The sequence below is a fragment of the Solanum lycopersicum genome, chromosome 10 (genome assembly GCF_036512215.1).
Source record: "Solanum lycopersicum chromosome 10, SLM_r2.1".
Lineage (NCBI taxonomy): Eukaryota > Viridiplantae > Streptophyta > Magnoliopsida > Solanales > Solanaceae > Solanum > Solanum lycopersicum.
In genome coordinates, this window is record NC_090809.1 from 60209175 (window position 1) to 60330753 (window position 121579).

General features: G+C 30.6%; 15 protein-coding genes and 2 long non-coding RNA genes across 20 annotated transcripts; 9 read left to right on the top strand and 8 right to left on the bottom strand.

Annotated features, from left to right (window-relative positions):
* Positions 1-874: 874 nt before the first annotated feature.
* Positions 875-2754, top strand: LOC101255846 (UPF0481 protein At3g47200-like). The gene has a single exon (XM_004249695.5). The coding sequence runs from the start codon at positions 974-976 to the stop codon at positions 2555-2557; it is 1584 nt and encodes a 527-aa protein (XP_004249743.1). The 5' UTR covers positions 875-973; the 3' UTR covers positions 2558-2754.
* Positions 2755-4978: 2224 nt separating this feature from the next.
* On the top strand, positions 4979-7673 carry LOC101256144 (UPF0481 protein At3g47200-like). Its single transcript, XM_004249696.5, has one exon. The coding sequence runs from the start codon at positions 5721-5723 to the stop codon at positions 7305-7307; it is 1587 nt and encodes a 528-aa protein (XP_004249744.1). The 5' UTR covers positions 4979-5720; the 3' UTR covers positions 7308-7673.
* Positions 7674-8257: 584 nt separating this feature from the next.
* On the bottom strand, positions 8258-9926 carry LOC101256438 (probable O-methyltransferase 3). Its single transcript, XM_004249697.5, has 2 exons — positions 9053-9926; positions 8258-8666 (listed from the first exon to the last, which is right to left on the bottom strand). Exons 1-2 carry the CDS (start codon positions 9824-9826, stop codon positions 8373-8375), a joined length of 1068 nt encoding a protein of 355 aa, XP_004249745.3. The 5' UTR covers positions 9827-9926; the 3' UTR covers positions 8258-8372.
* Positions 9927-10516: 590 nt separating this feature from the next.
* LOC101249972 (mitochondrial fission 1 protein A-like) lies at positions 10517-13303 on the bottom strand. Its single transcript, XM_004249200.5, has 5 exons — positions 13033-13303; positions 11864-12002; positions 11196-11317; positions 10969-11032; positions 10517-10879 (listed from the first exon to the last, which is right to left on the bottom strand). The coding sequence occupies exons 1-5, from the start codon at positions 13123-13125 to the stop codon at positions 10794-10796; spliced, it is 504 nt and encodes a 167-aa protein (XP_004249248.1). The 5' UTR covers positions 13126-13303; the 3' UTR covers positions 10517-10793.
* Positions 13304-14033: 730 nt separating this feature from the next.
* LOC101245010 (uncharacterized protein At5g39865) lies at positions 14034-18510 on the bottom strand. 2 transcript variants are annotated; one of them, XM_026027686.2, is made up of 3 exons: positions 16192-18510; positions 15363-15440; positions 14034-14784 (listed from the first exon to the last, which is right to left on the bottom strand). In XM_026027686.2, exon 1 carries the CDS (start codon positions 17515-17517, stop codon positions 16213-16215), a length of 1305 nt encoding a protein of 434 aa, XP_025883471.1. In that variant the 5' UTR covers positions 17518-18510; the 3' UTR covers positions 14034-14784; positions 15363-15440; positions 16192-16212. The 2 variants fall into 2 exon arrangements, with proteins under 2 accessions (XP_025883471.1, XP_004249230.1); XM_004249182.5 differs by lacking the exon at positions 14034-14784 and adding an exon at positions 14856-15261.
* Positions 18511-24952: 6442 nt separating this feature from the next.
* Positions 24953-25761, top strand: LOC112940132 (uncharacterized). The gene is made up of 2 exons (XR_003244033.2): positions 24953-25091; positions 25354-25761. It is a non-coding gene; the product is annotated as an uncharacterized lncRNA (long non-coding RNA).
* Positions 25762-27901: 2140 nt separating this feature from the next.
* On the top strand, positions 27902-29920 carry LOC112940167 (uncharacterized). The gene is made up of 2 exons (XR_011212142.1): positions 27902-28713; positions 28918-29920. It is a non-coding gene; the product is annotated as an uncharacterized lncRNA (long non-coding RNA).
* A 1158-nt stretch (positions 29921-31078) lies between these two features.
* LOC101249221 (ASI1-immunoprecipitated protein 1) lies at positions 31079-35027 on the bottom strand. The gene is made up of 3 exons (XM_004249197.5): positions 34895-35027; positions 31787-32252; positions 31079-31460 (listed from the first exon to the last, which is right to left on the bottom strand). Exons 2-3 carry the CDS (start codon positions 32228-32230, stop codon positions 31299-31301), a joined length of 606 nt encoding a protein of 201 aa, XP_004249245.1. The 5' UTR covers positions 32231-32252; positions 34895-35027; the 3' UTR covers positions 31079-31298.
* A 2203-nt stretch (positions 35028-37230) lies between these two features.
* Positions 37231-44331, bottom strand: LOC101257030 (uncharacterized). 2 transcript variants are annotated; one of them, XM_010313800.4, is made up of 7 exons: positions 44230-44331; positions 41208-41305; positions 40523-40628; positions 38967-39140; positions 37803-38273; positions 37629-37721; positions 37231-37552 (listed from the first exon to the last, which is right to left on the bottom strand). In XM_010313800.4, the coding sequence occupies exons 2-7, from the start codon at positions 41253-41255 to the stop codon at positions 37491-37493; spliced, it is 954 nt and encodes a 317-aa protein (XP_010312102.1). In that variant the 5' UTR covers positions 41256-41305; positions 44230-44331; the 3' UTR covers positions 37231-37490. The 2 variants fall into 2 exon arrangements, with proteins under 2 accessions (XP_010312102.1, XP_010312101.1); XM_010313799.4 differs by having other exon boundaries at positions 37803-38276.
* A 3452-nt stretch (positions 44332-47783) lies between these two features.
* On the bottom strand, positions 47784-50004 carry LOC101247174 (two-component response regulator ARR9). The gene is made up of 5 exons (XM_004249190.5): positions 49467-50004; positions 49249-49343; positions 49075-49152; positions 48395-48465; positions 47784-48294 (listed from the first exon to the last, which is right to left on the bottom strand). The coding sequence occupies exons 1-5, from the start codon at positions 49570-49572 to the stop codon at positions 47961-47963; spliced, it is 684 nt and encodes a 227-aa protein (XP_004249238.1). The 5' UTR covers positions 49573-50004; the 3' UTR covers positions 47784-47960.
* A 14055-nt stretch (positions 50005-64059) lies between these two features.
* On the top strand, positions 64060-67382 carry LOC101244135 (strictosidine synthase 1). The gene is made up of 3 exons (NM_001317795.1): positions 64060-64440; positions 66017-66280; positions 66487-67382. The coding sequence occupies exons 1-3, from the start codon at positions 64157-64159 to the stop codon at positions 67055-67057; spliced, it is 1119 nt and encodes a 372-aa protein (NP_001304724.1). The 5' UTR covers positions 64060-64156; the 3' UTR covers positions 67058-67382.
* A 5815-nt stretch (positions 67383-73197) lies between these two features.
* Positions 73198-76196, top strand: LOC100316880 (haloacid dehalogenase). Its single transcript, NM_001347589.1, has 6 exons — positions 73198-73647; positions 74580-74686; positions 74889-74997; positions 75119-75280; positions 75361-75534; positions 75906-76196. Exons 1-6 carry the CDS (start codon positions 73342-73344, stop codon positions 75933-75935), a joined length of 888 nt encoding a protein of 295 aa, NP_001334518.1. The 5' UTR covers positions 73198-73341; the 3' UTR covers positions 75936-76196.
* Positions 76176-78062, bottom strand: LOC101257322 (protein HYPER-SENSITIVITY-RELATED 4-like). The gene is made up of 2 exons (XM_004249699.5): positions 76916-78062; positions 76176-76669 (listed from the first exon to the last, which is right to left on the bottom strand). Exons 1-2 carry the CDS (start codon positions 77921-77923, stop codon positions 76280-76282), a joined length of 1398 nt encoding a protein of 465 aa, XP_004249747.1. The 5' UTR covers positions 77924-78062; the 3' UTR covers positions 76176-76279.
* A 1435-nt stretch (positions 78063-79497) lies between these two features.
* On the bottom strand, positions 79498-90618 carry LOC101267174 (IAA-amino acid hydrolase ILR1-like 6). Of its 2 annotated transcripts, none has more exons than XM_004249171.5 (5): positions 89955-90618; positions 88486-88611; positions 82828-83142; positions 81948-82076; positions 79498-80176 (listed from the first exon to the last, which is right to left on the bottom strand). In XM_004249171.5, exons 1-5 carry the CDS (start codon positions 90471-90473, stop codon positions 79808-79810), a joined length of 1458 nt encoding a protein of 485 aa, XP_004249219.1. In that variant the 5' UTR covers positions 90474-90618; the 3' UTR covers positions 79498-79807. The 2 variants fall into 2 exon arrangements, with proteins under 2 accessions (XP_004249219.1, XP_019071692.1); XM_019216147.3 differs by having other exon boundaries at positions 82828-83145.
* Positions 90619-98185: 7567 nt separating this feature from the next.
* LOC104644426 (uncharacterized) lies at positions 98186-104164 on the top strand. The gene is made up of 6 exons (XM_010314103.4): positions 98186-98594; positions 98778-99143; positions 100009-100018; positions 102601-102914; positions 103283-103624; positions 103890-104164. Exons 1-6 carry the CDS (start codon positions 98289-98291, stop codon positions 103971-103973), a joined length of 1422 nt encoding a protein of 473 aa, XP_010312405.2. The 5' UTR covers positions 98186-98288; the 3' UTR covers positions 103974-104164.
* A 255-nt stretch (positions 104165-104419) lies between these two features.
* LOC101257916 (importin subunit alpha-1a-like) lies at positions 104420-110383 on the top strand. Its single transcript, XM_069290663.1, has 12 exons — positions 104420-105175; positions 105257-105383; positions 105478-105581; positions 105668-105835; positions 106313-106419; positions 106505-106586; positions 106672-106974; positions 107069-107253; positions 107347-107428; positions 107511-107645; positions 107731-107861; positions 107959-110383. Exons 1-12 carry the CDS (start codon positions 105011-105013, stop codon positions 108047-108049), a joined length of 1680 nt encoding a protein of 559 aa, XP_069146764.1. The 5' UTR covers positions 104420-105010; the 3' UTR covers positions 108050-110383.
* A 1738-nt stretch (positions 110384-112121) lies between these two features.
* LOC101265382 (tRNAse Z TRZ4, mitochondrial) lies at positions 112122-116251 on the top strand. The gene is made up of 12 exons (XM_010313803.4): positions 112122-112303; positions 112454-112543; positions 112810-112854; positions 112935-112989; positions 113158-113213; positions 113294-113656; positions 113761-114020; positions 114094-114247; positions 114335-114373; positions 114677-115077; positions 115178-115736; positions 115917-116251. Exons 1-12 carry the CDS (start codon positions 112262-112264, stop codon positions 116184-116186), a joined length of 2334 nt encoding a protein of 777 aa, XP_010312105.1. The 5' UTR covers positions 112122-112261; the 3' UTR covers positions 116187-116251.
* Positions 116252-121579: the final 5328 nt, after the last annotated feature.

The window sequence follows — 121579 nt, forward strand, 5'->3', positions numbered from 1 at the left end:
GGAGTAACTTAACTAAACTAGTGTAATTTATTATTGGGATAATGTATGAATATCCCTTCAACTATTACGCTTAACTTAATTAGAGTCATATTATCCTCCATAAACTATTTTAAAATGGAATTAACACACCATTAAAATAACGTGACATGGAGAGTTTGCACATCTCTTGAAAGGAAGTGATAGAAAGGAAGTGATGAGTGAAAAAATTGGACATGTGTCCTTTTTAATTGGTACTTTAACTAGTTAATACACAGATTATTGATATTAGTACTTATATATATTTAATTATTTTCATTTCTTCCTAAGTAAAATATTGATTTTTATTTCTTCCTTACTTTCACTTTTTATTTTTTCCTTTCATTAGTTAATACATAGAAAAATAAGTTTTTTAAAAAAAAAATATTACTGACTTATCCCTTTATTATTTTATCTCCATTTAAAAATATTTTATCTAGGAAAATAAGTTTTTTAAAAATGACTTTGCTAGTGGAAGTCGGGAATAAAAGTTTTACAAGTGACATTTCAATGAAGGCATTTTACTATCGAGGATTGTGATGAACTTTGAAATACTTTTTCATCCTTAATCAGATGTCTCACGTTCGAGTAAACTATCACATCGAAGAATAACTTTAAGCAGATAGAGATGGGGCATCTTTATTTATATATTGGTAATCCTTGTTTTTTTCCTTTTTGTCATGGATAATGTTTCTTACCAGGCTAGTAAAGAATTGAACTAAATGCTTTTTCTCTTTATCTGATCCTATTCTGTTCTATTTTTTCTTTATTATGAAAAGAAAGCTGAAAAATGTATCTGTTTAGCATAAGAAGGTGGAAAATACCTGACTTGACAATGAAGAAAAATCACCTGGTGGCCCAATATAGTAAAGTTTAGTCCAGTTTAAGTGTATATAAAAAGTTGAAGCAATATCAATTATATAGTATCAAGATTGTGGTTCATAATTTCACAAAAGAAATGGACAAACTATCTTCTAAAGGAACAATGTTTAGTAAAGAAGAAGGTAGGAGCATACGCGGCGATGAAATATTTCCTGATGAACATGTCATCACAATTCATGAAGGTTCAAACTCGAAATCTCATGAAATCAGTGGAAATGAGAGAGAATGGCTGAATTCATTGGAGAAGAGCAGAGATTACCCTGGCTCATTGCAGAATCCAAAAATGCAAAAGGTACCAAAAATGCATCGCGAGATTAAGTCAAACGTAAGGTGTTATGAGCCTCTTGTGGTTTCTATCGGTCCATTACACCATGGAAAACCAGAACTTCAACCAATGGAGAAGCACAAGAAGCTACTTGCAATTCAGTTTACTGAGGAGAAAAGATTTGAAAGGGAGGAGTTATTATGGCTTTCGACAAATTCAGTGTCTCTTGATGAGCTTTACAGAAAGGTGAAGGACATTATACCTGTTGTCAAGGAGTGTTATGATGAGGACTCGATCAAAGATTACAATGATGAGGAGTTTGCACAGATGATTTTCCTGGATGGATGCTTCATCCTTGAATACCTTCACTGCATTGTGACCGGGAGGTATAAGGAGCTGAAAATGAAGAGCCATGATATAGCTTTCATTCGTCGTGATCTTTTCTTACTTGAAAATCAGTTACCATTTGAAGTCCTGGATGTGTTAATGAGTTGTAAGCTCAAGAACAATGTAGGGATGGAGATGATAAAAAAGTTCATCTCGAGTGCACATACAAAACCTACTCAACGTCAAGGATTCATTCAAAGTATCAAGGATTTGTTTGTTGATTTCTTCAGTGATCAACATCCTGAAAACTATACATGTACTGAAAAAGCTATGAACTTTCTTAGCAAGATTTGTGGAGGAGAATGTTCTGCCCTTAGCAAAGAAAAAAGCACGAAAACTCAGCTTCCTGCTCATCTCCTTGAGCTTTTAAAAACAAATCTCATAAACCCAAAGGCTTTCTCAGAAGGTGGTTGCTATCTAAGGGGTGACTGGTGCTCGTATCGTTCAGCCATGGAACTACGTAGAGCAGGAATCCGTTTCAGGCCTGGAAAGAGTCGTCATCTTTCTGACATTAAGTTCACTTCATTTCATTGCTCAGCTCTTTTAACACTTCCACCTATAACCATAGATGATTCAACCAAGTCACAGTTTTTAAACTTAGCCGCGTATGAAGCATGTCCTGATACACCAGATGACTTTGGAATTACGTCTTATGTTAGTTTCATGGATTCACTTATCGATCATGCTGAAGACGTGAAGGAGCTTAGATCAAAAGGTATACTACTAAACTTTCTTGGAAGTGATCAAGAAGTAGCAGATCTGTTCAATGAATTAGCAAGAGATTTGGTGCCGAATCCACATGCCTTTGTTGATGTGAAAGACAAAATTGAGAAACATTACAATAACAAAGGCAAAATCTGGATTGCTGAATGGAAGAACACTCATTTTAACACTCCATGGACTGTTTTTGCATTCATTGCAGCACTTTTTGTCATTGGTTTGCAAGTCACTGATACATTTCTAGCAGGCATCCAAACCTTCTATGCAGTCCATCCAAAAAAAGACTAGTAATGATAGGATTCAAATCCAACCACTTCAAGAATCTGTCATGTTTGTTCAATTTTATCATTTATTTTTCATCCTGTTGCTCTATGGCATTGATTGATCTTTGTACACAAACTAGTACTAATTTTGTTTTGTTTGTTTTACTTGTGTAAACCTACTACCTTGAAGCACATCAATAGAATTGTTTTTGGAGGTGTTTAGATGATTATATTGTAAGCTGTAGTGTTCAACTGACAAAGTGAAGATGAGTTGAGATGTGCATACTCAGCTGTCAGTTGGAGCGTTTACTTGTTATCTTAAGCTAAGTTTGAGTGTCTGTTTATGTGTATTATGCTTATATTTTTATTCTTGGTAGATGAGCAGTATTAAAAGGATATAGTGATGACAATAAATAGAGTTTGGGAGTATTTAAAAATACTTAAAACTATGTCTTGCATTATAATAATATCCAGTAGTATTAAAAGGATATAGTGATGCAAATTTTATCACCGAACAAATGAAGTAAAATCCACTAGTGGGTATATATTTATTCTTGGTAGAGGAGCAATCTCTTGGAAATATTTCAAAAGAGACATGTATCGCTAGCTCTATAATGATCTTTGAGCTAGGTGCTCAAGATAAGGTCGGTAAATAAGTTGAAAGACTCCAGAGTTTCTTGATAGATATTCTTTTTTGGCCCAAACCATTGTCATTAGTATGCATACACTTTGATAGTCAAGATGCAAAATTGGAGCATGTTGTATAATGGAAAGTCTCGTCATATAGGACATAGACATGATACCATTAGAAAATTACTCTCTAATGGAATTATCGGAATTGACTATGTAAAGTCAAAGGATAATGTGTCAGATCCACTTACAAAAAGGTCTAACTAGAGAGAAAGTTTAAAAATCATTTAAGGAATGGATTTACGGGTTAGGACAACTCATCATGGCAGTAACTTTGTCTAGCAGACTGAAGATCCCAATAGCTCGATTCAAGGAGAAAAACAAAATTGTGAATGACGGTTCGACATTGTCAACCAACTCAATCCATTCTCATGATGAAGATAATTCTTAAGACAAGGATACAACATTAAGGCTTATTAATGAGTTAATAAAGCTTAATGGTTTTAATGATTTGCTAAGTTTGGCAGAGTTGACCAAATAGTGTATCTACGTGATAATACGATTAGAAATCACCTATATGAGTGTGAAGTGTAAGCCGTTTCAAAGAGAATTATTGTCAAAAGTCTATTCTCTATACACTCATGAAATCGGGAGGTGTTCATGGCTGAAACGAACACAACTGTAAGAACCATAAATGGTAAAGGGTTAATTGTGTGACATATGGTTGTCTAGGTATACACCAAAGCTCGATGGTTCAAAGATATCGCATCTATCGATTGACCGAGTATATCCGACATATGTTCACTATGAGAAGTCCAAGGAGAAACCTACTTATCCAAATGCAATTAGTTCTTGCTTGTAAAGTACACATACTTGTCCGTTTCTTTTTCTTGGAGTCATTCCTCATTCATGGGGGGAATTTTTGGGTTTTAAGAGGTGTGAATGAAAAATGAAGAGTTGCGACTTTTATGAAGGGTTGCGACTTTTATGGAAAGTTGCGACTTTTATGGAAAGTTGCGACTTTTATGAAAAGTTGTGACCTCTCTGAAAGATTGTAATTTTTTCAAAGGTTTGTGACCTTTCCGGTAAGGCACAATAAGAACCGTTTCGCACTACCCTTTGTTTTCTATAAATTGAGAAATTTCCTCTCATTTTAAAATAGAAATTTTTTTGGACTACTACTACTAAATCTAATATTCTAAGTGTACTTTACTGCTGTTGAGTGGCTCGCTGATACCAACGTTTTAGGTATCAATACACTGGTAATTGAGATCATTCTATCATGGGAAGACATATTCCAAATCAAAACCTCGGATAATAGAGGGGAATAATTTCCTTAAGGGGATACGGTGCATTCAATGGACTTGATCTTCTTTTTGTTTTTCCATATTCTGGTATGTGTTACAAATTTTTAATTTGTGAATCAATTACTGTTCTTCTCTACTTCACTAATTCATTGAATTTTGGTAACTTTGTGTTTCTACAAAGTTTGTTGGAATCAGTAAAATTCTTTAAACACAGATTGACAACAATTCTTCTTTAAGAAAATAATTCGTATATTTTTTCTAATCTGTTTTTGATCTTAGTTTCTCTAGTCTCTACTAGTTTTATTTCTAGTTGTGAAAATATTCTTAAACTTTGTTGTGTCTTAACAAGTTCTTCAAAGTTTTATTTTAAGTATCTTAGGAATACAAGATGAACAACATAAGTTAGTACACATAATTATTGATATTATAATAATACTTATATGTATTTAATTCTTTTTATTTATTTCTAAGTAAAATAATTATTTTGATTTCTTCCTCACTTTCACCTTTTTTTTTTCTTTCATTAGTTAATACACAGAAAAATAAGTTTTTTTAAAAAAATATTTATTTAAGCACTTGTGTATAAACACAACCAACTTACCAATTTGCATAAGTGTGTCTCGCTAGAATTTTGGTCATACTTCAAGGGTACTTATGCATTATCTGTTTATTATTTGATCTCCAGTTAAAAACATTCTATCTAGGAAAACAAGTTTGTTAAAAATGACTTTGCTAGTGGAAGTCGAGACTCGAGAATATAAGTTTTACAAGTGACATTTCAATGAAGGCATTTTACTATCAAGGATTGTGATGAACTGTGAAATACTTTTTCATCTTTAGTCAGATGTGTCACGTTCGAGTAAACTATCACATCCAACAATAACTTTAAGCAGATAGAGATGGGGATCTTTATTTATATATTGGTAATCCTTGTTGTTTTTTTCCTTTTTGTCATGGATAATGTTTCTTACCAGGCAGGTAAAGAATTGAACTAAATGCTTTTTCTCTTTATCTGATCCTATTCTGTTCTATTTTTTCTTTATAAGAAGAAAGCTGAAAAATGTATCTGTTTAGAATAAGAATGTGGAAAATACCTGACTTGACAATGAAGAAAAATCACCTGGTGGCCCAATATTGTAATGACTATATCATAAAATACTAGTCCTTTTTTCAGTTTAAGTGTGTATAAAATTAAGCTGAAGCAATATCAATTATATAAAATCAAGATTGTGGTTCATAATTTCACAAAAAATGGACAAACTATCTTCTAAAGGAACAATGTTTAGTAAAGAAGAAGGTAGGAACATCCGCGGCGATGAAACATTTCCTAATGAATATCTCATCACAATTCGTGAAGGTTCAAACTCGAAATCTCATGACATCAGTGAAGATGACAGACAATGGCTATATTCATTGGACAAGATCAGCAAAGAGTACCTTGACTCACTGCAGAGTCCAAAAATTCAAAAGGTACCAAAAATGCATCGCGAGATTGAATCAAACGTAAGGTGTTATGAGCCTCTCGTGGTTTCTATTGGTCCATTTCACCATGGAAAACCAGAACTTCAACTTATGGAGAAGCACAAGAATCTACTGGCACATCAATTTGCTGTTGATCAAGAAACACGCGAAGGGGTCTTACCATGGCTTTTGACAAATTCAGTGTCCCTTGCTGAGCTTTACAGAAAGGTCAAGGACATTATGCCTGTTGTCAAAGAGTGTTATGACGAGGACTCGATCAAAGATTACAACGACAAGGAGTTGGCACATATGATGTTCCTGGATGGATGCTTCATCCTTGAATACCTTCACTGCATTGTGACGGGGAACTATAAGGAGCTGAAAATGAAGAGCCATGATATAGCTTTCATTCGTCGTGATCTTTTCTTACTTGAAAATCAGTTACCATTTGAAGTCCTGGATGTGTTAATGAGCTGTAAGTTCAAGGACAGTGAAGGAATGGAGATGATAAAAAAGTTCATCTCGAGTGCACATACAAAACCTACTCAACGTCAAGGATTCATTCAAAGTATCAAGGATTTCTTTGTTGATTTCTTCAGTGATCAACATCCTGAAAACTATACATGTACTGAAAAAGCTATGAACTTTCTTAGCAAGATTTGTGGAGGAGAATGTTCTGCCCTTAGCAAAGAAAAAAGCACGAAAACTCAGCTTCCTGCTCATCTCCTTGAGCTTTTAAAAACAAATCTCATAAACCCAAAGGCTTTCTCAGAAGGTGGTTGCTATCTAAGGGGTGACTGGTGCTCGTATCGTTCAGCTATGGAACTACGTAGAGCAGGAATCCGTTTCAGGCCTGGAAAGAGTCGTCATCTTTCTGACATTAAGTTCACTTCATTTCATTGCTCAGCTCTTTTAACACTTCCACCTATAACCATAGATGATTCAACCAAGTCACAGTTTTTAAACTTAGCCGCGTATGAAGCATGTCCTGATACACCAGATGACTTTGGAATTACGTCTTATGTTAGTTTCATGGATTCACTTATCGATCATGCTGAAGACGTGAAGGAGCTGAGATCGAAAGGTATACTACTTAACTTTCTTGGAAGTGATCAAGAAGTAGCAGATCTGTTCAATGAGTTAGCAAGAGATTTGGTGCCTAATCCACATGCCTTTGTTGATGTGAAAGACAAAATTGAGAAACATTACAATAACAAAGGCAAAATTTGGATTGCTGAATGGAAGAACACTCATTTTAACACTCCATGGACTGTTTTTGCATTCATCGCAGCACTTTTTGTCATTTGTTTGCAAGTCACTGATACATTTCTAGCAGGCATCCAAACCTTCTATGCAGTCCATCCAAAAAAAGACTAGTAATGATAGGATTCAAAACTAACCACTTCAAGAATCTGTCACGTTTGTTCAATTTTATCATTTATTTTTCATCTTGTTGCTCTATGGCATTGATTGATCTTTGTACACAAACTAGTACTAATTTTGTTTTGTTTGTTTTACTTGTGTAAACCTACTACCTTGAAGCACATCAATAGTATTGTTTTTGGAGGTGTTTAGATGATTATAATGTAATTTGGAGTGTTCAACTGACAAAGTGAAGACGAGTTGAGATGTGCATACTCAGTTGTCAGGTGGAGTGTTTACTTGTCATCTTAGACTAAGTTTGAGTGTATGTTTATGTGTATTATGCTTTTTTAATGAAAATGTTTTACTGAGACCTTTAAATTACTATTCAGATAAATAATATACTGATCAAGACTACAATGATCATTAGACCAGTTGACAATATTCTTCTAACTAATCGAAAGATCAATCTCATTTCTCCGAGTACTAGTCTAAGCGAACTCATTTGGTATGGGGGATGGGATAAAAGAATCCCGAGACTTACTAATACCTCTACCAAACATATGATAAAATAATCCTACATTTTATCGTGAAAACTACTTCTTGATTGATACTTCTGATAAGGAAACACAAATCAATGCCAGTTCTTCAGTTCTTACACTTTAAGGCATCATGATTTTCTTCAAGTATATAACAGGACTTTTTTTTATTTTTTGCAGATAACAGAATATACAAGACTTGATATCAGAGAAAACTTTATACAAAAGTATAATATAAAAGCTATAGAATACCTACTACTATTTTCACTCTAAAGTATCCGAAAAGCCACCTAGAAAAAATTAGAACTATATACACTAATAAATGACTAGCATTTTATTGATAAAACTTCATTTTATAATATCTAATTTATCTAAACTCAGTACTTTCGATGAAGAACATAAATTTATACAAGGTCATAACCCCATAATATTAAAACTACACCGAGTTCAATGCTAAAAATCTTAAAGATTGAACACGTAGAATTTAAATCTTGAACCCGTCTTTGACATAGCCCGTTTATACAACACAAGCATGAGAGATCTAAGGGTAGAGCTCAATGACAGACCTCAAACCAAGAGTCAAAACAATTTTGTAACTAGTAAAACCTGAAATTGAGAAAAGTTTTTCCCATTCTTTCTCGTTCCTCTCTTTGCTACCCACAAAAACCATCATCAACATGTCTATAAAGAGTTGTGCTTGGACAGATTCATCATCCAATTCCGTATTTTCCATCACCATGTCTATAATTATAACTTTTCCACTTCCTCTTAATGCCTCCTTGCAGTTTTTCAATATTTTCACACATTCTTCATCATTCCAGTCATGCAAAATTGACTACAAAATTAACATGTTCAAAAGTTAAGTAGAGAAGTGTCAAGACTAGTATTCTCGTAGTTTCTTGTTCGTTGATTTTTGTTATCATCTGTGTTACCTGTAATTCGCTTATCACAACTACTACATTGTTGTTACTCTTCTTTCTCTGTATGCTATGAATTGTTTTCCATAACGCTATATGTCGTTGTTGTTACTGCTTTGTATTTTCTTCTTCAAACTGTTTTAAGATGGTTTACTTGATCTGAAGGTCTATCAGATACAACCTCTATCTTTACAAGGACACTATACCTACCTCAGACCTCACTCGTGGGATTACATTGGATATGTTGTTATAAGAGAAACTAGTAATATTAGGGAATTATAAGCGAAAAGTTTAGTTTATTTACCTTGAGTAAGACAGCATTAGCAGGAGGAATTTTCTGAAACATATCCCCTGCTACAAACTCCAAGTTTTCACTTCCCTGCAAGTTAGCCACAACAGGAGGAAGATCAAGAACAATACATTTCATGTCAGGGAAACTTTTGGCTATGGACATTGCGACCGTTCCAGTCCCTCCTCCAACATCTACTAAAGATGTTAATCCTTTGAACACATCCTTATACTCGTTGCCAATCAACACGTTCATGAATGATCGTGAATCTCTAGACATGTTTTCGTTAAACCAATTACTAGTACTTGAATCACTTGAAAGTTTACTCCAGAATAAGTCTCCATATGCTGTATAAAATGCACTTGGATCATCATTCTTGAACCAATCACCTAAACAACTCCATGCTTTAAAGAAAAAAGTATCTTGATCTTCCATCGAGTTCCAGGGCCCGTCTTTCACTACATAACAATCAGCTGGTGCAAGCGAATAACACCCTTTATCATCATCAACGTTGTTATCATCATGTTTTTGTAGAATCAAGAAGCCATAATGAACTAATATTCGTGTAAGGCGGTGAAAATAGGGATATTTTGAAGGGCTAATAGGGAGGGAAGACATGAGTTCTGATATTGTCATTGGTTTGTCATGTTTGGTGATGACATTAGGTATGTCCAATTGAAGTGCACATTTCAATGTTACATGTTCTATGAAGAAATAGAGTTGGTTCCATGACTGTGTTTCAGCTTGAAGAAGCTCACTAGGAGTGAGGTTCTCATTATGATCAGCCATGTAAAAGTTTCAACAATCTGTGGAAAAAGTTGTGAATTTTTTTTTCTCAGAGTCCGGCCTTGTGATGAAAAAGGGAGGAAAGACGATGACGGGATCAGAGAAAAACTATACCTGAAGAATGAGATACTGATTGACAAGCGCAAAGAGTGCTTGGCTAGTAATATACACTCATTGTTTGTCTAGACTTTGCAGCTATGTCACTCGGACTCTTAAAAGATGACAAGGGGTGCATGTTGGATCCTAGAAAATAGTGTGAATGTGTCGATCTGACATGGGTGCAACAACATTTTTAAAGAGTCCAAGCAACGTATTTTGCAGTGTTATTTGTATGCATGGAAAAAGAATATTTCGTGGATAAATATGCTTTAGTTTGTGGAAGAAGATGCTATTGTGCCTCCCTTTTGTTTATTTCTATTTGGAACCATTATTACCCTTATAGCTTTTGCATTTGGTTCTTCAACATTTTTATAAAATATACTAGCCGTCCCACCAGCAGAAGCAAGAATCTTATTTCGAAGCAATCTCTTGAGTTTTTCCTTGTCAGAATATGCTAAGCATGCATAGTTTGACCCCTTCATGAATTTGTTGTTAAAGTAAATATGGACTAAAAATTATTCCTAATATGAAGTGTATGCATGGCAAGTGATTTGTATTTGAAGAGTTGGTTTTACAAGTGTTATTCACACACAATTATTAACAAATACCAAAGCAAAATTTACATGACATTTCATATAACTAGTAATTCCAAAGTGAGTCTTTAACCAAACGAGCAGTAAATCACAAGAATTTCAGCCATATGGTCTGTCATTATTCTATATAACATTTACTGACTCCCTTTAAACGAGTCGAAGAGAAGGAGGCAAGGAAATGGAAAAGAAACAAACTAATATGGTTCGTTCATCTTCTTTTTGTCAATAGAAACTCGGGTTTTTGTGTCAATAACCTCAGATAGTTGTTTTACTGAAGATCATTTTCTTCGTACCAACGATGCTATAATCCCACCAGCAATGAGTCCTATAGTGGTCACAGTGATTCCTATACCAATGACACCATCTGCATTGCATAGACACAAATGAATACAATTTGGTATACTGTTATCCAAAATCGAGCAAGCAAGGGAAAAGGCCTCGGATAATCATTACCTTTAGTAATTCTATCTTCAATAGCCTTCTTAAGCGATAAAGCTTGTCTCCAATCAGGTGCAATCTAAAGGGAAGAAAAAACTTTTAGCAAAACTAAACAGGGTGGGGTCTAATTCTGATTGTCTCAAATGATCGATAAATACAAGTTGATTTCGAGAGGTAGATATTTGAGTGAGTAGAGAATTCACAGCAAACGACTAAGAACAGTAAAAGGATTAGGACCAAACCTCGAGACATTGAACTGTAAGCTCTCTGCTCCTTGAATATTCCCCACTTCTGTAATATCCAACAGCTAAAAGATAAAGCTTTTCTCGCTGCTGTAGTGGACTACTGGCGTTGGCAAGTGAAGCTGGGGAAGAAAAAGAAGCAGCAAAAGAGATGATGGTTTATATAGATCGAATCCTCAAGTACGTTATTCATTAGACACATAAACATCCAATCAAACGCAAAAATAAAAAGATTTTAAGCAACAAAAGCCCAAAGCTGGAAGTAACAGTACCAGGAACCAATGAACAAAATCAGAGTAATTTTGTGATGATTCAACAGTAACATGATTGTAGTAATCCATTACATGTTCTTGACTCTATGAACTTTACTTCCTAAGACCATTTATATGGAGCAGTATAATATAGTTTCTACTACTAACACTACAAGAGAAACAATAGAAATTGTCTCAACAATGTCCTTCAAGTACGGGAACTTCATGAATGTGTGTTGCTTTAGAATTTCAAAGACAGAAGAGCATCAAGCGTATATGTCCATGAATATGGAGTTAAATGATGAAAATAGATAGTCGGTGGTAGTATCACAATTCACAAACATTACTAGATATGTAGAAGCAAGTCAAGCAACAACGTGTAACATAAAATAGGAAATAGATCTGACTAATTTTCACCCTCAAGCATAGCTATCCCTCGTTGCACATCTTCAGGTTGTTTGGAATGAACAAGAGCCCATGACAATCTCATATTACTCTCATTCTGTCCTTCATCAGAGGCACCTTTATTAGCATCTGCAACTTCTCTCTCGCAGCCCTATCAATATGCATAGGCATATAAGACAAAGCACCAAAAGCAACATAGTACAATTATCGCTTCATTCTTTGCTTCTCAGTACAAACCAATTCATTCAACTTCTCTCTTGTGAGACAAAAACTAGACCAAATATATTTATATGTTGTTGAAAACAATGTTCAGGGCTTCGTAAAAACTACCAAGCAAGACGACCACTGCATGCTGATATAACGAAAATGACGACTTCATCTTTATAAGTAACAACATTAAAATGACCAACACATAGCGTCTCTAATGCAAAACTTTAAATTCACTAACAAGAACGATATCAACCAATAGACTCTTCCTTATTAATAGTAACACAATTTTCTACTATTAATTAGAAAAACAGATCTTTCTTCAATGTTACGACAGCCTAAAGCATCATATTTCTCATAAACTTTTTATTCTCAATAACATATTTCTTCACAGTTTCTGCAACCCAAAGCAACAGTGTTCTTATATAATGGTCAAATCATACAAAACACTAAATAAGGTATGTCCAACCACCAACTAGCATGTTAATGACAAAAAAAAGCCAAGCTACCAGTTTGATCAAAATAGTTAGCTTTTGCTCAAACAGTACATTCGGTATGAAAAAAATCATTAAATATCTACACATATTAAGAATCCAATCACTAGCCCTTGAAGTACCATAAAATTAAAATCTTAGCTCCAACCACAATTACCCACTTATCAACAAAAATCATACTCTCTGACTTTGGCTCCAACCACAATTACCCACTTATCAACAAAAATCATACTCTCTGACTTTAACTTGGCACGGAGTTCAAATTTTTTTATTTTTTTTTAATATTACCATCTTAAACTAAATATACGAGTCTTGCCTTCTTAAGAATGTCATGTAGCAACGAGAAAATGCTATTAGATATACCTGATACCTGAAATTACTGGAACCCCAAAATCCCAAATCATTAAAATCATGAAATATAAATGTAAAGATCAATGCTTTAATGAAATTTATAAGAATGGGTCATTCAAGAAAGCTTACAACAACAATGTCAGGTGAGGTCCAAGGAAGTTGGTCCCCTCCATTGATGAATGTAACAATTGGCCCGAATAATCGGTTGATTTTGGCCTCCATTTTCGATTTTAGGGTTTGTAGTCCACTAATTTCAAAGCCCTAATTAGCGTTAATGGTGAAACTCAAAATGGACAAACTGATATTTGGGGAAGAAACTGAACTTTTTTGCATAATTTTCGGGATTATAGTTCACTAAATTGGTTCTAATTTTAAGCATCATGTAGGTAAAATTGTTAATACTTGTTCAACTAATTATTTCAAATAATTAAAAAATATTTCAGTTTTATAGATTTGTTGCTTATTATTGTAACATCAATTTGATTTCTTGTGATTTCAATTAATTTTGGCATATAAACATTTTAGTTTCAACTTAAGCGCTACGATTTTGAAAAGGTATAATTAGATACTTTAACTTGTTTCAATTATATCTCGTGGATATATAATGCTTGCGTAATGATTATTTTATAAGTTGAAATGTTCAATTGACACGAAATGAATTGAGGTGTTTAATTATCAGTTAAAATTAAATTAAAATATCCTTCCGGTACTATATTTAAAAAGAAGTTCCGACTTTTGATTAACATGTATCTCACCTTGTTAAAGAATCAAACATATAGAGAGGGAATTTTAAATGTTTAAATTAAAGTAGCAAAAAACCAACCAAATGCAAAAAAAAGTTAACTTTGGGGTTTGGTAAACTTGTATGCCTTTTTATAGACAGGTTGGAATAAAAGGTTCAATTCTAATAAAGTGTTTTTTTTAAATAAAAATAATTAAATTATAAAGTGCCTTTATTTTTCTTTTATAATAAAGTGGCCTTTTGTTTTAGAGAAGTACAATTGTCTAAAACATTTCAATATATTGTCTTGGCTCATTCCATCAATGCGAAATTTCGATAAGCTTGTTTGCATATATATGTTTCTCGTTATGTTCTCTAAACATGCTCGGATTTTTCATATGTATCGAAGTTAATCAGTCAACAACCTCATGTGTAATCCATAAAGATGTTAGAGAAATACATTTATCCTTGATCGTACAAGATTTTCATAAGAGGGTTTATAATATCGCGGGCCACTTCACTCATGGCTTAAAGTTTTGGATTGATTACTCATTATTTTCTCTTTTTGACAAACCTTACCCTCAATTAGAATGGAACATTAAGTACATATTTTGGCCTACAAAGTTAGGTGTACAAATCTTGTCCAAAGTTATGCTAGCCAAACAATTAATTTCTGGTACAATAATGAGGTTTTGGCCTTGTGGACCAGACATAATAATAGATTTCCAATGTATTGCCACCATCCCTAAGATGTCTTTATGCACCTCTCATTTTCATCTTTTTCTTCCTTGTCCAGAGTGATAGCTACTGTTCAGCATCTTCTCAGTTCTCAATTCATAATTTGAGTTTTAAGACTAAACAAATACGCAAGCATCTAGACACCTCAACTCGTCTCTGTTTGGACAAATTCATGCGTCATGTCAGTATTGAGTGTACCAAGACAGTAGGGACGAGTTGGAGTGTTTAGTTGCTAGGGGAGATCAAGTTGAAGTGTCTATATATGCACTCTCAACGTTTAAGTGCTTATATACCGCTTGAGGCCATATTTGAATGTGTGTTTATCTATTCAGCTTGTTGTACTTCAATTAATTTCACGAGTACCTGCTACCTCCCACCATCACAATATATGTCGAAGTTTTTCACAGATGAAAAGAAAGCACCTAGTGTTTTTTTGCCAGGGAGAGCATAAGAAGTCAGTAAAGGATGTGAGCCTTTCAACCACAACAGTGCCTTCTACTTGAATCAGTTTTACTATTGACTTCTGACCAACTTCAAGTTTTTATATCAAAAAACACTAACTTGCTGATATATACTACCAGCTTACATACACCCCACAAAAATGTGGGAAAGCTTCAAAGCAACTCATCAAATAAGTTCATTTTTAATAAAAGAGGTGTCTGGACTGGTCTATGTGCACCTCGACTATTTGACCAGGTACGTGCTAGAACATCCCGCTAGCACATGTATCAAATAACTCATCCCCGCCAAGGCTAAGGCAAATGGAAAGGACTCACGTGTCGTTATTTTACTGAGAACTCATCAAGCAAATTAATAGAAATTCCTACATTGCAAGAGGTGTTGCACCAATGGATAAAAGCATTTACTTTCTTAATATACCAAACAAAACACAGAAACATCTGCACCATAAAAACAGAAAATAATACAAAAGCAGAACGAAGTTACAGTCATATTGTTAGAAGTATGTATCCTCAAAATCAGTCTGAGAAAGGGACATTACCTTCCGGAAAACATTATCCGTAGAATTTGTTTCTGCAAATCTTTTGGACTTCACCACCACCTGAGGTTGCTAAATGGTCTGACATGCAAGATAGAACATGTAATGAATCTACTCAAAGAGACAAATCAGTCTATCATAGAAAGAAAATCTACAGATATTATTAGTCATTCTAAACTGATGAAGTTGCACCATGTTAGTAAATGATAGACATCTACAGATAAATACTTCTCTCCGTTAAGAATAGTATATCGTGACTCAATTTCAGTTCAAATCTGTCTGAACTAACTCAAGACCTAATCGGAAATGCTGGTTATCTTCATAGCCTTAAGACTATAAATTGGCCAAGGTACTTTCACTCCAACAAGCAGCTTATCAAGTTAATATGTCGTTATGCATAGAGTATTACATCAACAATGCAAAGTTAATAGCATCTAAATAGAGGTAGTAAACCAAAGAAGGAATTTCTGAACAAGAATCCATGAGCTTATAACAGTTGATACTAACTAAATGCTGCAGAACAAACTTGTTGAAATCTTACCAAAGGTAAAGATCTCTAAGAGTCCCACAAATACTTCCACCCAAAATAGAAGAAACAATAACATTTCCATATCACATATTTGTTCAGAACTGGGCAAGCAAAGAAGAACATACTGCAGATATTTTTATTACTTTCGAGTTGTTCAAAAAGAAAATGAACACGAAATTTTCATAGGCTAGAGTATATGGACACTTGAAATCGGTCTACAAGAGGACACTGCACATTTCAATATCAGTACAAAAGTAGTAACATAAATTCATAGACCTCGAATAAAATAGTGGAAGCATGTACATGGCAAATGAGAATCAATAATCACGGGCAACAGCTAGTGCATCGAATCAGTCCATTTTCGTTGCAACTGGGGCACCTCCTCAACTTCCCTTCCTCCTCTTCAAATACTTTTCGACTTCCATTGCAATTTGGGCAGGGTACGAACCTTGCATCGCCACAGCTTCCACAAACAAAACCAGAATGCTTTACTGCAAAGCCTTCCACGAGTTCAGCCAGTTCTCCAGCCTCATGAAGTTGCTTAATCTCTTCTGCACCACCAATGTACTTTCCTCCAATAAAAACCTGAGGCAAGCTAATCACTTTTCCATCCAAAGCGCTTTGCAACTCTTTCCTATATGATGAATCCATAGATACATCTCTTTCATCCACACACACCCGAAAACCTCTAAAGATCGTTCGCACTGTGCAGCATTCTTCATAAGTCTTCCTGATTCCTCTTAAACTAGTAAAATACAGAACAATCTTATCCTCTGTACCCTTTAAATGGACATCATTATTGGGTAACAATGAGCTCAATAAACTTGCATTACTTGACTCTAACTCTATCGTATTAGCAATTTCAGGCTGTATTTTATCCTCCTTACCCTTTAAATGGAAATCATTTTCAGCCAACAAACTTGTGTTACTCGACTTTAACTCTATCGAACTAACAATTTCGGGCTTTGGACAATCTTCTGATTCTTTGTACACAAATCTTTTGGAGGACAATGCTTGTCTATAGCTTGAAGCTACATTAGGATCCATTTTAGCAAGCAATTGTTCCTCAGACAAATGCTTCCACAGCGGCTTCGAATCTGAGTGCTCAACAAACTCATAGGTTTTTTCCAACTCACTTGTGTCCAATTCACTATGGATATCAAGACTCTTAGACTTAACCTTTCTAGGGGACTCAATCTTGGACTGCACCATATGGAAATCAAACTCATCAAGTCCTTCCATGAGCTCCCAAGTGTTGATTACTGAATCAGGAGATAACGGGTCTTGTGGTTCCGTCCCATTTAGGGATTTTGTCATTTGGGTAGTAGGATTCTTGAAATTTCCACCATGGAAATTAGGGTTAGGGTTAGGGTTAGGAATTTGGGGGTCAATCAACACAAGGGAACCATAAGTAGTAGAGGTAAGAGAAACCAAATGATGTGTGTCACCTTTGCACATAGCAGGATGATGAACCAAAGGAGTTGGAAGAGACAGGGTTCTTGAAACTGGAGTTGAAGATGAATCTGAGTATGAATATGGAGATTGTGAATGTGAAGAAGATGAAGAATTCCATGGATTTTGTGGATCTGCTGTAACAAAATCATAGGAACGAGAAGCTGAACACCCCATTAATGGATTAATCAATAAAGACAGAATCTTTTGAACTAAATCCAAACAACACAAATAAAAATGAAATCTTTGAACAGATAACAAGAACCCACAGAACAAAAAAATGAATCTTTTTAGCTCAAAACAACAACTTAACAAAAGAAAAATGAAATTTATGAACCAAAAACAAGAACCCCACAGAAAGAAATGAATCTTTCTAGCTCAAAACAACAACTTAACCTAAAAAAAAATGATATTTTTAACAGAAAACGAGAACCCCACTGAAAAAAATTGAATCTTTTTAGCTCAAAAACAACACCTTAGCATAAAAAAATGAAATCTTTAGACAGAAATCGAGAACCCCACAGATCTTTTTAGCACAAAACAAGAACTCAACAGAGAAAAGAGAACTTATTGAGTAGAAAACAAGAACATAATGGATAAAAACGAGGTCGTTTAAGCATGAACAAGAAGAGAATTTTTAGCAAGAATCTAGTAACAGAAACATTTAAATCTTGTGGCAGAAAAACATTGAGGTGAAAAGACAAAAAAAATGAAAATCTTTTAGCAGAAAGCAGGAGATTTTACAATGGAAAAAAGTGACAATTTTTGACAGAAAGAAGAAATTCTTTTTGGGATAAAAGGGGCTATTGATGTCAAAGTACAGTTGGGAAGATGATGAATTGAATAACAGAAAAGATTGAAAATAAATGCAACTTATGGTAGCTTTGGGAAGTTAACATACTAACAGCTTATTTTCAAGCTATAGTTAATTGAATGAGAATAATTATATAGTGAAATTTTTCTATAATACCCTCTTCCTAATAACATTTCATACAAATTATGATCAATAACAATATTTCGTTATAACAATAATAAAATATACTATATCAAGATATAGTTATAAAAAGTTTGATGGTATTTTAGAAATGCCAATAATAGTTATGATAGAAAGATAATATTAATGAGCATTTCTTCGTTCTTAATCAGAAGATTGATATTCTAAGAGAAATTATCGAGAAAAAAGATTATTATTATTATAAGTATTAGAAGAATATTTTCTTGTTTCAACTGCTTAAGCAATCTATTTATGACTAATTCAAATGCACTTATTTAGGAAAACTCTTAGGAAATACTATTATAATATATGGATAAAGTCAATTGTTTTATGTTGAGAATATTATTGTTTTCTTGAATCATTATTTTGATAATTTTAAGTAAACGTCACCCTGCAAATTAAGTTAATTTAATGCATAAAAACAAAAAACAAAAACATGTCAGATTTATAATATATAAGGGTTAATGACATTTATTATTAGTCAATCAAAACAATTAATTTTGATATCTTACTTAAGTTAATTGAGTTCGTGCACTTTTGATCTCTCTGACAGTTCATATGTGTTGTGATGATAATTTTGATTTGTCACTTTATATTAACTATAATAATATATTATAGAATATACAAATAGTCAAACATAACATATTTTATTTTCTACATAAAAGGCCCAAAAATCATACTTTAATGAGAAAATTTGATCACCAAACATAATAAGGGTTTATAGCTATAGATTTAATTATTGCATTTCATAATTATAATTATATTCATTAAGAGGTTATAGTTGTAAATTTTTTTTCCGAATTTTATATTTCAGTTGCGAATATACAATTAAGGCAAGTATGTGAATTTCATATAATTAATAATTTTTCAAAATTTTATTTGTATATTTTGTTTGCCAATATACAAACAACGTAGTTTATTATGAATTTTTCATAAACCTCCTACGGAAAGTCAAGATAAATATATATAAAATTCTGAATTTATAAATCAGAAACAAAATTATACAAATATCGAATGTATATCAAATCAGACGAATAGCAAAATAGGCGAAACTATAGCAGCAAATTAGAATTTCCTAAACAGTACTATAACATTTAATATAATTTAAAATTTTAAGTATTTGCTATTCTGCCAAAATTTCTCCGTTTTGAATTGATTAAAAATAGGATTGAATCATATATCACAATAATAAAATACAAAATTAATCAATAAACTAAAAGTTTATTATTCATAAATTATATTTTAGTAATAATGTCTGTGGGGTTGTTTCATTTAATGTTAATTATTACTAAATCCTTAATAATTAATATAGGATAAGTATTGAGCAACTGTCAGAAAAAAAGAAGAAGTTAACATTGATTAATGATTAAGCAAACACCATGTGAACTCAATTGTCTACCAATTACAAGTATTAAAAAATTAACAAGAAGATTATTTTTGTAATTAACCCCTTAAAAAATTGAAAATTTTAAAATAAATGTAGATACTTTTAAAAAAGAAATAAATTGCAAGGACAATATAGAAAAATTGTAATTAATTTTTTTGATATAGTAAAACGATCAACTAACGTGAGATAACTATTTTTAGTAAGATAATCAACTAATATAAAATAGAGGAAATATAACCCGACAATTTCATTAATTATCTTAACTTATCAATTAATAAAAGACTATTTCTCCACTCTTTTCTTGTTATAAATATCATTAATTTCTAATCTAATCTACTATTTTATTGGATTAGATATCAACCTAATAAATAGGACGGTTAATAATTCGCTCAAAGTTCAAATTTACATGAATTAGATGAACTATGATTTTATAGGCTAATTTTGTCCATCTCTAACTATGCCTATCAAATCACACAACTTGAAATATATATATATATATAAGCGTGAAGCTTTTAACTTAAAAGTTGAATTACTATTTTGTTTTTAAACTAAATAAATATATTAATATATAATTAATTTAATATTAGATAATATTTTTTTATTTAAATTCATGCCTCTAGACACAATGGTTCAAATTCTTTTGGGAAATAGTTACAAGAAGAGGAAAGACCAAAAGTTGAATTTTTCTTAATAAATGTGTATATCAATTTTTCTTTATCAAAATCAATTTAATTTTGGCTTGGGACTGTGTCGGTGATTATTTCTTTATCACCTTTTGTTGTTAATAGAGAAAAGATATATAAGAAGTAGTATAGACACTAAAGGTAATTTCATTCATATTGAATCTTTATGTTTTTTCTTTTTTATTATTTTATTTATTTAATCTTGATTTTGTTTATTGTATTTTAATATGTTTTCTTTAAGTTTTTGATCTTGTTTTCATCAAATTGTGCTAAGAATCTGTGATACAATTTGTTAATTTTATGTGATCTTTTTAGTGTTATTTGCTTTTGATTCTTCTTTCTTAATATTAGATTTTGATGTATTCTTTGAATATAAACTTTTTTATTGGTTTTATGGTATTTGATATGCTTAGCCTCATTATGGTTTCAATCTAGACTAGAAGAGGTTTATACAGTTATTATTTTATTTTTGTGTGATCTTGTTAATATGTTGTATCATTGAATGTTTCTTTATATTTATTTTTTGACTATTTTTAGTAATTTTGAAATGTATTCTCGAGGTATTGATCAATTTTATACGTTATGTGATAGTTTTCTATTTTTTATCTTGGGATTTCAACTTTTGTTGGTTTTTTGACGAACTTTTTCATCCTTTAAGAAATGTAGTTATTACTGTCAACACATAGTATAGGATCATAGAGACATTAACTTTCAGAAAGTCATCGTAGTAATGCCACTTTTATGGTAACAATTAAAATAATATGGTTGAACCTCACTTTTATGGTACCAATTAAATTGAAAAGTCATGCATATATATAATACAAGTGTATGTAATACAAATGACCAGTGAATAAATATATGGTTCTCATATCTATATTTGATAATAGGGTAATATTACTTGACGTTTCAATTAATTCACAAAATTTGGAGTATACATGTCACCCTTCATCGTTTCAAGTTTATGATTATTTTTCTAAAAAATCTACTTTATGCCTCATTTATATATTTTATACTTGTGTCATTTAAAAAAAATGAAATATTAATTAATAAGGTACACGTGCGTTGCACGTGAGCAAAGACCAGTATATATATATATATAACAAAAGACAAAAATTACTTGATTGACGTAAACCTATAAATTGACGAACAGAAAAAAAAGAGATTAATTTGGTCTTGAAAAACATACATAAAATAAAATTTACAAAATAATACAAGATTAAATACCACATAATTTATAATTATAGATTTGTAATTGGACTATCAAACTTCAGAAGCTCTGGAGCTCTTACAAATATAGCCATATCTAGTTCATCCCAATAAGACTATAACTTCAACTCCACCTCCACTTAGGTTATCCAGTAAATAGAACTACTTGTTGAGAGGCCCATTTTCCATGCTCACCCTAATGGGCCTTCCCAACCAAAGTCCCAAGTCATTACATAATTTTTTAAAAAGTTTCCTATTGGGTGTTCGGTATCCATATTGAAGCTTGATTATTCTTGATTCGCATTGCTAGGGCTCCATTATGGGGGAAAATGCTCCGTACCAAGGACTTTTTCATATGAAAAGCTCGAACCCAAGATGTTGATGAAAGAAGGAACAACCTCACTACACCTTCATTTTTTGAGATTCGTTATTACTTTACATTTTTTAGGAGAATAGAAAAGAATATTATTGGGAGTGGGGTTCATGGTCAGGGTTGGGTTCTTTGGTTGAGGTTGAAAATCAGGTGTCTTCAGTTGGGATCAAGACCTGACTCCATACCTCGATACGGGACCACACTTCCAACCTCGGCCTAGAACCAACTCCCAACCTTTACCAAAGTCCTAACCTCGACTTGGGACCTGATTTGACCCTGATCTCGACTTGTACCAACTCTCATTTTTGACATCAATCCAGGAGTTGAATTCAGTTTCAAACCCTAGATCCAAGACCGAAGTTTTCATTCCTGACCCTTGACCTGGCCTTAGACTCAACAATATAACTTCTGATTGGAGACTCAATTTTGACCTTGACCCATGATCCGACTCCAACCCTGAATTGGGGTTCGTGTGTGTGTTATTAAAGGGTGGAAATTCAAATTTAGTGTCATACTATTTGTCTAGATTATATCTAAATGTTTTGAAGTAAATCTTTTTTGACTAATGGAACACGAAAAAATAAGCAAGAAAATCAGACATTTTCCTTCCTGCTAAACACACCCTTGATAAATCTCGAAAGACTACTATAAATTTAAAAGCGACAACACTATTATTTCACATATCTCATTATAATACTATTCATACTTTCTATTTTTTTCACGAACTATTTCCTTTGGTTATTTAAGAATTACTCTTTCTACATCAACATCAGTATTGCTTTTTTACTATCTCTTACAACAAAACCTCCAAATTTATATATATGAAAAAACGCTAGAAAATAAAATAAAATAAAATTTGTTCGTTACAAATTAAATTTTTTTGAAGCCAAAGAATTTTCACATGTCTATTACCAAAATTATCACATAGAGCATAATCAATACTCATAATGGTTTCTTTAATTGAGTAATTTCTTTTTTTGTCTTAATTTATTTATATATATGTTGAGTTTTTGTACCAGGAAACCGTAAATGCTCTCAACAGTTAACTACCCAAATTTCTAATGATGTGATAAATCACATGCGACTAAACCCCATACCAAAGCGTTTTCAACTAGGATTTGCTTTTAAAAAACTAGACCTTCAGTGGCTCCAAACACTAAGTCACCAAAAAATTTCTAAATATTTTCACTAAAGGTTTTGAGTGATTTTTTAGCGGCGTCTAAGGTTTCAATAGACATTCACTAGTAAAACCTATTATTTCAACAAACAAAAAAATATGATAATTAATTTTCGGTTGTAACTTAATTTTTTAAAATAAATAATATGTACTATCAATATTAAAAACATCCAATATTATTACAAAATCATCAAAATTACTTCTCGACTCAGATCTCCTACTACATGCATCATTGTACCTTTTATGCATGCATATACATATGACATAAATATAAAACACCTTCAAACTCCTCCTTGATCAATATCATTTGTGATGAAGAAAAAAAACACAATATCATAATTCAATGCTAAAAATCAATGAAATCTTCTGTGGCGATATCTGGGCTTTTGTCGCAGCTTTTATCACCGCTAAAGGTCTAATTTTTTTCTAAATGAATCCTAATTTGCAACTCTTAGGTGGAGGGATTACCGGATTAGTCCCACGTGATTTGTCACGTCACTAAAATTTTGGATTGTTAACTGTTGAAGGTATTTGTAGTCTTTTAGGATAACAGAGGAGGTATTTTTTATCCCATATATTAAAAAAAATGGTATAAGTAATCTGTTTCGCACAGTTTAGAGGCAATTTTGACTGTTTTTCGAAAAAATAATTATATTTCAGTCTCTTGATTCTATAAATGGTAGCTCTAGTAAATATTTTTACTTAAACAAATATAGAAAGCATAATGGTGTCATCACTTGTTTCATTGATTTCCAAGAAAATAATCAAACCTTCCATCCTCACTCCTCCTACTAAAATATCTCACCAACTTTCATTTGTTGATCAAGTTATGCATATGTCTATTCATATGGCATTTTTCTATAAAAAATTTTGCAATTATGAACCTACACATGTATTATCCTTATGCTGGAAGATTGAATAAAGATAATGGTAATTATGTTGATTGTAATGATATGGGAGTTGTGTTATCACATATTCATGTACATTGTCCTATGTCTCAAATTTTTAGACAACCATAAACCAATGATGAACATATTGTTTTTCCTTTGAGCAACCTTATGCCCACATGAATAAAGGAAATTTAGCTACAAATCAAGTAAGGATAGTTAATTTGATTTTTTTTGGTTTAACCATTTATATTTAATTTCGGAATCATCATTCAAATAGCTAAGTCTATCCACTTCAGAATAATTTTAGATATGTCGTATGTAAAGTTTTATATCAATTGAAGTTCGGGCACATATGAATGAAGTTCAAACTATTTTAGTCTGAACTTCATTCACATATATGGCCTATTGAGCTCTCTTCTTTACAAATGCGCTATAGATGCTAGAAAAGCGAATAATTCAGGTTCATTTAAGCCATCCTCCTTGTTTCAAGTTGCAAATATGCGCCAAAGGCACAATCCACCTTTGTCACACGATGCATGTGGAAATATATTATCTGGTTATATTTCATCGAAATAAATAACAAAAAAGACATAAATTATCCGAAATTGATACGTGAAATGAGGAAGGGGAAATTGAATCTTTATGCTAAGGAAAATTTGATTATCTCAGAAGTAATTGAATCAATTGAAAAACGAAACACACTATTTCATAACAATGAATTTGATGATTTTTTTTGGGAAAATTATATGGAATGACAAACATTCATAAGTAATTATATAATAGGGGTATAGTTTAATTTATTTACTTTATATAATTATAGTTTTTTTTTTGCTATAATTAATGGGGTCCACCACTATTATATAACCAATAGTATAAAAACCTTATTTTTTAATTTTGTATATAATTATACACAAAACAATTTTCTCTCTCCTTTTCACATTCCAACCTTTTCTCCTACATTTAATACTTCCAGCTATTCATTTGAATTTCAAATTGTTCTCCAAAATTAAATTACTCCCTCCCGAAGTTGAATTCAATTTCGTAAGTACTCTTTAATTTTAGTTGTTTACCTCTTTTTTTTTTCCTTATTCAAAATTTGTATATGTATTCTGTTTATTATTTTTTTTCATATTTTTTGATGAAATAATCGATTTTGTTCTTGATAGATCTAAAATTGGTCACACAATGAATGAATCATCTTCATCTATGAGGATTACCAGAGATATTCCTTTGCATGTCAATTTTGTTGACATTTTACCATCATTTTCAATGGGGTTAACTCAAGATTTTGGGGTTGATGTAGGGTCTTTGGGAAAATCAAAACAAGTTCTACAAGAACAAACAATGGAAGAGTTGAGATCAAAGAAAAAAAATGACCCTATGTCAGTTCAAGAAGTTATTAACAATGCCAAAGCTAGAGGCATTAAAATTGTACATGGAGGAAGAAAGAATTGTACATGGAAGAAGAAAGAGGAAAGCTGTAAACATTGAATCAGAGGAAAATGCATCTGAAGTTGTCGGATCTGAAGAACATCATAATCATGAGGTAGTGTCTTAAAACACAAAGTTAGATACAATTTTTTTGTTACTTAGATGTCAATATACAAAAAATTATTATTTAAATATTGTATATAGTATATTGCATGTTTAGTACATACATGTTTAGTTATATATTTGTATATTTATTTAATTATTATATGTGTTTGTCGATTTGATTACTTTATACATACTTTAAGTTATGTATAATGAATAAAAATTTGATCCTGACTCAGGGTTCAAATGTGTTGAAGGATGGGGATTCGAGTATGATGTCATACTATTTGCTCAAATTATACTTAATCATCATAAATTACTAAAAGCATGAACAAAAAAAGTTGAAAGTTGAATTATAGTTTTACCCCTTCTATAAATTAAATTTATATAAAATATTTAAATATTTGATTGTATAAATTTAATTAAAAAGTTAATTACTTTTAGACTTCTAAAGATTAATTTCTAATTAAATATCCAATTAATTAATATTTATCATCTATAATCTATATGTATATAATAATTATATATATATATTTTTTTAAAAGTCTTTACCCAAATTGCATTTTTTTTCCTTCTCATAACTTTTTCCTTAACGCCTCTCATGATTAATATAATTTATGTGGATAAAGTATTATCCTTTATGATAAATAACGAAATTTAATAATATAAAGGGTGCAAATCTGCAAAATGGAGACACACGTTGATAATGTCCTCTCGATTATTATTAAAGAATGACTCTTTCTTCACAAATTTAAATTCATTAACGATTAATTACGTGATAAGAACTTTAGTTGTTCTTTCTACATGGTTTGCTAATTTTAATTTCTTTTTTCATATTCTTCATTTATTTATTGTTATTTGTTAATTACTTATTTAACTTTATACTCTTAATATTCATAACTCTTATCTTTTCATATTCATAACCTCCAAATATTTAAACTAAAACTTTAAGATATCTTTTGATATTCCTTCTATTTTATCTATATAAATTCAACTTTTTTAATCTCATGAAACCCCTACCAAGATTTTTAGGCTATCATTTTCATTCTATAGTAAAGTAGATGAAGAAACCTCTTGAATTTTGATAGGATATGAAAGGAGTCGATAAGAACTCAGAGAGTTATGTACAAATTTTATACTTATTTTTTCATCTATACATACATCAGTCTTATAAGAATAATGTCTACATTTGATCTTTCTTAAATCTGTTTCTTTTTGTCTTTTTCTTTTATCTCCATCAGACTTCTTAATTTAGTTTTTTATGAATGTTTTATTGTGTAGGTCTTTATTCTTATTTTGTAATTGTTACAGTTTATTATTCATTACAATTTACATATATAATTCCATGAAATTTTTGTCATTATAACATATCTATAAAAATTCACATAGAACACACGTGCAAAGCACGTTCTCAGAAACTAATAATCTAAAAAGACTACTATAAACTTCAAAAAAAATTACATTCTTTTATTTCATGTACCTCACCTACCCACCTTTTCTAAAAATTTTTTCCTAGACAATAACTTTTACAATATTGTCTATGAATTATTCTTTCTACTCAATATTACTCATTCTTTTTCTGGTAATTTATTTTTTCACAAATTTCACATGTCTATTATCGAAATTATCACATAGAATAGACCCACAAACCATACTTAAAATGATTAATGGCTTGCGTAACAAAACTAACCATTCTTTAAATTAAAATTTTATCTTAATTTACAAATTTCATGGAATTAATTAGCTCCAAAAAAAGATAGGAATAGACTCTATTCACCAATATATATAACAAGGGTGGAGCCACAATACAAATTACGAGTTCCACAAAATTCATCAACTTTGCTCAAATTTTGTATTTATGTTAAAAAATTTATTTAATATTTTCATTTATATTTACTTTGTCAAATATTTTCTAATTTGATCTCTACTTTTCCTTGTCATTTTTAACTAATTAAGAAAGGACAATTTCACCTCTATTATGCCTTTAATTTATTAACATTGAGTTAATGTCTATTAAAAATAAAATTAGTAAATATGTTTGGACCCTATCAATAATACGGGCGATATGGTAGACATAGTATATCAATCATACCCGAACAGAAGAAGCGTGTACATATAATCTATTCAACATTCAGTAAATTTTTAAAAAATATATATTTGACAACTTATAAATAAAAAATCCGACTCTGTCTCTCTCTCTATATATACAAATACATGAGAACTAAGAAGGGACGTATCCACGATGGGGTCAGTGAATCCATGCCCTCATCCCGAAATCATATATAGAAGTGTTATATATATATATATATATATATATATATATATATATATATATATAGTAAAAAAATATGTGTGAATCTACACTGAAAATATCATATAATGACATACGATGATGATTGTGTGCAAGTCTCTAAGTGAGATTAGAAATTTAAATATTTTATTTATCTTATTTATTTTTCTTTTTAAAATTGGGTAACACGTCTCTAAGTGGTTGGATCAATAAAAAAATAATAATTTTGAACCTATAATTTTAACATTTTAATGATTTTCAGTGATGAGAACCTAAATGTCAAATCCGATCAAATTTATATTTTAATCCACTTTTTTATAATAATACACCTATCAATCTCAAAATCTTGATTACGCCTAGTCTGATCTAAAACTAAAATGCTATAAATTATAGCTCTGAGGTTGTTCAAGACTTGAAAGCATAATGGTGTCATCACTTGTTTCATTGATTTCCAAGAAAATAATCAAACCTTCTATCCTCACTCCTCCTACTAAAAAATCTCACAAACTTTCATTTGTTGATCAAGTTATGCATATGTCTATTCCTATGGCATTTTTCTACCCAAAAATTGGTAACTATGAACCTACACATGTGCCTCAAATTCTTGAAAACTCACTCTCAAAACTTCTTTCATTTTATTATCCTTATGCTGGAAGATTGAATAAAGATGATGCTAATTATGTTGATTGTAATGATATGGGAGTTGAGTTATCACATGTTCATGTACATTGTCCCATGTCTCATATTCTTAGACAACCATACACCAATAGTGATCATGTTGTTTTTCCTGTTGAGCAACCTTATGCCCACATGAATGAAGGAAATTTAGCTACAACTCAAGTAAGGATAGTTAATTTGATTTTTGTTTCATCATTTAAGTCATGTATCCACTTTAGCACAATTTGAGACATGTAGTATATGAATTTTCATACTCAATTGAAGTTCGGGCACGTATGAATGAACTTCAACTATTTCTGTCTGAACTTTAGTATTGTTTACTAAAGTTTACGTACTTTTACTTGATGTTTACGTATGCAATCGAAGTTCAACTATTCGTGACATTTTGATTGCGGAGGAATAGCAATTGATGGATGCTTATCACACAAGGTTGGAGATGGTTGCACCACAAGCAATTTCTTCAATGATTGGGGAATTTTGACTCGTGATATTAATGCAACACTTTCTCCTCATTTTGTTGGAGAATCCATTTACCCACAATCTACTGATTCTTCTGCAGTAACAACTTTCAAGTCTAAAGAATCAACATATCTAGGGAAAAAATTTGTATTCCCCGTTGAGAAACTAAATGCACTGAAAGCTAAAATCGCGCGTGAATCAAAAGTTCAAAATCCTACTTGAAGTTGTGAGCGCACTTCTCTACAAATGTGCTTTAGTTGCGAGAGGAGTTAATGACTCGGGTTCATTTAAACCATCTTCCCTCTTTCAAGTTGCAAATATGCGCCATAGGCTCAATCCACCTTTGTCTTATGACACGTGTGGAAATATATTATCTGGTTATTTCGTGGAAACAAATAACGAAAAAGACGTAAATTGTTCGAAAATGGTAGGTGAAATGAAAAAGGGGAAATTGAATCTTCATCCTAAGGAAAGTGCCTTAGTTAAATCAATTAAAAAGGGGAAAACACCATTTTATAGCAATGATGAAGTTGATAATTATTTTTGTAGTAGTTTGATCGAGTTTCCACTTTATAAAGTGGACTTTGGTTGGGGAAGGCCCATTAGAGTGGGCATGGGAGCTGGGCCTTTTGACAAGTTCTTCATTTTATTGGATAACCAAAGTGGGGATGGAGTTGAAGTTATAGTCATGTTGGATGAACAAAATATGGCTATATTTGAAAGAGATTTAGAGCTTCTTGAGTTTGCTAGTCCAATTACAAATCTTTAATTATAAAGTACTTGATTTTTGTGTTGTTTTATGAAATCTCCAATGTGTGTTGTGTTTTTATTGTTTGCTTTATGTTGTTTATCATGTAAGATATGTATTCACGTCACTGGATTTTATAAAGAGTGTGCATAATTTTAAAAAGTACTCCTTATTTAATTATTTATCACATTTTTTTTGGAACTGATCTGATGTGAATTTTGACTAATAAAAATGTTTAAAAACACCCTCAACCTTCCGCTTCGCACTTCCAGCACTCATTTTACCAATGAGCCAGCTCCTATAATTACTCAAGTGTATACAAACCTAAATATATATTAAAATATAGTAAATTTGTCTTGTAGGTACGGTATAACTTTCCGATGAAGGGTATTCACTTGCGCATCCTTCGTTAGCTGTAGCTCCGCCCCTGATTCACGTGAATTCAAATTATATTTAAATATTTGAATAATATTTTTTTTTACTACTCCAATACAAAAAAAAATTAAGAAAATCAAACATTTCCATGTCATACCAAACACGTAATTTCAAAAGACTGATATAAAGTTAAAAAAATAACACTCTTTTATTTCACGCACCTCATCTAGTCACATTTTCTATTATTTTTTTTCATAGACAATTTTCTTACAATATTGTCTACGAATTATTCTTACTCAATATTGCTTCTTACTCTTTCTTTTTTTTGGTATTTATTTTGGAGCCAATCATTCACAAACACATGTCTACTACCAAAATTATCTCATAGAATAGACCCACACTGCATACATATAATGAATGGCTTGCGTAAATAAACTAACAATTCTTTAATTTACAATTTACATGGAATTAATTAGCTCCAAACGTATTATCAGTCAAATAAACACACTCGTACGAATAGAATTCTCTTATAATATAAAAGGGAGTTCGTGCTGAAGCAAGCACGTCTCTATCGCCTTCAACGTGTTTTCAAAAAAAAAAAATTTAAAATTATTTCTTTTATTCTATTTTAATTTAACTAGTGTATAATTTTATCAAAAAAAAGTTACTTTCATCGATGTACCTCCTTGAACATATTTTGATCTTTTTTTGAAATTATGTAATCCTTTTAATCAACGGATAGGGTGAAAATAAAGTGCATTGGAGTGAAGGAGCATACAGTTAATGTGGAATGCCACTTGTGAGACTTGTTTTACCTAATTCTTTTAGGATCTTCATTTTCGTAAATTCAAGGAACTTATTATCGGAGAGAAAATATTTCCAACCAAACATGAAAAAATTGAAAACTCCAACACACCCTTCACACAATCATTAGCTTTCACACTCTAGCTATAACATAACATGTAGTATTAAGTAATATTTTGCAGGTTTACTTGAAACATAAATTCAAGATCAACCTAACACTACACAAGCTTTTATAGAGTGAGCTCTCTCAACTGCCTGAAATATGATCTTTCACAAAAAGCAAAACATGTCAATCGATCGCAAGGAAGCAAAATCATTAGGTCTATGTTAGTTTCTTCTGCATAGCGTTGGACAGACGAGTTTAGTGCTGTTCAGCATTTGCAACGTGCACTCTGTAACGTTCAGACAGACGTTCAGCGACTCTGTTGCCAACAACACTGTCTATGAGTTCATACTTCTTATACGCTGCGTTCAAGATCTCTGTCTGTTTTTTCGCAAGATTCTCCTCCTCCTCTAGTTGATGCTACACAGAAAAAAAATGAAATTCTAACATTCATGTTTACTTTAAAAATGAGATCCTCCGCCCATTTTTACTTGTCCAGTGGCACACCGCTCCAGGAGCAATAAATAGAATGACAAATTTATGATATCACGTTTTCAAATATAATAAACTCAATGTTTTCGAAAATGACTAGTTTATAATAAGGATAAATTAGGAACCAAGTGTTAAATTAACTCTTGATTTTCTAAACTGGACAAGTGAGAGTGGACATATATTTTTAGAACAATGGACGAGTAAAAGTGTGACAGAGAGAGTGTTCTGCGCTGAAATGAATAAAGAAAGTTTACCTTGAGGCAAAACTTGGCTTCTTCTGCATGTTTGCTAACCAAATGCTTGATCTTCTCAGTGACCTCAAAATCAGGATCACTGGAGTCCAACCATCGGCATACTATCTTCCTACCAGGTTTTATAGGACGGTCATCGAACATCTCTACTTCAGCAGCACGTGCCCTGACAGGCCTTGGCATGCCACAGATCATAAATGAGGAACTGCTTATCTCGGAGATTATAGTTTTCGCCTGGTCTGCATTTTCCAGCTCAACCAATGCAGATAGTCCAACGGTCTTTGGTTCAAGGTAGTTTGGGATAAACTTGACCTGAATGACATTCCCAAATTGATCAAGTGAAGCTCTAACGACAGCTTCAGTAGCCGCAGGTGAAAGGCTGTCAATGAGGATAGTACGCTTTACTTTTTCTTCAAAAGCAGCATACTCTTTCATTAAACTTTCCATGATGAGTAATAGCAAATTTCACCTAAGCAGAAGCAATTCACCAGAATCTTTAGAAAAAGAGGTAAACCACAGTTCACATAATTTTGATAACAAATTACTGGCGACTCAAAAATATAATCTTAGTGCCAATCATGCTGCAACCAACTTAACGTAGTTGAAGGGTATTATGTGTATTGGGAAATGACACATTCGTGCTGGAACACCATGATGATGGCTGAAGTGAATCACACCAGCATTCTCAGCTGTCCTCTCCAGTGATTTCTGCTCTTTTGACCGATGGAGCAAAGTTGCAAAAATATGAGTAGCGGAAGTAATCATTACGGAGTTGGGAAATGACACAGCAGGGAGGGACTTGGCTGTAATATTAGAGAGGTTCATCGAAAATGGGAAATAGAAAATAGTGACTGCAAAATAGATTGCTGGGGATTACTCTATTTCTTATTTGATTGAATTTGGCGTTAGCAACTTCTCTTGGGGTCTTCCAAGGTCCATGGACGTAATCTAAACTACAAACGGGCGGAGTTGTTCTATGACTTAGCAACAGCAAAAGGATAATGGAACGTACTCTGATGTCTTGGAGTAACTTAATGAGACACATTTTCTGGAAGAAAGAATAATTAAGTCCTGTAACTTCTCGATACATTGGAATTTTCAGACTTAATTCTGGATATAGATCCGAGATTCCATTGACAAGAGGAAGATTCACTTGGCTGATTGGAGAAACATAGGGAAGTTTTACAAGCTCGAACAATTTCAATCTCAGTAAATTGGGAAGAAAAATATGCAAATACAAGGGAGTCTTTACTACTGAGACTTCTTTATGATCACTAACCAATAATGCTGGATTTGAATAGATAATCAAGACACCTATCAGATTTGAGAACATGCATTTTGAAAGGAAGGGTTTGAATACCAAGTAAAGAACTGGTTGGATTCAAAGTCCAAGAAGTTGACAAATAGGATTTATCATGAATCTAAAAGGAAAACTGAGTAGATTGGCATCAGTAAAGGACACAATAGGGAAACATGAAAATGTAGAACATGGTGGATCAAGAAACCAGGCAAAAACACTAGATTTGGTATAGACTGGAAAATACACATCGCTGCTACTACAGTATCTCCAAATTGTTCATTACTGACAGAATAATTGAAAACACAAATGAGAATTAGAATGAAATCTTTTACTTCCAACAGTGGAAGAAATTCATCTTGCCGGTTTAGTAAAAGAGAAAACTTAAGTAGAGAGTTAAGCAGTCATAGAAGCAGAAACTTCACCAGCAGGATATATGCTACCATGTCGAATAGATGCACAACGGGTTTATATTGAAAATGTTGGGTGATAGCCGATAGGTAAGAGAGATGTCCTGACAGCCTTCTATCTTCAGGATGGACTAGATGCATCTTCAAGAAACGAGATGAGCTTGATTGAGCTACTAATTTCCACTCGTTGTAGCTCAAATATAAGTATCTATAACTATTAGATTAATGCCAAAGTTGTTGCCTTAGAGGTTAGAAGTAGTCAAAGTATCGGATGCACAGAACATATTTTTTGAGAAAGCCAGCAGAGTCGCATACAGTTAGTAAATGAATGTCTGGAAGTGGATTGAAAGAGGAAACCTATTACTAGCGTGTAAGCTGAATAAAACATGTAGCCATGTGAGCCGGGAAAGGAGGATGAAACAATGAGTCATCTCTTATTTGCATAGTGAGGTGGTAAAACTTGTAAAGATATCTGGACTATATTTTTCTTCCTGTGACTGATACGGCAATGCCTAAAGCCGCTATAAAGTGCTTAACCACCATGAGGTGCTTTGTGGAATTTTAAAAAAAGTATTAACTTAAGAACCTAACAGCTTACAAGATTCAACATCATGTAGGCAATAAATATGAACAAAACTAGACAATTTCAGAAGAAAGATTCGTAAGCTTTTGCAGCACCAACTTGGTGCTTCTAATGTAGTTGTGACTTGTGACTGAACTGTGCAAATGTGCAATTATTAATAACATTACTAACAAAATAGTCTCTACTGTCTTTTTACAACAACAGCAACAAACTCATTGTTGTAAATAATGTTAGGGAGGCTGTTCCGATAGACCCTCAGCTGAATGAACAAAACAAACAGTGAAAAAGAAAAGCTAATAGCAACAAGCAGAAACAACAAGAAGATAATAAGATACCGAGGCTAAAAAAATAACTAGCACCTAACAACATTGTTGTACACAAGGACATGATACATAACCATTATCTTTGCTACACAGAGACATAGACTATACCTACTTGTATAAAAATCACATATTTCAAAGCTCAACCATCATCCAAAATTCCAAATTACTCAGTAACTTCAAAATTTAGTACTTATGTAACTCAATTTACCCAGCAACATTTACAAGGCGTTGAGAAATATTCAGTTAAAAAAAAAGATCCAAATTTTTTTGTTTCAACAAGATAAAGAATCCAGTATAGTACAACCCCTCCATCTCCAAAATTGAGAATCAAGTATAATAATGAATTCAAGAACACAGATTAAATTTCTTCAACCAAACCTAAATCCCAAGTTCAAGAATCAATTTTTGGCCAAACCCACCTCCTCCAACCCCACAACAACCAAAACCCACAAAGTAAAACAAAAAATTAAAAGGGAGGGGTTTTCCGATGCTAATTACCTTTGAGTTTCGCCCAGGTTGATGGAACCTAACTGGAACCTTCTTCAGACCTTGGATTGTGCTATTATGGTGATTTTATAAATTTTCCGTTAAGTCTTAGGAAAACTTCTAAGTTCCTTTTAACCCCCAAAACTATCTTGAAAATTACATATTGGGTCCATATTATCATCTTTTTATAATTATAATGCGTAAGTAAACCCAATTTATGTTCGAAATCTCAAACACACACATACTATACTAAGGTCCTAGTAACTCTTGAACTTATTTTATAAATAATTTTCTACCCCTTTCAACCTACGTGACACTATCTAGCTCAACGCGTGTTGTCACATAAGCCGAAAGGGGTAGATATATATAAAATAAGTTCAGAGGGGTATAGGATCTTAGTATAATATAAGTGTCTCTGAAATTTCGAACATAGATTGAGAAATACTTATGTATTTTCCCTAATTATTTCAAGTATAAATTAGAGATTAGCTTAGTAGTGTAAATATTGTAAAATATCCGTACAAAATATTATATGAGTTAAATGGTAAAACTATATTTCAACTATCATATTTTTGCGAAGTCCATATTTCAATTGATCTATTCAAATTATTATATTTTGGTAGTTTCATATATCTACTATAATTTTCTTTATGTTAAAATACAATTCGTTTTTCAATTGACTACACGTGTCTGTTGTCAATTGAAATAATATTTGACTAACTCATCATTGAGGTGTTCTAATAAGAAAAAAGTGATAGTTTAAATAGTTAAAGAGAACAATGGATAATCAAGATATAAAACTTGTGAAAAACAATAATTTATGTGTTTCTTTCGGCCTCTTGTTGGGCAAAATTTATTTGTATATAATGTTTATATCAAATCATACTTTATTAACCCATAAGCATATTAGTTGATCGTCTTCTTACTTTCTAGTTTATAACGTAATCATAATGAGTGTCCAAAGAAACTCGGTTTTCCACCATACTATGAAACTAGAGTTTCCAAAGAGAATAATATATGAACTAGAAAAGTAAGTTAATTTTTTTTCTTATTTTCTTGTGTTCAATATATAAGTAAAATATATTATTCTAAGAATATATGCATAAAATCTAATAAATATCATGAAAAGGGCATTGAAGTAAGGTGGTGGAGTGAAGTTGAGGTATGCCGAGAGTGAAAAGGATACAATAAATGTGTAACGTCAGAAACATTATTTTTACTAGAAGAAAAGATATAAAGTCACCATTGAAGTTATTTCGGTTTTTAAAAAGACACTTTAACTTTGCGGGTGTTCTATTACCCCACAAAAGTATTGAATATCGTTGTAGAAGGGCCATTTAAGGCCATTTCCACACCTAGTCAGACGTGCATGAGGCTCGCGCTTATATTAATTCAAACCGATTCGTTTAAAAAAATGATAGTCACGTGTGATACACACAAGCTATATCTATATTTCCATTAAAACTAAAAAATGTTCCTAAATTAATTTTTTGCATTTTCACAAACATTTTATTTATTTATTAATATACAATCTCTGTTTATCTCTATTCTTACCGCTAATCAGATCTTCTTCTCGCTTCAGTATATAATTATCTTTTTATGTGATTATTTTTCTCTTTTTTTGTTTCTCTTTCTTGGTGTTGTAATTAGGTTTTGCTTTGATAATTGTCTTTCTAAGTTTTTGGGTTGAATTTGATTTTAGTATTTTCTCACTTGGGTGTGAACAATTTTTGCTATGTTTTAGTTTTTCAGTCAAAATTATAATTTCGAAATAGAGGAAATTTGAGATTTGATTACTGAATTGGGACTTTAAGAAAGTTCTTAATGTAGATGATCACAAAGAATAGCTTGAGAATGGTAATGTTTTGAGGAAGAAAACAAGTGTAATATGACAGTTTTTAATTGATTTTTGTCAGCAAAAACAGACTTTCACGCGCCTGTTATGCGTGTTCACAAACCTGGTGAGAAAATGAGTCAAAATGACTCTTTTACAATGATATTTAATACTTTTATGGGATAATAGACACCGATATAACTAAAGTGTCTTTTTAAAAATTCGAGATATCTTTTCTCTTTTTCTAGAGAAAATATAATTTAAAATTTTTTATCTACGAGTTATGAGTAAACCGAACACACCAGCTAAGGCCGGTCATCATGGCACACTTGCTAGTCAATAGGAGAGTGTTCTTATCACTAACCCCGAGAGAGACTATACTCTAAGAGCCAACCGACTCATTATCCCCGAAAGCAAGGATTAAGAAATAGCAATGTATCGAGGGTTGAGCATACCTTCCACCCCTCGTCCTTGCGAGGGTGTTCTCAGTCTAATTAACCACATGAATTAATACTTCCAAAAGAAACCAAAGCACTTTTAAATTCACAATTCTATTTACAAGCAACTGGACCAGCAAACGTTGAGGTCAATACGAAAATAAAACCATGTCGATGGGTTCAGAAACCAATTTAACAGAAAGAGCAAACAGTATAAAGCACAACTTGCTTAGCTATGGACATTAAGTTAGAATACTTGGAATAAACTATACCCCTAAACCTGATAAGATTACATAGACTGGTTAACTCTGCGAGATGGAAATCCGAATATAGTCATTCAATCACTGCAAAGATCGTCAAAACTCACGTCTTCTGATATAGTGTCCGATTCGTTAATGGCTGCCAGATTGGGACGGATATTAGTATTGGTATATACTAAGCTAAAGAACTCAAAATCAGATGCCACACAACTAACCTTGATTTTCTTGGTCTCCCTCATCCTGAGGATCCAAAAAGTCGTTGGCATCTGTTGCAAGAAAGGCTGATCCAGAGTAGCCCTCTAGAATCTCTGTATAGAACAGAAAGTAAAAACATATAACCATGTGAAGTTGATCAACGATATTACAGCAGAGGAGAAGGGAACACAAACCAGAAGTGTTGGGAAAATCAGCTGTTAAGTCCGAGAAACTGAAGTTTCGAGGAATCTTTCCCAAGAAACCAAAGGAAGAAGTATCAACACCCCAGGGATCCTCATTCACTGGTTGTACACTTGGCTCAACATTGCTAAAATCTGGAAGAGATGGATTCCCGATTCCAGGGGGAGCCTTCTGGAGAATGCCCCCACCACCATAGTTGCCTGAATAACCAGCTGAGTTGATCATCCCATCATTTGGTCCTTGCATCAGTCCCAGGTTTGCATGCTGAGGCAATAGCATGTTTGGTGACAAATCAATGCTTCTTGCATGAGCAGAAACATCCATAGCAGCTTGCGCATATGATTGGACTGACGAAGCACCATTTGTGTAACCTTGAAGTAAATTGCCATTAATAGTCGGGTGCATGTTGGCAAGCTTCACATTAGGCTCAGCATGCTCTGTTGCTTGAAAGGTTGAGTTCTGTGCTACTGTCAATATGTGATAGTACATAATCACTTACTTTTCCTTTATCAGTATTTAATAGGATGAAATTGTACAAAACATAAAGCAATATAACAGGTACACAAATGCATAAAATGTGTTTGTTTTCAGAGACGCAATGTACACTCCTTCACCCTTAATCTAAACGAAATAAAAAAAGGGAAACTAAATTAATAACATACACACCATGGTTATCTCACGTCTGACATGCATCTAGAAACTAAAGGAAGATTTCGAGACTATGATGTTGATGATTTGATGAAGCCAAAACTTCATTCATTTCCTCCATTTCTCTCAAACTTTTACTCAATTTTACTTATCAAAATCAAGAAACGGATTTTTATCATATTCACCAACTTCAACAAGCATCAATGATCTCAAATTGAAAACACAATCACAGTGACGAAAGACAAATCCTCTGGGACACTTTTCCTGAAAAAATCCTTCCAACAACTATCTAAGATTCACATTTTGATCTGCCACTTTAAACCCTCAAACCTTTCCTTTGACTATCCAACCTAAAATCCTATTTGATTGTATGAAAATACAAAGCAAGGAAGCTGAAAATTGGAAAAGAGTGGGAAACTATAACAAATTTTATGATTGAAAAGAAAAACACAGGCATAATAATTATTTCCAAGAAGATCAATAGGGAATCTATGATATTCATGCCTTACCTGGTTGAATCTGAGATCCATTAGACACAGGAACGGATTCAGTTGCATACACACGCATTGACTCAGCCTGTCTCTCAAGCAACTCATTGAATCTCATAATCTGATCTTTTACTATCAGCCTCGTATAATAAGCCCTGAAAAACTCATGATTTTCTTCTTCAAGCCTTTGCCACACTGGAAAAGAGATCAAGATGTCAAATTAACTCCCCGTAGACACATGAAGCACAGAGATCACAACCATCAACTACTTGAGATAAGACAGGCCAAACGCATTTTAAAACAAATACTAATAATAATTTCAACACATTTTTCAATTCAATCAGAATAAGCTTAAATATTTTATTTCTGATTGATAAGTAATACTATTCTGAAATAAGTAGGGGGAGGAATGCCTTCTTCCATGATCCCTCTTCAAATAATTCTCTTACTATTCATCCTAAAAGATTTAATTTCCTTACATGGTCATCCAAGTAATGAAACTACCCCAATAAAGTCACTTTTTTTTATCACATGCAAGTTCTTCAACTATTACTTTATCTCTAATGAATTTATCCTAGCCTTGTAAGTTTCTACTATACTCACCTATTTTGCGTAGTTGGCATCTTAAATCTCATTTCAATGACAAACCCCATCAAGTGAACCCACCGAAGACCCAAAATCTGACCCCAAAAAAATTTCTTTTGTATGGAATTCCAGTATTCCACTAACATCAGAAGATCATTAAAATACCTAGTCCATTTGATCATAAAAATCAATCTGCTACATGAGTGTGGATAATCATTGGCTACTGATTGTCTGACATACCTGAAGTACAAAATGACAGAAAGGAAGCTAGTTTTCTTTTCTCTGTGTTTATTTTTATTTGTTTGGTGCCAACATCAACTGATATCAAAGGCACAAGTCATTTGTTAGGGTGTCCATTAAATTAATCAGCATATGGTTCATATATTACTAATTGTTCTTTATTTTATAATTATAATTATTGTGATAATATTTAAGAAGGTTACAAGACGAGGTTGGATTTTTAGGGAACTTATTCTATAATTGAAAGAATAAGGAGTCAGAAATATTTGTTTTTAATACGAATAAGACATCAGAATATATAAATATACACTTGATTATTAAGTTACTGTATCTTTATGTAAACACGGTATAATTAAACTATTTATTTTCTTGTTGGGTCAATTTTGGGTCTTAGGTGGGGTCAATTAATGAGGTTTTTCATTAAAATGAAACTCATGATGCCAACAAAGCAAATTAGCTGAGTTAAGTAGTTCAAAAGGCTAGGATGATTTTAAAAGAAATAAGTGATTGTTGAAAGATTTGTCCAAAAAAAACAAACAGAAGTGATTATTTTAGGTTATTTCCATTACTTGGATAACCGACCATATTAGGAATTAACTCCATCATAATAATTCTCATACCAGGTCGTTTTTCTATTTAATTTCCTCAGATTCATTGTCTTCCAAATTAAGTAAATATTAAGAAACTTGAGAGTACAGATCTGAAAAAGTCAAAAGCATACTATTAACAAAATAGAAAGAGAGAGCACCCACCGAATTCAGTGAAACTAGGCTGAATCTTTGCCTGATGCAAGAGGGTATCAACAGTTTCCTTCTGGTTCATGTAAAGCTGTAAACATCTTTCAATGAGATTTTGCACCTGAAATCAAAGAAGCTCATGATTAGGAGAGAAAGCACCATACTCTATGATCCTATAAGATGCCCACATCCCAATGAGATACATCTTCTGAGGGTGAAATGTAGAGGTAGAGAACATGTTTCCGACATATCAACAAAAAAAGATAGAACAAACTACAAAATTCAGTTTTTTCTCTCTTTTTTCGAACATGTAACACAACAACTACTCAATCCGAATCCCAACCAAGTCGGATTCATCTATACGAATCATTAACTATGCATGTAGCTAAATTAAATTATGTGGCACTTTTCGCTTTTCTAATTTAAATAATGTTAATTTTGACCAACATTTTAAAGGGTTAGGCAACAATTCTTGCAGGAGTGAAGTATCCTTTGCATTGAAGTAACTGAAAGAGTTATAAGCAGCAAGAATTATATTTACATATTATGAAATTATCCAGGCAATTCAATCAAATACTTGCTGCATATGCTCAGAGAAAATTGTGCATGCTCTATCTCTTTCCATTTGATTCAGGGCTTATTATATGATTCAATACTGAGAACAAGAAAACAAATGTTATGATTGTAGCACAATGCTTACCAGTTGTATATCTTCACGCGCGATTTTTCTAACCTGCTCACCAGACATTTCTTCAATCTTCCAATGTTAAAAAGCTCAGCAGAAACTTGATGCAATTTCTGTTGACAAGGTCAGGAAAGAAAAAATTCAACTCTTGCTAACAAAAATAAATAACAATTGATATCACCTGATAAGTTAAAGATAATTAGGGTGTAATTAGCAAAGCACCGCAAAAAATAAATAGTAAAAATAAGCTAGAACTACACATATGAAAGACCCAGCAATATGGCATCAAGCAAAACCACAGGAAACTGCAGGTTGTAGAGTCAAGGAGAAATGTCTAAATGCAAGTAACGCTACGTATTAAGAATATTGTAAAAATACTGTAATCTCAATTAGGGAGATTAATTATCAGTTAGGATCAATTAAGAAGATTCTTTGCTTGCAATTATGTACTCTTAGAATTCCTTCTATTTAGGATGATGTACATCACTGTTTAAACTCCCATTAGCTTGACGTAACAATGAAGCTGAAATATTGCCCGAACGTCTTTTCTATCCTTTTCTGCATGGTACCAGAGATATGGTATAATGTACCATCTCTGGAACTTCAATTTCTTCTATGTTCGACGAGAGAGAGAGAGAGAGAGAGAGAGAAGCGAAACGACAGAAAAGGAGAAGTAACAGAAAAATCAACTAGTGGAAGAATACTTTTCCTCCACAATCTCCTCTCCTACAATTAGTGCTTCTATATTGCATGGTAGATGTAATCATGTATCGTCAACGTTTCTAGTACATTTGACGTTCACCATTTAAGGATATGACGACCATCTGATCAACAAATATGAGACATTACAACCTCCAATCAGAAAACATTGATCAAAACAGATGCAAAAATGTGAAACTTGTTATGACATTCTCTTGATCCCAAGCTACTTAATCTATTCCATTTCTGCAAGACCAGTTGTAGAATATAAACTACGTCTAAGGCATTGTGTACAAGTTAGTTTTCCAATGAGGAGCATAGCATATGAATTCACCATAGCAAAAAGTTATGTGGTAGCGTATGGACCTCTCTTTACTTCTTGTTGAGGAATTGTACAGAAACCCATGGGAGAACTATGTTAAATTTACAGGGTGAGAAAGATGGATATTTGGGAAAAAGATGCATGGAAAAGCACTATGTTTTGAATTGCAGAGAAAGGAATATATATATATATATGTGTGTGTGTGTGTGTGTGTGTTTGAAGGCATTGAAAAAACAATGTGGAGAGGCAAGAGCATTATGTTCTTCTGGTGAAAAGAGAAGATGCATTTGTGCATATGTAGTTAGTTAGATATACCTTTTTTAAACTGCAACCTAATCCACCAATGTCAGCTGTAAAGCTTTTAAATACCACCTTGTCGTAAACGTTAACATCCAAATGACTTTTGACTTGTTAAAGAAAGGGATAAAAACTAGGTCATAATTGACATGTAACACTTGTTTTAGAATAAATAATTGACATGTAACACTTGGTTTAGAATAAACAATTGGCATGTAAAATCACTACTGCAATGTCCAAACTTAAACCATAACTTAGTTAGGGCAAAGTTAGAATATTTTAAAATATTTTGGGAATAGGGGTCGGTGGACATGAAGAGGATCTTTGAACGTATTTTGGGATAGGCAAGGACTTTTCACACTTAAACACAGTTTATTAATTGCCAGCTTTTTTAAAAAAGAAAAAAAATCCAACTCACAAACTACTATCATGTAAAAAATTAACAAATAAATAGTAAAAGAGAGAGAGAGGACTCATATAGTCTCCAATATGAAGAAAAATGAGGAAAAAAGGTATGGGTACAAGGGCAAAATAATGCTGGGACTGAAGCATATCATTCTAAGTCTACATAGTACGTACACAAGAGGTGAAGCTTCAAGTATCTTGGGTCCATAATTGAAGGAGAGGGGGAGATTTATAATGATGTTGCACATTGTGTTGGAGCGGGGTAGGTGAAACGGAAGCTTGCATCTGGGGTATTTTTCTAGAAGAATGTGTTGCTCATTGTCGTACGAGGCAAAGTGTTGGCCAATTAAGAATGCCCACATTCAAAAAATAAATGTAATGGAGATTAGGATGCTTAGATGGAAGTCCGGGCATACACATGAGAGACATTATAAAGAACGAAGTTCTATGAGATAAGGTGGGAGTGGTCTGAGTGGCAAGTAAAATGAGGGAAGTGAGACTAAGATAGTTTCCGCATGTGGTTTACACTTCTGGTTTGTAAAATAATTTACAGCTACACAAACGGCTATCACTTATTTTAGACCACAAATTTCAAAAGTTTTTCTTTCATAAACTTTAAACTTCGTGTCAAGTCAAACTAGCTCATATAAAATGGGACGAAGGAAGTATGTGGTTTCTTCTTGTAAGTCCAAGCCTCGGTAACTTTTTACCGAGACTCTACTTGCACTAGTGAGAGGTCTCGCACGTGCTTCATGAAATTAGTGGAGATGCACAAGCTCGCCCGGACACAAACACCATGGAATACAAAAAGAAAAACACACATTTATCATAACCACCATAACTCTATGATCCTTTAAAATGACCACATCCCAATGAGATACATCATACAGAGTAGATATATACGCAGACCTTACCCCAAACTCCTACCATGTGTGAGGTAGAGAACATGTTCCCAACAAATAAACAAAAAAAAAAAACGAGAACAAACAACAAAATTCAATATTTTTTCTTCCCATTTCCAAACATGTAACACAACAACTACTCAATCCAAATCCCAACCAAGTCAAATTCATCTCTACAAAATTACTAATCATTCACTATGCATGTAGCTAAATTTAAACCTATATCACTCCAACATTACAAAAAAAATCAATTTTTCAACCGATTACAACTTCTCTACGTTTACAAATAAGTTCAGTTCAGTCTATCAAGGGCAACCATTTTACAAAATTGAGTCTCAACGAAACTTTACCTCTGCTACAAATCATCAACACTTACAATCTATCGCCGGAAAAATCCTAATCGGAAACTCACCTATCGTTGCCGGTGCCGTCTGATTTCTGTTCACCGCTTCCTCGTTTTTCTCCTTTTTTTCGCAAAGTTCTTCGAATAGATCACCGAAGGACAAACTCATATATGTACACTTTTTCAGTTTACATATATATATTTCATATTATTATCTATGAAGTCCCTCTACTTTGCTTAAATTATGAATTAACCCCTTATCCAAAATAAAAACAGTTACGACAGTTACCTATCTTTTTCAATAGTGATTTTTATAATTTTAAAATTTTTTCCTTATCAACTCCTTCAACTTTCAAAGATTTTTTATATTTGGTACTTTGGATTTTTCATATTTATGGTAAAAAAAAAAAAAAGTTTAGTTTATAACTTCATAAAAATGTTAACTTTTTCAAAAGTGATTTTATAATTTTAAGATTTTTTTTCTTATCAACACACCAACTTTCCAAGTTTTTGATTTTTTTATGTTTATGGTAATAGATACATAAAATGTAATAGCTACCTTACTTATTTATATATGATAATAATATAAATTAAATTTGGATAATAAGATTAGTTTGTAACTTAATAAAAAACATTTTTTTTCAATAGTGATTTTATATTTTAAGATTGTTTACTATCAATTTTCATGACTTTTTCAAGTTTTTTTAGGTTTGATATTTAAGTTCAGTCACATAAAAATATTTACATAATCAGACTATTGATATATGATAACATAACAATAGTAATAAATTTCTATAATGAGTTTAGTTTAAAAGTTAATTAATTTAATAAATATATCAAAGTTCAAACTAATAGATAACTACCATAGCATGTATTTTTATCAAGCTATCAATTATAATACTTATCATTTAATACTTCATATATATCATTTGCTTCAATTAATATGAGGATATTAACAATCATACACTTACTTTATTTTTGTTTATCACTAAACTCCTCGTTGATTCATTATTCATGGAATATTAAATTTTATCAAATATTTAATTATTATATCGTGAATTAATTTTAATACCAAAAAAAAATCTTTCACTCGATATAATGTTTTCATAATTATTTAAACTAAAATTTACACTCGACATCTATATCAAGCAATAAATATTGGAGTAGCAACCCTATTATATGATGACTTAATTGAATATAATATAATGGAACATTTTCTCAATAGTTTTTCTTATTATTTTTATAATTAAAAAAATAGAATAGTATAACAATCTATAGACTTAATTGGCAATAAATAGCCTATTTAAAAAAATTAATAATTTTTTTTCTTTTTAGAAATACTAAAGAATTGAAAAGGTGATTGTTTTGAATAATCTTTTGCTAATCTTAAGGATAACTGGTTGAAAGTTACAAGAGAGATGATATTAGATATTTTTTATTATTTTTAAATATAATAATTTAAAAATGTCGATATACTAATTTTAGGCTAACACGTGCCAATTTTTTTACGAAAAAATTTGTGCATTAGAGCGAACTATTGAGTCAAAGTAAATGATATAGCTATAGTTTCATTTAATTCTAATTCGTAACAAACACATTGTCATTTGTCTCTCACCACTTTGGAATCTTGCTCACCACTTTGTGGCTCACCTGTCTCACTTTATACAAACACAAATATATAAATTGTGGTTGTTGTTTTTATAAAGCGAGAGAAAATTGTATATATAAATACAAATATAAATCTCTTCGTCCTATACACTTAGAATTATACAAATATAAATCCTCCCCCCCCCCCCCCTCTCCCATGGGTTCAGTTCTCCTTTGTCTTTCTCTCTTTCTCGCTTTATTCAAACACAAATTATACACAATACGAACACAATATATACAATTATATAATCATATAAATATATAGTTGTTGCGATTTTATACAAATAAAATGCCTGCAAATCATATGCTCCATAACAAATATAGCTTGTTGGAGCGTAAATAACAAAAATATAGTTATAGATCGCTAATATGATTTATATGTTTCTATTCTTATAATTTGCTCATTTTTTTTTGATTTATTAATTGCTAATTAATATTGAAATATATGTTGCCAATTGTATGAAACAATTGTCTATCTGTTCCAATTCCTCGAATTTTTAAAAAAATTCTAAATTTTGTAGCTCAAGATGCAAATAATGGACTTATCTGAGCCCATAGTGACATGAAAAGTGTAAAGCCCAAAAGATTATGACATAGCCAGAGTCATTTAGGGCCCATAACAAACAATAAGGCCCACTAAACAAAAGATTGTTTGATCAATTCTTTTAAATTTGTTTTTTTTTTTTATCATAAATACAAAAAGATTACCACTTAGACGCATGGGCGGAACTATAGGTGTTCAAGTGGACATTTTTCATCGGAAAATTAGATTGTATAAATATTTCAAATTTTATATTTATAGAATATACGTTTTAAAGCTGGACACTTTTAACAAAAAAATTGACTTTGATCCATTTGAATGAAGAAGTTTCAAATTCAAATGCTGAATTACACAATTTTGTTTTGTAATTTTTAACTTCGCTACTACTCATAAGATTATCCTATCATCTTCTTAATCGATAAACAACTCATTTTATGATCTAACCACAATTTCAAAATGTCACCTCATTTATATAAATAAAAAAGATTATAAAAACATCAATTCTATTTGACTCTAGCATCAAATCATCTTTACGAAAAAAAGAAAAGGAAAAAGAGGCCATTATTTTCAACCATCCAAAGCAAAACTTATCCAAAATCATTCTTCTTTAAAGAAATGGGGATTTTGATATAGCTAAAACACTTTCTTAGACAAAATAAACAAGATATATGAATTTTTATTTATTTTTTTAATATTGTTCAATATCCAAATGCTTTAAGGTTAAACATTCAGCAATTACGTGTAAAAAAGTTTTATTCATCAGTAATAAAAGAGTTATTATCTTTTATGACAAGTGTCTTTCAATTTCGATGAGTAGTCAATTTTATAATTAAGGCGATATGACTTATAAGCATTTTTAAGACATCACTTTTTTCTTAATTAAGAAAGAAAAGTATTTTCAATTTCATTTGACTATAATATGTGATAATCCATTAGAAGAAAAAGGCAAAAAAAAAAAAAAAAAAGAGGTATTATTTCAACCATACAAAGAAAAGCAAACAACTGTTTCAACAAATCAATAGCTATCTTGAAAAGTTAACCCAAAATCTTTCTTATATAAAAAAGAAGATTTTGAGGAAGCTAATCACTTTAGAGAACTTTAATAGTCAAAGTTAGTACTAATTCTTGTAAGAAATTAATATCTCAAAGTTCTTTTTCACATTCCTCTTGTAAACAAATGACCCTACTCCACCATGAAACTAGTCAAAGGGGAACATAATTTCACTACTTCTAACACGTTAAGGAGGTATTAGAACTCTGGTTAAAAATTGTAAGGCGCAAAAAGAAAAAAAAAATCTTTAAATTGAGGTGAAAGAAGTCATATACCATTTGTCTATATACAAAAACAAAAAAGACAATTGATGTAATTCCTCCTTAGATTAGCCTAAACAAAACTAGCAGAATTTTTTTTCATGTGAAATGTGTATAATAGACCTTTTACATGTCAACATTAATATTTGTATTATCCAAGCTATGTAAGTAACAAGAAAACATTATATAACAAAAACCCAAGAAAAAAATAAAAAAAGAATTAACCTAAAAAATGTTACTTTAGCAACTTTGTGAAGGAAAAAAAAAGTGAAAAACTATAGTATATGCATCATTCATTAGATTAGATAGCAGTAAGGCTACTCAATCTTTGTCTTGTTCTGTCTGATGATAGATTTTCTTCTATGGCCTTTCTCTTGTTGTTGTTACTATTGTCTTGTGATTTCTGTTGTTGTTGTTGTACTATGTTGTCTGATTCTTGATTTTGTTGTGATGGAACAACATATGTTGTGTCTATTGATTCTTGATTGTCTTGTGTCACAATTATCTCAGCTTCTTGTTTTTGTTGTTGTTGGGGGCTTTTACATTTGGTTTTCATCATATGAGGTTTAAGTTTATTAACATCTGATAATCTTACTGGCTTCAAGAAAAATTCCTCTGCCCCTTCTTCTAAGCATCTGTAAATCAATCAATCCAATCAGTCTTGAAACAAGAGTAAAGTTATCGACCTATAGGTCACATGTTCGAGTCGGATGAATTTGATTGTTCTCTTCTTACCTACTGATTCTTGAAGGAACATTTTCAGATGACATAATCACTACTGGTATGTTCCTCAGAGATGCAGATTCCTGTTCCAAAAGAAACTGTAAATTAACCAAAATTGGTCCAATAATTAGACACTAGATCTAGATACAAAGAGCAACATAGAAGGGCTAGGGCGTAAGACATTTCTGCATTTTCATCTCCTCGATAAGCTCAAATTGGTTGTCGAAATCCGCAACTCTTTGGCCATCCCCAAGAGATTGTTTTCACATCTCGAAACTTGTGTGACTTCTTAGTCACGTGGAGGCAACTTTCCTAGTTACGCTAAGACTCACCTTCTCTAAATACAAAGAGAAACATAAAAGGGCAAGAACATAGGATCTATTGTACACCTCATCGAAGTTGTTTCCACAGCACGAACCCTTGACTTCCTAGAGGCAACTTTCCTAGTTACGATAAGGATCACCTTATAAATACAAACTCAAAAATAGGATCCCAAACAGTATATAACTAAGAGAAGCCCCTTACACACAAAAAGATCAAATTTTTACAATGCCAAAACTTATGTTTGTTGGGTAAAATTGAATAAACCACACTTGGGTTTAAAAAAAGATTAGATTTTTATAATACCCCAATCAACATAAATGAGTAAAATTATGTTCTAAATAAACTAATTTACAAGAACAAAAAGATACCTTAATTTTCTTAAGCAAATCATAGCCAGTCATCCCAGGCATACAGTAATCAGTTATAATAAGATTAATTTCAGCTTCCTGCAAATTCAACAAACAGAAGAAAAAAAACTTAATTTTTTCAGCTAAAAATTCATAAAAAATAGTTCCATCAAATGAAATTAATTAAAATATTACCTGATGATTATCAAGAGAAACACAAGTTTGATTCTTGTCATTTTCTTGTAAACCAAGAAATTCTAAAGCTTTACTTCCAGAATCTACTGTTGTAACTGCATCAACAATCGAGTTAATATCTCATATGCTCACTCAACTAATTAACGAGTACAAAATTGCAAAAAGCAAAATTCCAAATTCATAAACTCAAAATCCTAATATCAAAATCAAGAAAGTACCTTGACAAGCAGAGGTTTTTAACAACATCTCAATGAGTTTTCTGTCAATAACACTGTCATCAACAGCTAAAACATGAAACTGAGACTCAACAGCAGCCATTCCCATTGTTACAATTTTTTCACCAAAAAGAAAAAAAAAACAGATCTTTAAAAGAAGAAAAAAAAAAGAAAAAGTTAGGTTTTTTTTTCTTTGATGGGATTCTTTGAAAAAGAAAAGAAGATGAGTTTGTTGGAGAAAAAAAGAGGAAAAGTTTTTGCCTTTGTATAGAAGTAAAATAGCAAACAAAATCTCCACAACTCACAAAGCAAGATCTGACCAAATCTCCCCAAATTTCCAAGATTTTTTTTTTTTTTGAATTACAAGGCAAGCAATGGGAAAATCTGATTTTTTTAAAAAAAGGGTGATTTTTTTTTAATTTTTTAAAAATTTGGAAATATGGGTTTTGATACTTATAATGTATTGGGTGATGGGAAAAATGATTCTTGAAGATTTGAGTTATTGTTTGTATAAATATTGTAATGGAAAAAAGTATGGTATAAATATTGAAAGGAAAATAAGTTTTTAGAGGAAAAAGGGAAAGTGGGGGTCAGGGTATTTTGGAAGGTGGAGGGGTAGGGGGGTGGAGTGGGGGGGAAGTGGGACCCACCAAATCCACCCAAAAGATACAGGTGATGTCAGCAGTGATACCTTTTTCCTGGTGTGAAAATCTTGTGTGATTACCATATCTTGAGCAGGTGCAAGGTGGTACAAAAGTGTAATATTTTTTTTTAAAAAAATATTTTTATTGAAACAATTTTATCAAATGTTAAAAAATAATAAAAAGTATAAACTTTAATTTATGTGCAATGATAATATATTTGATAAGATGGAATGAAAGTCATATATTGAAATACAAGATTAGTAGATAATGAAGTGTTGTTTTATTTTTCGATGTATTTAGGTTTGGTTGTAGTTATCGGTTATAGCGTTAGCTTTATTTTTTTCTTATGATCTCTTGTTTTTGCTTTCTATTGTCATTTGTTTTTTATAATTACATTAATTTATTGTATTTGAGTGATCAAGAGTCCTTCGGAATTCTCTATGACGTAATGATAAACTCTGCATATATTCTATATCTCTTCCTAATATCTCATTCATAAATTACACTAAATATATCGTTATTATTATTATTACAATAATAATAATAATATAATATACAACATAATAAATCTGTAATTTTAAATAAAAACAATGTATCATGTAAGAATGGATCTATACTCCTCACCATTCGACCAAATTACTATCCAACCTTTTCGCCTATGAACGCTAAGTAGATAATATTATATCAATTTTAAAAAGTATGCAAGTACAATGGTTAATTTTGCAAAAAAACTTTAAAATTTATGCAAATTATGATATACCCTATGAATCCATCCTTTGACAATATATCTACTATTAGAGGTTACACCGAATACTAGAATAACAATGTAAAATTTCTTTATGTTTATCGATGATAAATACAAATTGAAGAGCCAGCCTATAAGTTAACAATTAAATATTTATAGATATTTGATTTTAAAAACTAATTTATGTACAACGTCTCGATAGAAATAAATGAATTTGTGTAAATTTATAGAGCGCTAATTTCTAAGCTAAGTCCGCCCCTAATTAGTGTTTTTATTTAGCATTAAAATTATTGTTTTTTCTGTTATTTTTTATACGACACTTTTTTATTTTGTACTCGCATTAAGAAATGATATAACTTTACCTTTCTAAATTTATTTTTGGGAAAATACCCAAGTACCCCCTCAACCTATGCCTGAAATCTCAGAGACACACTTATACTATACTAAGGTCCTATTACCCCCTGAACTTATTTTAAATGTAATTTTCTACCCCTTTTTAGCCTACGTGGCACTAGTTCGAAAGAAAAAGTCAACTATGGTTGGGCCCACAAGATAGTGCCACGTAAGCTAAAAAGGGGTAAAAAATTATTAATAAAATAAGTTCAGGGGTAATAGGACCTTAGTATAGTATAAGTGTGTCTCTGAGATTTCGGGCATAGGTTGAGGGGGTACTTGGGCATTATCCCTTTATTTTTAAAAAAATTTAAATTTTCAATCAATGAATATGAATTAATTTATTTTTAATTAATTTAACTAATGAATATGAATCATTTACTTAACTTTTCAAAGTTGATCAAATGTATATTTTCAAGACTAATAATTCACAAGATAAATAAAAAAGAACAATATTTTGATTTATACATTAATTTTATAAAATAACTAATATTATAAATTAACTATTTATAAAAAGAAACGAACAGACTATTTAGTAATCTCATAAAGGTGAATCCCACTTGATTTGATCCACTTACATTATGTTGTTCACTATTTAAAGCATCATAGGTTAGTTGATATAGTACCACTAATAATGCAATTTAATTAAGGGGAGATTAAATAACATGTGCAAGCACACAAATTTGTTGGTTTAATTAAAGATATTTGGTGACTTACATTAATTCTTATTTATTGGCCTATAAATTTGGGAGATTCATTAGTTGAGAATTGAGATAATATAGGCTAGGCGACCTACTCTGGTGGATACGCAAAAATAATTGTTACAAATTTAGATGATTTTATGATTACCTTCAAATTAATTAGAGAGATTTTGAAAGATTTGTAAAATTTTAGAATGACTAATTTGTCTGGCCTATCTTCTCATTTGTCGATGATTTTTCATGTTCGATTTAATAATTAATCTTAAATTCATTATCTTGTTGAGAAAAATTTAATTTCGCTCGTCTAATAGCTTAAAAGAAATTCATAAATTTCTTTAAACTTCAAAGCTTATTGAAATCCTTTTTTCTCAGTGCATATACAAAAATATAAATATCAAATAATGATTGCAGAATAATCTTAAACTCAAAATCTTAGTTTAATGAATTTGACTAACATAAAACCTTAATAAACTAGTTCAATTTTTTTTTTGCTATATGATGTATGATATTATGACTCGATATGAAACTCAAATAACACAAAAAATTACTATTTACAAAATTTAAATTGCAAACTCCTATCAATATTTGGATATGAAAATCAAAGATTCTCACCACATGTTTTGCCTAAAATTATTCCACAATCCGTACAAAATAAGTGGTATTGATACAGAATACTTACTAAATTATTAAAATGGATTTCAAAATTATTACCTAGATATTATCAATTTTGTATTTGAAAAGTAATAAATTAAATAGTCATAATGAAATTGCAACGAAAGTGGAAGATAAATGATGTATTTTTATTGTTATGAGATGTATCCCATGGATATCATAGAACTTTACAACAATTTGATAGATGATAAATAAATATGAAATATAAATAATTTTTTATTGATATATAAAAACTAAACTAGTTAGGAACTTGTACATATAGTTGGCATTAAATTTTAATTTCATTATTTTAAATTTTTTTAATAAAAATTCTGACTCTATGTTTGATAGATGATAAATAAATATTAATTATAAATATTTTTTATTGATATATAAAGCCAAACTAGTTAGGAACTTGTACATATAGTTGGCATCAACTTTAATTTCATTATTTTAAATTTGTTTAATAAAAATTTTGACTCAATTATGTTTGATAGATGATAAATAAATATCAAATATAAATACTTTTTATTGATATATAGAGACTAAACTAGTTAGGAACTTGTACATATAGTTGGCATTAATTTTTAATTTTATTATTTTAAACTTTTTTAATAAAAATTTTTTACTCGATTATGTTATCATTTGTTCAAACTGGTATTAATTGGATAGAGAATAAAAGAGACAAGACTTTTTGACCATAGAAAAGGAAAAAAAAAGGATTTGGTCATGCAAGAAGATTTAAAATAGAAAAAAGAAAATATAACATCATATAGGGACCTACATAAGATTCTTCAAAATATGAAGGCCCATAACTGTCAATTTTTACTTTTATAAGTATAAAAATTTAACATGCTATAGCTTATTTATCTTAACTTAATTGCTAAGTTTTTTATTTCATTTATTATGAGTATTTACTTCTAATTACTAATGTTGAAAATGATTTAATATTATTAAAAAGAATTACACTAATTGAAGCACACTCTTAATACCTTCTGATTTATTGAGTAGTTATTAGTATTCTATCCGATTTAATTCGTTTTAATTTTTTTTATTTACAAATATTTTAACTTACTTTTCATTTTATATTTAATGAGTGGGTTTATAGTTATACAAATATTATAATACGTTTAAAATTACAAGTTTTGAAAGTTTTACTTGACTGCATAAATAACATAAGAGATTATTTGATTTAAAGATTATTTATGTTGAATTAATTGTGTTATTTCTTATTGATTGTTTTTATTTATGTTATTATTAATTGTATTATTTCTTATTTTTATTTATGTTAAAGTAACATGTATTACATAATTTCAAAATTAAAATTAAAATATTTATTTATAAAAAGCCTCTTATTAATTAGTTTTTTTTAAAAAAAAGATTAAGGACCTCAAGAGCATTTTTGTCGTTTTAGTTATTTTATTGAGAAAAAATTAATTCTGATCCTATTATTTAACTACGTGAGGAATGAGTTATCTTATTAGTAGGGATAAAGCAACACTAAATTTAATCAAATTACTATTTGTATTTATTCAATATTACCAAAATATTACCAAAAAAATTATGTTTCTTAGTCAAATAAGTTATACTTAAATTGAAATCACTAGCAAATTCAGTATATTTTTTATCTTTTCACTAAAATTCGATATTCACGTCGAGATTTAACTAACTAATTTAAATTTACATTAAAAATTTTAACATAAAAAGTCATTAACCGTTTCTTATCAAAGCAACTCCATAAATGATAACTTGATAAACTCTTTGATTCAATTTATTTGTCTTTTTTTCTTTTTAATCTATACAAAACAAACATCTTTCCCATTTTTTAACAACTTTTTCATTCTCAACTTTCTTCATAAAATGTTTAAGACTATAAAATTAAAGAACATCTCGATACATTCCATATATCTTCATTTTAAATTCACGTGATTCAAAAATCTTAACACTATTTAAATTTCGTATCAAAACTAAAATCAATCTAATAAATTAATAAATTAAAACGAAACGAAATAATTAAAAATTACGAACACGATATTCTAGAAAACTCACATGATTCATGTACAACATGTACCAAAGATCGTAAATAGTATATGTGTCTATGAATAAAGATTCCCAAACGCATCATATATTGTCTGGTACAACCTGTCTCACTTAATCCACACTCCTAAAATCATAAATTGAATATCCTGTCTTGCTTAAATCCAAAAATATTTATTATATAGTTTTTCTTGAATAAAAAAAATAAAGTATATAGCTCCTCCATTCATATCATATCACAAAACAAAGGGTATGATAATATTTCTACTTCTTTTTTTCAAGAGTCATGTGATTTAATGATATAGTATATTGTCCATTTGGTCATGTATATTTTTTTTAAAGAAAAATTGAAATATAGTTTCGAATTTTTTTGAAATTTGAAAAACTTTTACAGGTTATTTTTGTAATTTTTAATTTAAATTGCGATTATAATTAGAAAAAAAAAAAAAAAATTCAATTTTGTATTCCTATCCAAGTTGTTATATATCCAAATAATCAATTGAGTTACACATATATAATTGTATATATCATCAGAAATATACTCTATATATGCTTTGAAGATAAATTATTGACTCAAATCCCTCAAAAAAATATGAATAATTATATTATCATTAGACAAAAGCCAAACAACTAGGGTAATGTGAAGATTACAAACTTAAATATAAAGTGGATATGTACAAAATATTTAAATTTTTTTTTAGCATTTTTCTCTACATGGAGTGGGGTTGTAACTTGTAAGGTTGGGAAGTGGGGTTATATACAAAGAGAGAAAAAGAAATTTTTAATTAGCATATAATATTCTTTCATTCCGCTTTAAAAAGTTAGAAATCTCAAAGTTACAGTAAAATTATTTTCTTGTAAATTATAACTTATAAATTTGAGTCATAAAATCATCTATTGATATTTGTATCATATATGATATCTACTTATGCTCTTTTTAGATTGTCGCCCTAACTTGGATATGGTATGAATACGAAATGCTTCATACAACACTAAAAGAAAATTGTAAATTACATGCAGATTTTTTTAGAAATTAGTATGAAAATTTGTAGAAAAGTAAGTTTTCTGTGAATTTTCATATTAATCCATGAAAATCCTCATGTATCTCATATTTTTCTTGTAGTGCAACCTATTATCTTTTTTTCTTTTCCCCTTTTAATCTGTTTATTGAAAATTTCAACTCGTGCGTGAAATCAACTACTAATATTTATATCATAATGTAATATATACACACACTTCATCTAACTAATAATCTTCTATTTTCTATTCTTTGAATCCCCTAATTAAAAATTATGACTGGTATGTAAAATCAATTATTGATACTTATATCATGATATAGTATCTACGTTATGCCTCTTAGAGTATAGCCCTACCTAGAATATTGCATGAACGTGGAATATTTTATATAATCAATTATCTTTTTTTTCTGCTTATTCTTTGAGTTCACTTACTAAAAATTCTGAATTGCGTGTATGGAGTGTTGGGGCGGGGGTGGAACTTTGTAGGTTACTCATGTTTATATCATGAACGCGAAATACTTCATGTATCTTATTTTTTTTCTTAATTTTTAATTCACTTATTAAAAATTCTGAGTCGCGTGTGTGGCATGTTGGTGTAGAGGGGTGTGGATGGATGGACCTTTCTAGGCTACTACCCCTCCATGTTTAGGACAAGGAGAGTATATATTATGAATAATGCAAACAGATAGATTCCAGCAGATTGTGTCTACCCCTTGAGGAACCTTACATGTTTTCTCTTCCTATTTTTCATAATCACTTTTGACCCTACCAATATTGTTTCATCAATATTTCCATGTTTTGTGGATCCACAAAAAAACCCAACTTATAGTCTTTTTTCCCCTTTATTTAGGTGTATTTTTGCTTTACAAATGAACATATAATAAAAGTTTCACATGTTCAACAATATTCACATCACAACTTTTGTTATATCAAATTTGCTCAACATAAAATTCATCAAAAGTACTCTTTATTGGGATTGTTTCATACTTAAGATTTAAATTCGATGATTTAATTGACCTAATCAGAACTCCTAAATAAGATTAAATATTTTGGCTAATCATTGTTTTGAGATTTGATGATACAACTGAACATTTAATGAAGTTTCACATGTTTAACATTTGTATCAGAATTTTATGATTAAATTGAATTCGCGCAACATAAAATTCATCAAAAGCAAAAAAAAAGAAAAGTACTCACTATTAGAATTGTTTCATACTTAAAATTTAAACTCGATTATTTGATTGGCCTAATCAAAACTCTGAGTAAGATTAGATATTTTGGCTAATCATCATTTTGAGATTTGACATCGATTCAATCGTACAAGGTTGATGTCAATTAATTTGACATTGTTGTTTAGCCTAATTTTGATCAAGATTAGACATGATTGGACTGGTTAAGAACACATTATTATAATTAATATAGTGATTAAAAAAATAAACCTTCTAACTAAACACATTAGATATACATACACTCAGACCATGCAAATAAGAAAAGCCAATTAATTACTTTTATAATAATAATAAGGAAAAATTACGCGTATAAGTAAATATATATTAGTCAATTAATTAATATACCTATAGTTTGCCCTAATTAGAATTCACGAACTACTTGTAGCTATAATTACGCGGCTCAACTTTTTAGTTTTGTATAATTCGCACGTTAGTACAATTCAAAATTTGTATATTATAATTTGTATAACTTTTGTATGATTCGAAATTTCTATATTATAATTTGTATAATTGTTTACACTTTTGATCTTCGTAAAACAAATTTATACAAAAATAAATGAATTATATAAATGTACCTGCAAATTACACAAATCCACGAATTTTTATAAACGAGACATCTTAAACTGTAGCTACAACTAGTAGATATACAAACAATAGCCATGGAGTATAATTAAGTTTATTATAATAGCTTTTGTGAAAGTTTCCTAATAATAATAATTATTATAATAGCCATGCATGCATGCACATATATATATATATATATATATATATATATATATATATATAAACGGAATTTAGGAATATATTATATATTTTCAGTTTGTAATTTAAACAAATAGAAAAAAAATTAAACAAAATCTTGGAACTTAATATTCATTATGAGCTGTTGAAATTATTAGTTACACTAAATGATTAAAATTATTTGTCTCTTTTTTCTATTGAAATGGTATATCACAAATCACAATCAACAAAGTACCTTAGTATCCAAATGTTGGGAAAGGAAGCAAATATTCTTAATTATCTAATTTTCGAATTTAGAGATAAACATCTTAATTTAAAATGAGCATATAGAGAATTAAAGTGCTTTTGATGAAATTGAACTATTAAAAATTAACATGTTTGTTTTATTAAAAAAAGAAGAAGAAGAAGAGAAACTAGATTACTTTAAAATTTAGTTTATTTATAATTAATAGTAATAATATGTATAGCGTGTGCTTATCACAATATATATGACTCTTAACAAATTAATTAAGTGTTTTCATAATCTTATTGAAAAGATACACTGCACAAAGCACTAGCAAATATAAATATTACTCTTAATTTGGAGATTATCCAAATCAAGCAAAACGCCACATTAGTTTAATTATTTAAATATTGGGATTAGATACAATTTGGACAGATAATGTGGGCTAATTATAAATTAAGAAATCTTATAAAATAGAAAAAAGGTTTTTTTTTAATATATAAAACAATAAAAAAAAACTACTTGTGCTACTAGCCATAACTAATGTAAATAAATATTTTATTGTTTGGTAAAAGATAAGACCAAAAAAGGTGACCTATATAGGGATTTGGGAGGCTTTTTTTTGTTTAATAATTAATGGATTTTCCACATATGGAAAATCTTTTTGGAATTTGGATTTTATATATAAACTCAAAACTATTTTTAATTTGTGTTTAGGTTCAATTTTTTAAATTAGTGGAAAAGTTTAAAGTACCTATTCTTCCATTTTGAATAAACAACGCAATAAGAATTTCAATACCTTTTTACAAGTTTTGAACTAATTAAACTCCACTTACTTTAAGTTTTGAACTAATTAAACTCCACTTACTTTAATTTGATGCCTATTTGGCTATTATAATCCATTAGAAACTATTAATATTAAATATATATTCTTTTCAACTTCATATAAGGTATTTGGTACGAGAAAAATATTTTCTATAATTATTTTAAGAATTAACTAAGAGGTAATTATTATTATCTTGTCATATAAATAGATTAATTATTATTTTCGCCCATCAGTGTATTTTTCTATAATTATTTTAAGAATTAACTAAGAGGTAATTATTATTATCTTGTCATATAAATAGATTAATTATTATTTTCGCCCATCAGTGTGTGACTATTGACACACATATTCTTCCTTTTACCGTTTTACGGCATGTTTGGGGCTAACAACTAGAGCTTGAATAAAATAATAATAGTATAAATGTCTATAGAATAATTATTTAGTCATTAATTATATTTTAAAATATAATCCTTCTTCATTCAAATGGTAAATAATTTAAGAAAATATTTTTTAAAAGTAATGATAAATAATTTGAGACGGATAAAATAATACTCTTTATTTATGTGAAACTTTTCGAAATTAATCTCTGCGCATTTGTAGATGAAGTAAAAGAAATGAAAAGGTAGTATATACTAATCAGTAAAATCTTCAAATTTTACAATGATTATGAGGGGATTATGGTAAGCAAATCTCCATGGTCTTCAAGACTATATTGTATAATCTATTAGGAAAATGACCTATTTTCTAATTTTTCACCACTAACCCCACCATAGACAACAAGAACAATCCTTTTTTTTGTAAATTAAAATTAAAATAACAGAAGAGTTTTTTTTAAAATATTTCGATCTTTCTAGGATAGTCATCAACTATAATAAAATATCATTATAATAATTTAGTTTGTTTCTTTGAAATTAGTAACAAGAAGATATAGTCAGAAATATCGACTCTTGTGATAATAAGAGCGGTAAACATAACCTTTGATGGAAATAAACAATTATTTTATTATATCAATCAAGTTAATCAAGAATTATGTTATTAAGTGTAGATTGATTAAGGTAATTTTTATTATGTAGTCAGATAGAAATAAATTAATTAAAAAATAGATAATTAAAACTTTAAACTAGCATATATCATAGATTTTTATATAATAATAATAATAATAATAATAATAATAAAATATTCAAACAAACGATGCCACGATAATAAATTGAATTGAAAGGGACAAGAGATGGTCCCAAAGTACCAAATCTCTAATTCCAAAGAAGGATTTGGTCTTAAAAACAAATGATTCTTTTGATTTTGTTTTGGGAGGTTTTTTCTAATCAAAAGATTCTTGCCGGATATAGTGGGTCATATATGTTTTTTCTTAAGAAAAAAAACTTTGGTTAAAATATTTTTTCACTCTATGTTTATATCAAATCAAATAGTTAGTCTACGTTTATATCAAATCAAATAGTTAGTCTTAAATTTTAAATATATAGAATAAGAACTCATATAATTTTCCATGATTAGATTATTAGTATATATTACATATATAAATAGTGCTATAGAAAAAATATAATTTATATTTATTAATCTGATATAAATATTGAGTATGAATAATAAATATTTACTTTTTTTACTTTTTTCTTATGGCGTTGACGTGTCAAAGTCTCACTTATTTAAAAAATTTACTCAAGATTTTATCCTTTTATTGTGGGGTAGAGGTGTGTGTAAGTTTTTATTATTGTCTTATTTTGACGGGTCAGTTTTAGTGAGAAATAAGTAAAACGAGCCGATATCAATATGGATTATGGTATAATAATGAAATTGTTTTATTTTAAATTAGAGATCTCAAGTTTAAGATTTTGATATGAAAAGAATTATATTGAAAGTGTTATTTTCAAATGTACACTGTAATGCGTGACTCAAATTTTACGGGAAGCTTATTCAAATTTGATATGTTGATCTACTTCTTTTGTCTCGTGTTAGTTGTTATATATTTGACTTCTTAAAACTCAAGTTATGTGAACTTTAATCGACACTTAAAAATATATTATATATCTGAAAGAAGTATCAAAGGCATCCCTAAACTTGCCACAAATTATTAGTTTCATCTCTGAATTATTGAGTATTGATAACCTTAAAAACACTCATTTACTTGTCTAACTATTCTTAGATACATCCCCGATACACTCCCGATATGTAACATGGCATAGCAAGTGACCTCAAACTCTTGTAGTAGGATGGAGTTCTTAATGAAAATCTAGAGTGATGTTGACAATACCCCTAAACTTGACGAAAATTTAAGAGTGTATTTCACTAATGTTCAAAGGTATATTTAGCTTTAATTTAATCAAGTAAATGAGTATTTTAAAATAGTCAATAGTTTAAAAATGAATCTAATAATTTTCATCATAGTTAAGAGTATTTTTGAAACTTTTCTTCTATATATTTTCATATAATTCATAACATGGTAAAAATGCATTTTACCTATGATAACATAATTATATATAGTTAACTTCCTCAGACCTCGATTTATCATTTGATCATGATATTGCAATGTTGTTATTATTATATTGAAATTAATTATAAATAAATTAATTATGTAGCATAAAAGTTACATTTTTTTAATTATTAATTTTTTTCCCATGCGTACAAACATATCCTTAATTATTCTTCATACTATTGGGCCACAACGTCCTTCTTATCCTTTCAAATTTCACTAAAGGGTATGTTTAATTAGGTTAACAATATTAAGTTAGGTTTTGTTTGGAGGTAGCACCTTATGCTGTTTAGGTGGTACCCACTACATAATAATACACAATTTAATGTGCCCTAATTAGGACTATTCATATTGCATGTGTGACTGTCCCAAAAGTAGTCCTTTGTGATGCTGTTTCTATATAAAAAAATAATTAACATGTGTGTGAATTATTAACTAATTAAATTGACCAAATAAATAGAGATATTTTTTCAAAGTCTTTCATATTATTTTTTAAAAATGGTAATCATATGGAAGTCAAATATTAGAAATTATTTTAAGCTTTAGTTTTGAAATAACGTCCATGCATGGTAATTTCTTCATGGAAAATTATACAACTACATTATGTCAAAACTTTAGTTATTCCATTTTTTGGTATATACAACGTAATTTATTCTTATCGTAGTTTTTTTAAATGAAAGAAAATATAAATTTCATAATAATATAAAAAGGAGGAACAAAATCGTATCTGAAAATGACCTTTTCACTCGATCATTAATTCTCAAGTGATCAATTTCGATTTTTCAGACACATCACACCAATTCTACTTGGATCTTGACTTTTATATATACAAAGAAAAACGTTATCATATTTTTCATATTGTTCCTACTTAATCCAATTTTGTAAATGAATTAATAGATGGACCTAATACGATAAGATTTATTATAGATCTTAAACATAAGTGTGAAAAACATGTTTATGTTTTGATGGGATATATCATTCATGTTAATCAACTCAAAAAATAAAGAATATAAGTTGAAAAAAGCATTGAACTTCAATTTCTAAACATTATGATAAATTTTATGAAAATACACATAATTTACCATCTTATGTCTCTGAAAAAGATCGCGTAAAAAACACATGTCTAGAAAAGTATAATTCCAATTATTGAACACTAAAAAAAAACTCTGAAAATTAATTCTTTCACTCTCCCAATTTATTTGACACATTTCATTTTTCGTAAGTCAAATAATTTATGTTTAATAAAAAATTTGTTTCTGGAATTTCATTTTTTTTTTGAAATGAAATTTATATATTTTTGTAAACTACGTAAAAAGTATTATATCAAAATAATTAAAATAATATGAAAAATTTACGATTAAAAATAAACTTGTTTGAATTTCGAAACTCCAAAAAGTGTCGGTATAAATTGTGACGGAAGGAGTACTATTTTATTGGGTCTATGTTAAACTTCTTGGCTAATTGGGCCTATGATGTTTGGAGATCCAATAAGACAGTAGTTGGGCTTACTTCAGTGTGGGCCTATATCTTGAATTGAGAATGGGCTGTTTTTGGAGATCCAATAAGTTGGCTCAGAGTGAATATGGAATATCACTTGTTGTCAATTGTGGTTTAGTGGTTCTTAGGGCTACTAAGCTAGCGTTATCGTAGATTTTAGATTATATTTTAAAAATTTACATTTAAATATTTATTCGGTCATGTGAAAATCTGATCTTTGAATATTTTTTAAGTTTTAAAATGATATATATATATATATATATATATATAGTTTTTCCTTTTCATTAATTTTATTTATTAAAACAACTTTTAACTATGACGATTTTTATAGGTGGAGAAATTTTTCAATATCTATATAAAGTTGCTTATATATATTAAAGTTAACACGATATTTTTTTTATTTCACAGATTTGGTCAAATATATTAAAGTTAATATGACTTTTTTTATTTGATACCGATTTTCATTTGTTCCCCCACTATAGCCAATACCCTCATTTCTGAGATATTTAGAGAGTAAAATTTTGATAATATTTAAAAGATCGTTTATCAATGCTTTTTTTAATATCACTTTTGCATCATTGGAGGGAAGTAATTTGAGATTTTCGGTAATTTTCTATATTTATTTGCTTTCTTGAATATTTAAGTGTTGGGAGTTTGTATAAATATTTTTTTGGGATCTTTAGATCGTGATTTTACAAATAAACTTAATCTTTTAGGTTACTTGTTTGATTTTTCTTAAAAATTATTTTTAAGAATAATTATTTAGTTAATATTTAATTTCTTTTATGATCACATAAAACACAAAAATTGGCAATAGTCCATCAACGTGTAATATTTATGAAGTTGATAAACATAAAGAAGACATGAATTTTGCACTGTCAAATTAAAAATGTGATGAATATACAAATATCATTTAATCTTATGAAATAATGAATATAATTTCCTAATATGAGATTATGTGGGCCGAGAATTAGGGCAAAGGAATTGTTAGTAATTGGATAGTTTGTCTCGCTTATCTTTCGAACTAGTAATCGTAACATTACTTTAAAAATTTCATATTATATTTCCTCTCAACTTTGTTCACTTGTGTTGTTTTCTTTCTCCAAATTACTTTTATTTAAATCATCAAAGTATGCGTACATATTATACTCTCTGAATTTCACTTGTGAAATTATATCGAACATCATTTTAAAATATCACATAGTATGTGAGTTAGTAAGTCAATGAAAAACAAAAAAAAAAAATTAGAACTCGTTTTAAAATAAATCTATCCCATATATTAATTGAAAGGAATAATTTTTCAAAATCCTAGCCATTTCGAGATTATAATCTAAAAATAAAATAACAATTCCGAAATAACTAATAGCGGAATATAACAAGCCCTCTTTATCCCATACTCCACCCATTGAAATTGTTTAATAATATAAACTGATTTTTTCTTCTTCTTCTTCTCACAATTTCCCCTGTTTTTTGTCTACTTGTTAACAGGGAAAATTAACTCCATGAATGCTTTAAAGCTCTTTTTAAGTGCAGCAGCACTTGCAATAATGGCTGTTCTATTGACTTTAAGCTCCAAAAATGTTTACAGTCCACCTTCAATACCAGGATCCAAAGATCTCTTATCGAAATCTGAAGTAATACATCTGAAAGGAGCAGTTGGGCCGGAGAGTATTGCGTTTGACCCGAACGGAGAAGGTCCATACACCGGCGTTGCTGATGGCCGGATTCTTAAGTGGAATGGAGATTCTGACGGTTGGGTTGATTTTGCTGTCACTTCGTCTCAAAGGTAAAAAGCAAAAATCCCCAATTTCTATGGCTATTTTTGGTAATTTTTGTTTTATAGTATGTTTTTCATATTCTCAAATCCTGAATTAGTCTTGTTAACATGCTTGTAATGAGTTTGATTTCTTAGACGGTCAGTCGAGTAATAGTTATTATTAGAGAGTATCTCGAAAGTCACTGTCTTTGTTGGAAACAAATGGAATTAAGAAAGAAAGTTGACTCTTTGAGTGAGCAACTATATGAGATATTAACCTCCTTGTAATGCGGGCCGATTAAAAGTACGAATTCAGGATTTAAAGTTTATGAGCTTAGCTTTTATGTGATTTTAATGAATTTTTAAACATAAATTTATACTCAGCTTAAAAGTAGTGAGTTCAGATAAACGCCAAGGTTGTGTTTGTTTCTAACGGTGCTAATCATAATCGTGGAGTATCTTTTCAAATGAATTAGATGGTATATGGGCCAGTTTATAAGTATGTCGTGTGATACTAGGTGTTGCGAGGTAGCTTTCCTTCTGAAGCTGTGGACTTATTTTTCTTATGAATAATGGAAGTGTTTGTTTATTCTTTCTCCGGACTGCTTTGGACTGTTTTTCCTTGAGTCGAGGGTCTAGTGGAAACGACCTCTCTACCTCTAAGATAGGGGTAAGGTTTGCGTACTCTTTAGTCTTTACCCTCCCTAGTCCTCACTTTATGTTGTTGTAGTATTAACGGAAGTGTCAATTGTGACCAAATTTCAAACTTTTAGGCATATTTATATCGGTTCATGGGTCTCTGGTTGTGGAATCTGTATATTCAAGAATCCTACTTTTACTCAATTTATCTTTTCTACAGTGACATGTGTTTTTTCATAGATGGAGTCGATTGTATTAAACTTCAAGACTTAGAAAAACAAAGATTTTGGAGTGATCTGTATACTTTAGAAAGACCATAAAGCGCTGTGGTGGGATGGATAAGATCCTTCTATTCTTACTAAAGATCTTGTGTTCTAGTCCTGTAAATAGAGAAACTTTTAGTAGGGAGCGTTCCCCACTATCATTGGCCATACTTAGCTAATCTGGATTAGTCAAGCTAGTGGGTTCTGGTAAACCTTTAGCAAGTTCCAAAATGTTAAGTTGTGATGTCATGTTTCCTTTATTGCACCACCTTTACGTTCAAAAAGATTCTTTAGTAACTTGTCTTGTAACTGGAATATGTAAGTCATCTTCTTATTTGTCTAGTTCATATCTTCTGTCACCTGAGGATTCTTACTGTATGTAATTACAGTATGTCAACCTTTTATAATTTTATGGCTACTTCACCGTTATTCATGTGGTGTTTGTTTATTCAGATTCCAACAACAAACGACTCTTAATACGAGTATTATTGAAGGAAGAACACAAGTAGCCTTGTCTCAGCAGGGAAACACTTGCAATTTGATTTTGTTTATATGTTTGAAATGTATGACTCTTAACATTTTCCTTATTTCCCCCAAGAAATCATTGAGATGAACTAGTTTTTGGCTTCTCTTTTTTTTTTTTTTTGTGTGTGTGTATGCGTTTTTCAAAATTATCTAATGGAACTTGACATGATATCATCAAGGAAGGAATGTGTGCACCCTTTTGCTCCCCAAATGGAGCACGTATGCGGAAGACCGCTGGGCTTACGATTTGATACAAGAACCGGAGACCTCTACATTGCTGATGCCTATTTAGGACTTCACGTTGTGGGTCCATCTGGTGGATTAGCTACCCCACTCGTCACAGAAGTTGAAGGCCAGCCTCTGCGCTTCACAAATGACCTCGACATCGATGAGCAAGAAGATGTAATTTACTTCACAGATACCAGCACACAATTCCAGAGGAGGTAATTTATATCCAATGGACTATTTAAATTTGAATCTGTTCATGCGAAGCTAAATTGGGTTTGATAGCCGATAGGTTGGTGTAACGTAGATTGCGTATAGGGTCAGCAAAACAGAGAAGTCAGTTTCGTTATTAGGTTCATATGCCACTTTGTAACATACAGATACTCTTGAAGAAACTGATTCTGATTTCTCATCTTATATCTAGGCAATTTGTTGCATCTGTTGTAAGTGGAGACAAGACAGGCCGGCTGATGAAATACGACAAATCAACCAAATCAGTGACAGTTTTACTACGAGGCCTTGCTTTTGCCAACGGTGTAGCCTTGAGCAAAGACAAGTCCTTTGTACTAGTAGCTGAAACTAGTACCTGTAGAGTAGTAAGGCATTGGCTTAAAGGCCCTCATGCAGGAAAACACGATACATTTGCTGATCTACCAGGATATCCAGACAACATCAGAAGAAACTCGAGAGGGGAGTTTTGGGTCGGTTTGCATTCAAAAAGATCGCTGCTTGCAAAATTAGTCACATCCTATTCATGGTTCGGAAAGACAACACTAAAACTTCCATTCACCTTCCAGCAACTGCATTTCTTGTTAGTTGGAGGACAGCCTCATGCAACTGCAATTAAGCTAAGCGAGGACGGGCAAGTTTTGGATGTTCTAGAAGACCTCGAGAGCAAGACGTTGAAGTTCATAAGCGAGGTTGAGGAGAAGAACGGCAAGCTGTGGATTGGTTCTGTACTGGTGCCTTTTGTTGGAGTTCATGAATTGTCTTAAAAGTTGCAGTATCCTAAATAGGTTAGCTCAACTTTTGGTGATGAATAAGTTTTTAACTTAGAGCCAAGAGTTTGTCGGAAACGATGTTTCTGCTTTCACTAGGTAGGGTAACGCTATGTAAACCCATCATGGTCACACCCTACTTGTCGGATTACACTGGATATGTTATTGTCGGATTACACTGGATATGTTATTGTTGTTTCTGGTGATAAAACTTTCTTTAAGTAAACTATTTGTGACTTCCTCAGATTCCTCTGTAGTGGCCTGACTAAGTTTTAACTTTGAATTAGAGTTATTTAATGTACCTATATTCTTAATTATCCCGGAAATAAAGCCCCAAGATTATAATTTTCGAACTAATTTATGTTTTGTCAAATATTTCATCAAACGCAATATAAATATAACTCAATCATGAAAAGTATTCGATGTCATCGACTTAGATTCACATACTAGTTGTTTATCACATGCTGCTGACTAAAAGTAAGGGGAATTGTAACACGTTATCATATCTTCTAAGAAAAATTAAATTATGATCATATAATATATATCCACATTCTTGGGAACACAAATATTAGAAGCTTCCTCAAAAAAAATATCCTAACTTTAACTTTAGCAGATGATATATAATATAGTAATTAATTCTTATCGTGATTGTACGTTGTGGTGTGTGGTCTTTCTTTCAGTAGAAGAATTAGATTTTTGGTATTTGCCGTTGAGTTTCATTTTTATTGGTTTTTAGTTTATTGATAATATCTTTATTTATTTATAATTTCTTTTTTATATATATATATATATATATATATATAAATATGTTGTTTTTTGTGTTTTCTTTTAGGCCTCACACTTTTTCTATTGATTGTTACGTTTTGTCATTATTTTCTTCATTCTTTTTATAGAGAATTTACTTATTTTTTAAAAATTATAATAAAATTTATGTACATTTTACCTTCTTCAAATTCTCGTATTTTATGTATCTTAGTTCAAGCAAATCCAAAGTGAGGGAAGATACTTTTTTTTTTGTTCCTTGCTAACTCATTTAACAAAGTTAAAGAAAAATAAGTCTTTATAAGCTTTTCCTTTCCCTTTTCTCACATGCCAAACACAAGATGCTATAAACTCTAGCAACCTTTTGAGAATTGTATTAGTTTGGAGTAAATTAATTAATTAGTTTCATGGAAATTTCAAAAGTTTTTACTCTTTAAAAATACTTGTTATGTTAGTCTCTTCAATTTTAGAATAAAAACTTATTCAAACCTAACACATGCAACAAACTATCACTAAGTAATCACCCCCGCCCTGCTAAATTAGTGACAGACAATTTTTATCGTGAAATATTATAACTTTTATTGTTATACAGTACATTTTTATCGTAAAACATTATAATTTTTGTCATTAAATAACAGATAGCAATGTACTATTGAAAACTTATGTTAGTCATATTAAATATCACATATATGCGTCATGAATTTCATAATCAATTTCTATTTTGTTTAGTCGTTGTGTTAACTCTAATGTTATTCAGTCAAATGACCAATTATTGAAGAAAAGTTTTACATAATGATAATTTCTTTTTTTAATTTATCACTAAACAAATCATATAATAATATCACGTGATCTGGAAATTCTTAATTAGTTTCTTTATTAAAGCCAAAACAAAAAAAATATGAAAACTCACATGATTTTAATGGAGGAAAGTCTATCTAAAGTTTGGATAAGAAGGGATGATATCACTTGCGAACAAAAGTCAATATTATAAGACTATTACAAATGTGATTGCTTCTTTTTTAATTAGATTTTGAATTTGAGTTTGAATATAAAAAAAGTCTTATTAGGGTGCGTTCCTTTCACCCCACCTCTCGAATGGTGCCATATACAACGTAATTTAAATTGATCAGATTTTAATACGTATACTTGACATCGGATAAAATTCTTTTAAAAAAATATTGTAGAATAGACATGCACTTGGATGTGGTAACTAAAGTTATTATAACAAAAACAATTTTAACCAATTACCATTTTTTATGTAGTGCCTATAATCTTGATTGACTGATTTGATCAATTTTTAAAATATATTAGAGATTGTTACACTAAAAATAATTGCATAAATATAAAAATATACTCCATTAAAACTCATTATGCTATGTTTTCTAAGTTCAAAAGTCATAAAGTAAAAAATTCAAAACTTTTGCTTTTAAATATTAAAAACTCTTAACTAAAAATAAATTGTATAGTAAAACATTATCAATATCAATCAAGCCTAATTTCTATGGCTACCAATTATAGATTAGTCGTTCGATAAGTGAATTATTACAAACGCTATATTACACATAGTTTTTTTTTTTTTTTGCTTCTTTTATCACTGAGTGGTCATTTAACGATCATAACGAATCGAGTGGTGATCATTTTTCTTTTCTTATTTTTTTTCTTTCTTTTTGTGTGGCTAAACTTTAAAGAAATAAGAATTTGGGGGCCCTATTTTCCTTGTCAAGTGAATCAATCAAATGTCCAATAGCCATAATTTCAAAAGACATAAGGGTCCCAATTGGAAATTTTTGTGCTTTAAATTTGTTTGATTTTAGTTTGAATCTAAAGTCTTTTTGTTACATATTTATGGTGGGACTTGAAATTTTCTATTCCATAACATATTTGGAATGGATCTCAGCCATAAAATAATTGTGTGTCTTCATTGAATACTTCTTTGAATGGAGTATGACTTTTGTCAAAGTTATAATTTTGTGGTTTTGTTTCAATCTTTGACTTTTTTTTTAATCATTTATCGATAAAATTATTCAAGTTATATTGTATCAGAAGTGAAATTTAGTGACAGTTAATAAATGATATATCTTTTTATAACTTATAATGGCACTGAATATAATGACAATTAAATAACTAATATCGATAAAAAATTTTATCAATTCACAACGAATACTTTGACTAGTCAGTCCATGGACACATTTTGGGGGGTTGGGTTGAGATTTTAATTACACAAAATAAAAGATAAAATATTTTTTAAAGACATGAAAATTCAAATCCTTTTAATTAACTTTTCTTCTTGATCAATATGTATATTATTTATAGATGTTTTTATTTTTTTATAAGAAAAAGGGACAATTTCTATATTAATTATATTAGTATATTGATTTTTCAACATAAATTTATGTTTTTCTTAACGCCCATCCTAGAAAATAAAGATTGAATTCTATAACATATATATTTAAGTTTTCCATATGATATCTATAAAAAAAAAAAATTAGAATATCATAATAGCTTTATTTTTATATTTTTCTTAATGCTTATCAACTTTTTTAAAAAAAATAAAAATAAGTGCTTATAAATTTCCATCAAAATGTTGCTTTTTAGTTTTTTTTTTTTAAAAAAATAAAATTCTCTCACAGCTCTAACATGATTTTCTAAATGAAAGCATTTGTAAAACACATTCGTGATATGCGATTTATGAACAAATTTAAATTTTTTGATAATATGTAAATCGAACATAGAATAATACGTTTGGTAACTCGATATCTAATAATATATAAAATTATATTTGAAAAAAGTAGATCAAAATATCGTGTAATTTTAGAAGTGAAGTCTGAAATGGATGATCTACTTGAATGCAACCTTACAAAAGGTAGATGCTATAGTTTCAATAGACCTCGATTCAAATACTTGAAATTATCTTCGATTTAAAAATACTGTTGGATCTGGTTCATCCATTAAAAAGGTGTTAGTTAATCTATGTATGTCTAATCTTCCACTTATAAACCTTTAAGCGATTACTTATAAAAATATAAGCTTAAACTTTCAACACACTTTATCTTCACTCAAATTCGTAGCTTCCTTTATCCTCAGTCCTCACCACGTACCTCACACTTCTACCCATCTCTATTTTATATTATTTGTCTAGGTTATAATATCAATCAACTCCATTCCCAACCTTATCAAAATCGGAGGTAATTAGGCGGATCCATGATTTGAAAACTATAGGTCTATCACTAGATTTTAAATAAAAAAAACAAAGAAAAATAAGGCTCTAATTGGATTCAAAATCTAGTCTCACACCTCTAGCTTTTACCATCAAAATAAGAGCACTCTTTTATGAATGCACTGTTAATTGTATCCTAAAATTTTTCAATTTCTCAACATAAATATGTATATATATATGAAAAAGTTAACAAATGCACTTGCATCAATACTTGGGTCTAACTCTGCTCACGATGATACAACATAAAGAAAAAATAATATTTTAATTTTTAAATATTAACTTTCCTTTTCCAATTTGCAATCAAATAATCTTTGAAACTTTTGAAAGCTAACACACTTCTCTTTGAAAAAAAAATAATAAAAAATCAAAGACGAAATTTATTATAATGTATATAACTACAAAAGAAGTATGTCAAGAACCTAATTTTCTTTGTCTTCTTCCTCTTACCAATTTCTTTTTTATTTTTATACTTCAAGGTGTCAAACTCATTTCAATTAAATATAATTTCTTAAAAAAATAAAAAATATCTAGAGCCTTTTTCCCACATTAATAATAATAATATTAAATTATGAAAACAATAATTTCGAGGACCATACTTGTCCTTTAGATAAATGGAACAGACATTGAAAACCAACAAGTATTTGATGGAGATGCCACTTTCCTATTTTGATCGACTCCACGTATCTCTCAAATAATGGTGTTCGAAAATTATTTTATCAATGAGACGTAATAGATATTTCATAAAATTAATTAATACATATGAAAATTAACTTTATCGCCACAATCATTAAAAAAAAAAAGAGTAAAGACATGTTGCTGATTAAGTTATAAATATAATAAGAAAAAAAATGAAATATATCATGTATTTATTAATTCATGAAGCACTAAGTGCAAATAAGCTTTTATCGTTTCAAATTTACTGATTCAATTAGTTAAGATTCACAATATAAAAATAAGTCATGAGGAGCGATTTTTCAAGTTTCGTATCTTGACTCTCGATTGTTTTCTTTATTTATTTAAATTAATTTTTTTTGTATTAAATTATGTTTCAAAAATTAATTGTTGATATATGTCGCGTACACCCTATTTCGATTGAAAAAAAAGTGTCTTTAGTCACACTCCACATGACTAATTTCATTCACCTAATCTAATTATTAATTATGATATTTATTAGTAGTAGTAATTATAATTATAATTATAATTAATTGGTGATTTTGACAAAGTATGGGATGTGGACCTGCTGACGTGGATTCAACTACTTGTAACGACATTTGTCATCTGGCCACGTCACTATTCCCTAAAGAGCAATTTTTTAGTTTTAGATCAAAAAAAAAATTATGATAAAAATACTATTAAAAATATAACAAATTAGTGTAAAAAAAAAAGGAACTATAACTACAACAGAATTATGCGATAATCAAAAAATAAGAATCTACATTGTGACAGACCTCATTTTCAGCCTCAGCTCGTAATCTCTGTCTCCGCAACCCCACATTCCCATCCTCGCCGCCCCATCTCTTATATCGTATTTTGCAAGATAATTTGTTTTGCATATGTATAAATTAAAAATATCCATTTATTTTTTAAAAAAAATAATTCCGTTCGCTAGGAATAATAACCATAAACAAATCAAACTACTTTCTTGTCCAAACATTTTTAAAAAAAATTGAAATATAAAAGAAAGAGTATGTAGCTTAACTTTTAGTAATACATTTGTGATTTGAAATTAAGATTCATTATTAGTTAATGAAAGCTTTTGGATATACCAAAAGGGCCACTTAACCCAAGCATCGTGATTCATGACCAACTATTTAATATACCAATTAGTAATATTGATTATACAAAACATCTACTTAAATTTTAACTAACGTTATTGAGCTAATAGCCCGTCGTTCGAGTCTCTTATTGGAAAGGACTCGTTATGTTAAACTTGAGAAAACTCCATTCTTTTTTTCTTTGCCATATGTCACCACACGGGGGAAACATACAAACGTAAAAAAGTGGTCCTACCAGTTTATTTCGACTTAGAATAATAAGCTTATGAGTTTGGTCTTGTTTCACGATCACATCAAGTAAATTCGATTTTATTCAATAACTTATAAATAATATAAATTGCATTATGCAAATTTGATGGGATAAGCTTAATTAGAAATTACGTTGCACCAACTCAATTATCCTTACTGATTATCCGGGAACCGAACCCGGAGTGTTAAATAACCACCTTTCTTTCTTCTTTTTCTATAAATAAAGCATAAAAAAACGAAAACGAATTTTCATTTTCAAAAAAAAAGATTGTTCTCTAATGGCGTTAAGGACGAGGATAATCACTAGAGCATTCAGCAATTTGACCCATAAACCAAAGTTGCAGGTTCTCGGAAATGGGTCTTCTGATGTAATTCGGGTCGACCCGACTGGAAGTCCGGTGTCGAATTGTGGGTCTTCGTTTTCGACGGCGGCCGCTGCTGTGGAAGCGCCGGTTGAGAGGCTATTTGGGTTAGTAAAAGAGTATGAAGATTACAGAAGGGGTTTGTATGGTGGGCTTACACATAAAGCCCTTTTTGTTGATGCTGTGGGTACTCTTGTTATTCCTTCTCAACCAATGGCTCAGGTTAAAATTTCATCAAATTATTAGATTTATTGACAAATTTTGGATACCCATTTTGTAGTTTTTTAGATTATTTTATTGTTCGGACTCTTCGAAATATTGTTGGGCGCATGTTGGATTTTTCAATCGTAGTGCATTGTGTGGAGGATCCAACGCGGGTGATGCAAAGCAACATAAATTTTTGATCATATGTTTATGCTCTACATTTTCTTCAGCTATATGTTTAGTCCTTTTTTCTTCTTTTGCTGTTTTCATGTTCTGTGGTTTTCTTTCTGCGTTTAAGTATGTCTGTTCGTGTTTCCATTACTACTTTGATTTGTTGTACTTGAGGTGAGTATTCGAAACAGTCTCTCTATCTCCACGACTTAGTTTTGTATCTGCTTGTAGTATATTGTATTGTTTGTTCTGTTTCTAATGAAAAAATTGTCAAAGAAGTGATTTTTTTTTCTGGATCTAATGGTGAAGGTTGAAAAAATAAGAAAAGGTAGTAACATTTTTTCTTTTTTCGCTTGTATATTTGATGTATCGAAGTACTCCTTCCGTCTTAATTTGTTTGACTGTGCTTGAAGTTTTAAGGAAAAAAAGAGGAAGATTTTGGAACTTGTAGTTTAAAATAAATTTTAAACATTTGTATGGCTAAAAATGAGAATTTTAAAGTTTAATTTGTTTCTAAATATAGAAAAGTTACATTATTTGAACTGTCCCATTCTGTGACGCTGCGTCTGAATAATTTGATAAGTGTTTAGATCTTTTGGTGTTTTTCTCTGGTTGTATATGTGTGTATACATATATGTGTTTTACATTATACTATCTCTTTCATTATGGGAAGAGCAAAGTTCCTAATTTTAATGTTGTTTTTATGGAATTCTCTCTGTTTATTCTGCTTGTTCCGTTTGTTCGTGATGGCAATATTTTAACCATATTGGTTGTTGTAGATTTACAAGCAAATTGGTGAGAAGTACGGGGTCGAGTATTCTGAAGATGAGATATTGCAACGATACAGATGGGCTTACGGACAGCCTTGGCGTAGATCTAGTCTCAGGTATCTGGTTTTGAACCACTTATTATCTTAGATGTTGTTTGTATTTATATCTGTAATAACTTGCTTCCTTATCGATATTGTTTTAATCGTACGAAAAGAAGAACATCAGTCACTGCTAATCATGTTCTGCTTTAATTCATTGCTGTTTAGCGATCATTCCTATGTGATAATTTGTTAAATTTCTCTTGCCTGCATATTGCAGATATGTCAACGATGGAAGACCCTTTTGGCAACATATAGTTAGTTGTTCAACTGGCTGTTCTGACTCTCAGTACTTTGAGGAGCTGTATAACTATTATATGACTGAAAAGGTTCTCTCACTTTGAATTACCATTTCTGTTGACAGCAAATTGGTTTATTCTTTGAGTTGACAACACAACACCACGACTAAGAAGAAGACACTCAATAATTTTAATTTCATTTCTTCAATAGGCTTGGCATCTTTGTGATCCAGAAGCCGAAAGGGTATTCCAGGCCCTTAGAGCAGCGGGAGTAAAGTTGGCTATAGTGTCGAATTTTGATACCCGATTGAGACCAGTGTTGAGGGCATTGAACTGTGATCACTGGTTTGATGCCGTAGCAGTTTCAGCTGAGGTAATGTGTTTGTCGTCTTTAAAACTTTCCTTTTCGAGCTTGCGGATCCAATAGCTGATATTCTTTTTGGCTTTTAACAGGTAGAAGCAGAGAAGCCTAATCCAACAATATTTTTAAAAGCTTGTGAGTTACTAGGAGTAAATCCAGATGATGCTGTTCATGTAGGCGATGATCGTAGAAATGACATTTGGGGTGCTAGAGATGCAGGTTGTGATGCCTGGCTGTGGGGAAGCGACGTTGTCTCCTTCAAAGAGGTATTTTTTTGCCCGAACTTGATTTATTTGGCTTCGTTCCTTAACAAAAGGGGGGAAACAAAGATCTGCTAGCATGAATTTGATTTAAATTTCCGGCATATAAAGGCCATGGGCAAGAAGTTCCCAATACCATCTGTAAATTATACTTTCTACTGCATTATTGCAATCGGAACGGGGGCCTTGACATAACTGGTAAAGTTGTTGCTATGTGATCAATAGGTTACATTTTCTAACTCATCTTGGTATAACCAAAAGTATTGGTCGCGATTCACTAGACTACTTCTCATTACTTGTTGCACAACCTTCTTAGATTCGACTAAGCTAATCTTTCGCCTGATACTGTTGCATGACCTGATACTTGTCTCGTGCAGGTTGCTCAGAGAATAGGCGTGGAGGTCTGAAAGGGTAATATTAGTAGATGCTTACGTTGTGTAAAAAGCCGCTGCTCGTGTAGAAATCTCCTCTTAATCCTATGTATGTATATATTCTGCTTTTTTTGTAATCAGTATGAGAGATATCACCAAGGCCTTTGTAAGTGGCAATGTTTAGTTTGTCTTGAATAAAAAGGCTACAGAAATTTGGTCTCTCAATGCCCTATTTTTGTAGCCTCTTTTTGTATATGTTCTATCAAGTTATGCATCTTTAATTTTGACAAGTTCTGCAAATATAATAGTTATCGAAGTTCATACAATTTGACTTTTGAAAAGCAAAACGTGAAAGTAAAAGTGAACAGAACGAGTAGGTTCTACTCATTTTCTTTTTCCTCAACCTCGATATCTTCATGTTCTTTCTCCTTCAAATGAAGAAAATCAATCAAGCTTTTAAGTGCAATGTCAACATCGTCATCCTTCATCAGCTTCTCAGCCACCTCAGCCGGTGTCACCGCGGTGGCTCCTATTAAGTTCTCAATTTCTTCAAAAAGTTGATGCTCTGTAATCCCAAGGTAATTGGAAGCAAGAAGTTTGAAGCCACAAGGAGTGCAATATGACATGTGAATGTGTACGTCCATTCGTCCTGGTCGCAACAATGCAGGATCGAGCTTTTCCACATGATTCGTTGTGAAAATTATTATTCGTTCATCGCCACAACTTGACCATAATCCATCGATGAAGTTCAGCAAACCGGATAGTGTCACCTATAACGATCAAAGACAGATAACGGATATATATATAGAGAGAGGTTTATAAGGCGCGAAGAAAGTCTTACATTGATAATAAAATTGAAAAAAGCAATATTGCAAATGTTAAAAGAGTGTTAAAAGTAACAATTGATTCATATTCTCCAACTTTACTCTTAACGACTCCTATGTTCGATGCAAGATGTTATCTAATTAGAATATATTAGAATGCATAAAAAGTGTGAGAAAGATGAAGATACTAACCTTGCTTTCTTCCTCATGAGAGTCATTTGAAGGAGCAGCTGCGCGACTAGACAACTTCTCTTGCAAATCAATAGTAGCATCGATATCTTCCACCACCAAAATGGACTTATTAGCGGTTGCCACAAGCAACCTCCTTAAGTCCGAGTTCTTCTTCACCTCTGTCAACTCCAAATCATATATATCAAAGTTCAAGTAATTCGCCATAGCTGCAATCAAACTAGACTTTCCTGTCCCCGGAGGACCATACAACAAATACCCTCTTTTCCACGCCTTCCCAACTTTCCTATAATACTCTTTCCTCTTCACGAATCTATCCAAATCCTTCAAAATCTCATCTTTTTGCTCTGAGTCCAATGCTAATGTCTCAAAGGTCGCGGGGTGATCAAGACTCACCGGTGTCCACACTTCACTAAGATCATGCATATTCTCATAATCCATAGTGTGGATTTTCAGTGTCTTGGTTTCAAGATATTGCAATTTCGCCTCGTTGATAATGTAAGGCAAGTAGCAGTCAAGGACAAAGTCCTTGCTTTTTCGATGAAACATGAGTTCGTAGGATCTTACCTCAGACCTCATAGTAGAGTTGATGTCGCGAGGATTGTAAAACGACTCTCTTGATGTTTGAATTTGTTTACACACCCAAATCCACTTGAACTTTTGACCTTTGTAATAGTCTATGACCTCCTCATTTCTTTCCATGCTCGTGTTGAAACTCTTCTCCTTCTCAGATTTGCTAATTTTGAAACGACGAGTATCAGGAGATAGCTTCGTGCCTAAGTAAATTTGAGCTGCTTCGTATACTTCATTGCTCATCATTCCATCAAATTCGTCAATCACCATAGTTAGTTGATTCGAGAATTTAATAAATACGTGCCTGAGGCCGAAAAAGAGGTAATCTTGAACTTCTGGTGGGAGATTATGTACCAACATGGACATTGCAGCAGCTGAGCCAATTGCTGATATTACAGTTTTGGCAATTGCTAAATTTGATTCACTGGAAGAAGACATGTTGATTAGTGAAATTAATCAAGATTATAGATAATTAATTGTTGATAGCTCTCTGTTTGCCCTGTTTCTAATTTTTATAATCACTTGGAACAGAGGATTAAGATGGGAACAGAATCTTGAAATGCAGTTAATTAATGATTAAAACTATGCTTTTCCTTTTTAACAAGTAATTAGGAACATGTTAATTAATAAAATGTTGAAGTAAAAGAAGATTGTAACGAACAAAGAATATTGAGCACTTTGCATGTGATGACCTGACGCTCCTCAAGAAGGGCTGACAGATGAGGGCGGGTCAAGTAGGATTGATTCAAGTGATGCGGGTTAAGCAGGATTGACAGACTTTCCATGTGATGATCGACGCGGGTTAAGCAGGATTGACAGACTTTCCATGTGATGACCGGCGCCCCTCAAGAAGGGCTAACTGATGAGCGCGGGTGAGGCAGGATTAGGAGACTTTCCATGTGATGACCGACGCCCCTCAAGAAGGGTTGACTAATGAGGGCGGGTCAAGCAGGATTGACAGACGTTTAGACAGACAAACAAAAATAAAAGCTTTTGAGGAATTAGAAACAAAGTTCATTTCATTACAAGATAATACAAACACCGATCTTGCTATATATAATATTATAATGAAATCAACGGTGACTTTAACTCAACCGTAGAAGTCAACTCATTAAGGAAAAATTATCCAACACCATATAAAGAGACCAATCGTCCTTCTTTCATCCGATGTGGGACTCTTTGACAAACAATTCAAACGTATATGCAAAACATGTTTAATTACTTAAACTGATAATGCAAATGAATTTTTACGCGATAATTGGAATTTAGCCTGCTATAAAAGATTACCCGCCTTATTTTCACGAAGTCAATTCAACTAGTTTTGATAGTTTAACTTTTTATTTACCTTTTACGTGACCTAATAGCGTTAAAAATATTTGATTCACCAGAAGTAGACATGTTGATTTTGTTTAAGAATTTGGGATTATGAGGTTATTAGTTAATTAATCAAAGATTATACATAATTGATTGTTGATAGCTCCCCTGTATTTCTTTTGGAACAGAGGATTAAGATGAGAACAGAATATGGAAATGCAGTTAATTAATGATTAAAATTATTCTTTTCCTTTTTGATAAGTAATTATATTAGCAACGTGCTAATTAATAAAATGTTCAAGGAAAGAATATTGTAAAGCCACAAAAAAATTTAGAAAATTACAAAGTTGATTCCTCATGATCAAAGAATATTGACCACTTCCCATGTCACGCCCCTCACAAAGGGTAGACTGACGAGGGCAAGTCAAACATGATTGACAGACTTTTAAACAGACAAGCTTTTGTAATAGAAGTGCATATAATATATCAGACGAATCTCATATCTCCGTGAGGGAGGAAAGTGAATTTATTATGCGCACTTCTGTTTCAGAAGCTTGTCAATTTAGAAGTCTGTCAATCCTGCTTGACCTGCCCTCATCAGTCTAGACAAATCCGTATTGTCCTTAGACCCAGAGCAGATAATACATGCCATGAACTTACGTTGTGACATTCCAAGACAATAAATACAAGTATTCAAATTGTAGCAAACACCTTTATATCATATAACTTCTCTTATCTCCATGATTCATATGTCCAACCTCATGAAGGAAAAAAAAAACATTAGTACAAGAATGGACATCTTAATTGTCAATCATCATAGGTTGGCATACAATATGGGAGTAAAAAAAAAAAGAGGCAAAAATTGCATTAAAGAAAATCCCTATTTCACGATCGATAAGTGAGGCCTGCTCAAGTAGTTGAACAACCAACAAGGGTTCGAGTCACAGTAGAGGACAAGTGAGAACACTATTGATCCTCCTGGTGTGAACGAAAAAACGAAATGTTATTTCAAGATCCATATTCATTAAGGTATCTTTCTGCAATAGCAGCATGAGTAGCTGCACCAATAGGCAATACATCTTCATCAATCATAAAATGTGGTGAATGTCCTGTATGTATTGATCCTAAGGTCTCATTCCTTATACCAATATAGAAAAATGCAGCAGGAATTACTTCAGAGTAGAATGAAAAATCCTCTGCTCCCATCATTGGCGGAACGACCTTAAAATTGGTCGTTCCAACCAAATCACTCGCGACCATCCTCACGTGCTCGTACATTGTGTCATCGTTCACAGTCGGAGGGTAGATCGTGTCCTTATCCTCGAAAAAATCAACTGTTGCACTGCATCTGAATACACTAGCTTGTTCTGTGAAAACCTGTTGTTAAAATGTTATGTTCAGATCCTTTAGTTAACTTATTAATCTGTTTAAAAAAGAATGAGACTTTTCGTGATGATTAAACTTTATACTCTTAGCCCGAAAATGTATACTCGATCACTTAACCAGTATCTCGTAGGAAAAGAGTATGTCATGCAGAATTTGAAGAAGATATTTGACTTTTAGATATGTTGATTTTGTTTTTTTTTTAATTAGACTAGTGTGACTATGTTACTATTGACAGGTTCGGACTCTTCAAAAATGTCAAGAAAATGTGTATCGAATTCGCTAAAAGTAATGTACTTTTGGAGGATTCGATATGGATGAGGTATTGAAAGTGAAGAGTCCACACAACTTAAACTGTCACAAGACGATCAATAGTAAAATGTAAAATTAAGTCTTAGGTCTAATTCACACCCCAAAAGCTAGCTCTAAGGGAGGAGAATTCCCCAAGCCTTATAAAGAGTCTACACATCTCATTAATCACCGATGTGAGACTTTTGTCATTCTTTAACAGATAATCCTTTTTTCTTGTATCAAAACGAAAGAGTAATAGTTTTTGATGATATGAATACTCCTCAATTTTAACTTGTACAGAGCTGTTTGAAAATTTCAATAATTGAGTTACTTTATTACATAATTTTCCATATAGCTAAGTGACCATATACAAAAACATTATATTCTTTTATTATGCACGTTTTTGTTATATTATGTTGTCTTGTTCTACTGTTTTGGATATATTTTTATTTTCCATTTAATGATAAGATCTTTTAGAAAATTGTTGAAAGGACTTGTCCTTGTTATATATGGTGAAACATGAATATCCAAGTGGTGATTTTGTCTTTGGTTATTTCAAAAACTTTTGGCCCAATCACATTGGGATCATATACCATGTGATGTGTTAATTCTTCAATCAATTCTTTCTTTTTTTGTGTGGATATGAGCAACATTGGGACCCTATGATATTTAGCCAAAACAGGCCTATCTATCTCTGCAATTTTAATAAGTGCTGCATAAAGCTTAACATGGTATGGTAGGATAGATATGGAAATAAAAAATATAATACTTCTCTCGCTTTTAACGTATATGAGTTAGTTTGATTTATCATAAAGATTTAGAATGAAAGAGTTTTGAAATTTTTAGTCTAAAATAAGTCATAGATATTCGTGTGGTAATAAATTATTTCATTAAGGATAAAATAGATATTTTAAAGTCAATTTTTTTACTGAATATGAAAGGTGTTATCATTTTTGATACTAACTAAAAGAAAAAGTAAGTCATATGAATTGAAACATAATGAGTATATGATATACCCTTTTTTTTTTTTGATATACTAAATATCATATTGAAATATACAGTAATATATAATATATATAATTATTATAATACTAATAAATATGAGTAACTCGTTTATCTTGATTGAAATACCCTTTTTGCTCAGTAACTAATTAACAAAGGAAAATGATTGTACTTTCTTTTGAATATATTTTTATTTGTATAAGGTGTTAGAATACTATAATTTAGATATTCCTTAAAAAAGTCCAGTTCATAATTTTTCATGAGTATATGTAAATTAAAATAAAAAAGCTATGGTTATTAATTTACTATACCGTAAAATATGTACTAAAATTTTAAAAAATCTCAAATTAATTTGATACTTTATAACTAAGACTAATAATAGTTGTTGAAGTAAACTATGATATGATGTGACTTATTTATTTGTAAGAATGTCAAAGTCTCAATATTAGTACTAATTATAGTGTTTACTAACCTCTCTTATCCTTTTAAGAAGTTGATAAAAATTGATTGTCGAAAAAGCTCTGAATGTACCACTGAGTATAACTGATTCTGGTATCACATCAAGATTATCTCCAGCATTGAAAGAAGTCACAGACACCACCTAAAAATTCAAATCACAAATCAATTATTGAAGGTGATATCGGACTATCAATGTATTTTAACACGTCATAATTAGTAACTGTCATAATTAGTAACTTATTTTATAATATATAAGTTACTAAGCGATAACTTTTTAATTGTCTTTTTAAGTGACTCAATAAAATGAAAAAACACATAATCTTTGATTCAACTTATATATTCTTGACAACCACTAATGAAGAAGGTTCAGAAAATGAATTTTACACTGTCTGAGAGAAAAATTCAGAAAGTTACATGAAAATTTCACTTTATAAAGTGAATAAGTATGATCATTTTAGTACAAAAAGATGAGAGTTTTCATATAGAATGAAGCTTGCATCTTCAAATATTTTCAAGTGTTTCAAATACTAATTCAAGCCAGTTATGAGGTTTTTGGAATTTTCACTCACAAAACTATATTTTTATATTCAAATACAATTTCAAAAACTTGAAAAAATCTCGAGTTTCAATTTCAAAAATTTGTGGTCAAACAGGAGTGAGATCTTGCTATGAACGACGGTTGTGATGCGATTGATAGGATCTTTATGGAAACATTCCTCATGGGGGGTTGGTTCGCTCTATTAAGGCCTTATGCAGCATGATTATGGATTAATCAGACTCCAATATAAATATCAGCATGAATTTGGATTAATCAGACTCTAATATAAATATCGAGCACTCGATACGATAAAAGAAAGGAAAGTTTATGATTAGTAGATGCAAATAAACCCCACCTGAGAGTCTAATGGATTGGATTCACGAGAAACAATGGTTTGTAAGCTGATAACAGCAGCAGAGGCAGCAAGAACAGGATCAATTGAGTGGTGGGGATTGCTTGCTTGACCTGTTTTTCCACTAATGACAGCTTTAAAGAAGCCACAGCCAGCAAGTAAAGGGCCTGTTCTTGATCCAATGACACCAGTTGGATGTTGATGTGAAACATGGGCAGCAAATATAGCTTCCACATTTTCCAATGCACCAGCTTTCATCATCCTTTTTGCTCCATTCCCTGCTTCTTCTGCTGGTTGAAATATTAGAACAACTGTCCCCTGCTAAAACCAGATGACAGAATCAGAATTTTCAATAAGAAGATTTGTATACATTAAGTGTATTAGACAGTATTAGAATCAGAATTTTCATTAATAAACATCTTATGGTGTTGGAATCAGGATTTTCACGATTGGGAGTCATAAACATCAAGTGCATTAGATTGTGTTGGAATCGGGTTTTTTACAAAAGAAAATTCATAATAGATAATGACGAAATCAAAATTTTAGAAAAGGGATTCAAAATGTAAAGAACTAAACACATGGGAAAAAAATCATTAAATTCAATATATACTTTGTATACACAAAAAGATGATATAATTTTAAATATACAATATAATTTTTTTAACCAAAAAGATCGAATGAACATCTTGCGTCCCTAGCTTCGCCCTAACACATTAGATCATCAAGAAAACTGCTAAAAAGGAGCTCTAAAAAACAAAGGTTGTTAAGAGCAATTTTATTGTTTTGCTTTGTCGCACAGAGTCCATGTTGTAATAGATTATTATTCAAGAGTCTCACGTCAGATGAAAAAAGTCCATGTTGTAATAGATTGTTATTCAAGAGTCTCACGTCAGATGAAAAAAGTCCATGTTGTAATAGATTGTTATTCAAGAGTCTCACGTCAGATGAAAAAGAAAAAACTTCTCAAGAAGAAATGGAATAAGAATAACTTCTCAAGCAGAAATGGATTCAGAGTTTGTTATTCCATTGCAAATGGAGAAGTTATAAAGAAAAGATTACTCAACATTATATATAGATACTAATTTTTCTTCTTTCGTTCGATGTGGGACTCTATAACGAACCGTTCAAAGTATATAACCACCTATTTAATTTCTTACAGTAATAAACAAATGAATTTTACTCAATAATTGAAATTTAGCCTTTCTATTTACTTTTTAAGTGACCTATCAACTTAAAATTTTAATATCGTTTATATTGTCAGTGTATAGATGGTAAACTTGGAATAATTTACTATTTGTGCCCACAAACTTGCATAAAATAAGTGTCACGAACCTACCGGACTTGTAGTGGAATAGTGAAGTAGTGAGTTCTCTTACATTCTTTACCAAAGATTTCTAAAGTATAAAAATATCTTTATTAAGGAGTTTTTACTTATAATGACGGATCAAAATTTTCATAAACATCAATAACGGCGATGGAATCAAGATTTTTTAAAAGGAATTCATAAATATCAACAATATCAGACAAAAATAAAACCTAAATTTTCGCTAAAGGGATTAAAAGAACATTAATATTCATCAAAGAGTGATAAAGCCAAATGTTTCATATAAGTAATCATCAACAACATTAGATAGTGACGAAATTCGAATTTTTTACAAAGGGATTTGATAAACATCTACAAGATTAGATAGTGATGAAACTTGAATTTTAACAAAGGGAATTCATAAACATCAATAGCAACAGACAAAGAGGAAACCAAGATTTCACAAATAAGATTCAAATATAAAAAACTGAACATATGAAAAAAAATCACTAAATTCAACATATACTTAATATACACAAAAAATAATTTTAATCTTAAATATAAGATATAATTGCTTGAGTTAAATTCAGGGTCAATTTTATTATACGATAATACAAATATCTATTCTCCTATCATATCATGTAATGAAATGGATACTGAATTTAACCCAACTCAAGAGGTTATGAAGAAAGAATTATTCAATATCATATTTAGGTACCAATTATCCTTCTTTGTTTCGATGTGGGACTTTTCAACGAACGGCTCAAAGTATATACAGCACCTATTTAATTACTTGCATTGATAAAGCAAATGAATATTTACACAATAATTGAAATTTAGCCTGTTATAAAAGATTGTTAGCCTTATTTTCTAAGTAATTAATTCTACTTATTATGATAGTTTAATTTTTAATTTACCTTTTAAGCGGCCTAAATAAAGTAAAAATTTATTTGTCATTTTTTTTATCAATGTATAGAAGGTAAACTTACAATTATTTACCATGTATGCCCACTAATTAGTCTCTATAACATGAATTTGGATTTAGTCTGGCTCAATACAGAAAATTGGATGAAAAACTATTAGTAACACAGAACAAATAAGATAAAATTTAACAATTGGGTGTTGTTTGGACATTGACGGATCCAGAAACTTCTTAGGTTAATTAGACTCGTCTCATGTCGAATGAAAAAGAAAGCTCTAAAGTTAAATTAGATTCAACATCCATTTCACTACAAGGTAGTACATACATAGATTTTGCTATACTATCGTGTAATGAAATGAATGTGGATCAAACTCAACCTCAGAGCCATCTCATTAAAGAAGAATTAATCAAAATCATATAAAGAGACTAATCATCTTTTTTTCATCCGATGTGGGACTCTTCGACGCACGGTTCAAAATGTATACACCACATGTTTTATTTTGTTTTTTTATTTTTATTTTTCCCCTGGTGTTCGAAGTCCACATTGAAGCTCCAACTATATTTAAATCGCGCTCTCCAGGACCCGATCGGAAGTGGAGCTCCCAACACGTTTTTCTCGAGCTCTCGAAACTTCTGATTAAGGGTGAAATATTCCCACCAGAGCACCACAACCCATGTTGATCACCACATGTTTAATTACTTAAACTGGTAGTCTGATAATGCAAATAAATGTTTACACCATAATTGGAGTTTAGCCTGCTATAAAAGATTGCTTGCCTTATTTTCAAAGTAATCAATTTCACTAATGATATTTTACCTTTCTATTTACTTTTTATGTAAATTAATAGCATACAAATTTCATGTCGTTTATATTTTCGGTGTATAGAAGATAAACTTTAAACAATTTACCAAGTGCGCTCACTCTATCTTGCATAAAAAAGTGACACGAACTTACGAGAATTGTGGTAGAGTAGTGAATTTTTCTTTATTCTTAATTAAAGATTTCAGTTACCAATCTTGAGTAAAGAAATATCTTTGTTTTAGGAGAGTTTTACTTTTAATACGAGACTTTCTAACACAAATTCAAAATTAGTACATATATAAATGAAGGAAATGATTTAGGTCAAATGAGGGTAATTTTTTGCAAATAAATCTTTCTATAATAACATCGTTTTTTATGGATGAAAAAGCAAATAGCAAAAATAAAAATTCTATCCAAAAATTCTATGTAATTAAAGAAAAGAGAGAACTCCCAAAAAAGGAAAAAATCACTATAAAAAAAGGTGCTTTAATCTACCCCATTTTATTAACTCATTGGCCCCCCATTTAAAATATTGCACATTGGCATTTTCTTCAAGGTCCTTAAATTGTGAAAATGACTTGAAACAGAAATAATACCTTGCAATATAGTTCTATGGTCCCAATTATACTCTCAATAAAGTTGTTGGATGTCACCCTCAATAAGTCCTTTTAAAATTAGACTTCTTAACCAAAATTAAAAAAAGGTATTCTTTTTGACAATAATTAAATTATAATTAAAAGGCAAAGTTGTATATAATGCAAGTAGTTCTTATTTTCATGTACCAATCGCCTTTTAAATGGACCGATCTTTAATTTTACGTCCTTAACAATTGAATTTATGTTTAGCATGACACAAGTTTTTTAATGAAGTCTCGCGAATAAATATTTTTCTTTAGGAGTAAAACTTAAACACCTATCACAAAATAGTACATACTGTAAATGACCTTTTCTTTTAGTTAGATTTGTTCATGTAACTACCAGTCCAACTGTTGACAGGGCTCTACTAGACATTATAGTACACAACTATAATGACCATGGGACCATTTTATTTATTTTTCTATAATTTTATTTGACTTATTATTATTTTAAATATATGCTTATATTTATAATAAATAAAGTTATGATAATCATAGTACCTAAGTAAAGATTCCTAAGTCAATTCTAATACCCAACTTGTTCATGCTTCTAAACTATTTGCTGCATAAAGGTTAAGGGGCTAATAATTAAATAAATATACTTGAAAATATTAGACTTAGGTCGTAGTATTTGTTTCTTTTTCAGTGAAAAGCTATATGGAGGATGAGAGATGTGAGTTTGAAGGGTCGTTGTTCTGCCGAAATAAATTATAAAAAATATAAAGGTATCAACCAGAAATATAGATATGAGTAATTAACGATCACATCCGCTAAAAAAACAGATTTATAATATTAGCCTACCACTTGACCTATTGGTTCATGTGACTAAAATGTTCAAGTGACAACTTCTCAATTGTCACAACTTGGCCTCCATTTATGGAAAGATAAAGTAGATCTAATATGTTAGATACTAGTGAGGCATGAGTCAAAATCAAACACCCTACCAAAAGATATGGAAAATCAATCGCCGAGTTAAATTCAATCTTATAATTGTAAGATATGAATCAGTTTATACGTACGTCAATTTATTCAAGAGATATGTGTTACCTCCCACTAACTTAGATATTGATCGAGAGCCATGTTTTGTTAAATGAAGTTCAAAAATATAAAGACCATCCAAAATGCACTTTCAATGGAGAATCCAATGCAATTACAAAGCTCTAAAAGAAACATTAGAAAGTAGATACTCTAATTATTTTTAATTTAAGTACTATATACTATAACTAATATTGTTCGTACAAAGTGCCATTATCTATAAAGATATCATCATATATAATAATTAACTAAGCTAAATGTAGATCACTAGATTTGCCATTTGGCCAAAAGTTTAGGTGGTATTCTCATTGTTGAAAATAAAATAGTCCCAATACACCCATGACCAATTAAAATTATAAAGATAAAATAAGAGATAATTGCTCCAATATTCTTCAAATGTTTATGCCAAATATTATGGAATCCACCATATGGAGAACAAAAGAATATTTTAGTTTTATTTTAAGGAGTCACAAAAATAAACGTGTTCTTTTTATCTGTCACTCACAAGAATAATCTTAGAATTGATAGTCTACACACTATCGAGAGTCTAACTAAGATACTTTTTTTAATGTACCTTATAAAAATAAGAATAGTTGAGGTCTACATATATTCTATCTGTTTTAAATCCTACTCACGCATGTAACTATATAGATTATGTTATAATTATTTTTGTTGTTGTTAATAGTCTATTGAGGAAAAAAATTACAAAATAGAGGATCGAACTCTCATCAATAAATTTAAATAATTAACCTGCTAAGCTATTAAGATTCTCTATCGTACTCTACGCGGTTCTTTTCACTAAAGTTTGAGGGAATAAAGACCATAACATTATGTGACTAGAAATGAAAAGATTAAACTTTATTTCATTTTCAAGAAAAGAAAACAAAAATAGTGATTTTATCACTAGAAAAAGTAACATATATTGCAAAAAAAAAAAAACAAAGGCTATTAATTGTAAAACAAACCTTTAAGTTCTTCTCACGAGCCTTTAAAATTCTAGCCGCACCAATAAGCATAGCCACATGAGCATCATGGCCACAAGCATGCATTTTACCAGCAATTTTGCTCTTGTGCTCCCATTCAACAGCTTCCTAATAATTTCAAAAAAATTAAAAAATTAAAAAAAATGTGGATGGTCATAATATCAAGATAAATACTTTCATTTTATTAAAATTTATATATTTTCACGTGTTTAATAATGGAACCTGAGTCTAAGTCAAATCGACAGATAGTTGATGTCAGATATAAGTGAAACACATGTTGTGAAAGTACATAAAAACAAATGAAAAGAAGATATGATATTGTCTTTCAACATAAGTTAGATAAGTATTTTGAAGTAAAAATCTATGTAGATATGAAGATAAGGTTTGACACTTTCCGAAAAATGATTATGCATGTGAGACTAAAATCAAACATATAATTGATGTCAGATATAAGTGAGACACATGTTGTAAAAGTACATAAAAACAAATGAAAAGAAGATCTGATATTGTCGTTCAACATAAGTTAGATAAGTATTTTGAAGTAAAAATCTATGTAAATATGAAGATAAGGTTTGACGCTTTCCGAAAAATGATTATGCATGTGAGACTAAAATCAAATATATAATTGATGTATATATCTGAGACACATATTATGAAAGTAGATAAACACTTTTGGAAAATTAGATGGTGTCATTAAATGTAAGCAAAATACAGTATTTTAAAAGTAGAAATAATAATAGATAATGTGTGATGTTTTCCTAAAAAAATAAAAATAGATATTTCATGTGAGACTAATGACTATACCCTACATTAAAAAAAATTAAAAAAATAAAACTAAATTTAGAGTAATAGATCCCAAGTTAATAATTTCAACATACAATTGTAAATATATTTACTTATTTATCCTCAATTAAACTGTTAATTCCTCTGTTTCAAAGTCAATTTTATACTGTATTTAAGATAAATACCTAAATAAAAAATGAGTTTCGAGTTTCAATTTAAGTTTGAGAAGTAAAATAAATTTTAAAAAATGCGAAAAAGAGTTAATTTCTCGTACGTCATTTAATTAATAATTAATATTTTTAAAAATTGCTTCTACATGTTTTTTATTCTTTTCAATAAAGAAAGTAATTTTTATACGCAATAATTATTATTTTTTTTATCTCAATTTTATGCACTACTAAAATTCTGAGAGTTAGTCGTTATGTTTTTTCTTGATCAAACTTTTTTAAAAAAAGTTAGTCTGTTAATTATTATAATTTGGAATCTATAATAATTTATACACGATTTTCAAATATATATTTAAAATAAAAACTTAAAAGTTCTAGGTATAAATTCAACAAAATTATGACCAAAAAAAAATAATTCAGTGATTATCTAAGAAATCTAATCCGACCAAAAAAAAAAAACGTTAGAAGGTTACATTTGATAATTTAAAAAAAAATAAAAACCTGAATTGGAAGGGCATCCATGTCAGCTCGAAGAGCAACAAACGGCGGCTGGCCGGAGCCGATGGTGGCTCGGATTCCGGTGGTAGCCAACGGAAACCGATAAGAAATTTCCATTTTTTCAAGTTCTTGACGAACAAGTTTGCTAGTTTCAAATTCTTGAAAAGCAAGTTCAGGGTGTTCATGGATTTTTCTCCTCACTGATTTTATCCATTTAACGTGCTCTGTTTTCTGGGCAATTTTCAAAATTTCATTTGAACATTCTTTTGTCCAAATTGAACAATCAGATGATGTAAAAAGATTGATTTTTGATGTTCTTGATTGATTTTGAAGGTCTTTAATAGTCGGGGTTTTCAGTAAAGTTGTGGATTTGAAGTACGTGATCAATTTAGGTTGTTGATCAGACGAAGAAGAAGAAGAAGAAACAGAGGTTTTTGCCCCTTTTAATGGAGTTATTAACATGCAATAGATGAAAATGGTAAAAAAGATTGCTTTTTTATAAGAATTTAGAAAAAACTTCATTTTTTTTTTATTGTTGTTAAAGGGAGAGAGACGAAGATATGAAGATCTAAAAGAGATGAAAGTTTGAGTTTTTTTTATAAGAAGAGTGAGAGTGTGTGTTAGAGAGAGAAGGGAAGTGTGTAAGTTTCGAATTCAATGTTTCGATATTTAACTTATTTGAATTCACTATTTTATATAAGATGTTATTTGTTGGATATATGTTAGAATTAAATTTTGATTTGACGTGATTGTAAATAATAATCTAAAATGTTTTGATTGTTCAAGATCATTTAAGAATATAAATGGTCATCCTATTTACCAACGTGAGGCTTCGGACATCCGCTGATTACGCCGGCCATCTATGTTGTGGACAAGATAAACAAGAACTTTGCGTGCACAATCTTGATATGAATCTTATGATTTAATTTGATACAAAAACTAAATAAGGATACAATTTATCATTTGAACCTCCAATGTTATCTACCTTAGTAAGTGCTCTTTTCTTTATAAATTTACGAGTTATTTTTTGTTTATTTAGATACCTCGTAAATATAATCAAGGTAAGTAATACATCAAAAAACTTAAAACATTGAAATACAGATTTTAAGAGTATAAATATTCGTTTGATTATGAGATTTAGTCAAATTTTAAGTTAGATTCTTGAAATTCTCACTTACAAAACTATAAGGGGTCGTTTGATTGGAAACAAGTTGTCCCAGGATTAGTAATCCTGGGTTAATTATCTTGGAATAACTTATCACACCATATATATTGGTTAGCTTATCGCTATATAATGATATAAATGGCGGAATAAATTATTTCAAAATAACAACCAAACAAGATATAAAAATTTTATTCCATTAATATTTATTTTTATCTCTCACACTAAATAATATCTTAAACTAAAAGATGTTTATGTCTTTAAATTTCGAACTTCAAAATTTACGAAAGCAATAGAAATGCTTTGAATTTTCATCTTCTAGTGCGGTTGGGAAAGGACGGAGAGAGCCACAAGGAGAATAGTAACAACACGTGGTGAAAAAGACAAGAGAAAGGGTATAATAGTACAAATAAAAAAGTAAAGAGGAATTTATAGTGATTTATGTCACGTTGTGAAATTCATTTGCGTTAATTTATGGAAAACTAACGTAAAATCTGACAGCAATTGAAAAGAGAAGTGGGACCCGACCCGTTTTGTCATTTTCCAATTCAATTTTGGTGGGTCAACTGTTGTGTTGTGGTCACTAGTAAGTACTTCGTCGGTCTATAAAAAAATAATTTAATTTAACTAAAAATAGAATTTAAGAAAAAAAAAGGTTAATTTTGTGATTTCAAATTAAAATTAAATTAACTATATTAAAATATTACTACAAAAGGGAATAAGTCTTTCTTTTTTAAGAGATTAAAATGAAAATTAAGTATTTTTTTAATCGAAGGAAATACTAAACTGATGAATGTAGAAATTTAAACACAAAATACTTTCTAAAAAATAAACTTTTCTTTTTGCCGTAGTGGTATACCATAAATCACCGATAATTGAATTATCAGAGTAAAATTTAAAATTTCAATACTCAAAAATAAGTTTCAGACGTACTTAATTTTAGTGAATTAATTAATTCCTTAAATTTATTTCTGTAGGGAACAATATATTCTTTCATTCATTTAAATTTATATGATATTATTTAATATAATATGAAATTTAAGAAAGAAAAGTTTTTTTTAAAATAGTTATGGTCAAATTATATAATGACATATCAAAGTTAAATTATTACTAAATATAAAAAATTATTATTATTTATAAGACACGCTACTTATGTCATAAATTAGCACGAATAGAACATTGCGTTAGTAAAAAACCAAATTATTGACAATTATTTCCAATAATTATGCTTCAACTATTATTTTTTCAGGTATCTTTTTTAACGAATATAACCTACTAAGATAATTAAATTGTTTTAGCATAGAGTTTTCAAATAAGAGGTCTCGTAAACAAAAATTTTACATGATTTTTTTATGGTGCTCGTCATATAAGATTTGCCTAGTCAACTTTTTATACTTTCAATCATTTTTGATAAGTATTCCTCATATACTGAACAATCGATCATAATTTTTTTTTGTAAAATAATGTCCAGTTACACGAAAAAAATCTTTATATCATGATTAAGAAATTGAATATTCTTAAAACGAGGCAACCACAAAGAGGGACATTAATTTTATACGGGACAATAAGGATAAAAAGACGTAAAAAAATTAATTAAGTTGTTGCAAGCTTATAGCTAGTCTTGATCGATTTATATAGACTACTAGACTATACTAATTATAGTATACTAAAACTATACTATATATAGTTAGTTCAAAAAATAAATTTACTATTTGCTGTGATTAATTATCATACAGTTCAAAAAATAAATTTACTATTTGCTGTGATTAATTATTATACAGTAGATAACGTGTTGAATTATTTTTTTCCCTGGTGAAATAAATGGATACTATTTATTTATAGAGTAGGATAGGATGTGTACAATTATTTTCGTTTTCTTGGTTATGAAAAAAAAATTAGTCTGAAGCTTTTTTTTTTTTTTTTTGTATTTTTTTAATTTATTTGACGTGAATTTAGATTATATTAGTGATTTGTAAGTCCGGATTGCTTATATTATATTTGCAACGGTCATAGAGTTGAGAGGAGACAAATGCTTCGAAAAAAATCATTCTTCGCTTTGATTGAAATTTTGAAATTCGTATTAAATCTACTAAATAAAAAAAAAAATTACTTTTTGACACATATATTAAACGATAGTATAAGAGCGAAAAATGATTCATAAACAGAAATTATATGTTATCCTTGATTTGCACATAAATATTCGTTGACAAGGTTTTACTAATTACTATTAATTACGCATGGTAAAAATAAAACAACTTTTCCATTGGAATAATGTGACACATTTAATTTTTAGGCCAAGATCATTTATTATACATTTAATTAAAAGTTTGGAGGTGAACTGTCAAAAAAAATTATACAAAAAGATGCACCTATGAATTAGAAAATAAGAGTGTAAAAAATAAAGGTTATAAATAGTTATTATAGACATGCTCTATAATACCATAGATTATAAATGTAAATTGTATTAGGGGCATTACTGGTGAAGATAAATTTTGCTACTTAAATGATTTTTTCTTTGTGGTAAGAATTCACGGGATGGATAACGTTAAAAAAAAATAGGATAAATTTTTATATTTGATAAATTAAATATTTATATAATGATTCAAATAATATAATTGAAAAAGTTATCAATAAAGTTTATTCAGTCTTAATCGACCGTTCATATTAATTAACATGGCATGATAGCGATCTAGCTACTAATCGACCATCCATATTAATCAACATGGCATGATAGTTACCTGGCTATTTGGATGGTCCATGCAATTAATCAGTTGTCCAAGTTTCAAATCAAGTTATATAAACTAAAGAATCGTCACTTGCTGCTTTTTTAGTAGGTCAAAAAAAATGATTGAGTTGAAAAAAAAATAAAATAAAAATGAATATATTCATTTTTTTAAAAAAATAGTAATGATATTAATGCATAAGAATCTTTCTTTCTCAGATATTTTATGTCATTTTTTAAAATTCTATCATCAGCAAAACTTCGTGTGATGTTCTATTCACCAGGTGATGATATATTTAATTTCAAATTATATTTTTTTTTCATGCCAGTAAAGAATTATTTGAACTAGAAGTACATAATATTACTTTTGAATATCATGCTCACAGACAAATATTATGATGATTTTTTTGAAAATTATTTTTCGTCAACATTCTTTCAATTTTAAAGTTGATATATATATTTAAATATATCTTACCCTTTTTTGTTTATGTTTTATATTTTTAGATCAATTTTCTGTTGAATTACTCCAACACCTTATATTCTTTTCCATAATACATTTATTAAATGACAGTTGTGAAGAGAATATCACAAAGTGGCATTTTCATAATAATAATTGTTTTAGAAATTAACAAAATGTTGGTGGGTTAAATTTGATTCACCTATATAAGTGGAACCAAAATGTCTGTGGGCTTGTGGCTATGATGGGACATATAACATACAAGTAACAAATAAATGATTTAGCGATAATAATATAATTTTTATTCTGATAATATTATGTTAATGATGTTAAAATTTTTGTGATTTTGAATATAATATTATTAATTTAGTTATTGTTAATTTTTTAATTACTATTAAATATCTCTTTTGCTATTACAATAAAAGAAAATAAATTATGAATGCATATCTAGAATGAGTCTCATGGCTATTATACAATGACGAATTTAAATTTTTTATTAAAAAAATATAGTACAATTTTTTATCAATGAAATTAATGTGAATGCACTCGTCCTCCTAGATCTGCCCCTGCTATTAGAGACCTAATGATATAACTGGTATGCTTAAATCCTATAATTTTGTAATGATTATTCTAGTAATTAATACTCTCTCTATTTTTCTTACTTGTTCAATTTTAACAAATCAAAAATAGAGAATACATTCTTTTTAATCTGTTATACTTTCAATTTATATAAAAATTTATCAGGTTTAAAAAATGTTAATTATAAGGATAGAGATTAATTAAAGTTTTTTATTATTATTATTTTTTTTTTATGATTAAGTGGAACCTTATCTATATGTGTACAATTTAGTGGGGCCATCTACTTTGTTGACCACAAGCAGTATTTACTAATTAATGTTGACAATCAAATCAAGAAATAAGTAGTGCCTTTGAAAGACTTCTATTAATAAAATAAAATAAAAAATAGACATGTGACACTTTTTTAAGGTCAACATTTTATTATTTATTAATTAAGCTTACTATCATTAGTGCTTAATAATTTCTTTGAGTGCTGTAACTTTTAAGTTGAGTGATTTCTTATCAAGCTTAATTAAAATCATTAGAATTTAAGAAAATTGTGTCCCTTAAATAAATTTAAGTTAGAAGGGATCACTAGTTTCAAATTTGTGCTTACATTAAGCTACATGTATAGCTCAAATTGATTCAACAAAAGCGTTATCAAAATATTCTTTAAGTTTTTTTTTAATAATTAGGTGTGTTAGATTTACGTTTTATTATTATTTGCTAAGTTTTTTTCTTTTTTAACGATAAAACCTATTTTAGCCAAAATAATGAGTAGTGTAACGATCAATGATGTTTTCCTTGATATTGCAACTTCAATATTATGGTATTTGATATGCATATATAATGTTGAATACCATATCAAAGTATATAATTACATATAATAATTGCAAACACATAAAATAATACTATTACAAAACTAATTATTAGACGTCAGAACTTTAGCTAATATAATTCGATTGAGATATTCTTTTTAGATGATTGATTAACGAAGGATATTTATTGTACTTCCTTTGAACATTTCTACATGTATAAACTGCTAATATGATATTACCAAAACGTTTCATGAAAAATTAAAATTATAATCTCTATTATATATAATTATACGTAAGTTGAAGTTGATCAAACTACGATGATCAATTTATCGTACTACAAAACATCAAAAATACCAGACCATTCTCTAAATTAATTTTGTATGACAATGATCTAGTAATCTGAACCAAAGTTTGTTCAGTGGGGCTTTATCTTATCAATCTAACCCAATTTCTCAATATTGGGCCTTTTCTATGTTCCAATTATTTTTTGAATTCTTTGTAAAATGGCCTTTGCAAATAATAGCCCTTTTACATTTTTGGGATACTTATTGGTATAGGTGTCAAAAGGGGCCGGTCCAGCTACACCCGATCCAAGTCTCGTGGGCCAAGGATTTTAAAGGGCTAGGGTGGGTCGGCTTTTCATTTTGAAAGGGCCTGAAAATGCTTAATCCAATTCAACCCTACCCTAGACGGGCTGCGGCGGATTAACCCTTCTTTTGTTCCTTTCTATCATTTTTCTTCTTTTCAAACTTAAAATTCTATAATATCAAGAAATTGAGAAAAATTTCAAATCAAATATGACGAACAATGGTACTGTTTCAATAACACTAGCAAAAAAAATAAAATCTAATGTAATAACATATATCTAGGATACTTAATACATGTATCTATTATGATGCATTCTAGATACGCGATCGAGATGGGAGGTAAGCAAGGGTGCGAAATTTGTTTATCTAAATCCAATTGGATAGAGTGTATCTAGAATAAATTAACCTAATTTGAAGCATATGTATCATGAGATACATGTATCTAGACGTACCAAATTCTGATAAGATTCATATTATTACAACATAACGTGCATTTAAGTAATTAACTCATATACTAAAGAGATTATCTTAATTTTACTCTTAAATAAATAGTTTTGACCCATGAATCGACCCTAGCCCAACCCCGACCAAATGTTAAGAGTCAAGGGTTTATATGAATTGAATTTATAAGCCCTAATTTAAAAAAAAAAAAAAAACTTAAAAAAATCTTATACCAAACCTACCCCAATAATGGATTGGATTGAATCGGCCCCATGAGCTAAGCCCAATTTTAACGGTTCAACTTATTTGATTCTTTATCTTTCCTAGAATTTGGGAATATTCTATAATTCATCCTAAATAATTTCTTTTCTTATTTATGAAAGTGTGTTCATTAATATTTTTCTCTTCTTTTTTTTTTGTATCACAAATAAAATATAATGGCAGCTGACTTAATGGTTGTCTCAACCCTATATTTTACAGAAAAATAAAAGGAATAAAAGTATATACATTATATAAGTCACAACTCACAAGTTAACGAAATGTTTGATCGAAAACGACTCATTATTATTTTAAGTTTGTAACAATAGAGTATCAATATTAGTTCTACTTTTGATGTAACAATTCTTTTTAATTAAATAAAATAAAAAGAAAAGTAGGTATATCTCAAAGTTAGTATAACTCATTTTATCTATTATTGTTTTTCAAATAATAACCGACTTTTAAATTTTAAATTGAAGTTTTGTTGTTTTTTTAAGAAAAGTAATGAGAATCTTAGTTACACATCTGTCATATTTGACGTTTTGAAAATGAAATATTAAAAATTAATCGAATCAAACTGAAATAGAAGTGAAACTCAAATGATTAGATCATTTAAAAAGCGACTTAATTGATTGAACTAACCATCAATCCCTTCACATCTGTATAATAAAATTAAATAAAATAAAACAACTTAGTATTATATTCTTGATTCTTGATTTTATTAGTTATTCCATCATCCTAAAGAACCTTGCATAATATTTTAACATTAAACATGTAGACGTGGCATATTTAATTAATTAAACGTGTTTAAGTGTGGCATATCGACTATTTACTCGAGTTATGAATTTTAAATATATTCAAGGCTCGTGCATGTCATATGATCCCACACGCAGTGACTCCTTACAAAATATATTAATAAATAATTAGTCATTTAATTGTATATTAATAAACGGGTTAATAGCATTTTTAGTCCTCTAATAATCGGTAAATTACTGTTTTGGTTCTTATATTATTTGATTATTCATATTTAACTTCTAATCAATTAAAATATGTGTTCTTAGTCCTTTTATTTTTACAATCAAATTACCGTACAACATAGAGTAACAATACAAACATATTGTGACACATGTACGATTAAAATCAAAATCGTTCAATAATTAAAGGACCAAATGTGCAATTATCTCGAATAATTAAATATCTCTTAATTAGAGTAACTATCATTATGAGCTGTGCCTTGATGAAATCTATTAGTTATAAACATCATGTCAACATTGTCTTAGTACTACTAATTAGTAATTAAAGTACAAAAAGTCTTAAGAGTGTAATTAGCAAAAATGCTAGCCATTTCTTCTCCTATGATTTCTACTAATTATATTAATTTTGGTTGGCTTTTGGAAGATTCAAATAGCCAACAAATTAACATTAATCCCATGGAACCTCTTCATTCATCATCACGAAAAAACCTTCAACACTCTGATTCAAATAAATTTGATGAGATTACTATCAACGGTGGTGATCATCATCAACCCGATCAAACGGTGAAGAAGCTTAATCATAACGCAAGTGAACGTGATCGTAGAAAGAAAATCAACGACTTATATTCTTCTCTTCGTTCTTTACTTCCTCCTTCTGATCATATGGTATGATTTCTTTTCTCCGATCGTATTCATCTCAAAAAATCTATTTATTTTGAAAAGTAATTTTGTCATAGGTGCTTTACAAAAAGTTACTTTTAACAAGTAACATTTTATGTTTGACTTATCAATTTGGAAAATACTTTTGTCATATGCTTATGAGACTTCATTATTCTTCATGTTTCACAGAAAAAGCCAAGTATTCCATCAACAATATCAAAAATTCTAAAGTACATACCAGAGTTACAAAGTGAAGTGGAAAGATTGGTTCAAAAGAAAGAAGAATTTACATCAACATATGTTTTCAATAGACAAAAATTAGGTGATTTTACCAAACAAAAAAGAACAAAAGGAGGAATTGAGAATTCTTCATTTGTTATTTCAACAAGTAAATTAAGTGATAAAGAAATAGTTGTTCAAATATCAACTTTGAAGATCAATAAAGGTTCAATTGGTGAGGCTATTTCACAATTAGAAGATGAAGGACTTGTTCTACTAAATGCAAATTCTTTTGAAACTTTTGAAGATAGAGTATTCTATACCTTGCATTTTCAGGTATTATCACATATCCTTCAATTTATGTCAGTCGTTGTATTTGCTTTGTATCTTGTTATTTTATTATCATGTTTTTGTTTCAATCTTGCTTTTAAAACTTCTCTTTCGAGTTGAACATCTATTTGGACTTCACTTATAGGATTACATATGTTGTTGTATTAAATGTCTTTTTATCTTCTTTTTAATCGTATGGTATCTGAAACTTCACCTATCGCTTAATCAAGAATAATGAAAAAATATATTGTTGTATTAAATGTCTTTTTGTCTTCTTTTTAATCGTATGGTATCTGAAACTTCACCTATCGCTTAATCAAGAATAATGAAAAAATATATTGTTGTATTAAATGTCTTTTTGTCTTCTTTTTAATCGTATGGTATCTGAAACTTCACCTATCGCTTAATCAAGAATAATGAAAAAGCATGTTATTGTATTAAATGTCTTTTTGTCTTCTTTCTAATCGTATGGTATCTGAAACTTCACCTATCACTTAATCAAGAATAATGAAAAAGTATATTATTGTATTAAATGTCTTTTTGTCTTCTTTTTAATCGTATGATATCTGAAACTTCACCTATCGCTTAATCAAGAATAATGAAAAAGTATGTTGTTGTATTAAATGTCTTTTTGTCTTCTTTTTAATCGTATGGTATCTGAAACTTCACCTATCGCTTAATCAAGAATAATGAAAAAGGACATTTTATCACAAGAACAAAACTGAATTATACTAATAAGAATAAAAAATTGTCTTTTTATTAGACAATATTTAAAGCATGATCTTATATTGATATATTAGTAAATTTTTGTTTGTTTTCTATTTTGCTAATTATTTTTGTTTTTCTTTTGATTTGGGTATTTGTTCAACAGGTTGAAGGAAGTATGGTGGTTGAGATTGACATGTTAAGAGACAAACTCTCATCTTATTTTGAGAAGGAAGACAAGTTATAATTACAAAAATGAATTTCTAGTTTAATTTTTAGAAGGATTAAATTTATATAAAAATGACATTGTAATTTCAGTTTAATATTTTCCTTTTTTGCTTGTATATATGTAAATACCATCTTATTTTTCTCTGTCATTGTGAATGTGCCTTCATTTTCAAGAGAGGCAATATCTTGTAATCATAGACATGTTGACTATAGTAATATTCTTTGGATCTTGAGTCATGTGCACTTCCACAAGTTTGGGATTTAGTAGATTTATGTACAAATTTCTTTGATGGGAAATTTAATTATGTCAAAGCTCGTAGGTAGGTAGCGACGAATCCAAGATTTTGAAGTTTATTATTAATTTTTATAATAATTTTAATTTATTATATAACAATAATTAAGTTCATAGTCAAATATTATATAGGTTTTAAGTAAAAGTTGTTCAGTTTTCGTAAACTCACATATGACAAACTGGCCCACTCGTACTAATAGTGAGTTGTTATGGCGAAATCTAAATTAGTCGGGTTTTCTTTAATTCAAAACTTTAAAATCGTAAGAATTTGATCAGCAAAACTGTTAAACCATCGTAGGTCGTAAGTGTTTGAAGTATGTTGTTAATTTCATCTAATATATATTTTTAGTTATTGAACATAAGCACATTTCTCTATACTTATTAATTCAAGTATAGATCAAATTGACGCTTGTATCTAACTCAATCGGAAAAAAAAAAATCCTCCATTCATCAAATATTTATATATTTCAATGTATCACATTGAGCTCTGCCAAGTAATTCACAAATAAGAGTTATTTGCACTTCCCATTATATTTTCTTCTAGCTCTTCTAGTTTGGAATTTTGTAGATTCTAAAACTAGATACTAAGTTCAATTTTTTTGTTTAGGAAATGTAATAGTTCAAATAATACTCTCCTCATCTTTAAAAAATATGACATATTTAACGTGGCGATTTAAACCTCGTCACTTACTTTTTATTCGATCCAACAGATTTTACGAATTTTCCATTAAGCTATATATATTATTGTTGAGCCCAGTATATGGGATTCATGTAACATGTTAAAAATATCTCATTTCTTAATCGAAAAAAAAAAAACAATCATGAAAGAGGAAGGTGAAACAAAACAAACTTGAAATTTCTTTTCTCATCCAATGTAAGATTCGTCTAAGATTTCACGCACACCTCTTCTTCGATCTTCAAAGACTTGTTAATCTAAAAAATTGTCGGTCCTATATGTTACCGCTCCATGAGGCACTACATTTAATTTAATTAGAGAAAAGACAATAAAAGCACTACTGAAGTTGTTTCGAATTTTTAAAAAGATACCTTAACTTTGCGGACATTCTATTACCCCCTTAAACAATTTTAAAGTGTTGTAAATACCTCATTTTTTAACCATCCTCACTTGCAAGAAAAGAAGTTCAATCACGTACCAATTATAATCTACTACGTATTAATTTTTATTTTTATTTTTCTTTATTTTATCAACTTCATTTTCTCTTTCTTTCTTCTTTCTTTATTCTCTTTCTTCTTCTTCTTCTTCTTCGCTACCCTCCTCTGTTCTCTTTCTTCATTCTCTTTCTTCTTCTTCTTCATAACCAAATTCTCCACATACTGTCATTTTCGTCAATTCACTTATGATTAGTCAATGGAGATCTGAACTTGATATTACTAATTTAAATTTTTTTTGAGATGTGTCAATTTAATGAGTTATTTTCTGTTAAAACATCTATTATAAATAGTTTTTTGTGATTCTATTTGTCAATAATAATTTTTTCCAAACTCTAATTCATATTATTAAAGCATCATTGAGGAAGATGATGAGGTAAATTTGTGTTTATGATATTTGATCTGCCATTAATTAAGTTTAACACATTTGAGGTAATTGTAATCCAATTTGAGGAAGATGACGAGGTAAATAATTAATAAAGAAAATGATTGAAACGTGGCACTTTTCAATTGATTTTTGACAGCAAAAGTGGATCTTCACGCGCGTCATGTGCGTGTTCACAAACATGGCGAGAAAATAAATCAAAATGATCCTTTTACAAAGATATTCAATACTTTTGCAGGGTAATAGAATGCCCGCAAAGTTAAATTGTCTTTTCAAAAATTCGAAATAACTTTAATGATACTTTTATGTCTTTTCTCATTTAATTAATTAAACATGCTTATACATGCACGTGACATGGCAACTTACTCCTCCAATTTATAATTAAAATCATACTTAATGCTCGTGCATGACATGGTATCCACACGCAATACACATTACAAACTTATACATATTTAATGCAAATAAACGTTGTCCATAGAAATTACACAAGTACTATATTATATACAATTATTATTTTAACAAATAAAAAAGACTAAACATTAATTAATTTCCCTTGTTATGATATGATGTATGTCCTTATCAAAACTATATAGTATAGATTAATTCTCATTATAAATGTCATATGACAACATTGTCTTAATCACAAATTAGTAGTAAAGCATAAAATTTTAAGTGTTGATTAGCAAAAATGTTAGCCATTTCTTCTTCTTCTCCTCCTTTATTTTCTACTACTACTAATAATTTTGGTTGGCTTTTGGAAGATCTTATAAGCCATGAATTAACAAATAGTGGAGAAACTTCAAATTCATCTCAAAAAAGCCTTCAACATTGTGATTCAAATAAATTTGATCAAATTATTATCAACAGTGGTGATCAGTATCAACCTGATCAGACGGTTAAGAAGCTTAATCATAACGCAAGTGAACGTGACCGTAGAAAGAAAATCAACAGCTTATATTCTTCTCTTCGTTCTTTACTACCTCCTTCTGATCATACGGTATATAATATTTTAAAGCTTAAGGATATTTTAAATATATTATTTTTATTTTTTTGGGGAAAAAAATTGTGCGATTTTGATTCAAAATGAATTTTAAAAGATGTCTTTTTGTTGTTTTAGCATCGAATAACGATTAGTATCAGAGCTAGTGATTTGATAAGATGAATATAAAATTGATAGGCTTGACTTATTATCTTTACCCGTCTACGAGCTAATTTACTATCTTTATCGATAGCTTGAAAAAGCATGCACACAAAAAGAGTATCTTTATGTTGTTTTAGTCTAACAATATGGAGATTTAAACTTAATTAATTTTGAAGTATTTTTTTTAAAATAATTATGCTCACTAATTTTTTTTATGTTTACAGAAAAAGCTAAGCATTCCATCAACAGTATCAAGAATTCTAAAGTACATACCAGAATTACAAAGTGAAGTTGAAAGATTGGTTCAAAAGAAAGAAGAATTTACATCAAAAAATATTTTGAATAAACCAAAAAGAATAAAAGGAGGAATTGAGAATTCTTCATTTGTTATTTCAACAAGTGAATTAGGTGACAAAGAAATAGTGATTCAAATATCAACTTTGAAGATCAATAAAGGTTCAATTAGTGAGGCTATTTCACAATTAGAAGATGAAGGACTTGTTCTACTAAATGCAACTTCTTTTGAGACTTTTGAAGATAGAGTATTCTACACATTGCATTTTCAGGTATTATATCAAATGTCCTTTTAATTTTATTTCTATTGCTTTAATCCCCACCTTGTTGCTCGGATCCTGTAAAAAATGTTATCAGATGTGTGTCGTATCCTAAAAAAATGAGTTGGGATAACGTTTTTGGAAGGATTCGAGGAATGTAATCTTTAAGAATGTTTTATTTTAAGTGATCAATTATCTCCGGACTCCACTTGTGATATTACATTTTATTTTTTTATATATATAGTGTTTTTCCTTATATTTTTTTTTTGGTCAACAGGTTGAAGGAAGTATGGTAGTTGAGGTTGACATGTTAAGAGACAAGCTATCATCATATTTTGAGAATGAAGAAAACTTATTATGACGATGAATTTCTAGATTTATATATGTTTTTTGAAAAACATTGTAATCACACATTCTTTTTCTTTTCAATCTTTTTAATTCCTCTAGAACAAATATCAAGAGCAATTCAAAATGTAAATGTCTTTTTATTTACCATGTTATTGTGATCACCATTTCCACAAAATATCAATTGATTTGGCAGTCCTTTACAAATTCGTTTTTTAGTTTTACATGTGAAAGCGTTAAAATAAGCATTAATTGGTGAATTAATAGTTTCATTTTTGAATTATTGCCCGTCTTAAAAACACTCTTCTATTTGACTAACTGATCTTTAATACACCTTTGATCTTGCTACAAAAGAGAAATACACTCCTGAATTCTCGTTAAATTGAAGGGTATTTTTAACACTTTTCTAGACTTTTTATTAAGAGTTTCATGCTCCTTCATAAAAGTTTGAAATCACTCCCTATGTCTGTAACAACTCAAGTTACCACGTAACGAGGATATATATTTTAATCGTTGAACAACACAAAATGCAATCGAGAAATAGAAACGACTAACGTCCTTACAATGAAATTGAGAAAACTTAACAAAATGGAAAAAAAGATCAGAAAATATAGAGCTAGATAGAAGGAGGTGGGAAACTTAGACTAAGAAGGGAGACGAGAGGAAACATACTCTTCTCTTAACATTTAGATAATTCGTAAATCACCGATCACTACCTTTTCGATGGAACCGTCCTCATGCCCACTACTAAACCTGAATCCTAAATTAACCTAGCCCTATTGCTCGTTCTCAGCCTAATGACTCTTGTGTGACCTCGGTTCATAACAGTCAGTTTAGTTAGTCAAATAAAAAAAATGTTTTTAACACCGTCAATAGTATAGGACTCACATAATAATTTACGCCAATTTCAGGGTGTTTTCAGTACTTTGAGTCTAACAAATTGTTGTACGTACAATAGCTAAGCCACTACCTGAAACTAACTTTTTTGCTCTGTTTCATCATTTTCACGTTTTGTTTTTCTGCAAGACTCCATTAGTTACATTCTCTACATCTATGAAGAAACTCAATATCCCTTTATCAAATTATACAGAAAATTGGAAAATTTTTCAAAAAGATAAACGCTATCAATTAATGTTCGCAAATAGAACTGATCAATATGTCAACAAGGAGCATTATGAAGCTGAACAGATCATCAAATATGGATATACGCGAATATTAGTACGTTTGCATATTTTTTTTTATATCATCGAAGATTTACTTTATTCAACTAAACATTCTTGTTACCTTTCATGTAAACAGTTTGAGAAGTTACCAGAGATGATGAAAGATTTCACTGTGGGCTTAGCTTTGATTGAGCAGTTACCAAATATCGCGCCGTTTTTGTTGGAGTCAGCTGCCTATAGGATCATGCTTTTAATTGTGAACAGTAAGATACGTCTCAAACTAGAGGAAATGATTATAATTATACGGTTTATCATACTCGAGGTGACATTTTAAATTATTTTGGAAAAATTATGCAGAGGATGATGATCATTACGATCTTGATATGGATTGTTTTTTCAATAATGGGATTGTAGACAATCTAGTTGAATGTTGTAGATCAAGAAATTGGCGTAGTCTTCGTGTGAGTTAGTAACTTATAATACTAATTTGATAAATAGCAATTAGTAATATGTTATGTTACTGATTTTGTGCTTTTTTTTTCCTTAGAGGCAAGCTGCTGAGACATTACGTGAATTGGTTAATTGTGGAACGATGGCACAGAATCAGGAATTGCTTAGACGTGGTGTCGTTACAATTTTTCTGCAAATGCTTAATGATGAGGAAGCTATAGACCTTGATGATGAGGAGTGGTTTGATGACTTATTAGTTGTTGAGGTACAATGCTAATTTGGCATCCCTTGGTAGCGTATTGTAGGTCTAAAAATCTCGATAAGTTCACAACTTTTTGGCTAAGATACTGAGTTGTTTTGAGAGTCCCCTAAGTGTTATAGTAAATACAGTTTATATTCCAGATATGATTAATCATCAGAAGGTGGGAACTTCTTTTTAGCTAGTAACGTTCCGCGTTTTCCTGATTGACGTATTCTGTTTGTAAGATTTATGTGGAAACATCCTTTTGCGTCCAATTATCCAACCAAAAGTTGGATGCTCCTTTGATAGTCCAAACTAGACCTATCAGGAGGAGTTTTCATGTGTGTGATTGACCACTTCTCGGCTTCTTTGCCACCGGATGAGTATATCTGCAGTACATGTTCTATATGAAGTAACTACAAATAAAATCATGTATGTATTTTACGGAAAAATTGAGGTTTTTATATCTCCTAACTGAGTTTTTGATTTTTTAAACTAAAGGCTGTGAAGACTTTGGCTTTATTGTCAACTAAAGTAGATGTCAGGGGTGACTTGGTTACTGCATTTGTTGAGCAAAATCTGTGTAGAAGGCTGATGTTACTTTTCAGGTTAGTTCTTCTCGATCACATGCTTGTCGTGTCCTGTTCTGTTATGTTTTTTCCTACGCGATCTGATAAAATGAGTTGATTATAGGAATACTAGACACACCATAGTTGAAAATGTGTTGACATTTGTGGAGAACTTTCTTACTATAGGAACTGAAGAGCAAATGCAGGTAGTCTAAACTCCAAAGCATATGTTTTGTCTTATTCCATCATTTATTGTTTTACTAAATGCTCATCTTATGTTATGTGTTTTAGGTTCTTCTTGACAACCAAGTTTTGCATCATCTCAGACTTGTAATTGTCGAGCCTGTGGTGTCCGATTTATACCTCCTAGGTGGACAATATAAGGTAGTAGAGATTTTGGGCAATTTTGCTCGTCGTTCAAGAAGGTTGAGGGATCTTGTTATTGACAGCGGTGAAGATCTCATCTCATTATTTCGAGTCCTTCGTTCCCTAGCAGATGATTCCATCGTTGCATTTGACGCTTCACCAGCAATCAGTGCTGCCAGGACAATAGGATACTTGTGTTTTGGTAGTCCACCTCCACCATTTGATAAGGTTGAGCTTGTCTTCTGTTCTTTGAGATCCAAATATCACCGACACCTCGCTTATTTCTTTAATGCTGATACACGCTACATTGTTGTTATTTCAGTTGAGACCATCACTACCAATCCTCCGGTTTCTCATAAATCAACTGGAACCTCATATAGGAGAAAGAGCTTGTCCTGTTATTAAGCATGCCTGCTTGATTATTGCATGTCTGGCACGCGGTGGATTTGATCCTATAAATGCTTTGATTGATGAAAATATGTGCCCGATCCTGGTGATGCTTTTGGCGTAAGTTGTTCTCTTTAAGACGATAACTTAGCTAGTTCTGATGAAATGTTTAACTAGTATAACAGAGAATCTAATAAACTTGGGGCTATACAGACATCCTCACAGTGAGGTTGTTGCAAGTGTGCTGAAGGTTGTAGAGAACTTCCTCAAGAATGGAACTGATAATCAAATTCAGGTAATATTGTATAGTCGATTTTTACTTATTTCGTAGGTATTATGTCGTTTTTGTGAATGGGAAGTCTACTTAATTTTTCTAGGTTCTCCATGACAGCCAAGTTCTTCAACATGTTTTAGAAATTGTAATGAATCATGACAACCTACCTCCTTTACATCTGAGGAGTGTTTGTCGTGCCATCGCCAATATAGTGAATTACAGGAGCAGTCAAATCCAGGTTCATTTCCAGACATGTGCTATCTTTTTGTAGACGAGACGTTCTATATGAATAGTATTAACTAAAGCCTTATTCTACGAAGCAGAGAATGGTTGATGCAGGTATCTTCCCTTCGATTATTCAGATTTCGATTAACCAAGAGGTTGGTGATACCAAATATGAGGCTATATACGCCATCTCAAGCGTTGTCACGAGGGGATCTCACGAGCAGATTAGGTACAATGATCTTCTTTTTTAGATTCTTTCAGTTTCTTCAATGTTGTGATCATGACTTCTACGATGTGGTATGTGTCTGCAACTGAACCATGCTCAGACACTTGGTAGAACATGGTTCAATTGCAGCAATTTGTCAAGGCCTTCTATGTGAAGAGCCTCTTGTTTCCAGGGTCTCCGCGGTATTCTGAGAGTTGGAGAAGCTCATAAGGTAGATGGTGTAAACATCTACACACAGATGATCACCGAGAACGGAGGGCTTGCTAAGATCAAGAGTCAGAGGGATGACCGTGATGTCGGAGAGATAGCAAGAAGATTGTTGAGCTCATACTGGCCAGGGGAAGTATGATATACCTTGTCGTTCAGACCTCTAGTGTTGTGTAGTTAAAAACTTAATGAGTTTTGTAGTTTTTGCCTTCTAGTCTTCTAGTATTGTGTACTCTGGCTGTTTTGAAACTGTAAATGTGGGGTGGGCCATCATCATAATAAACAACGCGACTATCAACCGTACAACAGTAACCACCTCCATCGTCATAACTATCACTGTATCCATTACTAACTACCGACACCAACTATAACCATATGCTCCTATGAATCATATCCACTATCACTAACGGAGCTTAATTATGACTCCTATATTTTTATAATTAACTAGATTTAGGAACGTGCGTTGCACGTTTATCCCAACATACTTCATATAAATTTTGTATCATAAAATTTATTATTGTTTCGGTAGAAACTACATATATCTTCCTAGTAAAAATATTATATCTTTAATTATAAAATTGACTAAAAGTGCATAAAGTAAAAATAACTATCACACAAATTCAATATTCCAATGAAGATATTAAAATACAACATGATAAGTTAATGTATACAAAGCAACAAACCATAGTAAATTATCAATAATAATAACTATAAATAACTTAAATACACAACTGTAATTTTTATATTCTCCAATTTTCCCTACTTTTTTTAAATATTACATAATTCCCTATTTTTTTTATTTTAGTGTAAGTTTTTAGATACATTACACTCTCTCCTATAATACACATTTACCAATTTTAATGCCTATTTTTTCTCCATTAAAACACTCAACCTCTTAAATCAGTTTTTGAATTTTAAATTTTTTCCATTTAAACACTCAACCTTTTAATCAGCTTTTTAATTTTGAATTATTAAATTTAATTAAATTTAAATAAAAGAACAAATTTTGAAATTTTGAATTTCAAAATTCAAAAAATATGGAAGCAGGGTAACTTCCACTGCATTCTACTGTTTTGTTCTTACCAAAGTCACCTTTCACTTCTTTTTTTTCCTTAATCGTCTTCATCCCACTATTTCTTCATAACTTTGAATCTTCTCAACCCAGCAGATTTTTCTATTTTCTTCTTTTTATTCTTAATCCATATTCGACTATTTCTTCCTAATATTGAATCGTAAGAACCCAGACCCTTTTTATAGTTAATCCATCATCAATTCGTATATTCTTCTCTTTTTCGTTTTTGTTAATTGTTCTATTACTTCATAGTAATATAAGTGTAGTAAAGTATAATCTGTGCTTGATGATACATGTTGAATCTGTGTGTACATTGTTTAGTCAATGTAATGATACATGTAGTAGCTATGTATCACATGTTCTGCATGTAGTATGAATTCCTGTATGATATCATGTATCAGTAAGGTATTAGTTGTTTAGTTGATTTACTCATAAATGTTTTGAAACTTGTTATAATGTATCATTCATTAAGTTTAATAAATGCTTCATCAGATATAGTTGATGATACATATAGATTCTTTGTGTATGTTGTTTAGTCGCTGTTTATGATACATGTATTAGACAAGTATCACATGTTATAATGTTTTATTTAATTCAATGATACATGTTATAGACATGTATCACATGTTTTTCATATAGTATGAAAATCTGAAAACTGAAACCATGTATCATTAAGCTATTTTCAACTATTGTCAAAGCCTGTGTATCATTTGTTGTGCCTTCTACACACGTTATTTCTCCACTTCTTCCATCAAAGTTATGTACAGTACCACTATTCTTCTCAATTGTGTCAATACATAATGGATATATTGAAAATTCAGGCTCGTTTTTTTTCAGTTCAAAATATAGTTTAACACTCATATCGTTCTTAAGTTTCATCGGACAGGAGTTACCTTCTACAATGTATCAAATTTCAATTTCTTTCCTTGATACATCAATGTCCAACTCGGCCGCAATTGCTGCTTTGAGATTAGAAAACGAAATTGAATCACCAACAACGATTCCATCAATTTTGTAATTTTCATACTGCAATTCGTTCACCCAAATTCCGGAATATCTCATTAAAATCGAAGTATTCATCTTCAAAAACCCACTGCAACAACAAAAAAATTTCGGCAGCTCCAATTGTTTTCTAAATAACTGATACAATCTTTGATTTTCAAATTATGAAATTAATATCCAATTAAGTGCTGATTTAATGCTGATTAATGATCTGTTACCACAAATTAAGCTGTTTTAGTAACAGCTTTAAATTTACCATTTTTATCCCCTATTTTTTCTTAACAGTTTTAAGTTACTATGTATCATTTACCATGTATCATAACTTTCTAAAGTATCACGGCTCAGCAATTTTAAGGGATTTTTTGTAATTATTAAACTTATCGGGACAGGATGTAATTATTGAATTACACTATGGGATTCCTTAAATTTATACTAATAATAACACAACAATAGAAAGTACGTTGTACAATAACAACAAGCAAGAAACATAAATGTTAAACTAAATAAATAAAAAGAGACGAGAAAAGAGAGCATAGAAATTTTCTCATTTTTTCCCAATTGGTTTAAGTTTATATATTATTGTGTGAAATGTCACTATTTATTATTGGATAACATTGAGAAATACAAAGAGTTGTCATAAATAAATATTAATCCATTTGAGATTATCGATGAGAAATGAGAGTAATGAACATAATGAATATAATTAGTGAGAGTCACATACATTTACAAGTTGATGGTAAGTTATATATACTAATATGATGATTTACTATTTACTATTTACTATTAATATTTAATTTATTAAACAATTTATAAAATTTAAACTTACTGTGTAAACAAAACTGTAATCTAAGAATAAAATATAAAAGAATTCAAATATACTAAATCTGTAATGGAAAATCATTATGACTAAGTATTAAAAAATTTATATGAAAATACACCATTCAATCAAATATATTCTTAAAATAAAATTACAAATATATAAAAAAAAAAATCAAATATGGGAGCAAGCTTAGCATAAGGCTACCAACAAAAATGCAAATTGATAATGTAAATTGAAGACATTCCTTTCCCTATTTTCAAGACATTCCTTTCCGTGTTTTTTTATTGATATTGCAAATTGAAAAAAAAAAACTATAGTAATAAACAGTCAACCTTTGACCATAAAAAAAGTTAAAAGTTTTGGAAGAGAAATTAACGAAAGTGACATTCAACTACATAAATGGAGGGATCTTATCATAGTTCTAATCTCGGCAAATTAAAAAAATAAATACATCAAACTCCGATATTCTAGTAATTGAAGTGTTATTCATCCCTATAATCACATTACGTCTTGTAATCTTGACAGAAATCCTCTTTGCCTTGAAATTTTCTTCACTTGATTAAAGCTTCTCTAGTCTTCCCCACACAAAAATTGTATCACGTATAAATCTTTCTATGAAAATACTATTAGAAAATTTTCATAGAAAGATTTGTATTTATAGGGAAAAAATATAGTTTTGGAATATGAAGATTCACTTACAAAGTTGAAAGATCAAGTATTATTACAAATTAAAGACAAATATTAATTAAAAATATAAATTAATTTGGAAGATGAAACACATACATGTATCTATTCAAAGGGATAACTCTTATTTTTAATTTTTTTTTCTATTTAATTTACTCACATGTGTATACCAATTAAATAAAAATATTATAGAAATTCTACTATTACTATTTAATTAATTATTTATTTAATAACATTTGAATTTAGCATAAGGGTAAAATTGTAATTTAACTTTTCTACCTGATATGATGATAATTTATTTTAAAATAACGCAATTACAAATAAATAAATTATATATATGGAAAAAAAACAAGGCAATTGGACGCCTAGTCCGAATAGGTTACTTTTTTGTGTATCTGCGACCCATACCTGCAAGAACCCGGGGCGGATTTAGAATTTATCAAGGGTTCAATTGAATTCGTTTCGCAAAATAATTAGACCGTATATATAAAATATAACTTTTTTTAATGTGCGTATATGTATATATATATATATATTATGAACCTCTTGAATAATTAAAGGTTTGGTTACTGTTCGAGGAGTTCAAAATTCACTTACAAGTTCAAAAAGTTGAAATTGATGGAGAGGAACAAAGACCAGAATACACAAGCTTATGTTCAGGTTTTTTTTTAAAAAAAAATAAAATATTTGTGCAGTGCTTTGTTAATTTTATTTTTCTCAAAATCTTGTGCGTTTAAAGTCGCGCATATGTAACAACCAATTTGGTGTGATGGCGTAGTTTTATTTTTTCTACTTTCATGTTCATTACAGATTTTGGGGACAGGAATGGATACACAAGAAACATCCCCATCTGTTCTGCTCTGCTTCGACCACGAAAGATTCATATTTAATGCTGGAGAGGTAACTCTCTGAGTAATAATATTATCCATGTATCCAGTGGCGGATCCAAAATTTCCATTAAGGTGGTTCGAGAAAAAGAAAATAGTGATTTGAACCCTAAATCACTAAGTCAACCTCGTTAAAAATCAATATATAAACATAAAACTCCTCGGAATACTTTAGGTCCGCCCCTGTATGTATCTGCTTGCAAGAGTTTCTAGTTAGTTTCTTAGTCCTAACAAACACTTGTAAATGTGTTAATCCTTAAAGCATTGATCATGATGCAGGGATTACAACGCTTTTGCACGGAGTATAAGATTAAATTATCTCAGGTATGTATGTCTCAAATGCGCGATTTCAGTTCCAAACTAGTACAATAGTTATTGATCACTGCTAAACAATCGATAAACAGGTGGACCATATATGTCTTACTCGTGTCTGCTCGGAGACAACTGGTGGACTTCCAGGTTTGCATCTTTACCTTCAAGGAATAATGAACTACTTTGAAACCATAACTAAGTTTGTCTTAGAAGATTAAGTTGTTTTTTGTATGTGGTATGACTTGTTACGATTCCAATAATCAGGTCTCTTGTGAAATCATTTTCGTTTATGATACCGAATTCACTTTGTCACAGGCTTGCTATTGACTTTGGCTGGCATTAAAAACGGAAGTTTTGAGAGCGATGATCATGTGAGTACCTCCCCTATTTCACGTTATTACGACAGTGGTGTTACTACTTGCTGAAAAAGCATCTCGATTTGTCTTTTAAGGTCCGTATATGGGGTCCTCCAAATCTAGATTTGTTGGTTAATGCAATGAAGACTTATGTACCTCATGCTGTCATGACGAAAAAAAATATCATTCCACAAAGTGGATCTGCATTAGCTCCCCCTTTGTATGTGGAGGAGCTTCGAGATGTTGACAAGTTCAAGGCAGTTAATATATCAGCGTTTCTCCTATCACCGGCTCAATTTAGTCCGAATGATACCTCCATTGTATATATTTGTAAATTACATGACATCAGGGGAAAAGTTGACATTGTAAAGGCTAAAGCTTGTGGACTCGAAGATAAGAGAAAGCTTGGACAGTTGCAGAAAGGGATCAGCGTGAAGTCAGATCTTCTGGATATAGAGGTCAGTTCTAATAAACTCCATCGTTAGGAGTTAAGACTATCGTAAGGACATTGTTTCTGCAGTATTCTTTGAAGTCAGCCGACTTTCATTTTTGCCTCGTTCAGGTCCATCCGGATGATGTTATAGGCCCGCCTATTCCTGGTCCGATTGTACTAATTGTTGACTGTCCAACAGAACCTCATGCACAAGAGTTACTCTCTGCACAAGCTCTTGATGCGTATTATTCAGATTCCCAAAGCAACTTCACGAACGTTGTGAACTGCATCATTCATTTGAGCCCTGCTACTGTCGTCAATAGTCCAGTTTATGAGAAATGGATGAGGAAATTTGATTCCGCACAACATATTATGGCAAGAGCTACAAGGCTTGTAACTTCTCTTAATGCTTATTTTAGTTTTTCCCATAATAAACACAGGTTCATAGTCGTTCTGTCGCAGGAAGCATGAAACAACTCCAATTCTAGCATCTAGTGCTAGAATAGCTACAAGACTGCATTATTTGTGTCCTCAGCTTTTTCCAGATCCTAGTTTTCCTTATGTTCAGAATGATGATGACAATGTTGCAGCTCCAAATATCAAAGTACCAGTGGAGGTTTGTTTTGAGCTCTAGAAATTGATAGTCACATATCTTTAAAAGTCGCGGAAAGCTTGTGATTTGATACTCTACTTGTCTTTGCAGAATTCAGTTTGTGGCATATCTGCTGAAAATCTCTTAAAGGTATTGTTAACTCCAATTTTCCTGATTATGTTGCTCGGACTCTTTAAAAAATGTCCCCTGGTGCATGTTGGATACTTCAAAACTAGTGCATTTTGGAGGATCCAACACGGGTGCAGCAACATTTTTGATGAGCCCGAGCAACAAAGATGGAAACTATATTTATAGTTGAAAAGGAGCAAGTGTATATCCTTAGGCTTCTTACAACGACTCTATGATACCTAACAGTGAATCGGCATCTTCCAACAACGTTCATTTTTTATTTTTCATTTGCATAAAATGATTCTTGTCTAACCTGTTGAACAGTTCGCCTTACGTCCTCCTAGAAAACTGGGATTGGATAGATCATGTGTTCAAAATACGATGACCTCCTCAGTGTTCATTGAAGAGTTACTTTCAGAGATTCCTGAGATTGCTGATGCAGCGAAGAACATAAGAAATTTTTGGCACAAACCTGAAGACGATGAGGTAGAATTATCCGACAGGCAGGACAGTAATGATGTCGTGATTGAAGAACCTTCGAAATTCTCTGTCCCTAAATGTCTCGAAAATGTACAGAGAGATGATCTAGAGATTGTTTTTCTTGGCACTGGTTCGTCAATACCTTCAAAATATCGAAATGTCAGTTCCATCTATGTTAATCTTTTTTCTAAAGGAGGTTTACTCCTTGATTGTGGAGAAGGAACTTTGGCACAACTCAAGAGGAGGTAATTACATTGAACTCTTTCGATTCAATGTTATGTTGTTCATAATCATTTTTTACGTCGTGTTCCACTCCTGGACTTATTTCAACTCTGTGAATGACAGATATGGCATTAGTGGTGCAGACACTGTAGTTAGAAATCTTAGATGCATTTGGATTTCCCATATCCATGCTGATCACCACGCTGGTTTGGCTCGCATACTTGCTTTAAGACGTGATTTGTTGAAAGGAGTAGAGCATGAGTCCATACTGGTTATTGGGCCAGAGAAGGTTGGGGAGTTTCTTAAGGAATATATAAAATTAGAAGATCTAGACATGTTGTTCCTCGACTGTTGGAGCACTACACGGTCTAAGTGGGATAACACGGAGGCTGAAGACAAATCTTCGCAGCCCTGTTTGAAAAAATTGAAGCCAAGCACTCCACTTGATGACATAACATTGCTAAAGCGTTTAAGGAAAGTTCTCGGTGAAGCAGGACTAATGAGACTCATCAGCTTCCCTGTTGTACACTGTGATGACGCGTTTGGTGTTGTCTTGGAATCAGCAGACAGAATGAATCACGGGGAAGTAGTACCGGGTTGGAAGGTTGTGTACTCTGGTGACACGAGGCCATGCTCAGAAGTTATAGACGCGTCTCTTGGTGCAACAATTCTTATACATGAGGTCAGTGCAACTGCCCCTCGTGTCAAAATATTTGTGATTTGGCAGGCAGTTTAAGAAAGTGAAAGAAGACTTTTGAATCCTGTAACTTATCCTTGGTTATGCAAAGTGCACGAGTTGTAACGTGTAGAACAAGGTAATATTTTGTTTACGATTGATATGTTAGTACATGATTGTCTGCAGGCTACGTTCGAGGATGGCCTTGTAGAGGAGGCTATAGCAAGAAATCACAGCACAATCAAGGAAGCTCTAGAAGTGGGAGATTCTGCTGGTGCATACCGCGTAATACTAACTCACTTCAGCCAAAGATACCCGAAAGTACCTGCACTTGATGAAGTGAGTATGCGAAGAACTAGTATTGCTTTTGATCTAATGAGTGTAAACCTAGCAGATTTGCCAGTGCTCCCTAAGGTTCTTCCCTACCTCAAATTGCTTTTCAGAAACAATGGTTAATTTAAATTTTAAAGTACAGTCAGACAAGTCATCCACTATAACAGTCTAGTTTTCTTTGGAACCAACATATTATACCTCTCTCGAATTCTTAAGCGGCATTTACATTTGTTACTGATGAAAAAAGATGCCAAAAGAAGAATTGGAAAGTGTGAATACATCACTCTATTTTTGTAAAAGTAAAGCTAGAAACTTGTTTGAGGTAATTTCCGTTTTAAAAGGCTTTTTAAAAATGACTGGACTCACATTTGGGGCTTAGTTTTGTGAGGCTTACACCTCAAGTACTCGATTGTACACATTAAAGATTTATAAGTTCCTCTAGGTTCGATTAAGAGTTCTAACCAAAACTGTAAGTCAAATTTCTTAATTAGCATTGTATTGACCCTCGGATTCTAACGAAAGAACAATAGAAGTTTTTTTCACCGTTAATAAAAGTTCAGTGCATCGATAAAAATAAAAAGATTAAGAGTAACTTAAATAGTTCCTTAGAAAAATGGTTTTTAGGGTCAATCTATTTTAAGTGATGAGATCGTGCAAACAAAGGCAATGAAGAGTGATTTGAATAATGGATGGTGTCCCACAAAACACCACAAACATTCATTATCTGTGAAGGATCCAACTAGTAATATAGTAACATTGAATAACTCCTAACTTATTTTTTTGTAAATACTCCTCGATAAAATATTACTCCCAAACATCTATCATTGTTAAGCTTGAAACTTTCGAATTTCAAAATATTATTCAATATATTTCATCTATAATTGTTAAGTTTGAAACTTTTGAATTTCAAACGATTATTCAGTATATATTTCAAAAAGTTTGCATGTCTTGTAGAGAGACCTAATCCATGTTATTATCACATGTTCACAAACAAAACTATAATGTATCCATGATATTATCACATATTAATAAACATAACTATAATGTGGAGTAACCTTTATCATACGATCTCTTTCTTCTCTGTGAAAAGGGTCGACCCAGTATTCTCCACATATGTCGCATATCCATTTTGCAAAATATTGTGTAAATACATATGTGGAAAATCTTATTATACGATAGGTTCTTCATATATGTCATATATTCATTTACAAAATATTGTGTAACTACATATATAAAAAATTGTATTATGTCTGGATCACGGCAGAGACATACAAATGTAATCAAAGTTCAACTAATCAAATGTAACACTTTTAAGGGAGACTTAATATTCAAAATAAATGATATCAAATGTAACACCATTAAGGGAGACTTACTATACAAAATTAATGATCTAAATTTAATTTTTAACAAAAGATGTTAAACATTTTAAATAAAGTTGATATACCTATATGAATAAAGTTAGAGCATGTCACATGTTTTTCTTACTTATTATTCATACCGCAATACTTCTATAAGACTTAAATCTATTAAGTTCACAGCAAACTTCTAATAGTAACATCGTTACTTATAATAGTTTATGTTGATAGACATTAGACATATCTTTGTAATACATTACATTGGATCTTGTAATAGGAAACTTTATATACTAAATAAAGATTTTAGTAGTTTATGTTTGCAATAAATTTTAAAATGACAGAAAATAAATTGTAATCACAATAAGATAAAAAGAAACGTAACTTTATTGATAAAGATTGTAGGTATAATTTTGTTCTTTCTTGATTCTACTCTCTTAAGATTTATTCATGATTCGAGAATTGTTAGTGGCGTATTTCTCAAACAAGGATGATTTAGATTAGACTTATATATGAATATTTCATCAATTTGTGTAACGGCCTGATTCCGTCGTTATGGAAATCCACTTGGAAAATAATTCGGGTAAGAAAACTTTTTAGTAGTAACTTGAATTTTCCCAACCTAATTCTGTTTAGACGAAATCAGAGTCTTTCAGGTGTAGGAAAATATGGTAACAATCGGGTGAGTTAATTATGATTTTGATTACATGAGTAGTTAAATAACTCGTTGAGGAATCTGTACAATTTTACGGAATTGAATTCGGGTGAGTAGCACTCTGGAATCAGTATTAGCGTGAACAAATATTTTCTAATTGTCATGGGATGATGGTGTATTGTGAAAATGGGGCTTTGTAATTCTTTATTTAGCATTTTGTCTCCTTATAGGTCGCCAGAGCAGGATTGGTGTCGTGCCGTCAGAGCGGAATGGATCTCGCTGTAGTGTGACAGACGCGACTTAAAATCGTAAACAAACTTCAAAACGTCATTTTTCTGCACTTATCGACTTTGAGAGCTAAGGAATGATTCGAGGGGTTCTCTTGACAAATTTCCACCATTCTTGAGGCGAAAGGTAAGATATTAACTCTCTGAATTCATTTTTCAATCCATAGAACCTATTTTCTTGGGTTATTATCAATGTGAATGGGTTTTGATCTGAGAATTATGGTGGAAAAAGCCCTAATTTGGATATGGGGTATCAAAGATTTGGTCTAGGGTTATTGGGTTTGTTATAATCCGAATAGTTAGTCCTTTGATTGTTGATCCCTGCGTATATTAATTGTTTGAACGCCTAGAACAAGTAGAAAAAATCCGTAAAAGGAAGATTCAAGTGTCTTCGATTCAAACTTGGATTCGAGGTAGGTTATGGTTGTGATTTCATATGTGTGATATATGTTTGTTTTGCTTCATATGATGTATGTATGTATGTATGTGAATGTTACATTATTGATCATACTAATGTAAGTGAGTATGAACGATTAACTATATGTCATGAATCACCCTCTTGTTGTATGATTGTGAAATATAGATTGTGATTGTGGTGTGTTGAATGGATCGGATTTCCACGTTTCGGCGTAACTAACTAGGATCGGATTGCCACGTTTCGACTTAAATATGGTATCAATTGTCACATTCTGGTATAAACATGGGATCAGATACCATGTTCCAGTGCACTAACAATTTAGGTATGCATTCAACGAGAGGACCATTGAATTGGATTCCATGAGAGGACCATTGTCTTCTTATATATTGGCTTATTGTTATGAGCATGAATATGGAATATGATTTATGATTTCTCAAAGAATTCTACTTAGAGTGAGTGGGATTATGAGACTTCATTCATATATTGCATAGTAGACTTTAAGAGTGATTGTGGTGTGGTTCTATCATGATATTATATATGTTTGGTGTATGCATGTTTATAATATTGTTTTAACTTATATATGTTTCACTTAATGGGATAGTCATGTGATCCTATCAGTAAACAGTGGTTGTGTTGTGTACTGATACTGCACTTGCTCTTATTTTTGTTGAGTATAGGGCATCTTCCTGCGGCTATTGATAGAACTAATTATGTGATTATTGAGCGTGGCCAGATTCAAGGGTGTGCCAGTTCTTTCAGGCTTCTATGCATCTCTCTTTTTTAAGTTCACTCTATTTGAACTCATACTATTTGTACAAGGTGTTTGCTTAGTTTCGAGGTTGTACCCCTTGTTCTTATATTTGTCGTTAGTAGAGTTTTGGTATATTGACTTTCAAGTTCTAGGGGTATTTTTGCATTTGTTATTAGTTGTTAGATGTTTGTTAAACCGTTGGAGTTTAGAGTGACTCCGTATTTATTGTATTGTCATTTAAACGTGCTTTCATGTCTTTAAATGTCTTAGTTTTCATAAAATTTATTTGTTTGGGTTATAGTGATGGTTCTCCCATCGGAGGATTAATGTGAGTGTCAATTATGACGGTCTGGGTTGTGACAATTTGCGAAATATTTGAGATGTCTTTTAAAGGAATTTAATCCCCTTTATATAGGCATGAACTGGGATTAAGGGTTGAGTTAATTAAAACTGAACACACCTTCTAGAGTCTCAATTCGAACACATCTTGTAGATCCCACAAAATTTCAATGTCTACAAATGTCCCCTGTTTTAAGGCTTGTCGGAGTGTAGACTCGATGAAACTCATAGACGATGCTTTAAGCACTCATTCTTCCACCCTTGCAGCTTCAGATTTTTAGATTTCCAGATTTTATTTACGAGAGAAGAGATGAAGGGAAGATTTGATTTCACTGACGTGTGCAAAAGTGACAAAAAAATAAATTGCAATCACAATAAAACAAGAAAAAACATAACTTTCTTGATAAAGATTACGGATACAATTTTGTTCCTACCAATTCTACTCTCCTAAGATTTAGTGGCGTAATTATTATTGAAACTGAACACACCTTATAGAGTCCCAATTCGAATTGAATATGTCTTGTAGAGTGCCACAAAATTTCAGTGTCTACAATTTAATTTAGGCATAACACAAAATAATACCTTTTAACTTGGTCTTAATTGATATTTATGTCCTTCAACTATGAGTGTGCACAAGTAGACACTTAAACTTATATAAAGTCGAATAACTAAACACAAATGTTATACGTAGCATAATATACGTAAAATGTCACACCGAATACGAAACTGTCACGTAGTTTGTGTGTTTTTGTTCAACATTACTCAAGTTTAAAAGGTCTTTTAGGTAGAGTGTACTAGAAGAAAATTTACCCAATTACATGAAATAGAAAATCTTATAATAATTCAAAGGTATAAGTGAAAAGAAGCATTTTGTAGAGTTTCACACCAAATTAAAGGATTAGGTGGAAAACAATGTACTAAACACTTGATAAAAGTAAATCCTACATAGTTGGTCTTTGAGTTATTAATTTTTGTACCAAACGACTCCTAAGTGTCTACTTATACACAATAAAAATTGGAGGACATAAATATGAAATATTGTCAAGTTAAATGACATGTCCATGTAATATGTCTTTAATTTAAATCTAAAATATTTCTGTAATTTAAAAAAAAAAAAAGACAATCAAAGAGAATTGTACATTTGTTTATTAACTTCAATATTTTGTAATTAAGTGAAAATTAAACGGCTAATCCACCCCACCCACCCCACAGCCCTACTCATTCATAGTTAATTTTTCATAATATTTATCTAGATTATATATAAATATTTAGCGCGCTGACATACCAACAAGCCTAAGTATGATACTATAGATTATAATTAACAAATTAATGTCTGAAATGCAAGCACATCTTCTCTCTTTAGTCGTCTGTCCAAATAAACAAACTTTAATTAAACTATAGGATAACACATTTATCAAAGAAGGAAAAAAAATGAAAAAGATTCCTGGCTGATGGAATCAAATTAATTATATGGAAGTAATTAAATAATAATTGTAAGATAGTGGAATTTTTAAAATATAAAATTTTTAGAAAATAAACCTAATTGGTACAGCCACGTGGTCCATCAACTTTGGCTCGAGCTTGTAATATGAGAGCTTACTCTTTGCTTGTGTTGTCCATGCATGCCCACACACTTTTTTAACAAACTTAAATTTTTTATCACAACAATAGTCGATCTCAATTTATATGACAAAATTTAATTGATAAATTAAAA

Excerpts from the sequence above, each read along its gene's own strand:
- LOC101257030 (XM_010313799.4), bottom strand. The coding sequence starts at position 41,255 with ATGTCTGGTGAGCAGGTTAGAAAAATCGCGCGTGAAGATATACAACTG. Across the intron at positions 37,722-37,802 it reads TGATTTTCCCAACACTTCTG|AGATTCTAGAGGGCTACTCT; the intron begins GTTTGTGTTCCC and ends TGTTCTATACAG. Across the intron at positions 37,553-37,628 it reads GGGAGACCAAGAAAATCAAG|CCATTAACGAATCGGACACT; the intron begins GTTAGTTGTGTG and ends CCAATCTGGCAG.
- LOC101244135 (NM_001317795.1), top strand. The coding sequence starts at position 64,157 with ATGAATGCTTTAAAGCTCTTTTTAAGTGCAGCAGCACTTGCAATAATG. Across the intron at positions 64,441-66,016 it reads GCTGTCACTTCGTCTCAAAG|GAAGGAATGTGTGCACCCTT; the intron begins GTAAAAAGCAAA and ends GATATCATCAAG. Across the intron at positions 66,281-66,486 it reads AGCACACAATTCCAGAGGAG|GCAATTTGTTGCATCTGTTG; the intron begins GTAATTTATATC and ends TCTTATATCTAG.
- LOC101256438 (XM_004249697.5), bottom strand. The coding sequence starts at position 9,826 with ATGGCTGATCATAATGAGAACCTCACTCCTAGTGAGCTTCTTCAAGCT. Across the intron at positions 8,667-9,052 it reads CTAATGCTGTCTTACTCAAG|TCAATTTTGCATGACTGGAA; the intron begins GTAAATAAACTA and ends TTAATTTTGTAG.
- LOC104644426 (XM_010314103.4), top strand. The coding sequence starts at position 98,289 with ATGCTAGCCATTTCTTCTCCTATGATTTCTACTAATTATATTAATTTT. Across the intron at positions 102,915-103,282 it reads TACCTCCTTCTGATCATACG|AAAAAGCTAAGCATTCCATC; the intron begins GTATATAATATT and ends TTATGTTTACAG. Across the intron at positions 103,625-103,889 it reads TCTACACATTGCATTTTCAG|GTTGAAGGAAGTATGGTAGT; the intron begins GTATTATATCAA and ends TTTGGTCAACAG.
- LOC100316880 (NM_001347589.1), top strand. The coding sequence starts at position 73,342 with ATGGCGTTAAGGACGAGGATAATCACTAGAGCATTCAGCAATTTGACC. Across the intron at positions 74,998-75,118 it reads ACTATTATATGACTGAAAAG|GCTTGGCATCTTTGTGATCC; the intron begins GTTCTCTCACTT and ends TTTCTTCAATAG. Across the intron at positions 75,281-75,360 it reads CCGTAGCAGTTTCAGCTGAG|GTAGAAGCAGAGAAGCCTAA; the intron begins GTAATGTGTTTG and ends GGCTTTTAACAG.
- LOC101255846 (XM_004249695.5), top strand. The coding sequence starts at position 974 with ATGGACAAACTATCTTCTAAAGGAACAATGTTTAGTAAAGAAGAAGGT.
- LOC101256144 (XM_004249696.5), top strand. The coding sequence starts at position 5,721 with ATGGACAAACTATCTTCTAAAGGAACAATGTTTAGTAAAGAAGAAGGT.
- LOC101249972 (XM_004249200.5), bottom strand. The coding sequence starts at position 13,125 with ATGGAGGCCAAAATCAACCGATTATTCGGGCCAATTGTTACATTCATC. Across the intron at positions 11,318-11,863 it reads AGGGATAGCTATGCTTGAGG|CTTCACTTGCCAACGCCAGT; the intron begins GTGAAAATTAGT and ends TTTCTTCCCCAG. Across the intron at positions 10,880-10,968 it reads TGAAGATAGAATTACTAAAG|ATGGTGTCATTGGTATAGGA; the intron begins GTAATGATTATC and ends TATGCAATGCAG.
- LOC101257916 (XM_069290663.1), top strand. The coding sequence starts at position 105,011 with ATGAAGAAACTCAATATCCCTTTATCAAATTATACAGAAAATTGGAAA. Across the intron at positions 106,420-106,504 it reads AGGCTGATGTTACTTTTCAG|GAATACTAGACACACCATAG; the intron begins GTTAGTTCTTCT and ends AGTTGATTATAG. Across the intron at positions 106,587-106,671 it reads GAACTGAAGAGCAAATGCAG|GTTCTTCTTGACAACCAAGT; the intron begins GTAGTCTAAACT and ends TATGTGTTTTAG.
- LOC101267174 (XM_019216147.3), bottom strand. The coding sequence starts at position 90,473 with ATGAAGTTTTTTCTAAATTCTTATAAAAAAGCAATCTTTTTTACCATT. Across the intron at positions 88,612-89,954 it reads TGGATGCCCTTCCAATTCAG|GAAGCTGTTGAATGGGAGCA; the intron begins GTTTTTATTTTT and ends TGAAATTATTAG. Across the intron at positions 83,146-88,485 it reads CTCGTGAGAAGAACTTAAAG|CAGGGGACAGTTGTTCTAAT; the intron begins GTTTGTTTTACA and ends ATCTGGTTTTAG.
- LOC101247174 (XM_004249190.5), bottom strand. The coding sequence starts at position 49,572 with ATGGGAATGGCTGCTGTTGAGTCTCAGTTTCATGTTTTAGCTGTTGAT. Across the intron at positions 49,344-49,466 it reads AAAAACCTCTGCTTGTCAAG|TTACAACAGTAGATTCTGGA; the intron begins GTACTTTCTTGA and ends TTGTTGATGCAG. Across the intron at positions 48,466-49,074 it reads ATTTGCTTAAGAAAATTAAG|GAATCTGCATCTCTGAGGAA; the intron begins GTATCTTTTTGT and ends CTTTTGGAACAG.
- LOC101245010 (XM_026027686.2), bottom strand. The coding sequence starts at position 17,517 with ATGGGGTGTTCAGCTTCTCGTTCCTATGATTTTGTTACAGCAGATCCA.
- LOC101249221 (XM_004249197.5), bottom strand. The coding sequence starts at position 32,230 with ATGGAAAGTTTAATGAAAGAGTATGCTGCTTTTGAAGAAAAAGTAAAG. Across the intron at positions 31,461-31,786 it reads AAGCCAAGTTTTGCCTCAAG|CATCAACTAGAGGAGGAGGA; the intron begins GTAAACTTTCTT and ends TTTTCTGTGTAG.
- LOC101265382 (XM_010313803.4), top strand. The coding sequence starts at position 112,262 with ATGGAGAGGAACAAAGACCAGAATACACAAGCTTATGTTCAG. Across the intron at positions 112,544-112,809 it reads TCATATTTAATGCTGGAGAG|GGATTACAACGCTTTTGCAC; the intron begins GTAACTCTCTGA and ends ATCATGATGCAG. Across the intron at positions 113,657-113,760 it reads CAGATCTTCTGGATATAGAG|GTCCATCCGGATGATGTTAT; the intron begins GTCAGTTCTAAT and ends TGCCTCGTTCAG.
- LOC101257322 (XM_004249699.5), bottom strand. The coding sequence starts at position 77,923 with ATGTCTTCTTCCAGTGAATCAAATTTAGCAATTGCCAAAACTGTAATA. Across the intron at positions 76,670-76,915 it reads CTCATGAGGAAGAAAGCAAG|GTGACACTATCCGGTTTGCT; the intron begins GTTAGTATCTTC and ends TGATCGTTATAG.